Source organism: Chiloscyllium plagiosum, unplaced genomic scaffold (genome assembly GCF_037043375.1).
Source record: "Chiloscyllium plagiosum isolate Xiang-an unplaced genomic scaffold, Cpla_swu_hap1 HiC_scaffold_16, whole genome shotgun sequence".
In the NCBI taxonomy this organism is placed as follows: Eukaryota; Metazoa; Chordata; class Chondrichthyes; order Orectolobiformes; family Hemiscylliidae; genus Chiloscyllium; species Chiloscyllium plagiosum.
Window position 1 is genome coordinate 33,938,631 of NW_028270154.1, and position 144,179 is coordinate 34,082,809.

Sequence of the window (144,179 nt, forward strand, 5' to 3'; positions counted from 1 at the left end):
TGAGGGAGTGCAGCATAGGTTCACGAGGTCAATTCCTGGAATGGCGGGACTATCTTATGTTGAAAGATTGGAGCGACTGGGCTTGTATACCCTTGAGTTTAGAAGTCTGAGAGGGGATCTGATTGAGACATATAAGATTATTAAAGGATTGGACACTCTGGAGGCAGGAAACATATTTCCGCTGATGGGTGAGTCCCGAACCAGAGGACACAGCTTAAAAATAAGAGGTAGGCCATTTAGGACAGAGATGAGGAGAAACTTCTTCACCCAGAGAGTGCTGGGTATGTGGAATGCTCTGCCCCAGAAGGCAGTGGAGGCCCAGTCTCTGGATTCGTTTAAGAAAGAGTTGGATAGAGATCTCAAGGATAGTGGAATCAAGGGTTATGGAGATAAGGCAGGAACAGGATACTGATTGAGGATGATCAGCCATGATCATAATGAATGGTGGTGCAGGTTCTAAAGGCAGAATGGCCTACTCCTGCAGCTATTGTCTATTGTCTATTAAACTCCATCTGCCACTCCTCAGAATATTGGCCCATCCATTGTACTCTGAAGTAACCTTCTTCGCTGACCACTACACCTTCAATTTTGGTGTCATCTGCAAACTTACTAACTGTACCTCCTATGATCACACACAAATCATTTATATAAATGACAAAGAATGGTGGAACCACACCGAACCTTTGTGGCACACCACTCATAACAGGCCTCCAGTCTGAAAAACAACCCTCCACCACCACCCTCTGTCTTCTACCTCCGTGCCAGTTTTGTATCCAAATGGCTAGTTCTCCTATATTCCATGAGATCTAACTTTGCAAACCAATCTCCCATGAGGAACCCTGTTAAACATCTTACTGAAGTCCACATAGATCACATCTTCCACTCTGCCCACCCTTGGAAAATCTGGCCCAATAGTTTGATGTTTCTTAAATCTCCTATTCATGGAAATTTTAAAGCTCAACATTTCATTTTAAAATTTTCAATATTTTGTTTGACTAAATAATATCACCTTGGGATTTTTCTAATATCTGTACTTAAGATCTCAAACCTGGCATTTGGCCTTGTTTGTTTACTCAGCCAATATTGTCAATTAGTCTTCCCATTAGGACATCCCCTTTGGATGGTTAATCGTATTTACAGCTCAGATGATTTTTTGAGCGGTAAGGGAATCAAAGATTATGAGGAACAAGCAAGAGAGTGTAATCGAGGGTTATCAGATCAGCAGTGATCTCATTGAGTGGCTGAGCAAACATGATGAGCTGAATAGCCTACTTCTGCTTCTATGTCTCATGGTCTAATGGATATGATCTGACATGCACAGCCTGAAAGAGTGGTGGAAATGTTCACAAGTGATTGGCTAGATGCTTGAACGGAAAAAAAAATTGGCAGGGCTGAATAGAAAGTGCAAGTGGATCTAGGTAGATGGTCTTTCCAAACCAGTGTGATCAGTCAGGTGACCTTCTTCCATGCTGTATCATTCCCTAACTCGAAAACATAGTTCAAATTTCATGTGACAATATAAAAAGAACCTCTAAGATGTAGGTTTGCTCGCTGAGCTTGAAAGTTCATTTCCAGACGTTTTGTCACTCTTCGCTTGAGGCCCACTGAAGACGTTACCAAGTAGGGTGATGAAACGTCTGGAAATGAACCTTAAAGCTCAGCGAGCAAACCTACATCCAAAACCTCAACCTGAGCTACAAATCTTCTCAAAACTCACTAACCCTCTAAGTAAAGCAAGCTTTTTTTTGGAATTATATGTTGGCTTTGGAATGTATACCCCTTTGAGCTCTTGACCAGGATTAACGTGGGAATTTCCAACTCTACTCAAGATGGGTTGGGAGGTGGGAAAGCTCTAGTGTAGGAAGGCATTGAGATGACTTACCTATTCATTTTGACAGTGGCAGCTTGCATTCCTATCAGGAGGCCATGTGAACCAACAAAGTGGTAAATTAAAGCCCACTTGCTGCCTCTGTTGGCTGTTTTCCAGGACTAGATGGTCTTGCCATTGCATTTGGTGGGTCATGGGGTGAACTGTTTCTTCAGCCTCCTTGAGGAGGCAGATCCTCTACTATGGGAATGCCATGCCCCACAGAAGACCCTCCTGGTGGTAAGGATCATCTTCACAGCAATTCAATGGCTGCTACCCTCCAGTGTTACCAGTAAATCCAGTGCCTGGCCTACCTCCCTGGATCAGGAATCCAGATGCCATGCACATTTTTTTCGAGGACTCTCAACCATTGAAATGCTCTTTCTCTGCTGTTGCAGCCTCGGCAATGGCCACCATCTATCTGATTGTACAGCCAGTTCCAGGGGACGGGCTGCCATCTCGACCTGAATGCCATCTCTAACGGGCAGTCATGTGACTGGTGACTGTCAGTAATCTACTATCCCTGCTGGTTGAAGTGTGGTTTGCCTCCTCTTCTTAGCATCAGCAATGAGACCTCTACCATCAAACAACATTGAGCCCTAGTGGAAGGATTATCAGAACGGTGTTTCTATTTCCTTAAGTTTCAGATTATAGGCTGAGCAGAGGATGGGTTTCCATCAGGCACAAACTTCCTCCCACCTTGGCCAGATAGCCTGCAGACGTTTAATATCCATCTAACTGTTTCTTTCCATGGCCCATTAACATTCTCACTCCCTCTATTGCATTACATCTAGAAGTTTGAACAGAATGTCCTTCTTAAAATTTAGTGCACTTTTTTTGTGCCTCCTTGCAATACCTTCCTTCTTTCTTCTTTTGAAACTCATTAGATCCTCACATAGATGCTGACATTACACATTCTTGACATTCAACTCACCGAGACAAACAACTTCCCATTTAACTGCTGCCCACTCGCTGCTGAAATATTTTGCCATTCTTGGCTTTCTCAAGGGTGTAATCATTGTTCCAAGCCCTCCACAGCATTTCTCCTGTTTTGCAGAAGGTACATGTGATTGAACCGCTGATACATATTTAAATATACAAATCACAGCATGGTCAGTGGTGCAGAGGAATGATGGCCACAAGGCTGAATACAGGGGCAGAATAGCGGCATAAATTTTCTAGCCCATTGTTTTCAAGAATATTTTTAGTAAACAGATTTAGATTAGCTACTTACTTATCCTTAGAAATCACTCCCAAATTTTGCAGATAGCTGTTTTGTTTTCAGTTTGCTTGCATTGCTTTTGAGAGTATGCCAGGCAGTTCAAAACTGAAAGCAATTGATACACTGCCACCTACTGTAGACTTTTTATTCGCTCTACTCAAGTATTCTAGTTTTACAACAAATGATAAGGAGGCATGGATACAGTCATTTTGTCATTGGAGTGGCAATTTAGCTCAACACAGACAGCAAAATTTGAAATAAATCTGTAATGAAATAATCTAATCAAACAGCAACCGTGAAACTAATGTCATTAAAACTCATCCGGTTCCTTTAGGGAAGGAATATCTATCAGTCTCACCTGTTCTGGTTTAATGTGACTCCAGATCCACAACAATGCAGTTCTGTCTTAACTGCTCTCTGAAATGGCCATTCAGTTATACCTAACTGCTACAAATCTGATAAAAGGAGCGGCTAGACAGACGATTCAACATCAGCCTGGACAGCGTCCTCCAAACCCCTGACCACTACCTCTAGAATGACAAGAACAGCAGCTACATGGAAACACCACCCGCCACAACTTCTCCTCCAAGTGAATGCACCAGCACCAATCATTGAAAGGCTGCTGCAAGGACACTGTGCACATCTCATAAAATGGACGAGACTGCATCTTAGAGATTCACACTCACTCTTCCAGCATTCACTCGCCTTGTACCCACTTCGATGCTTTGGTTTGTTTTACTACTTTGTTTTGCTTTACAATTTGACGCTATCCTACTTAAGCCAGAGGTAGGTTCACAGTACTTCTACACTGCCTTGCTGGTTAGTACAGACAATAAGCCAGGCAGCTTAACAAGGTTATTATCTGTGATCAGTCAAGGGGTGAGCATGTTGCTGTGTAGCAGTGTTGCTATCTCAGTCTCACACCTACCAGCATGTGCCTGCAGCGTATGCAGTAAACCCATGGCATGGCATCACCAAATGGCCGTATCTCAAATTCGAAGGAAAGTAGTGCTCAGCCAAGTCAAGAAATGGAGGGGAGGGGAGCTGCTACCAGTCAGAGCATCTCAACACAGAAGTCACAGGTATCATTGGATTTTAGTCTAGGGTCTTGGATAAGGTGAGTTGTCTGCGAAAAAGTGATTCATGGTAAATCAGTCAGGCAGCTGTACACCTGTTAGTCAGGAGTCTGGTCAAGCTATCTTTCCAAGTTGATCAGGATGGTGGGCAAACGACAGTCCAGTGAGTCAACTGAATGCAAGTTAGTGGAGTTTATCAGGGGATACTATCGTGTGAGGGAATTTGGGGAAATCAACACTAGATTGGAGACAGCAAATTAGGATGCAGAGGAGACAAGAATATTGAAGGGAATGAAAATCAACATATGAGGGAAGGAAATGATGGAGAATGGGAAGATACGGAGTACTATGGGGTTGGGGGCTGTTATCAGCGGTCACCAGCTTCAATATTCCTGGAGTAAATTAGCTGGTCCGACTGCCAAGTTTTAAACAAACAGAATTTATTTACAAAATTACAGAATGAAACACAACAAACTGAAAATAGAATACCCAAATAACTTATCCTATCCAAAAATTCAACTGAATATCCTGCCTTAATGATGCTGTTCCAAAATATTTGCAACAGTCCCAATAAACAGACCCCTTAGCACAAAGAGTAAAAATGACACAAAAAGCTTATAGGTTACAAAGTCAAAAGGGAGAAGGAGATAGAGAGAGCTTCCAGTTTCAACTGTGACCCCGACTCAACTAACCCCTGATCTGAACTGACCTGCGCAGCTAGAGAGCTGGCCATGTCCCCTTGATTGTAACAGTTTTTATAAAAAAAAGACTGGAAAGCTTTCTGCCTGAAGCATTGTCTGTTGGGTCTAAACAAAAATGGCCCCAATAATCTATTCAAACGCAGCCTAGTTGCAGCCTGGCCAATTACCCTCTCTGAAAAAAACCCAAGGGCACAGTAACTTTGAGAAAGGACCAGCTTTGTGATACCTCCCCTCGAAACAAAAAATGAACCATTAATATCCAAAGATGGCTTCATTTTTCAAACCCCCCCCCCCCAAAAAAAGTGGTTAGTACCCTAAAACACACATATACATTCACTAACTAGTGAACATGTAAACATGCACAACTACATTTGGATTCAGTCTCTGGCACTGCCACCACCGAACACCTCTGCTTCTCATTCAAGTCTCGACAATGCATCGGTAATCACGTTCTCTCGACGAATCACATGCACAATTAGGTTAGTACATCCTAGTCTATTTCCGCATAAATCTCCATGTGGTAGTAATAACTCTTTCAAGTTGTTTCAATTTTTCATAGGAAGGTAACTCATAATTTATCCCAATTTTTGACAACTTCCTCATTGTCCAATTTAATTTAAGGAATGTTCAATTCAGAATCTTCTGAATTTGGTTCTTTCCTCGATGCTGTAATCAGTAACACCTTCTCTTCTTGCTTTCCTTCCCTGTCAAAATACCTTTTGAGCATATTCACATGACACACTGTGAGATTTCTTCCTGTCTGGAGTCCCTGTCAAATAGTTCATCTCACTCAATTTCCTTTCAATTTAATAAGGTCCACTCAACCTTGCTTTTAAACATTCACCTATTACTGGAAGTAACACTAATACATTACCGTCGATAGCAAAATTGTGAATTTTTGATTTCTTGTCCACTTCCTATTTCACAGGCGACTGTCTGTGTGGAGTTTGCATGTTCTCCCCGTGTCTGCGTGGGTTTCCTCTGGGTGCTCCGGTTTCCTCCCACAGTCCAAGGATGTGCAGGTCAGGTGAATTGGCCATGCTAAATTGCCCGTAGTGTTAGGTAAGGGGTAAATGTAAGGGTCTGGGTGGGTTACGCTTCGGCGGGTCGGTGTGGACTTGTTGGGCCGAAGGGCCTGTTTCCACACTGTAATGTAATGTAAAAAAAAATGTAATTGTATGCTGCCATATTTTTAAATGTTGTCTAGTCAACTCCCCAGCTGTATTTAATCAGTCTCTAAAATTTGACATATAGTTCAAATGCGTGGTCTCTGAATTCTGACTTACTAATTTCTCTTCAATCAATTTTAATGGTCCTCTCACTTCATACCCATAAACTAATTCAAATGGACTGAATTTGGTCGATTCATTTGGTGCATCTATGATCACAAAAAGCACAAACGGAATTCATTTATCCCAATCATCTGGATAGTCTTGCCTATAAGCCCTCAACATGGTCTTTAATATTTAATGGGAGAAAGTGAGGACTGCAGGTGCTGAAGATCAGAGTCGAGAGTGTGTTACTGGAAAAGCACAGCAGGTCAGGCAGCATCCGAGGAGCAGGAGAATCGACGTTTCGGGCATGTGCCCATATGCCCTGATGAATCACATATGCCTGAAATGTCGATTCTCCTGTTCCTCGGGTGCTGCCTAACCTGTTGTGCTTTTCCAGCAACACATTCTCGATTTTAATGTCTGATGCCACCTTTCTAGCACTCCCTGCGATTCTGGATGGTATGCAGTAGATTTGAATTGTTTTAGGCCTAAGCTGTCCATAACTCCCTTGAATAGTTTGGATGTGAAGTTTGACCCTTGATCTGACTGTATCTCTATCGGTAGTCCGTATCTAGTAATTCTTCAACAATCCTTTTAACTGTGATGTTGCTTAATGGGATTGCCTCTGGAAGTCTAGTTGATACATCCATTATTATTAACAAGTACTGATTCCCACTTTTTGTTTGAGATAGGGAACCTACACAATCAATCAAACTCTTGTAAAAGGTTCCTGAAATGCTGGAATAGGTATTAAAGGTGAAGGTTTTATTACTGCCTGTGGTTTTCCAATTATCTGACATGTAAGACAAGTTTGGGAAAATTCAACTATATCCTTCTGTAGTTCAGGCCAGTAAAAATGTCTTTGTATTTTATCCTGTGTTTTCTTCACTCCTAAATAACCTCCAAGTGGTAGCTCATGAGCTAACTCACAATATCTCCCTTCTATACCCCTCTGGCAAAACAATTTGATGAATTTCTGCCCATTTCCCATCTGCCTGAATATGTAATGGTCTCCATTTCCTCATTAAGACATAATTTATAACAACTCAGAGATACATTTAGATGTCTTCTCTGTATATGCCTTTTGATATAACTGCTTTAAGTTTTCGTATTTCTGCTGTAACTCAATTAATTTAGCTGAGCTAAAGATGTCTGTACTGGCATCTATTTGCTTCTGTTTTGTCTCAACAATCTGATCAAACACAGTCTCTACAGCTTCCTTATCTGTACTCTTTGATCTCTCCTGTTTAAACTGGTGACTTTGTGACCTCATTACCACACAATCAGGAAAGATTCCAGGATAAGAGTCCTGCATTGCTTCAGTTGCCTGCATCTCCACAGGCTTTTCAACCACAGTAGACAGTGCTCCTACCAGTGAATTAGTTATATTATTCGCAAGAACAAATTGTATTCCTGGAGCTGAGAGTTTGTCCAGTGCTCCTATCACAAATGTTCCACTCTTTTCTGGACACTCTAACCTCACTTTACATAATTGAGCACTTCTTGTCTCATTGTAAGTTCCAGTTACCAGCACGTTTTCTGGCAATAGTCCTTCAGGAGTACATATCTCCTCATCCTTCAGCATCACAGGCTGACGAACCTGTGTCCCTTAATATTGTAACCTCTCTACCTGCTACTACTGACCTATGTGAATAAACTTTACCTTTGCAGGCATGTTTTCTAAGCAGATCCAGCACTTCCTCCTTAACCAACCTCTGATCAGCTTGTACGCTCTAAAGCAGCTTTCTAGCTTCCACTGTGTTTTCTGTTACCATTCCAACAAAACTCCCAGGCTTGTCCTGTTTTTCTACATCTGGCTTTCCAGTGCTTTACACAGCCCACTGACATTGCGATTTTATGTGGCCTACTTTATTGCAATGAAAACACCAGAGCTTTTAAACTTCTTTATTCCCTTCAACAGTTTCTTTTTCATCCTGTGGTAAATTATCCTTATGATCTTCACTGAGATCGACTTTTCCCTTTCCATGTGAGGATTTCTCTTTGACCCAGTTTCTATCCCTCATGGACAGAAATTGAATCTGGAAGCCAAACCGTGTTTTATGGACCAGCTTATAACCATCAGCCACTTCTGTTGCTAACTTTGCCATTTTAACTCTTTGCTCTTCCACATGAGTTCACACTACTTCAGGCAGTGAATTTTTGAATACCTCTAAAATAATTATCTCTCTAAGAGCATTATAGGTTTGCTCTATTTTTAAAGCTCTTATCCACCTATCAAAATTACTTTGGTTGATCCTTTCAAACTCAATATAGGTTTCACCAGGGTCCCTCATTAGATTCCTGAAATGTTTTCTATAGGTTTCAGGTAGAAGCTCCTCTGCATTTAAAATGGCTTTATTCACCTCATACTCCCCAGATACCTCCTCTGATAATGATGCGAATACCTCACTATCCTTACCTACAAGTTTGGTTTGGATCAACAAAACCCACATGGTCACTGGCCACTGCATTTGTTTAGCCACCTTTTCAAATGAGAGGAAAAAGGCTTCTACATCTTTCTCATCAAATTTAGGCAATGCTTCAATATATTTAAACAGTTTCTCACCAGGCTTTTGACTACCATGGGTTTGCTTATCTGCACTCTTCTCCTCACTAAGATTACCTTCAGCCTTCATCTCCACCCTTTAAAGCTGACTTTCTTTTCTAAGGTCAGTTCTTCCACCTCCAGAAAACTCTTGGTGACTGAAAGAAGCATTGTTATCTCAAGCTATGTTTACCCAACCAAATAAACACCTGGAATGAAAGGCACCAACATCTAACACCCGCTGCCTCCGAGTCCAAACAATTCGAATCCCAAATCCCAATTTAGAACTCCAACCAAATCCTGCAAAGAGTCCCCAATCTGTTATGGACCAGGCCTGACTCCTCAAAACATTTTAAAGCAGGTAGCCCAGACCATAACTTTGCCATTTGTTTCAGGTAAGTGTACAGTGGATATTCCCGGAGTGAATTAGCTGTTCCGACTGCCAAGGTTTAAACAAACAGAATTTATTTACAAAATTATGGAATGAAACACAACAAACTGAAAATAGAATACCTGAATAACTTATCCTATCCAAATACCCAACAGACCATCCTGCCTTAATGGTGCTGTTCTAAAATACTTGCAACAATCCCCATAAACAGACCCCTTAGCACAACGAGGAAAAATGACACAAAAAGCTTACATCTTATGAAGTCAGAAGGGCAGAAGGAAGGAGAGAGAGCTTCCAATTTCAACTATGACCACGACTCAACTAACTCCTGAACTGAACTGACCTGCGCAGCTGGCCACGCCCCCTTGATTATACCAGTGTTTTTTTTAAAAGACTTGAAAGCTTTCTGCCTGAAGCATTATCTGTTAGATCTAAACAAAAAATGGCCTCAATAATCTACTCAAACCCAGCCTAGCTGGAGCCTGGCCAATTACCCTCTCTCTGAAAAAAAACTCAAGGGCACAGTAACTTTGAGAAAGGACCAGCTTTGTGACAGCTGGCATGTGTGTTTCATGTTATATTTCTTTAGTTTTCTAACAGTATATAAGAAAGAAATTCCTTTGTCTTTTATTCAAAGGAACCTTGTAATTCTGACTAGTAATGCATTTCAATTGAAATGCATGTTCAAAAGAATCAACAATATTTGTTGTGAACTACAAAGGGAATTAAAAACAGGTAATAACATCTGCAATAACAACGTGGAGTACAGCAGTACAAGGAGGATACCAGCACTTTCTCAAGGCTAACTGGAGAGGGACAATAAATGTTGTTTTTGCCAGCAATGCCCATATCCCATGAATTAATAAAAATAAATCACTTAAGGCAATTTCAACAGAATGAAACAAACCTTGTCCCTAAAGGCAGGCAGGGGCTGTTCAATTAATTGCGGTCCAATGCAATCTATTGTTTTCCATGACATTGCCACCTATGTAACCATCATAATATTTTATGAACAGACTTTTACAAGCTTTATGCCAGAAACATTCCATCTGTTCCTGACCTTTGAATAAAGCACTAAAAAGCATTTTGGCATTGCTGGCCCATTTGAAAATTAATTCAAAATGATTGTGATTGCATTTGCATACTTAAAGTTTTACCTTCAGCTTCTAAATTTTCCTTTCCCTTCCATTAAATGTGCTCGCAATTTTAAGTGAAAGCTATTTTTAGTAATTTCCAGTTACATTCAGCAGAGATGAATGTTTTATGACGTTATTAATAATTTTGTATTGTTCTTTTTCATTTTAAATACATTGAGCAGAGTGTAAAATTAACCTTCATTGTAGGCTAGGTAGAGTGCAGCCACCAAAAAGGACAGGAGGATGATGTTACAATGGGCGAAGAGAGGTAAATGGCTCTCCTCTTTTTGATTTGGCTCCACGCTTCATTTGATCACAACTGAATTTTTGTATTTCATTCAAGAATGTATTTGCCGACACAGAATACACTTTCCTGTATACTTGTGGATGAGAAGAACTATCTAGATAGGTATTCTTGAGTTAAACAAGTAAGGTGATAGTTTTAGTGCACTGAAACCCACCTGGGGTAAAGGCTTTTGCAACTTATTTACACACATGTAATAAACACCTAAAAACATAAATTACAGGGCAGAGTATTAACTTTAATTAAAGTATAGCTCAATAAAGATAAAAAAATGTAATTAAAAATTAATTGGTTGTAGCCATCTCTCCAAACATTTTTGTCTTCAGTTGGCAGTTTAAGATTGTAGCTTTTGTCTTCTCCTTCTTCTAGAAATGCAGTTGCAGGAACTGAATTCTTCCTTTAAAAGTTCTCTGTTGGCTTCCAGGGTACACTCCAACTCAGCAAAGAGGGTGCTCTGTCTTAAATAGGGTTTTAGAGAGCGAGAGAGAGAGAGAGAAAACAGTAGCTGCCTCTCAAAGGTGCTAGTCAGCCACCTCTAATACAGTTCCTCATTAAATACACTCACAGCTACATTGCTCACATGATTTCTTTCTAACTACCATCAGACATTCAAAAATCTATTGTATATTCCAAGAGGTATATCTGATTCCTCCACATCTACACAAACAAATCTTTTGAAAACCAAGGATTTTTTAACTAAGTTATTGATTTCTGAATGGCTCATTCCTCCATGGTCGAATACTATTGCAATTTTCATCTTGATAAGGCAGGAAGAAAGTAGTTTACCCATTTTCAAAGATTTATTGACTCTGTTAGGTCTACAGAGATCCTGCATTTCTATCCTAACGGAGTGGAATGTGCATTACAAATTCCAGAAGTTACATCTTGCCCTTGTTTCAAGTTAAAACTGTCATTTTTAAAGAAAATCCCAAATTTAAGAACGTCTAGTGAATATTTTTAAATGATATTTGATATAAGCATGTCTTTATAACAGTAACAATTCTGTACCAATTATTTACCACAGCAGAGGCTTTTGTTTGAAGCCAAAAAATAAATGTGAAAAATCATAATGTATACACATTTTATAAATTATTAGCATTTGATTATAAGCATTTTATTCACGTTAAAAGCTTTCGTTATCAGATGTAATAACTGTACCAATTACATTGAAAAATATTCAAATGTCTGTGATGAACAATTGCAAGGCAGACAGACAGCTGTAACATCTGATCAACTTGTAACTACAATTTTGAAGGATTTACAATGTTGCAATATTCAACCACAGTGTTCCTTTTTCATCAGGTGATGGGACATGTAACCTAAAGTTCTAAAAGAAATTCCGTAATTAGCAGCAATTAACAGCTGTAGTTACTCAGGAAACAGGATATGTGTGGTAAAGAAACAAGAGATTAATGGATAGTACTGTATCAGATTATACACTGCTTTCAGGTTTTAATATCCATTTTTAGTCAGGTGAATAGTTGCTGTCTACCACACATAACAATTTTTATCCATAACAGCATAACCAGTGATAACATTATACATATTTTATGAGATCACATTTGTGAATAATATGTACAAATCTCACAGCAGCTACCTCTATGCTCTGATACATATTTGTCTTTTTATTGGTCAAGTTGCTAATTAGTAGTGTGTAGATATTGGGCTAGATTTTTACACAGGGGTGGGCAGAGATGGCCTTGGAGCTGAATTTAGTCAGGAAACTTGAATTAATGAGTTCCCTCAGGCCCTGACTGCTGAACATAACCAACATTTTCTGCTTTTATTTTCTGACAGGTTTACAAGAAGGCCACTCACTCAATTTTCTTGTACTCTTCATATGGCTTTTGGGAGGAGGATAAGAAAACTAGTAGTTTGTTCTCTTTGAACCAAAGCACAACAAAATTGAGGAATGAAATCCTTTCAATTAATGACTTCTGAATAGTCAGTATCAAGCACTAGCACATTTTAGTGAGTTTTGAGAAGATTTGTAGCTCAGGTTGAGGTTCAGGAAGTAGGTTTGCTCACTGAGCTGGAAGATCATTTCTAGATGTTTCGTCACCATACTAGGTTCCATCTTCAGTAGGCCTCCGGGCGAAGCACTGCTGATAATTCTTGCTTGCTATTTACATGTTTGGGTTACATTGGGTTGGTGATGTCATTTCCTGTGGTGATGCCATTTCCTGTTCTTTTTCTCAGGGGTTGGTAGATGGGGTCTAACTCGATGTGTTTGTTGATAGAGTTCCAGTTGGAATGCCATGCTTCTAGGAATTCTTGTGCATGTCTCTGTTTGGCTTGTCTTAGGATGGATGTGTTGTCCCAGTTGAAGTGCTGTCCTTCCTTATCAGTATGTAAGGATACTTGTGAGAGAGGGTCATGTTTAAGATAGTCATCTTGCAAGTTTAAGTTAGAGTAATAATTCCCTGTACATTGTTCAATTTAACATTCCCTTAAAGATGAAATAATTGGAAGTAAACAGACTAGCTGATTGAATGCAGTCACAATGCAGGAACTACAAATTTCACTGGTGCAGTGGGGAAAGGTCTTCTGAGATTTCAATCAAGATTGACTATTGGTTTGAATAGAAGAACCTTGACTAAGCTGGGAAATGTTGATGCTGCCACATGCTTTAACTCATGATTTAAGCCATTACTGCTACATTGACATTGAGATACTAACCTCAGGATGTGGGTATCTGTACATACATTGCGCATGAGGCTGCTTGTACTTTATCACTGAGTACACTTAGCTACGTAGACTCTTCCACTCTTCAAGTACCTGTACTGTAATGTTCCTTTATATCAGGCCATAGTACATTATCAAATACATTATCAAAAAGATCTTGCGTTGTATTTGAAATAGCCTTTTTGCTTGGGGAGTACATTTTAATTTTTGGCTCCTCGGAAGGATGGTGAGCAAATTTCAGGAAGATAAAGTTTGGCACAACAGTGAACTCAAATTTCAGAGAAAACAATTTCTAAGCAATCAATAGATAATCTAAATAAGTGTACAACTAATAAAAAATAGTCATTTAGCACCAAGCAGCAGAGCTAACTAATAAAACATTTGTTGAGAAGGAGCATTCTGATCAATGAAAGGACCAACTCAGCAAATCTTTCAGACAGTGATTACTGAGCTATCTTTCCAGTTCTTCCCTCTGTCTCAACTTAATGACAGCCCTCTGTCATAAATAATTCCACTGATTCACTATCCTCCGAGAGAAGAGATTCCTATCCATCTCAATCTTCAATGTGTGACTCCTTATTCTGACATTATACCCTCTGGTCAAAGACTCTCCCACAAGGGAAACAATGTCTATGAACTCTGCTATGGGGTGTGCCTCTCATTCTTCTAAATTCCGATGAGGACAGGCCCAATCTGCTCAACCTGTCTTGATCAGACAGTCCCTCAATATCCAGTATCAGCCGAGTAAACCTTCTCTGGACTGCCAACATATCTTTCCTTAGATCAGGGAACCAAAACTGTATTCCAACTATGTTTCCTTTAGCAAACAAAACTCTCTACATTGATACTCCATTCCCTTTGAAATAAAAACCAACATTTCATTTACTTTCTCTGTTACTGGTGGAACTTAGATATGAGCCTTTTGTGATTCATTGACAAATTCCTCTTTCTGTAGCTTTCTACAGTCTTTTTCCATCCAAATAATATTCAACTCCTTTATTCTTCCTTCCGAAGTGCATAACCTCACATTTCTGTACATTATATTTGATGGTACTGAGTTTTTGCCCACTCATTTATCCTGTCTGTGTCCCCTTGCAAAATATTTGTGCCACCACTTGCTTTTTCACCCATTTTTGTGGCATCTGCATATTTGGCTTTAGCACATACACTTTCCTCATCCAAGCCAATAACTCACCTGGGTGAGGATGTGAATTTTTCTTTTTGTCAAAGCGTTCGATTCTGTGGTTTTGCCCTCCAGAGTACTGCAGGTCTATGGCTAGGCTTCACAATCTTCCATGGTTATTTTTCCCACCCCTCAGAGTCTTCCCACTCTTTAGCTCCATGATCAATGTCTTCTGAGGCATTTTCCCTGCCTTCAGAATCTAATTTCTTTTTCTAAAAATGTTCTGAGGTCCTGGCTGCCTTTGGAGTCTTCCCTTTTCAGTTGTGTCCCACTGCTTGAACTTCAGTTCCTGGTATTGGCGGTTCACACCCGAGCTTCCATCATGTTTTATCTTTAACCCAATACTGCTTCTTATACATTCAAATACCAGCTTTGGAATATTGTAGATTGTGAGTATCTATATATACACAACCACTGAGGCTGTTTGCATATTATCAGTAAATAAGTCTCTTCAACTCCTTATCTATTGTAATGCTACTTTTTAACATCTATATATTGTAGCTTATCAAATACAGCTCTCTCATGGAATGTTGGCAATTGACTTGTTCATTCTAGACTGGTGTCTTTACTCTTACTGATATCAGAGTCAGACATCAGTTACATCACCATGACTTACCTCAATCACATTAAATGACAGCAGCAGCTCATCAAGATGAGGAAGTTCAATTCTAGTAAATGTGGACTTCCTGAAGGCTCAAGTCAAATGTTTGAATTTGTTAAGCCTGATTGAATTAATAGTAGGTTGGTTAGCCAGACTGAAAACTGTATTGGCAATAGAAAGCAGATGGTAATAATAAATAAGGAAGTCAGAAGAGAAAATTTCTCTCAAAGTAGTACATATATGGAATGACTTTGAGCATTGACATTTGATTCTGACATTTGTACTGATGATCATTTTCTTTAGAAAGGGCTGACTAAATTAGTTGAAAACAAGAGTGTCAATTTTGTGAATAAGTATGGATGAAAATGATCAAATACTTCAAGACTCCTGAGAATTGCTGGATTCAGGAGGAGATGGTAAATAGCTGTCAACTATTCTGTGTACATGATCTGCCCAATTCATATCTCATTGTGAGGCTTGACATGTCAGCTTGGGCGAGCACCTTGGTATCTGATATTTCATCATGCCAACTGATCTTCAGAAGCTCAGAAAGTAGCTCACGTTAAAGTAGCTGAGCTTCTTGGTATGATGTCATAGACAATCCAAGGCTTACATGTGTAGCAAACCTATTGCTACTTTGCCTTTTAGTTTGGTAAGTCAATCTTGTCTCCTCCATTCCCAGACTGATGTTTCTAAGTCTGCCAAAGTCACAATTATTTAGAATTTTTGCATGTTTGTCAAATATACAGACAGTTCAAGTGAGTCTGATGCTTAGATAAGAGAATTTAACTTCATTCAGTCAATAATCTTACAGTACACAAAGAAAACCTTCACTATCATGTACATGCTGGTCTTTAAGTACCTACCTACTTTAATCCCATTTTCTAGAAATTGTCCTGTAACCTTGTATGCTATGATGCTTTAAGTGATTGTCTATATACTTTGTAAATGTTGTGATGGTATCATCCCTCTACCACCCTTTCAAGCAGTGAGTTCCACATACCCACCATCGTTTGATGAAAAGAATTCAATGTTAACACCCTCTAAACCTATTGTGTTTTTCCTTAAATCTATGCCTCCCAATTATTGATCATCTACTGAGAAGAAATAATTTTCCTATTTGTCCTATCTAAGTCCCTCATAATTTATACTCTGCATCACTTCCAACCATTTTTCTAATCACCTCCTTAAAAACTCAATCAAATCTGTCAGATATGATCCCCTCCTGAAAAGGCTACGCCTGACTATCCTTAATTCACCTTTGCCTCTCTAATGGAGATTAATTCTATCCCTCAGAATGTTTTCCAATAATTTACCTATCACTGGTGTTAGATTCACTGCCCTGTGGTTTCCTAGTTTATCCCTACCACCTTTCTTGAATATTGCTACCACATTAGCTGTCCTCCAGTCCTCAGGTTCCCCTCCTGAAGCCAGAGAGGATTTGAAAGTGAATGTCAGAGACCTTGGAAATTTCCCCTTATCTCTCACTGCAATCTGGGGTACATCTCGTCTGGGCTTATAGACTTATCTAACTTAAGCCCTCTCAAACATCTAATACCTCCACCTACTCAAGTACAATTTGTTCAAGTGCTTCACATTCCGCTTCCGTGATTTTTATGCCTACATCATTCTTCCCTCGTGTGAATACGAATGTACTGTACTTGTTAAAACCTCATCCTGCATCTGTACGCTCCACCCACAATTTGTCACTACAGGCTTTAATGGATCCCACTCTTTCCCTGGTTATCTTTTTGCCCTTAATGTACTTTTAAAATGCCTTTAGATTTTCCTTTATTTTAGCCATCAGTACTTTTTTTCTTGCTCCTTTGATTGCTTTCCTTTTATTTTATTTAGGTAATCCCTTGCTTCGAGTCTTTCAGCCCTCAGTATCAATGATAAACTTTCTTATCTTACTTTATCCGATTTTATACATTGTTCTACATGTATGGTCGTTTGGAATTTTTGGTCCCACTCTTTACCTTAATGAGAATATGTTTACCCTTCATTATCACTATTACCTTTGTGAAAGATTCCCACTGCTCTGATGTAGATATTCTGACAAATAGCTGCTCCAAGTACACAACAGCTAGATCCTGACTTATCATATTAAAATGAGTCTTCATCCCAACTCCTCCCATTTATTTTTGGTCTATCTTTGTCCTTTTCTATGATTATCTTAAATCTTAGAGTTGCTATTATTGAAATGCTCCCCCCACTAGCACCTCTACTACTTGCTTGACTTTTTTCCCTAAAGTTAGGTCCAGTTTTACCCAGTCCCTTATAACAATGCATAGAATGCTGAAGAAACTCAGCTGGTCTGGCAGCATCTGTAGAGAGAGATACAGGGTTAACATACAGTATGACTCTTTCTGTAGAATGGTCTACTAGTTGGTTCGTAAAGTTCCCCTCAATACATTGTAAGAATTCAATCCCTTCTGAGCCTTTCTCACTTCATTAATATTAGGGATAATGAAAGTTCCAATATTATTATTGAAATATTTTTATGTTTCTCTGAAATTATGTCTACATATCTGGCCTTCTGTCTCTCCTTGACTGTTCAGGGGTCTTTGGTACACACCCAATAATATAATCGCCCCATTTTTTGTAAGTTCTACCTATATTGCCTCAGTTGAGAGGCGTTCTATGATGTCAGCTCTCCTTATTGCAGTAGTTGATCGCTTGATCTATATTGCATGACACCACCTCTTCTTTTACACTCCTTCATACATGAAGATTTTACACTACAGAATTCTGAGTTCTCAGTCCTGCCTCTCCTTCAACTATTCTTCCTGAAAGCAATTTAAGTGTCCCCTTGTTTCCAGTCTCTCAGCCCTCAGCATCAATCATTTTCTGAAATGTTGATTAAAATCATGAATTCATCTGTCTTACTTACAAAACTCCTTGCATCAAAATAAATGTTATATAATCTTGGCAAGTAGCTTTGTGTCATAACTTGACTATATATATTCTGCCTGCCAGAATGACTTGATTTTTCTCATACATTTGTCTGTGCATCACTACTATTTACCTACACTACATATTGCATTCCCTTGCCAAATAAATTAAACCTCTGCCAATAGCACTCACTACTCTTTAGCCACACATTTACCTGCTATATCCATCTATTTTTATACCCATTAAAATGTGAAATAAGGAATAATCCAAAGATTACAACTTTTGAGGTCTTGTTTTTCAATCTACTACATGTCCCTAAATTATTGCTGCAGGACTTCATCCTTCTTTCTGTCTGTGTCATTGATAGCAATGTGAACTGTGACTTCTTAGTGTTCGCCCTCCCCCTTCTGAATGCCCTGCAGCGAATCAGTGACTTCTTTGACCCTGGCCCCACAAGGCTAACATACAATCTGAGAATCATGTCTGTACCCCATACTATTGAATCTCCTACCACTATAGTTCTTTCTCTCTATCTACTCCTCTCTTGTCCAGGTGGGCTTTGACTGTTCTTCACAGAGGATCTGGTCAATTTTGAATATAGTTAAAGTGCCCTGTCCCACCTTTCAAGAACTGAGCCTTCTTTTGGGCACAATCTCAATCAGTCAAAGATCAGTGATGTGGTCCACGTTGAACTAAACCTTGTCTGCATAACCTTTTCCCTCACATGGTTGTCCGCAGCAACTCTTGTGTTAAAGTCACAAAGAATGATAGACTTCTCTCTCTGGCACTGTAGAAACAAAGAATTGGAGGTCGTCAAAGAAACTTGTGCTAAAATTCATTTTGTCACTTTCGCACTCACTCCAAAAGATGTGTTGCCTAAACCCATTTCCTTGAGCTGACCATCTTTATGAAGATGAGTGCATCTGTAGCTGGTGATATGGACATTGTACCTAGTTCGTTCAGTACCTACAAGAGCATCCCTTCTCTTATGGGTGTCAGTTGTGACTTTATCTGGAAAGCTCTGCATGTTCCACATGCTATTGCAACCATGGTTACCTTTTTTTGGATTGCTTACCATGTTGATGGGATCTCTGCCAACAGTTGCCATCTGGTTAGGAAGATGAAGGAGATCATGTTTATCCATCTCTTCCAGCCCTTTCCTAATATTAAAGCAGTGAACAGGTTAGTCCTACAAGTATTGTTTTGTCTCCCTAGAGAGCTACCTACTCCTATTTCTGCATTGTGAAGCTGTTACCCTGCTCACCGCTGCCACAAGATTTGTGACAAATAGTGAATGTCAGTTGATAGAAAGATGATGAACATGATTGTCTCAAAGTGAGGGAGTATTATACATTGTCAGCCTCCTTCTCTCATTTTGACCTATCTTGGTTGAGTGCATGATAAATCTGTTTTTTTGGAGAGGATGCAGCTGGTGAGCAGGACATCTTCTGTGTCTTGCCAAGCTCATAGCATTCCACAACACCATATGCATCTACCTATTAAATGATTGGACCTTAGATTAGTCTCATTCACTCATGTTCTGCTACAAAACACATTGACACTGACTCAGCCAGTGAACAGCGCTACAATTAAACACTGAATTGAAAAATATAGACACATTCTGCTCCCTGGCATCATCAATCTCATGTGAAATGAAGCTCAATGTGGAGATAACAGGTAATATTGATAGTGCTGCTGTGGCATTTAAAAAGATTCAGGCAATAGCTTGAAAAATCTCCAAATTCACAATTGCTCACATCGAAGAACTTATAACGCCTGCACACTAAATAGATTGCTGCATGGTGCTAAAACTTGGATTATATTGAGAAACAGAAGCTCAGACTAAATTAATTTCATATGCATTACTTGAAAAAAAATCATTTGAATCCATTGGCAAAATAAGTCCAATACCAAAGTGCTGCAGCTTTCTAATACAGAAAATATCATAGCAATTAAGTGACAGACTATGATTCTAGGCCAGTTTGTCACTATAAGTAATGATCACCTTCCAAAGGATACCCAGTTTGGCATAAGTCGTGCAAGTGAGACATTCTTTTGTGCTAGACTGACTTCAACAACTGGGAGCTGCCTGCACATGGCTGAAACATTCGGCACTGGAGCACAGAGATTTCAAAAATGCTGTCTTCAGATTGCCACAGAAAAGCATCATTGCAGATACAAACATCAAGCCAAAGTCTCTGCACCAGCAGATGGTGTCCTATGATACCCCATTGCATTCAACAAAGCATTGCTTAAATTGAACTGTCTGCCTACTTGAAGATTCAAAACAGATGAACAGTAAATTATCAGCAATGATCCAAAGCCAAAAAGGCCTACAGTAAACTGCACTGATCCATTCAATCCCTCAGTAAATTTATTTCAGGCTGATAATTACCATCTCCTTGACTTCATGTCTTGATATTAGGAGAGTTGTTTCTCTTCCTATGTGTGAATATTTTCACTCCTGGGTCAGGGAACTTTCTCATAGATCACTTCCAGATCCTAGACTTTACCACATCTGTGCATCTGAGCAATTCAATCCAGATCCCTTATATGGACCAGAAATGAGCTTGTTGCCTTACTATTGGTGTTGGTGTAGGAGGATGGAACTGATCCTGGAGAGCAAATCTCAAAGCAGACATGATTGGTCTTCCAATTGCTTGCAGGAGAGAAGTTCAGAAGGCCAGCAGTTTCATGGTGCAGACAAGTGGCCCATCCCGACATCTACAGTTCACATTCTCACTTTTAAAACTGCAGCATGTTTCAGAAACTTCAATGTTCAAGGTGCTGGTATGGCAACCAATAGCTTAATTTGCAAAGCCCACCTAGATCTGATCCTGCCTCCCACAAACTGTTGAAGACCCAGCTTCTGAGGTCATAGATTTAAAGTATTTGGCAAAAACAACAGAAGAAAATGTAGAATATTTCCTTCATACAGAGGGCTGTAGAGATGAAAACTGCATGGTCTGAAAGAATGGTATAATCAGTTTCATGGTATCTGTTAAAAGATAATAGATTATATATTTGAAAAGGACTAGTATACAAGGTTAATAGAAGAATATCTGTGGACTGGGACTAAATTAATCAGCACTTTCAAAAACCAGGGAAAGGCTTGCTTTGTTGTTCAACACTTAATAATCATTGATTTGTATCATGCATTCTGCTTAATCATATGAGCATGATAGCGGGGTGATGACATAATGTGGGTTACTCCCCACTTAGAAGATACATCTTGAAATGCTTTTCCAGTGTATTGCTGTCCTTTGTCAGTTGCTATCCAGTCCAGGATACTGAATAAACTGAAAATACTGAACAAATTGTGTCAGTGACAGTCAACCTCATTGTCATCTCAGAATAGGAATTATAAAGAAGTAATCTATCACAAATGTGTCATTTTCCTTGCACCGTGTGAATTAGTCTGTTGCTAATTTTGTCAAAGGGAGGGACAGAATATCATGTCGGCGTAGGTACTTCCACCACACGTAAGATTGGTAGTTTTGGAATTCCTCACATGCATTCACAATTCGTTGAACGCCCTGCTTCATCCCTGACCACGACACAGCTTCACATGCTGCCCTTGGGAATTGATGGTGAGAGGAAATTTTAAAACTCTGAGGCAATGTCTCCGATCTCATTTATCCAGTAGGTGGACAAAGAATATTTCAGGAAGCCTAGATGAACTTGACTATTGACACTGCAATGTGAGTCTGTCAATGCATGGAACTGATTAGCTTTCGACACTTTAAACTTTGAAACTTATAGACATTTCCTTACCCCGAAAATACCTCGCTTACTTCAATTTGTGGTTAACTCTGGCTGTCGTTGCTGTCTGTTTCACAGGTTGGAATCAAATAATCTGGAAATTACCTCTTACCCTGAGCCAATCTTCAAAATTGCTCCAGATCTTTTCTTGGCCTTTGAATCACCCATGGAAAGGCTGATGTTTTAACTCTGAGTCTGAGCTGCTCCCCCATCACCAAAATGATTTCCTAAAATATAAATAGAACTATATGTGTTGTTTGAACTGCTGTAATTCTGTAAATGTATCACTGGATGCTGCCAAACATTAATGATGTTCTGCTATCCATGAGTTTTCCACAAAAGGTTTTTTCTGTCCACCTTAAGCTATGTATCCTGGGCTTTGCATCAGCATGAGTTAAATTCTAATCCTTTTATGATTGTTGCTATATTGTCCTTCATCATTTATAACTGCTCTTTTAAGAATGGCAGACTTTACTTTAAGAAATGCAGGCTCATAGTATCACAACCTGCCTGTAAATGGGGTTCACACTCCCCATTGTCTCGTTAGAGAGAGAGAGAGAGAGAGAAAGAGAGACAACTGGTTGTGGTTTAACCTGACAGTCACCATGTGAGGGGCAAGCTTGAGAAGGTGGAACCTTCAATGTAAACCCAGCTGGTGTGATAGTTAAGCCTGTGCTGTTGATATCACTCTGCATTGCAAACCAATTGTCCAGCTAACTGAGCTAACAGACTCCAAAGAAATGATGATGTCATGGTAGGCATCGTTTTATATTGAGGCCAATTTAAGAAAGAAAATATAACTGACCATAGTCTGGATGCAAATAAGGTACTTTAATGTAGAAAACTACTTGTTACCTATTTCTAAGCTATATTTTCTTCTTGGGAGGTTTGGAATTGAACTTTCAGCAGCATTTAGGCACTTTCTTTTAAAAAATCAGATCTGCAACCCTTTGTGCTTATATTTTTTCAAACAGAGAGGTAAATCTTCAGTATAGACCTGTAGCCAAAGGTTTGTATTGTAACTCAGACTTTGGTTTTATTACTTCAATTAAAGGGCACCTTAGAAATTTTGAGTACTTTGGCAGAGCTTCAATTTTAATCAAAGAAATTAGTTCTGTCTGTTTGCTCATCAATGTACTTTGTATAGTTCTATAGAGCTCTCTGTACTCATAGAAGCTGATGCTGCTGGTTTTCCAAATTCACTAACTTCTAACGCTGTTGTCCATTTGAACTTCAATTAGTTTCCAATTATCTACCATCAAGATATTGAAGTTAATTTTACAGACTCCATTGCTGGTAATCGTTATGCAATTTTACCTCCAGAAAAATATTTTATCAAGTGAGTTAATGCTTATGTTATCGCCCACAACATAAGAAAAGGGGCATGGACATTGAGATATTGAAGAATCAAACAGACATTTATTATAAATAGCTACTATGCTCAAAACTTACATTCACATGAACATAAGTGTCTGGGCTAAGATTAAGCTATACATTACAACAGCGCAGTATGCTTTCAATAGCATATCATGTTTCAAGTGATCCCAGAATAAGATGGTATGAGACCTTTAAATACTCAGACCACATGCTATCTCACACTATATGTATGCAGTTAAAAATCACACAACACCAAGTTATAGTCCAACAGGTTTAATTGGAAGCACACTAGCTTTCAGAGTGCCGCTCCTTCATCAGGCGGTTGTGGATGAAGGAGTGGCATTCCGAAAGCTTGTGTGCTTCCAATTAAACCTGTTGGACTATAACCTGATGTTGTGTGATTTTTAACTTTGCACACACCAGTCCAACACCAGCATCTCCAAATCATTACTACTATATGTATATAGTGTGTCTGCCTCTAATTGTGAGACATAACACAACAGTCATGATGTGCCAAATGGCATCCTTTTTTGCAATAAGGTTTTATGACTTTATGGTTCTGTTTGGAATAGCCTTAGGCATATCAAAATCTTTGTTTCACAATGTCTAATTGAATATTGTGAATTAGTAACATGCATAAAGAAAATATAACCGAAATGGGTCAGTGAGCCTGACCAGTACTGGAATTGGATTGACACACTTATTTGAAGTTACAACATTATTGAACAGAACTGAATGAGTGACTGTCTCTACTGGTATTATTTAAGTTTGCTTATATGTTCAATACTTCTTTCAAACATTACATTCTGTCAACTATTGAATTTACCAAAGCAGCTTTGTCACGTAGTTCAGTAACTCATTAATTGCCTCATGTTATCAAACCATGTTGAAACAAACTCAGATATGGGCAAAAATTTGAAAAATGCTAATCAGAATTCCTTTCATATAGCAGAACCTGACTGCATCTCACAAATCTATTGCCTACTAAAGGACAATGCTGTGGGGAAAGTCAAAAAGTCCCATCATTTTGTAAGTAGGATCAGGTGGAGGTGATTCAGCCCATCGAGACCATTGTTCCACATTCAAGATTCCAACAGGCAATGAAATCATGTTCCCTTTGTTTTACCCATTTGTGGAAGTATGCCTTTTAATTAGTAACTGTTTTTCTCCAGTAAAAAGAAATTAGGTACACAATTACTACGTCAATTTGCTTCCCTATGGATGGAAATCTCCTTGCTGTGGAATAGTTGATAAGTATGAACATTTAAACAATCTGTTTAGAGATTAAATCACTGGGCAGGATTAGGTTTAAAGACTTATTTGTTATATTGCCATCCCAATCTGATTTCTCAACATGGCAAATCCAGGCAAGACAGACTGCTATACATTGGAACCAAAACTCTCGAGGGCAAAGTAAGTGTTGATATTATAGACTCTATGAGCATACACCTAACTGAATGATAATCAGAGAAATTAGCTTGAGTCTCAGAAATACTTAATAGCCAGTGTTCAAATAAGTAGGATGTTCAAATTAGACAGAAATCAAAAATGCACCATATTTACCTCATTAATGATCTTCACAAGGATTCAGCTGTGGCTGCATTTACAACACTTTTGTATCTGAGTTAAATGTTGTGAATTGAGTCCCACTCCAGGATTTGAGTACAAAATTCCAGGCAGGCTCGCTTGAGATACAGAGGCTGAGAGAACGCTGTGTGATCAGAGAATAAGAGGTTCAATAGAAGTCTCATCTCCTTTCATAGATGGACGTGCACTATGTTAAAGAACAACAGGGGATTTATCCATGATGAAGGACTTTTGCCCGAAATGTCGATTCTCCTGCTTCTCAGATGCTGCCTGACCTGCTGTGCTTTTCCAGCACCACTCTAACCTTGAATTATCCATGATGTCCAGGCAAATAAAAAAAAGCTGATCTGGATATGATCACATTACACTGTATAGGAGTGAGCTATTGAAAACTTGACTACTGTATTTTCTACACTTCAGCAGTGAATACACTTCAGAACTACTGAGTTGGTTGTAAAGTGCTTTGAGACACTGACGAAAGACACCACATAGATGCAAGCCTTTATTACAAAGTTAGCCTAACTTGTTTTGTGCCTAGCCAAATGCCCTTGAGATGCAATTCAGTACTTAACTGGTCTGGTAGATAAGTGCTTTGTATTGAATTATTTCTCTCAGTGCTTGGTCAATGCTCACACACAAGTGCTGTCTTTTTTTCAAGTTCTCTATTGAATGCTTTAATATAATTTGCATGAGTTTCCTGTATCATCCTCTATATCATTCATGAACACTGCAGCATCAAGGCTAAATAAATGAAATACATATTAACAGCTATTTTGGGGAATATTATAGAATTGATCATCACATTTAATTATTTTTGTATCTTCAATGTAAAGCAATTTGCGGTGAAGAATTCAACCTCTCATAACTCCATTTCTATACTCTGCAAAACCTGTATATCTTTGGACATATATCATTAAAAAAAAACAGATGTAACCAACTTTTGCTATTTCAAACATATCATGCTCCAGTCTCATTATTTTAATAAATGAATTTAATTTCTCTCTGCCATAATGAGCATCTGTGTATCCATCTGTAATGCATATAAATGTACTTAATTAATATTCATTATTATTACACTGCCTGAAATACAAAAACATCACTTCGGTACTGTCATCATTTTATAGAATGTATTTCTGTCATATGCAAACATGCTTCCTGTACTGCAAAACTATTAAAATCATAATTAATGCCAGAAAATGTGAATGGATGCAAATCGTGCAAAGGAACCAGCAATTGTTTGTTTTTCCCTTCTTTATTATTTCATGGGATGTGGGCATCACTAAAGCCTCTCATATTCCAAATTCTTCATACAGTCTTTAGTCAAAGTCAGACAGAAATTGAAGATTTACTGATATTGCAGAATCTGCCAGTACAGGCAAATTTAGCTAGAATCTTTGATTAAGATAGATGAATCAATGCCTCATTCCCAACCATTAAGTGGAATTGGAAGGCAACATCAAAGTTCAGATTTTTAATGATTAGAGACATTGACTGGGATACACTTAGTGTCAGAGGTCTGAATTGGGCATAATTTGTAAGGAGCGTCCAGGAGAGTTTTCGAGAGCAGTATGTCAATAGTATGACAAGGGAAGGGGCCATATTGGACCCGGTGTTGGGAAATGAGCCAGGCCAGGTGGTAGAAGTTGCAGTGGGGGATTTCTTTCACTTCAAACATTTAAGGATGGACCAGAAAAACTACAGCATCACACTCTGCCAAAAGTGCCTGACATCTTCATACATGCAGTTTATTTTTTCCAATTCAGAGATTCCTTTGCTAAAATTTTGGAAACCAATTTTGTCTGTGAAGTACAGCTCAACAAATTGCAAAGTAATACTTCTGGAGTTTAACACAAACATATTGCTTCTGAATAATCTCAGAACAACATTCTGCTACTGCAGTGTGACAATATTATTCTAATACCCACAAAACCCATACTCAGATCTCAGTGATTGTGTTACGATCCCAGCTAATAGCAATACTGAACAAAACAGATTTCAGGATGAAACCTGAATTGATTTACCATAATTTGGTTACTGAACATATTCACAAAAGGCTGTCAATGTATTTTATTTAAAGAACGTATGTTCTTTTACACAAATCAAAAGAAAAACAAGACAAAGGAAAAGATCTTATCACAAACAATACAAAGATTTAACCCCTTTTCCAAGCAATATCCTTTACAGACATTCAACTCTAGTGAAGCATCCACTCCTATTTTCACTGTTTAGTTTTATATTCAACAGAACAGATTGCAAATGCTCCCCTGCATTTACTGCATATTTACTAGATGTGATTCTCTCCATCTCTTCTCAATTCACAGACTCAGGCTAATTCACTGACTTTTCGCACTGAACTCTGATTAAAAATAAAACTCCAAGACATTTCCAGTTATTTTGACTACATTTAGGCTGCTGAACAGCAGGTCAGCACATGGATTATTTCTTCTGAATTGAACCTGCTTCTAGCCTTTGGTTTCTCTTTCAAAAGCTCAACTTAATAAACAATTCAGCAATTGTCACAACATAGCTTATCCAGGCTTATTTCAGACCCATTGTTAAAATAAAAGTCATTTCCACAGAACTAAAGACCTTAACTCCTTTTATTTACACTTTACATCCCAAGTTCTCAAACAGTACTATACTATGAATTTTAATCACATCTCCACCCCCAGAAAAATCTGAAATATCTTTAAGTGGCAATTTCTGTTTTTATTTAAATTTCCAAATCACTACGTATTTTAGTTTAACAGTATTTGTTTCCTCTGTTTCTGCTTTTAAGAAAGCCTCGGCTACAACATTTCATTACATGAATGATTTTCAAATTGTGCACTATACTCCAATGGTACAGTATCAGAATTTTGTTGTGAAACTGTACCAGAAAGGTTACAGGATGAGGGTCTGTTTAATAACAGTCTCAGCAGGGTTGTTGGATATTTAGACTTCAAAATGTTGTAGATCAAATACCAGGCTCAGGGTCTTTTTCTCCGGCGTTGAATATTTATGTTAGCATGAATTCAGTTTTCGGAAAATAAAGCTACTGGCTTTAAGATCCCTATGTTGCTCTCCTGTAACAGCTTGCCTGAACACCAATATTGCTGGCATCAAAAGCCAGTTGAAATCGTTTAGTCAAATTTGATGCAGCTAGAACTTGTACAAGAGACACTATGGCTTTCAAGTTGCTAAAGGCACACTGACATCCTTTTGTCTATTCAAATGTCTTGCTATTCTTCAATAAGCTTGTCAAAGGAGCCTCAACAGTACTGGAATTCAGAATGAATTTTCAATAAAATCAGTCATCCAATGCATCACAGAATTTCTCATTTCGTGTGGGGTAGTCTAAGTTAGCCCTCGTTTATGCTTCTCTACATTTAATTGGCCTTGTCCATCAGCCTGGCTTTGGAAAGTCGCTTTGACAAATTCACATTTTGCCAATTCTTTTGAATAAATTCATACTTTGTAATCAATCAAATAATTTGTTTAAGTGTTGAAAATGTCCCTGCTAAAGTACAATCAAGGCATCTATGCATGCAACGTGTTTACATTTTCTTTCAATTAACTTGTTGATTAAACAGTGAAACATTGCTGGTGCATATTTCATTCAAAATGACATGATTTTACATTGCTAAAGGCATTCCAAAAGCTGAGGTATCTCTGGCTCTACCAGTCAATGGATCCTGTTTATATTCTTTTAACAAATCGTATTTTGGAACAAATTGTGCTTATCCAATGTTCTCAATATGATACTCCAATTGCAGAATCGTAAATGAATATTTCATGTGGAATCCATTTGGTTCTGACACCATCACAATTGTTGAGCTCCAGCTACTTTGAATCATCACAATAAAGTCATTGTCCATCATGAAACTAATCTCTTCCCACATTTGAGCTAATTACTCAGGGTTGAATCTGGATCAATGTTATTTTATGGGTCATATATTCCCTAAATTAACATCATATATATTAAAAGATGTTTTTCCTGGCTTATGAATGTAAATTAATTTCTGAGTCAGTAATAACTTTTATAAGTCACTTTGATAGTTTACTAGCAGATAGCATAATACCTCATCTAATTTTTCAGTCACCTCCATGCTATTCAATCTGACTGTTGAAGAGTCTATTTTAGAAATTTCAATTCCTGAATCTTTCTCCATTCACATTGATATCTTTGTTTCACTCCATATTTCTTTCACCGCTGCACATATACTCCTGTTCTGCATCTGTTCCCTGTCATGATACCAGTTTAACATATTAACATGACACATTCTCTGATGTTTCATCCGTCTGAAGTACTCGCTACATAATTTACACTATTGAGTATCTTTCTTATTTGTCAAGGTCCAATAAACTTTGCTTTTAATGGTTGCCCAAAGACAGGTAACATTATTAACACCTTATCATTTTTAATCTGCTCAAATTTTCCATGTTTGTTAAACACTTTTCGAATGATATTTGGCCAACTCATACACTTTAGTTGGTTCTTCTTGGAAACTTGAGAAATAAGTTGGAAGCGTAATCTCTCGGTTTGGTGAATATATTTTTCTCTAATTAACTGAAGGTGTCCTCTCACTTGATGTCCATGCATCAGCTGAAAATTTGATCAAGACTGGAGAATAAAGTATGCGAATAAAATTGCAGGGAACGTAGAAACTGACTATAGAAGCTTCTATAAATAAGTGAAAAGAAAAAGATTAGTAAAGAAAATTGTAGATCCCCTACAGCCAGAAGCTGGGGAAATTATAATGGGAAACAAGAAATGGCAGAAGAATCAAATTATACTTCACAAGAGAGGGCATAAATAACCTTCCAAAAATATTAGGGAAAGAAGAGTACTCTGAGAGGGCAAAATCAATTATAATCAGTATTAGGAAGAAAATGGTTGTGAGAAAATTAATGAAGTTCAAGGGTGATAAATCACCACAGATTGACAAACCACATACCAAAGCAGGTGACCGTGGAAATGGTTGATACATCAGTGCCATCATTCAAAGTTCTATAGACTCTGGAGCTGTTCCTACAGATTGGAAGGTGGCAACGTAACCCCCCTCATTTAAAAAGGAGGGAGAAAGAACAAAGTAGAACTACAGTCAAAAAGGGTGGCGCGGGGGAAATGCATAACAGGTCAGGCAGCATCTAAACAGAAGTTGACATTTTTGGCATAAGCCCTTCATCAGAAATATTGGAGGGGGCTGAGAGATAAATAGGGGGGTGGCAGTGAGACTATGGGGAAAGTAGCGGGAAAGGCAATAGTTGGATGCAGGTGGGGAGTAATTGTGATTGGTTAGTGGGGACAATGAATCAGATAGGTAGGAAGGAAGATGGACAAGTTGGACAGGTTAAGACAGTGGTGCTGAGTTGGAGGGTTAGATCTGGGATGAGGTGGAGGGACAGGAGATTTGGAAACTAGTGAAGTCAATGTTGATGTGGTATGGTTGAAGGGTCGCAAGGCAGAAGATGAGGTGTTCTTGTCCTAGTTGGTGGGCTGGTTTGATTTGGTGGTGGGGGAGGCTCAGGATTTGCATGTCCTTGGGGATGTGGGAGGGGGAGTTGAAGTGGTCAGCCACAGGGCAGTGGGGTTGTTTGATGCGCGTGTCCCAGAGATGTTCCCTGAAACGCTCCACAAGTTGGCATCTTGTTTCCCCTATGAAGAGGAGACCACATTGAGAGCAACGGATGCAGTAGATGAGGTTGGTGGAAGTGCAGGAAAATCTCTGCTGGATGTGAAAAAAAATCCTTTGGGCCTTAGACGGAGGTGAGCAGAAGTGTGGGCCATGTTTTACAACTCATGTGATGGCAAGAGTAGGTGCCAAGTGTGGAGGGAGTGTTGGTGAGCGGTGTGGATATAACAAGGGAGTCACAGAGGGAATGGTCTCTGTGGAACACAGATAGGGATGGAGTGGGAAATATATCTTTGGTAGTGGAGTCTGATTGTAGGTGGCAGAAATGGTAGAGGATAATGCACTGTATTTGGAGATTAGGGAGTGAAAGGTGAGGACTGAAGGGGTTCTATCCTTCTTGCTTCGGAGAGGTGTGAGAAGTGGAGGAGATGTGCTGGAGGGCATTGTTGATCACGTGGGAGGGGAAACTGTAGTCCTTAAAATAGGAGGCCATCTGAGATGTCCTGGAGTGGAATTGATCCCCCTGGGAGCAGATACAGCGGAGACACAGGAATTGGGAGCAAGGGATCGCATTTTAACAGAAGGGAAGGTGGGAGGAAGTGTGGTCCATGTAGCTCTGGGAGTCAGTGGGTTTGAAGTAGATATCTGTATTGAGTCAGTCACTGGAGATAGAGACGGAGAGGTCTAGGAAGGAGAGAGAGGTGTCCGAGATTTCCAGGTGAACTTGAGGTCAGGGTGGAATATGTTTGTGAAGTTGATGAACTGTTCAACCTCCTCGTGGGAGTATGAGGTGGCGCCGATACAGTCATCAATAGAGTGGAGGAAAAGGTGAAGCATGGTGCCGGTGTAACTGAGGAAGATGGACTGCTCCACGTACCCGAAAAAGAGACAGGCAAAGCTGTGGCCCATGCAGGTGCCCATGGCTGCCCCTTTGATGTGAAGGATGTGGCAGGATTCAAAGCAGACATTGTTGAAGGTGAGCACCATTTCTGCCATTCAAATGGAGGAGTACTGCCTGGTTCAGGGGAGATGACGAAACAGAGGCCTCCACACCCAGCACCTTCCCTTGCTGCAGCACAAGGTGTCAAACCTGCACCCACACCTCCCCCATCACCTCCGTCCAAGTTCCCAAAGGATCTTTTCACATCTGACAGAGATTTTCTTCCTCATCTACTCCTCCGTTGCTCTCAATGTGGTCTCCTCAATATTAAGGAGACGGTACACCAACTCACAGAGCATTTCAGGGAACATCTCTGGGATACAACCCCACTGCCCCGTGGCTGACCACTTCAACTCCCTCTCCCACTCCCCCAAAGACATGCAACTCCTGGATCTCCTCCACTGTCAAATCAAACCCTTCCACCAACTGGATGAAGAATGCCACATCTTCTGCCTTGGACCCTCCAACCACACAGCACCAATGTCAACTTCACTAGTTTCCAAATCTCCCCTCCCCCCACATCATCCCAGATCCAACCTTTCAACTTGGCACTGCCTTCTTGACCTGTCCTGCCTGTCTAAAAATTGATCATTTTCCAAGTGGCATCGAGTGGCTAGTGGGGTACTGCAAGGATCAATGCTTGGGCCCCAGTTATTCATGATACATTCAGGCCAAAACGGCCTGGATGAGGGAACCAAAAGAACATTTTCAAGTTTGCTGTGATGACACAAAACCTGGGCGGGATAGTGAGTTGTGAGGAGAAGGCAAGGTAGTTTCAAGGTAATTTAGACAAGTTGAGTGAGTATCAAACACTTGGCAGATATCGTACAATGTGGCTAAATGTGAAGGTTTACACTTTGGTGTGAAAAACAGAAGGGAAGAGTATTACTTAAATGATGATATATTTGGAAGTCTAGGTGTACACCGAGACCTGAGTGTTCTTGTACACTAGTCAATAAAAGTAAACAGGCAGGTGCAGCTAGCAATTAGGAAGGCAAATAACACATTTACTTTCATTGCAAGGGGATTTGAGTTCAGAAGTTAGAATGTCTTCCTATAGTTTTACAGGGCCTTAGTGAGATCATATCTCAAGTATTGCAAGCAGTTTTGGTCTTCCTACTTAAGAAAAGATATACTTGTCATTGAGAGAGTTCAGTGTATGTTCACTAGGCTGATACTGGGGATGGCAGAAATGTCCTCAGAGGAGAGATTGGTTAGACTTGGGCCTGTATTCACAGAGTGTAGGAAGCTGAGTGGAGATCTGATTGAAACATATAAAATGCTAACAGGGCTGAACAGACTAGATGTAGGGCAGATGTTTTCCCTGCTGAAAAATGTGTTGCTGGAAAAGCGCAGCAGGTCAGGCAGCATCAAAGGAGCAAGAGAATCAATGTTTCGGGCATAAGCCCTTCTTCAGGAAGAAGATTCCTGAAGAAGGGCTTATGCCCAAAACGTCGATTCTCCTGCTCCTTTGATGCTGCCTGACCTGCTGCGCTTTTCCAGCAACACATTTCTCAGCTCTGACCTCCAGCATCTGCAGTCCTCACTTTCTCCTAGATGTTTTCCCTGGCTGGGGAGAATAGAACCAGGGGACACAGTCTCAGTATACAGGGTCAACCATTTAGGATTGAGATAAGGAAAGATTTCTTCACTCAAAGAGTCATAGATATGTGGAATTCTGTACAATAAAAGACTCCGGAGGCCAAGTTACTAATAAATTCAGGAATGAAATCATCTTATTCAGATGTTAAAGATATAAAGGTCTATGTAGAGAATATGGGATAATGGCATTAAGGTAGGGGATCAGCTATGATCATATTGAATGATGGAGCATGTTGAAAGGGCTTCATGGCCTATTCCTCCTGCTAGCTTCTATGTTTTATGGTTCAATAGGACTGAATCCTTTGGACTATTTACGGCTATTCCTCATGGCAAACAATAACAAGGTTTACCCCAATAATTTTGAATAAACTTGACAAGTTTTCTTCATAATTGATTTTTTTTTCAATGCTGCTTAAGATTGTGGATGATGAACTAAAGATCTAAATTATTTTATTCCCAACTATTCATTATTCCTTTAAATATCCATGAATCTTGATCTGATTGTATTTCTTTGGGCAAACCATGTCTTGTAAAAAAATTGTACTAACTTTCCCACGATCATTTTTGCAACCTATTAATACTCTACTCAATGGTTGTTTAAAATATGGTATTGAGGTGAAAGATGCAGGTAAATTGATGTATGGAATTTTGTAATTACCAAACATGTGTGGTGTGTGTCATAATATAACCAAATCTTTGATGTTTTTTTATATTTTAGCTTGATTTTTCTTAATACTTAAGGGACTGCCATTGGAATTTTGTGAGCCACTCAAAAGATTTTGTTACAACAGTCAGATGGAACATCAGTCTGAGAGATGACAGGACATTTTTAATAAGCTAGTATCTGATGCAGTCTCCATTTCCATGTGAGGAAAGAGTCTGCTTCTGTAACAGATCACTAGGCATCCACATGCAAAGACCATTAGTGGTGAACACAGAATATGTTGACCACATTGGCATGAAGGATGTCATTCCCTGGCTATCCTACACCTATATATGTTGGATAGCTAACTGAGATCTATACTTCCACAGATACAGCTAGCCAACTAGTAAGCAACGTTGAAGTAGAGGGGAGCGAATGTGCAAGGTATTGGAGTGATCCATTTGAAATGCATACATGCATTGCTACCCATTCTCCTACACAATGTGTTTAATGTTCAGTGTACACTCTCAACCATTGCATCTCAATAATGCCCATTGAGTGAAGGTGTAGGGCACTATTAGACATCTACACAAGGACAGGGACAACCACAGGATTAGTGAAAAACAAGGGTTTATGAAATGAAGAATATATTCAGATAACGTTTTGTGGAAAACAATATATCTACATTAAATTCGATTGACTCCACATGTTATCAAGAAATGATTGGAGGCATTGAAAACTGCAAAGGCTATGGGCTCTGACAACATTCAGGGAATAGTATTGAAGACTTGTGCTTGAGAACTTGTTGCTCTCCTAGCCAAGTTCTAGCTAGCAAAATTGACATCAATGGGTATCAGGAGCAAACTCTCCTCTGGCTGGAGTCATACATGGGACACAGGAAGATAGTTACAGTTGTTGGAAGTCAGTCATCTCAAGTCTAGGACATCGATGCAGGCATTCCTCAGGATAGTGCACAAGATGGCATTGCTGCCACTGGTCAGTAGAGGTGTTCAATGCATTCCTCTGATCATATGGCGTACTGGCTTTTAGAAGAAGGCATATGGCGTACTGGCTTTTATTGGTAGAGGAATTGAGTTCCGGAGCCCTGAGGTCATGTTGCAGTTGTATAAGACTCTGGTGCGGCCGCATCTGGAGTATTGTGTGCAGTTTTGGTCGCCATACTATAGGAAGGATGTGGAGGCACTGGAACGGGTGCAGAGGACATTTACCAGGATGTTGCCTGGTATGGTAGGAAGATCGTATGAGGAAAGGCTGAGGCACTTGGGGTTGTTTTCATTGGAGAAAAGAAGGTTTAGGGGTGACTTGATAGAAGTATACAAGATGATTAGGGGTTTAGATAGGGTTGACCATGAGAACCTTTTTCCATGTATGGAGTCAGCTATTACAAGGGGGCATAGCTTTAAATTAAGGGGTGGTAGGTATAGGACAGATGTTAGGGGTAGATTCTTTACTCAGCGAGTCATGAGTTTGTGGAATGCCCTGCCAGTAGCAGTGGTGGACTCTCCCTCTTTATGGGCATTTAAACGGGCATTGGATAGGCATATGGAGGATAGTGGACTAGTGTAGGTTAGGTGGGCTTGGATTGGCGCAACATCGAGGGCCAAAGGGCCTGTACTGCGCTGTATTTTTCTATGTTCTATGTTCTATCTGGTTAACAGTGGAATGACAAGTGTTACTTACTTGAGTCCTGGGTCATGGATGTCTCTGCATCCCCACATGAGTGGTCCAATGAGGGTGTGTTCTTTCCTCAGAGGACCGAAGGATATAGCTGTCTGGCAGCACACCCAACCTCACTATTCTAACCTCACGTGCCTTGTTGTGGGATGTCTTCTCCTGTAGTGGCAAAAAGGTGGACGGCAGAGTGGCACAGTAGTTAGCACTGCTGTCTCACAGCGCCAGAGACCCGGGTTCAATTCCCACCTCAGGTGACCCTCTGTGTGGAGTTTGCGCATTCTCCCCATGTCTGCGTGGGTTTCCTCCGGGTGCTCTGATTTCCTCCCACAGTCCAGACATGTGCAGGTCAGGTGAATTGGCCATGCTAAATTGCCCGTAGTGTTAGGTGAAGGGGTAAATGTAGGGAAATGGGTCTGGGTGGGTTGCGCTTTGGCGGGTCAGTGTGGACTTGTTGGGCCGAAGGGCCTGTTTCCACACGGCAAGTAATCTAAGGTGGTGAATGAGTAAGATGCAAGTGGATGGCACAGCTAAAGAGCCAGTGCACAGTTGTTGAAGCATTCCAAGTGAGTGAGAAAGCAGTGCAGGGATCATCCAGGGTTAATGGTATGGAAGGATAAACGTGTGGTAATGAGAACAGATGGGGAAAGGTAATGCATGTAACAGAGGGTGTGTCAGAGCATGAGACTTAATAGGTGGTAGGTTTGGTGGCAGAGATAGAGTGAGTGTGAGGTAGCAAAGAAGATCATTCACCTTTCTCCCGCACAGCAGCCCAGTTGACATCAGCTGGAGATGACACTCTCCCAAGTAGAATAAGACTCATAAGACTCAAGCCATGGTAGAGTTATTTAGTGGGAAACAAAGAAAAACAAAGAACAAAGAACATTCCAGCACAGGAAAAGACCCTTCAGCCCTCCAAGCCTGTGCTGATCCAGATCCTCTATCTAAACCTGTCACCTATTTTCAAAGGATCTGTATCCCTCTGCTCCCTGCGCATTCATGCATCTGTCTAGTTACATCTTAGATGACGCTAAGGTGTCCACCTCTATCACTTCCGCTGGCAACGCATTTCAGGCACCCACCATCCTCTGCATAAAGAACTTTCCACACATGTCTCCTCTAAACTTTTCCCCTCTCACTTTGAACTCGTGACCTCTAGTATTTGGTCCCCCACTCTGGGAAAAAGCTTCTTGCTATCCACCCTATCTATACCTCTCATGGTTTTGTAGACCTCAATCAGATCCCGCCTCAACCTCCATCTTTCTAATGAAAATAATCCTAAACTCGTGAAAAAAACAAAAGCAAATATATAAACCAGCTCTGTTTTGCAGAATTTCCCTAAAGAAATACATTTGGATGCAAACAGTCTCTCAGCTTTGTAAAAGGTCAACAGGAACTTTATTATTACTGACATTATCCTGTTTGTAGCTGACGCCATCCTTTCTTCACCCCACCCCCCATTCTGAGAGACAAATTATATCCAGATAAGAAATATGGAGATATTGACAGTGAACAGACAAATGGCATGTTACACAGCATCAAGAACACAAAGTCAATAATCCCGTTGAGAATATATTAACCACCCAATTGTCTTCTACAAAGTTCAATATGTTTTTGGCTGATTATCATTGCTAATCTGTGCTTTAACAAGTGGTGAAGATGCTGAAAATGCTGTGAACAGCATTCAAATCAAAAAAGACAACTCCACTTTACTGATCTTTACTCCACCAAAAGCCACCTTTCTGAGTTTTCAGTTGGGATGTCAAGGTAAGTTTCAGCATTTTATGAGGTTTATATTTGCATCTTTACAGTATATTCTAGCCCAATTTGTCAACTTCAGTGACAACCCATTCGTTACTCCTTTAATTTGCACAGTTGTGGAATAGATAAGGATTTTTAACATCAGAGAACACTTTTTACTACATCAGGCAGCTGTACCAGGCAATAACAAATAATAACAAAGAGCAACATTGTAATATTTAGTGAGGCTTAAGACAGCTCTTGGTGATTATGCTGCAAACATGAACTAAATGTCTAATATTCTGTATCCAAAATGGCTGTGCCAAATGGCAAGGTTAAATTTCCCACAATGCACTTTGTCCATGATACTGTACCCAAGGCTATCCCCTTGGATGGCTTGTCTTAAGGGCTATTCTGGTGTATATTGCAGATCTCTTCTAAAATCTCTTCCAGACATTTGTATTGTGTTTTGAGGACCAGAGTCATGTGTTGAATGATATTTTAATGTAACAGAATGGTTATTATTATATGCATGCATGTGGTTAAGGAGGTTCACCTTATCACAAGTAGCCATTTTCTGATTTGACAAGGTGGCTCAAACACTGATGATCTTACCACCTGGTGCAAAATAGAGGCATCATGAACCATCAGCAGGTTTTCACCAACTGAACACTCGGGAAGTGGAACATTTTGTGGCTCTGGTAAACTTCTGCATTTAGATGTGACGTGCATGAAGCCATATATGTATGTTAATGAGATTCTGCATTTTCAGATTAAATACCTTTCCAGCCTCAGGACTCACATTGAGCTCAACCAATTTAGAACATAAACTCTGGGTTTCCCCACGAAGTGTCTATCCGGCATACTTCCAGTGTATGGTAACATCCACATTAATATCCGCACCAAAATGAAAGGCCAAGCTGTGAAAGTCAGGTCCACGCCCCCTGACCACTCACCCTCCCCTCCTGACACCTTCCCCAGCCACCGCAAGAATTCCAAAACCTGGACCAACACCTCCCCCTCACCTCCATCCAAGGTCCCAAAAGAGCATTCCACATCCATCAATGTTTCACCTGCACTTTCACACATGTCATTTACTGTATCCATTGCCCTCGATGAGGTTCCCTCTACATTGGGGAGACAGGACGTCTAATCGCAGAGCCCTTCAAAGAACATTTCCGGGATACCCGCACCAATCAATCTCACTGCCCCATGGCCGAACACTTCAACTCTCCCTCTCAATTTGCCGAGGACATGTAGGTCTTGAGCCTCCTCCACCGCCACTCCCTTACCACACGATGCCTGGAGAAACACCTCACCTTCCACCTTGGGACCTTCCAACCCCATGTCATCAATGTAGACTTCACATGTTTCCTCATTTCCCCTCCCTCCCCCCTTTACCCCAGTTCCAAACTTCCAGCTCAGCACTGTCCTCATGACTGGTCTCATTTGTCCATCTTCCTTCCCAACTATCTGCTCCACCCTCCTCTCTGACCTATCACCTTTATCCCATCTCCATTATTCTATTGCACTCTCAGCTGCCTTTCCTCCAAACCCCACCCCCCTTCCATTTATCTCACCACCCCCGAGGCTCCTAGGCTCATTCATGATGAAGGGTTTTTGTCCGAAATGTTGTTATTCCTGCTCCTCAGATGCTGCCTGACCTGCTGTATTTTTCCAGCACCACACTCTTGACTGTGGAAATCTGCACAACATTGAAGCATTTATGTACCAATGACATCTATAGCACCAAACGTGTGAGCACAATAAACCAAATATTATAGACTCATAATGCTGCATAGCACAGAAACAGAGCCTTCAGTCCAACGTGTCCATGCTGAGCAGATATCCTAAATTAATCTAGTGCCATTTGTCAGCATTTGGCCCATTTCCCTCTAAATGTTGTGATCAAGATGTTTTGCAACAGACGTCTGTCTGCTAATAGCAGATGCTAGTGAGCAGTTTGCGTGGTCTCATAAAGAGAATTGTCTATTGTCATGATAAATGTTATTAAAACTGTTCATTAGATTGCTGTTATTATTAGAAAATGAAACAGATGCCATTAATAAACATGTGCAAGAGAACATCTCTTTAATTATGTTTGATCTACTTGATCAGTGTTCCTCAAAGTAAGGAATCATGCTTCAGCTTTAGAAAGCTCATTATAAAGAGGTTTGACTAAACCCCCCGCCCCCACCACCAAAAACTTACAGAGAACTTGATTAATTGAATTGATAGAAATGCAGGCTATACACCTGTGTTCTGTTCATTCTGCCATCTTCTAATCCAAGAGAAAGGTTCCCCTGTGTCTGGGAGCTCCAGGTTTGCGTAGAAGTCTTGAAATCAGAAGAAAATGTTTCAGCCCCTGTAATATCATTTCTTTATATTCAAGTAACTTAAACCAACATGAAGCACCAGAAATATGTTGAACCATATCAACAATTCAAATAAACCAATGAGGAACTAACCAGAAAGAACTGAATAAGTAGCCTAATGTATCCCGAAAAACTAGAAACAAAACATCGAATGCAGCAGGGAACTCTGCAATAGTAACACTAACATCAACTGATTAACCAATGATCTGGGTCCTCTACATACTTCCAGTTGACATTCACTGTACACATTAATGTCCGCATTAAGATAACCTCAGGTGTGATTCATGTTTACCAACGTGCTTGCATGCCATTTTTGCCATTTTGGAATTTCAATGCTACTTGTAGCACACAAAACATAAATACTACGAGCCCCAATTTCTCACTTATATATATGCAGAAGAACTTATACTCCAGTTATGAAGTGCATGAAGAACATTGTAGTAGTAAATGACAACATAAGTCATTATTTCCTTTGTTTTCAGTAAGGAAGAGTGAAATTGAGAGGAAAATTACATCAAATAAAAGTAAAAATTACAACTAGTGATGTGAATATTTAATGTATTTGTATTACATTTTTCTCCTCACTATTTCTGTGGAGAGCTCATTTAAAATAAACAGGTTAATATCCTTGTTAAATAGTGGAGAAAGCAATTTAATGTGAGCACATTACTGTAAATGTCTGTCTAACAGACCAATAGTAACTTCCATTGTATACAGTTTCAGGAATGTAATATATATTTAATATGAAAATGTAACATTATTCAGGATGATGTGTTTCCATGTTGTAAGTTTTTCAATAAGCAAAATATGTGAAAATGTAGGGATAGCAAATGAAAGTAGAAATTTATGTGCAACATCCAAAGAGAGTTAATGGGAGAAACAAGTATTGACTTACTCGAAAGGCAGCAATCGTTGCTGGCAGATTGAGTTTTATCAGTACCTGATGCATGGAAACCCACCATCACACTTAACATTTGAGACCATAACATGGTGTTTATCTGTTGATATAGGCCTTATTCCTTCTCCATAGAATCACATCCCAGCCACTTAGGCCCAGACAACACAGGAGTTTGTTATGGGGTTTAACTGCATTATATGATGCAATTAGCAACGCAGAACACTGGGAAGTCTCCTGTCTTTGATAATGTTGTTCACCACCTTTTTGACCATCTTCAGCAAGAGAATACCTAGTTACAACACCTTGACATTCAGTGCCATCTCCATCTCTGAATGCACTCAGTATCAACAACCAGAGGGTTTCCATTGACTAAAAACTGAACTGGACTATTATATATGTAGTGGCTACATGAGTAGGTCTGAGGCGAAATCCTGCAGCAAGTAACTCACCTCATGACTCCCCAGATTGTGACCACCATCTACAAGGCACAAGTCAGGAATATGATAGAATACTCCCTACTTGCTTGGATGGGTGCAGCTCCAACAACACTCAAGATGCTTATAGTTTAGATTACTTTAGATTACTTTACAGTGTGGAAACAGGCCCTTCGGCCCAACAAGTCCACACCGCCCCGCCGAACCGCAAACCACCCATACCCCTACATTTACCCCTTACCTAACACTATGGGCAATTTAGCATGGCCAATTCACCTGACCTGCACATCTTTGGCCTGTGGGAGGAAACCGGAGCACCCGGAGGAAACCCACGCAGACACGGGGAGAATGTGCAAACTCCACACAGTCAGTCGCCTGAGGCGGGAATTGAACCTGGATCTCTGGCGCTGCGAGGCAGCAGTGCTAACCACTGTGCCACCGTGCCGCCCACTTGATACCATCCAGAACAAAGCACCCCACTGGATTGGCATCACATCCACATGCATACACTCCCTCCATCACCGACAATCAGTAGCAGCATTGTGTACCATCTGTAGATGCACTGCAGAAATACATCAAAGCTCTTTACATAGCATCTTCCAAACCCATGATCACTTCCATCTGAAAAAACATGGGCAGCAGATACATGGGAACACCACCATCTGCAAATTTCCCTCCAGATCACTCACCATCCTGAGTTGGAAATATATTGCTGTTCCTTCAGTGTCGCTAAGTCAAAATCCTGGAATTCCCTCCCTAAGGGCACTGTGGGTCTTCCCACAGCACGAGGTCTGGCGGTTCAACAGGCAGCTCATCATCAGCTTTTTAAGGGCAACTAGGGATGAGTAATAAATGTTGGCCCAGCCAGAGTCACTCACATTCCACGAATGAATAAAAAGTAAATTAGCAGCTCTGGCAGCATCTATGGACAGAGAAACAGAATTAATGTTTCAAGTCAAATCAGATTTGAAATGTTAACTTTGCTTCTCTCTCCACTGATACTATCAGATGCACTGAGTTCTCCAGCACTTGTTGTGTCTATATTAGATAATTAAATCTCCACTGAAGATCAGCAAAGAAAGATTTGTGCACAGCTAGCTGGTCCCAGTGGGGTAGCAGTTATTGTTCTGGAACTGGTCTCTCAATGCCCTTTGCACAATGTACCATATTATTTTGGCTTCAACTTCATCCTAAAGAGATCCCACTATGTCTTACTCCAGTAGGTTACTTGTTTGTTGTGTCTTAAGTATCAACAGTGACACCTCATTAGGTGGGCAGCAGGTTCCAGGAATTCCTCACGAGAATGTGATAAGCATTATTACTCACCATGAAATATGTGACTGTAAGATCACTATACTCTTGGCCACAGGCTGGATGCATACTGCGGTCCAGCAAATGGTAGTTCCACCTGTTCAGAGTATAACATTTTAACAAGAACCATAGCAGTCAAATTGAACTGAGCAATATGATTTTTAATGAACAAATTCTGCTCTGCTTTCTGTTACTTTTTTTAACATTTTTTTCTCAGCAACAATTTGCACTCATACACGTTCAACATTATAAAACACCCCAGACCATTTTCCAGGAGCATTATCAAATACCAATTCACAGTTGAGGACAAATGACCAACAGTTATTAGTCGTGTACTGAAAGAAGGGAAAGAGGTAGAGAAATAGAGATGTTTACAAATGGTATTTCAGAGTTTATGGCCAAGGAAACTTAAAATACATCTTCCATTTAAAACCATGGTAGCATAAGAACACAACAGAGTAGAATAGAATAGAATTCCTACAGTGTAGAAGCAGGCCAATCAACCCATCGAGTCCAAACTGACCCTCCAAAGACCAGCCCTCACAAACCCCACCCTCTCCTATCCCTGTAACCCTGAATATCCCAGGGACTAAATAGCTTGGGACTGTGGCAAGAAACCGAAACACCCAAAGGAAGCCCATGCAGATTCAGGGAGAATATGCAAATTCCACAGTGTCAGTCAACCAAGGGTGAAATTGAACTCTGGTCCCTGGTACTGTGAGGCAGTAGTGTTAACCATTGAGCCAACGTACCACTCAAAGCCAAAATTGAGGAGAGCAGGGATCTTGGAGAATGTACAATTGGAGGACATTACAAAGGTAGAGAGAGTTGAAGCTGTATAGAGACTGGAAAATGAGGAAGAGAATGTTAAAAAAAGAGGGTTTGTTGGATTGGAAGCCAATTGTAGATAAGTGAGCATATTAGTAATGGGTGAATGGGACTTAGTGCAAGTTAAGTGTCTGGGGGTAGTGGAGAAATATAAGTTTCCAGGTTTATCCTACCTAGAATCTGCAGATTTATTATAGGATACTTTTTTCCAGAACCTACATCTTCATATCCTTTCCATCTTCAAGGTAGAGTTTTCTCTTATTTTAATTGGTCACAAAAGAGTTCCCACATGAAGGATAATTTGGGTTTTGAGCCACCTGATCAAACCATCATGCTCTCAAAGGCAATCTGAGTTGGCCAATAAATACTGACCATTCCAACAATGTCAATATCCTACAAAACAGACTCATCAGAGTCTGCCCAATTTTCTGTCTATTTGTTTAAAGGAAAAGAAAACAGAACAATCTCAATGTCCAAACTTTCTCAATGTTCTATGCCCAAAGATGAGAATCTGTCATTAAAATGTCAGGCACTAGATACTGCCAGTCTCATCTGAAGTAGCCACCCAAGTCAGTGTGATGTCCACAGTTTACCTAACCTCCCTCTGCACATTTTAATCATTCACTCAGTGCACCTAACACCTTGTCCTGCCTGATATTGTGCAGACAGATTCATAATCACTAAGGGGATCAAGGGTCATGGGGAACATGCAGGAAATTGGAACTGAGCAACGATCTGGTGGAGCAGACTGCATGGGCTGAATGGCCTTCTATTCTTATATCTTATAGCTCTCTGATTGGTTTACTTGTAACCCCTGAACAGATTGAACCTGGACTGCAGGAATGACCCTTGCCCAATCTCTGGAATGTGATAACATGGCTCCCCAGACCCTGATCACACCAAGCATGCAACTGACCGTGCCCATTACCCTCGTCTGAGTTTGACTGATGCCCTTAACAGTGGTGGCTAGCATTCCCCAACACTTCAGTGTACACTTCCTGGCCATTGACCACTTTCTCCCATTGTCCATGGGAGTCAGCATCTACAATACATCAATCTCACCACATCATCATGGTACATCTCAGACAAAATTCTAATATCGTTCAGAACTTTAATACCTCAATTTGGAATTTACCTACTAGTGAAAGTAGCAATGCTGCTGTCAAACTGCTTTGCATGCGGGACAAGCACCCATCTCCTGTATCTGAACAGAATGCAGCTCAGGGCTCTTAGCTCTTAGGGATTACCAGGCTCAATCACTCCCCTGATATAATCACTCTTGATCCACTACTAAAAACTTATTCCCCTTAAGGTTTGAGAGATGGCCATTTGGTTCAAGCAAATGCCATCTTACCACATAAGCTGCTGCCACGTGTTGTAGGTCTGATAGGGTTATGTCACGATGACATACAACAACATGTTGACCCTTTGACTCCTGGCAAACATGATAAGCTAGCTGGCTTATTTTTTTGTCTGGCTTTCTGTCTACATTTAAAAAAAAGGCAAGATAGAATTGTTGTGTATGTCCAAGTAATCTAAACAAAAACATTGAAGTTGTTCCATTCTTTCCTGAAAAAAGAAAATAAATTCTCTGCACCCAACCTGACTTTATTTCTTCAGCCAAGACCCATTGCTTTCTGGCATTTGGTCTTTCTCCTTTGCTATCATGGTTCTTCTCTGAATTAATCACTTTACATTTAATTTTGAACAAACTGTATGAGAGCTTATTAAATGTACAAAGGTGGATAGATTGCACTCTGCTACTTTGAATCTATGATTACTGCTGCCATAAGTTCACGAGCACCGTATCTCAGTGAATTTATGCCAGAAATTATTCAGCAAGCTCACTGGAAATTAATCAGACAGAGAAGCCCTTAATTAATGACTCTTAGTGAATCAATGTTAAAACTATATCAAAGACTCACAAAATAACAGTTATCTTAAAATGGCAAACAGCTTTGAACATATTCAAGGTTCCTTCAAGTTATTTTTCTTTCTAACCTAACTAATGAACTAATAAAGCACTGAACACATGAACTTGTGGACGAAAATCTCAGCCCCCTCTCTGAGGAGATAGCTGTCTTCTTATTACAGTCCTGACTACATGAGGAACTGCGACCAATGTTTCTGTCTTGTATAATGTCCCATTAGTGCATTCTCTGTGTCATGATTCAAGACTCTGCAGCATCAATCTAATATTGCTTTATATATACCCACATTCAGCTGGGACAGCAGGCTTTAGTGTGGCCATGATTTAGGTTGCTCTGAAATTGATTTAACCTCAAAGCAAAGCTATGCTGTTTTCTCCCCAGTATGCACATTAACAAGCAGTGGGAATCATATTTTTACTCAACCCTGATCTTGAAGCGGGATTAAAGGTTCAAAGTTTAGTTATTTCTGAAGTTGCACTCAATAACACTTACCATTTTGTGATCTACAAATAACATTGTAATATTGACTTAAGACAACCTACGTTACTTAATAAACTTACAGTTGCTCTGCAGATCAGATTTTCAGGGATCAGATATGTTTTGAACAGTTGTTAAGCACACCCATTCCACATTCTGTGTCAGATCTATTCCATGTTTGCTGAAAATACAGTAAACTAGGTCATTGACACAGGGAGTTCAGCACAGAACTATGTCCATAGAATTAAACTTAAAAAGAAATGTTATCCATAGTCTCATCCCCACCAGTGAGCCCTTTCATAGGAACCCACTTTACTGTGGCTACCTTACAAGTAGTACGATATTCCAAGGATAATGTAATTATATCCCTTTGTAATTAATTCCATAATTTTCAAACCTATTCCTGACTAGATTTTTTTTTGTTCTTCTAATTTTGACCTTACCCTTCTTGAAATTGATGGAAACAGCTTCTATTGGTATCAGCCATCATCTAACACTCTGCTGGAATGCCGAACCTTAATGTGTACCCGTGAATTCCATCAGTGTATTCAACAAGGAAGCATTAAATTGAAGTAGGAGCCTGATTTTCCTAGCATATGGAACTGAGATCAACTTTCACACCATTGGATGAGATCAAGTGACTGGTTCTGGGCCTATCTGGTCCTGTCCCAACTGGGTTCATTGCCAACAGAGCTCTTTATCTGAGGCAGTTAACACAGCATGAATTGCTTTTGTTGTGCGTATTTGCCCAATATCTGTAACCCGTGGGCTAAATGTTTGCTTTTTCACAAATTCATTTGGGACTGTTAACTTCAAATTTGCATACTCTAGTTCTGCAACCACAGGTTCAGCCACGTTAATATTTATTCATGTTATCTCAATGACTTGAGTCTATTATACTTTTATTTGGGCTGTTAACGAGCTGTTTGTGTGAAATCCATTTTTCAAGCAAATAGGACTGTTTCCTAGTATTTGCCAGTACATTTATACACTCTTGGCAATGACTTCAAATCCAGTCTTGACTAATGGTTTAAAAATCCTTAAAATCTTCTGAAATTATAAGGTATTTTAGTATCTTTGTGGAGTTTTGTCATCCTGTAAGGTATTTTTAATAGCTCTTATATTTTCACTTCTGAGTAATGTGGACCAGTGTCTGGAGCTCAAAACCAGTTGGTAGGAAGGTTGAGTTGCAACAGCGGACAAATTATGACTGAAAACATCATTGCACTTTTTAGAAGCAGGGGTATTTTACACACACACACACCATCGCCCCGAATACCTCAACATGGCAACATATAGGGGGACTCTACAACTCTATGATAAAACACAATTGAATTTTCTGATTTAAGACATTACCTGATACACCAACTGACCAGGATCAGAAAGGGTTATAAAGCAACAATACACAAGGGTGTCACTGCTGCAGCCAGGAAGTCCTGTCATAGTTAGTGACAGGGAGATGTGAGGAAACATTTGTGGCACAGTGAACAGCTGGTAATGATCTTTTGTACATGAAATCTCATTGTTAAGCAACAAGTATTGTGACTATTGCTACAGCAGTTAATAATGAGTTTCCCCATAAAGTGAAGACTGTATTCATAATTTATTGCATAACATTGATATTAAAGTATGGCGTAAGGACCTTTATGGGTAGTGAGCCCCCACTGTTTAAGAGACTTACCCAATCTACTGACAATGCACAGTTTTGGCTGTACTACTCAAAACTGTACTGCTGCTGAATACTATATAAGCCATAATAGTTCATCATTATGCACATACACATAGTCGAGCTGATTTCATTATTAAGAAGTAAATTTATTTCTTTCATTTACATTCAGAAGACCTTCAGAGAAAGGAATCTTGAGCATTGTTAACAGGTTTCAACATATCATTCCTTAATACTATTTGGCTCTAACATTGTTGCCTCCAGAAGGGCCTAGATAGATAATGATGATTTTGGAAGAATATTACTAATATGTAGCTGGGACAAAATAAATAACGATAAAGTAACTGAATATACCTTAAAAATAATGCTTGTGTTGTTTAAAATAAATCATTTAATTCCACAATATTTCCAAGTCTTCTTTGCAATTACAAAATTGAGTTTATGAGAAACTAGTAATATCAGTAGAAAAAAATGAGATACAGCATAAAGACTGAATTTTGAAATTAAAAGCAGATTTAAAATGTAAATATGCTGTGATAATAGAGTTGGGGATCATGATGGGAGATTATCCCACGCCTGCTCCTTCTGCGGCTGACAGGATGCAAAATTCACACTGCCAGCAGATTGAAATGATAGCAGCATGAAGCCCACGGAGAAATGTGAGGCTAGCACCAACTATAGCGCGTCATTCCTTTAAATCCTTGCAGTCTGTGCCTTTGAAAGGGGAGATACATTTCAACTGGAACAAATACTGGAATTGGTTGACCAATTCATTCTGAGCAGAAAGTGATGAACTAATAGTGCAACAGAGCATGGAGCAGGACCAAGGTTCTCAGCTGCAGCATCAAACATCTTCTGGTCCAGGAAATGAGCAGGAAGATGGATGTGCTCTCCCCAATGAAATTTGAGTAAACTGAAAAGAAAGAGGAGAGATGGCTATTGAATTCATTGTAACCAGTTTCACACCAAGAACTGGACTTAGTGTGAAATAAATTTTGTTATTTTCCATTAGTAGTCAATATATTCAACTTTAAATGCCACATCGTTAAAACTGACCTACAAGCAAAGGGCACTGCTCAATTCATCAACACTTCTCTTTCACTCAGTTACCGGCAATCTTTCAAACAATCATAACTCATGCCTCTCATTCATAACTTGAGCTCCCTCACACACATTTGTGAGAACTATTGCAAGCTTCAAAGCTCGCTGATGGCATACTCTCCTTCCAGGATAAAATGGCAAAGATAACTAGCTGGGTGGGAGAGAGGTTGCTCATAGTAGTAGCCAACGCTAAGATTGTGTCCAATCTTTGAGGGTGAAATCTTTGAGAGTGATTGCATCTTAATGTTTCATTATCCTTTTCACATTTTATTTCCTCCTCATTGTGCAGTCTCTTCTGAATTACAAGCTGCAGATGGTTTCAGCTTGTACCTTGCTCTAGCTTCCTCCCACTGTATCCTACAATTTGTACCTTTGTACTTCGGATTTCCAAGACCAGCCAGCTGGTCCGACACTGCATGGAAGGATGAGAGGTGAAAGAATAAGAAGGTAGAGATTAAGAAAACTCTCTCGATTGCTTTCATACCTATAGCCACCAGCTCGGGCACTGTGCATAATTTAGAGCATATCCAGAATTAGGATCTGCGCATGATCACACATGACTGACCTACAGCCGGCACATGACACAAGCTCATCGGAAGAACAAATTGTGCTGCATTTTCTCTGGCAAGTTCAAGAAGAGAATTTAAATGGGGCAGTCTACCAAAGAACACTGATGGATATGTATAATAAAGTATTTGCTGCATTGCAGGAGATCTGCAGGCAATGTGAAAGAGCATGAAAGATTTCAGCACGAACTTGGCACAGCATTTTGGATAGATGTTAGAGCCCATATTTTTTGCTGTAAAAGCAGTGGCCATCTCCACAAGAAAACGTGTAAACATGTCTGATAGTCAATGTCTCAACTTCCATTGTGACACAAGCAAAGGTCACCTGATGTCAAGGCATTGCAGTGGAGATTCAGACTGAAGTCACATAAGCCCCAGCTTGCTTCCCCGTAGTCCCGGTCTGCTGTCAGCATGGTTGAGGATACTGGCATGCAAATGATCATTCAAAGTGTTACTGAGATCCAGTCATATATCCTCCAACATGGAATTGTTGCGTTACCACTCCTGGTAAAGTGTCTACATGGAGCACACACTCTTTCCTTCCTTGCTGTTCTCTATCAGCAAGCCAGACAGCTGAAGCTCTAGCTAAAACACTGCAGACAATGCTAGTCATTGTAGGTCCAAAGATGCTCAAGATTGTAAGACTATCTGTGTTCCATTTATTTATCAGCAGCTTTCCACCAGCTACATCAGAGTCTCTAAATTAGTAGCATGTACAAGCTCTCAAACTAACAAAAGTATATAGATGACAAGCACCAAGTTAATGGACAAGAAATGTATTTGAATTTTGTATGAAATATTGGGTAGATTGAATTATATCTTTGGTTTTGAGTGATTTCCTGTGGCCTATATTTTAGCTGATAGTTATGAACAAGGAAGTGCAAATTGGATTTAGAATTTGCTCGCTGGTACCACAGTTGGTGAGTCTTTCTTCCTGGCTAGAAAGAAGATGCATTGCATGTCTCCTTCCTCCTCAGCTCTCTGCCAAATCCCCAGTGGCACAATGTAGTTCTTAGAATTGGACACAATACTCCAGTCAATGCAAAATCAATATTTTATCAAGGTTTATCATGACTTCTTTCTTTTATACTCTAAACTTCTATTCATATTGAGCCTTCATAGTCTTGACACAAACTCTGCCAATCATTGAAGTCTCTACCAGAATGTTCCAGGCAGGAGATGAGATGATCCAGCATCCATAGATCTGCTCTTGGACATTTTGTGTATCAGTATGGTTTTCCTTATATTGGCCACTTGTGTTTGTATTATACACTGGAGTAATAAGCCAAGCAATCAGTAGACTGCCCTTGTCACTCAGTAACCTTTCTCTGATTTGTCATGCTGGCAGAAATGCAGGAGGAGCAGCCAATGCTGGACATTGACCTGACGCTACATTCCATATGACTGTACACCTGTTGTACATTGAGAATCTGCCATCCTTTCTGCAACGGACATGTAACATGTGCATGGTAGTGTGTGTACAGGTATGTGGCATCCTGCATCACAGTGAAGTTTTAATTCTCTTTTTTTCATATAAAACTTAATGTAAAATACATCAACCATTATATAGGGAGGTCACGGTGAGAGAAGCTGCCATAATATGCTACTTTTGCATTTGTAAATATTTTCAATGATCGATGAGAAATAGTGGGTTTAGAAAAAGTAAAGAAATGATTGCATTCCAATATTAGTAATATCAATGTTCACAATTTTAAATTTTGACAATTACAATTCATTTTCTTTCCCAACTATTATTGAAATCTGATAAGTATACAATGCATGTACTAAGTATGCACAGAAGTATCATTTCCATTATAATGGTAATTTAGACTTTGTGTTAAGGTTGCTACAATAGCTAAACAATTTGGTTTTTTTTGACGTTCAAATAACATTATGAGTCATATCATTTTTGTAATCAGATCCAAACGCCAAGTTTCCCTCACTTTGATAATATCATCTGCTAACACTAACAAAAGTAATTCCTCCTCTTTATGTTATATTTCCTCTCATCCATCTTCAAATGTACTATTCTTCTTCATAAGATAAGTACCATTGAAACAGATCATTTAATTCTGTTTAGCTCATTCATTCAGAAAGTCTCTTCACTCTCCCTCTTGTGTCAAATAATCATTTCATAAATGATTTCAAGTTATTACCTTTACTAGCCTATCAGGAAGCCATCACCTTATGTTAATCAAGCTTTAGTGCGTTAACATAAAAATTCCTGATATCAGTTTTCAATTCAATTTTCAATCTATATTTCTTAGTCCTACTCTCACAATTTAATTTTATGTAAAAGCAATATTCTGAATTTACTTTTTCCATTCCCTAAGTTATCTTGTCCACATTTACAAGCTCACCTCCTAAATGCTGCCTATGAGACTCATGTTTCTTCAGTATGTTGTCATAACTCAGAACTGTAGATGATCTGTCTTATGGCTTTTCTCTGCACTGCCAACTACACTAAATATCTCATTTGTTTCTCATTGACCAATATTGGGTACAGTTCTGTGTGAGCTTTCAACAATAAAACTGTGGAACTAAGATAATTGTCAATAAGTTCATTCCACCTTAAGTATTAAACTCTTACAATGAAGAATATGTAGAAAAATAGCTTTTTTAAAAAAAGTTTGCAGAGTTGAGGAAATGAAACATCACAATTTGGAGTGTGCCCATGCTGCAAATGCACATTTTGGCATGGGCTGCAATTCAGTGTGAGTGTAAGTGTGAGTGTTAGCAGTGTGTGCTGCATTAGATAAAGTAGATAGATTATGACCTCGTCAGCATGTAGGCCAAATTGGACTGCAATAATGCCATCCTCAAGTTCACTGCCCTAGGTAACTACTTTCCTTACCTTTCACAGCTGAACTTGTGGTCAGCAGCAGGATCTTCACACCAATTCTAATGATGGGGACCATCAACTACTTTCCAATTAGCTGTTGATTGATTATGACTTTCCATTGTTGAGTGTGTGGAAACTTTCGTTTATTTCCATTGTTAATCCAAGTTGGGTTCTCAGTTATCCATTAGCTATTGAATCCAGTGTGCAATCAATGCACATATATAGCAAGTACTAAGGTGCCAAGGAAAATACCATTGCACAACCATTGGAAAATCCCTGCAATATTTGCAAGAATGCATTTCCTGATTTGTTGTGGTCTCCTCCATCCTGCATAACCTCACCATCACAAAGGCACAGCCCTTATCACAAAGAACACATGATACAACTGAGGAGGAGGAGGAGGAGGAGAAGGGAGTGAAGGATGAGTGAGAAGGACGGATATAAAGAGAAGGCGACAGAGGGGCATGAAGCAAATATGTAACCTGTATGCCCTTTCTGCTCAGGCTGTCATTGCCACTCCTATGATGGTAAGCATAATCTCATCCATCAGGTTGACAACCTGCATTCAGGCTTGGTGTCACAATCAGCCAGTTTAATGTTTATATCCATAATTGAGAGATACATTTCAGTTTTCAGAACATTCAATCTGTAAGTGCAAGGCACTTGCCTCACTACCACAGTTCAAAGGCTGTCCTATTTGCTTATTAAGCTCAAAATAGAAGAGGAGACTGAGATGGCAGCTGGGTTGGTTTAGCAAGAAATCTGAAGATAGAGTTTTTGAATTGCATTGTCTTATCTTTGTTTCAATGTGGGGTTCAGGGCCAAAAGGTTTGATTTTGAATTTAAAAGTAAATTAATTTAAATCATCAGGTAAAAATCTCCACCAGCCTTTGTTACCACAGAGAAAGGCATTCTAGGGTTGAGTCTTGGTTAGAATTCTGGAAGGATGTGTGTGGGGACTTTCTCAGAAGGTCTTTGGGGTTGGAGCTGAGTGCAGTCAATGCCGTGGACCTAAGCCCTGAGTTCAAAAGACAGCTGCAGCTCACTTGTTCTCTCACTTGTTGCTCATTGACTCAAGTGAGCAAAGCAAATATATCATCATCACAGCCAGTCAGGCAGCATCCGAGGAGGAGGAGAGTTGATGTTTCAAGCATGAGCTCTTCATCAGGAATGTGACATTAGGTTTGGGGAATCAAGGGCTAAAGGGAATTCTTTAGAGGGGAAAGAATGTGACATTCCTGATGAAGAGCTCATGCTCGAATCGTTGATTCTCCTACTCCTTGGATGCTGCCTGACAGGCTGTGCTTTTCCAGCACCACACTTTTTGACTCTGATCTCCAGCATCTGCAGTCCTCACTTTCTCCAAATATATCATCAGTCAGGGCATTAAGTATAGAAGTTGGGAAGTTGTGTTGCTGTTGTACAGGATGTTGGTGAGTCCACACTTGGAGCATTGTGTTCAGTTTTGGTCACCTTGCTTTAGAAAGAATGTTATTAAACTGGAAAGTGAACAGAAGAAATTTAATAGGATGTTGCCAGGACTCAACAGTCTGAGTTATAGGGACAGGTTGGACAAACTAAGACATTTTTCTTTAGAGTGTAGGAGACTGAGAGGGGGATCTACAGAAGTATATAAGATCATGAGAGGCACGGATAGAGTGATTGCACTCAGTCATTTTCCCAGGGTTGGGGAATCGAACACTAGAGAGCATCAGTTTAACATTAGAGGGAAAAGAATAAAGGGGAACCTGAGGGGCAACATTTTTACACAGGGGGTGGTATGCATAAGGAATGAACTACTGTGGAAGTGGTTGAAGTGGGTACATTAACAACATTGAAAAGGCTTTTAGACAAATACATGGGTAGGAAAGGTTTAGGAGGATATGGGTCAAGTTCAGGGAAATGTGGTTAGCGTTGATGGACCTTTGGTCAGCATGGACCAGTTTGGGCCAAAGTGATTGTCTCCATGCTGGTGAACTCGATGACTCTTTAATCAGTCCTGCACTTTTAGCAAAAAAGAAGACCTCATCATTCAACACACATGGCAGAGTTTGTGAATGTAAAGAGGCTGGCAGGCTTACTTAGCTTGGAGCTAGAGGAAGAAATCTAACCATCATGTAAAATCAAGCAGTTCAGCCTGCAGCAGCAAGAGGGTTTTGGACTTAGCACTGAAAGCAGACGAGTTCGTGTAGAATCTGAGTTCACAAGGTAAAGGAAAAGAATTTATCAAGAGTTGCCAAACAACTGTGTGTCAGGAGAATGGAACTACTAAACATCAGGGATGTTTCAAATTTTCTGTTGAAACCACTGCTCAGGAATTATGAGCAAAGTTCAAGATTTATCTAAAAAGACAAGGACTTCACGTCAGCTGCAGAAAATTCCAAGGGAGTGGATAACTTTGTAAAACCTGATAAGTGGCCAAAGACTTCCTGAAGTCAAAGTGAAAAGAGATAGATTGAGCAGATGGTTTCAGTGTAAATTACAAAAGGTTATGTTCAGTTTGATTTTAGATTTTAAAGCTGAAATACCTACAAACTCGGAGTTTAAGTGCATAGTAATTTTTTTAAAATCTGTAAAGTTTAGTTTTCTTTTAAAAATGTGATATTATATGGCATGGTTCTTTCAGTTAATTAAAGTGATTGAATTTCTTTTCACATGTAACAGTATCTGTGGGGATTATAACACAGTTTCCTATCAGTTTGATGCTGCTACTGTCTGTTATGTGCCACCCAGACCTGAAAGAGACAGGAAGTGTGTCAGTGAGTGCTGCAAAGTGTTTTGGGGTAATCTGGCTGTAATAGCTTAATAGCCGCAGTGCGTCCAACCTGAGTAAGGGAGTGAGGCTAGCAACAGAGCTAAATGTGTGATGACACTCTGCATGACTTATGATTGACAGAATAGATTGGTAGGTGAGAAATGAGGCGTGGCTCTTTGAGTAGTGTGTGAGAGTAGGGGAGGAGTTGGTTAAATGTGAAATTTGAAAATGGGTTTACTCACCTTGACCAAGCATGTGATATCAATGAATTCATTTCAGCATTCTATCCAAGCCCTTAGGGCTACTCTGTGGGCATTGACTTGCATAGCTATCTGCACCAATTTCCATTTCAGACTTTGCCTGGAGTGCCATTCAGGCCCTGAGCATAAAGAATCTTTTTGTTCTGTTGACTTCCTGCATCAACACCTTCAGTTGTGTTATAACAAAGAACACTTTGGAGCCTGCCCTCTGTCTTATTGTTCCATTTCTGAATCTTTCCCAGGGCAATGTCTCTTGTGAGCCTGAGGCGTGTGGTCACTCATTAGTGGGGTCATTACAGATTGCACCAATGTAACCTTTAAGGTGAGGAAGCCGCATAACCTTCACAAAGGGTCAGTTAAACTCGAAAAATCAGCTCTTTTCTCTCCTTACAGATGCTGCCAGACCTGCTGAGATTTTCCAGCATTTTCTCTTTTGGTTTCAGATTGCAGCATCCGCAGTAACTCGCTTTTAACCTTCACATGTTGCCTGTCTCAGACCGAACATAGAGTCATAGAGCTGTACAGCACGGAAACAGATCCTTTGGTCCACCTCATCCATGCCAACTAGATATCCTAAAATAATCTAATCCCATTTGCCAGCACTTAGCCTATATCCCTCTAAACCCTTCCTATTCATATATCCATCCAGATGCCTTTTAAATGTTGTAATTGTACCAGCTTCCATTACTTCCTCTGGCAGCTCATTCCATACACGTACCACCCTCTGTGTGAAAACGTTGCCCCTTAGGTCCCTTTTAATCTTTCCCTTCTCACCTTAAAGCAATGTCCTCTAGTTTTGACTCCTCTACCCTGAGGATTCACCTTACCTGTGTCCCTCATGATTTCGTAAACCTCTGTAAGGTTTATAAGGAGCCTCTGATGCTCCAGAGAAAACAGCTCCAGCATATTCAGCCTCTCCCTATAGCTCAAACTCTCCAACCTTGGCAATGTCCTTGTAAAGCTTTTCTGAATCCTTTTAAGTTTAACAACATCCTTCCAAAAGCAAGGAGACCAGAATTGAAGGCAGTATTCCAAAAGTGGCCTAACCAATGTCCTATAGGGAGGTACTCCTGTACTCGATGGACTGACCAATAAAGGCAAACAGCTCAAATGCCTTCTTTGCTACCCTGTCTATCAGAGGCTCTACTTTCGAGGAATGATGAATCTGCACTCCAAGGTGCTTTTGTTTGGCAACACTCCCAGGACTTTCCCTGATTTGCCTTACCAAAATGCAATATCTCACATTTATTTAAACTAAACTCCATCTGCCACTCCTTAGCCCATCAGCCCATCTGATCACTCTGCGATAACCTTCTCTGTTATCTACTATACCACCAATTTTAGTGTTGCCTGCAAATTTACTAACCATACCTCCCATATGCACATCCAAATCGTTTGTTTAGATTGTTGGGGGTTAAATGTGTGTTGTATTTTGCACACCCAGCTTCAGGCCTTAGCTATTTATTTCCTTTTCAAACTCTCACCTGAAATTTGAAAATTAAAAAGTATTTGGAAGAAATGAAATAGAAAACCAAAAAAACACTTCTGGTTGTGATATGTGATGTGTAGAAAAGGAATTCTGACATTTCCCTTGAGGTAGTTTAAGTTCCTTTCCTGTGTCTGGTATGGGTATCGAGAGTTATTAGTCTACTCTTATGAGTTGTAAGAAGATGTGAGTTGCTAGCAGTACGAAGTGTCTGAAGCCTTTTGAGCCAAATTGCAAATGGACTGACTGACACAGTGATTTAGTGTCCTGTTCTTTCACTTGCATTAAAATCCAAGTTAGGTCAGCAAGATAAATAGTCACTTTTTAACAGCTGTAAGTGAAATGATTTGGGGCAATTTCAACTTGGTCCCTAATGGACATGGATTTCCAGAACAAAGGTTGATCCAAATTGTCAGGAATCAGCACATCAGTCAAGCCAAAAGGATCATTGACGTGGAAAATAGAAACAAGTAATAGTGTCTTTGAAGGTTGAGATTATGTGAACCATGTACATACAGAGAGTCTGATGACTAGAAGTCTTGTAATGACAGTTGGTGCAATTTTTAACTCAACAGACTGAACGGGAAGCTGGCATAGTGTTTCACCAGAATGAAGACTGGGCAGGTTCTACAATGAGAACACAGTTCATTCTGCCAGATAACAACTGGTCAGGAAAAGGCATAAAAAAAAACTGCTGCAGTAAAGAAAATGATTTTCCAGTAATAAATTGTCTCATAAGATTCACAGGGAAAGCAAATTCTGTACAGTTTGTTACCGCACCAGGAGGTGTCAGATGAGTACTAATCCCACAGTGTTTTCATTACATGTTCACATCTTTCTGAAATTGTGAACATTACACATACACATTCAGTTACACAAGTGCAGACAATGCTGCTGACTAGCTCTGACTGAATGACAAATAATGATAAATCACTAAGTTCTTTTCAGACCTTAAAAAGTGACTTTCTCTTTGGTAAGATTTTCATGCTACCTTCTTCTACCCTGAAGTGGACTGTATTAATATAAGTTACTGATGCATGTGTTTGCCTCTATTACTGCATTTTAGTGCCAGTTTAGCAGTTAAGGGGCATTACACTCGTAAGGTAAACTAATATAAAATCACCAGAATGCAACTTATTTGCCTTGCTTTTATTTGATTAGTTCAATTCTCCTAAATACTAAGATTTAGAAAATATGTATTTAAAATATTGCAAAGAAATTCTCTCATAGGGGAAAGGTAGACCAATCAAACCCAAACAGAAAAGATGTGCTTATGAGAGTTGTCAGCACAAAAATACAATTGAGAACCAAACTGAATACACAATGATCAAAATGGAGTGAAAAGCCAAATAAGAGTGGCAAAGGGGGAATATGAAAACAAAACGACAACTAATGTAACTGGAAGTCCCAAAATCTCCTATTGAGACATAAATAATAAAAAGAATAGTAAAAGCAGAAGAAGAAACAATAAGTGACAAGAAAGGAAATTTATATATTGAGCCAGGGAGAATGGTTGCATCTTGGAATAAAGCAAATGTTACCCAGGCCGTGGTGACTGGAGGAAATTCAGTCATCAGAAGTGTTCAAAAATGAGGAGGAGGAGGAATTGGACAGGTACTTAGCATGAACAAGGCACCTGGTCTAAATGAGATTCATCCAAGGATGTTGAAAGAAGTGCGATTGGAAATTACATAGGCACTGGTCAAAATCTTTCAGTCTTCCCTGATTATAGGAGTGGTGCCAGAGAACATGAGAATTATAAACATTATGCCCTTGTTCATAAAAGGTTGCAAGGAAAAGCACCACAATTACAGACTAGTAATTTTGCTAGTGGGAAAACTTATAGAACTGGGATAGAATCAAGAGTCACATGAATAATTATGAATTGATCAGAGAAAGCCAGCACAGATTTATTTTTTGGCAAAATTCACATGTAATAATTTGCTGGAGTTCTTTGAAGACATAAAACAGAGGGTTCACAAGGGTAATGATGTTGACGTCGAGAATGTGTTGCTGGAAAAGCAAGCCAGGTCAGGCAGCATCTGAAGAGCAAAAGAATCGAAGTTAAGGGCATAAGCCCTTCATCTGGAAAACCCTTCCTTATGGCTTTTGCCTGTAATGCAATGCTCCTGCTCCTCGGATGCTGCCTGGCCTGCTGTGCTTTTCCAGCATCACACTCCCGACTCTAATCGCCAGCATCTGCAGTCCTCACTTTTGGCTAATGTTGTTGAGGTGGTATACATGGACCTCCAAAGAGCATTTGATTCAATGCTACTCAATTGACTTGCAAAAAATGTTATGGACTTTAGGGGACGTAATCAATGTGCTTACAAAATTGACTGAGTGATAGGAAACAGAAGTAATGGTTAATGGATATTTTTCAGGCTAGAGTAAGTTTTGTTGTGGTATTCCTCAGGGGATGGTATTGGGACCCTTGGTCTTTCTGATTTATATTAATGACCTTGATTTTTGGAGTAAAGATGATAATTTCAAAGTGTGCATATGACACTAAATGTGGAAGCATTGTAAACTAGTAGGTAGTAGAGCAAGGATATTATCAAGTTGGTGGAATGGGCGGATAGTGGCAGATAAAGTTTAATACACAGAAATGTGAGGTGATACATTTTTATAGAAAGAACTTGGGCAGACAATATAAAATGCAGTGTATTACTCTAAAGGCTGCTTGGAAGCAGAGAATCCTGATGAAAGGCTTATGCCCGAAATGTCAATTCTTCTGCTGCCTGACCTGCTGTGCTTTTCCAGTTAGACCTGAGTTGTAATATCATGTACAGTTAGGGGGGATGGGGGGCACATGATAGAACATATGTGATGCATTGGAGAGAGTGCAGAAGAGGTTTACAAAAATGGTTCCAGGGATGAGAAACTTTAGTTTTCCTTGCAGTGGAACAGGCTAATAGGAGATTTGATTGAATCTTTCAAAATCATGACAAGTAGGTGGGAAAAACTGTGTCTGCTCATAAACGAATTAAGAATGAGAGGGCACAGATTTGTCAAAGAAGTAACTGTGGTTCAGGCGTGCACTGCACCGTCTGGAAATATGTTAGAGGCTGATGCAAGTGAGGCATTCAAGAGGGCATCAGATGGTTATTTAACCCGAAATAATGTGCTAGGTTACAAAGAAAGGAGAATGGCACTAATTCACGGTAATCTTTCAGAGAGCTTGGGCTGACATGATGGTTGAATGACCTTCTTATGCACTATAACAATTCTGTGATTCTGTGACTTACTCTCTCAAATTTCGACCACAGGTTGGGTATCCCTTATGTGCACATCTCAAAACTGAAGAAAACCTCAAGACCAAAGACCTTTTTGAAAGTAGATCCAAATGGATCTATAGATGTGCTGAGTTCAGGCTTTTGAGAAAAACACTTCTCTTTTAGGCCTATTCAGGCCAAGCAAAGCTTTTTTGCAAAGGGCCCAAACAGACAAATGTGTGCCTGAAAACCAAAAATATCCTTTATCTGAAGACAATTGGTGCTGAGATTGTCAGATAAAGAATTCCTGACCAGTGTAAGAAAAGGGTCTTGCACATAAACACAGCTATATTTGGGCTGATCTTCAAGTCAGAGTCAGAAAACCAACTTGCAGTTGAATTCTAGGTCCTGAACTAGCACCTGAATTACATCATTCGTTACTCTAATTTTGAATTGTAGTGTCTTAATTGGGCAAGAGGTACACTCGGTACCCAATGAGTGATGAGGAGCTCCCTGTCCAGCAGCTTAGGGAGAGATCAGCCATATTGGATCCTGCTGCTGTCTCAATGATGCAGGTAACTCATAAGGGGGCTAGAAGGATAAATTGTGTTTTAAAAGGGTGACTAGATCAACCTGAGCCCAAACACCCTGTTTACCTGAAAGCCGGATAACTCTTATCACCACAAGGAGAACTTTTCTTTGACTACAATGGCTTGTGCACTAATCATGCTGTTTTGGTTTACCAAAATTACATTTGAGAATTGACTTTTGAATGTCTAACCCCCAACAAGTTTCGAAAAAGCTTAAAGGAGATATTAGAGACTGTCTCGATGTGTTAAAATCTTGAGGTTACTGAAAGGCAACAGTTTTCAAACCATGTCTGCACAAGATCCCAAAATCCACTTTGAAAAGCCATTTGAAAGACTGGTTAAAGCTATCCAGGTGGCATGGTGTATAGCACTGCTGCCTCATAGCACCAAGGACCTGGTTAGATTCCAGCCTCGGGTGACTGTGTGGAGTTTGTGCATTCTCCCCATGTCTGTGCAAGTTTGCTCTGGTTTCCTCCCACAGTCCAAGGATGTGCAGGCTGGGTGGATTGGCCATGGAAAATACAGAGTTATAGGAGAGGGGTAGGGGGGCTCAGTTTGGATGAGATGCTATTCAGAAGGTCGGTATGGACTCAATGGGCCCAATGGCCTGCTTCCACACTGTAGAGATTCTATCCCACAACTCCTTCCAGGTGTTTGTACAGTTATTAGCTCACAAAAAATAATTAAATTGGGCATTTAACTAACTATTTTGATAAATTTGTGAAAAAGTATGCTGCTTGATAAAAACAAAAAAGGGCAAAGGTTAATATCTGCTTAATTCTACATTACCTGATTTCAGTGTCAATGGTCTGGGGAAGAAATAAAAACCAATCCCAATGCTAGAAAATGAGAATATGAGTATAAAGTATTAAGAAGATTTGATTCTTTTATACTACTCCACTTCAGAACAATTGGCAATACTTACACACTGGCTGGGTACAAAGAAAATGTTGTTTTGGTCAACAGAGCTAGTGTCCTTGAAGCAGCAAGATTCAGCATATCAGATAAAAAAAGGGAAGAAATTGGAGGAAAAATTAGTAAAATGAATAATTCTAGCACAATAGGTGCCTTCAGCGAATAAACTGATTGGAATTTATCATGCTACTAAGGGTTATATTGGGTTTGCCCCCATGGAATTTATTAGGAGCCTTGCAGTGCTCCCACCCTACTGTGGTAGGAATTGGAATTATTTATTTGAGAAGAATTAACTGTTATCTGGCATTTTAAAATGTGCTTTGATTAAAAGCTTGACCTAGTTAAGTCACAGTGTGTACCATTTGCCCAGAAATGAGCGAGGTGAGATAAATTTGATCCCCAATTAACTTCTTGCTTTCTCAGGTGTATCTGACTCATATTGAACTGTCTCAAAACAAAATGATCTGGCATGTGATTGAATATACCATGCATTTTATAGCCGTATCAGATGTACACATGCACTAATGAACACCAAACAGCCTGTGCCTAGCATACAGCATGGTGGAATAATTTCAGCCTTCCTTTGGGGCTTTGAGTCATGAGGTGAATTTAAAACAAAACTGAAGCCAACAATCTGTGACTCAGTTTTCAAGGCAAATAAACGTGACATACTTTGGGTGGATTAGCTCATTTCATTTTACTCTCCAGATCTTATCATATAAATGAGACACTGATTTATGTTCGTTGCAAAATAAAGTTTATTTCATTTCTCTAGCCCCATTATTTTATTATTCAGAAATTTTGTTAAATATATTTCAAATTATGTTTTACTGCAAATCATCCACCACATCCATTTTATCCTGGATGTTTATGGTTACTCTCTCTGTATTAAGGCAAAAATCACACAACACCAGGTTATAGTCCAACAGGTTTAATTGGAAGCACTAGCTTTTGGAACGCTGCTCCTTCATCAGGTCATTGTGGAGTACACAATTGTAAGACACAGAATTTACAGCAAAAGTTGACAGTGTGATGTAACTGAAATTATACATTGAAAAATACCTTGATTGTTTGTTAAGCCTCTCATCTGTTAGAATGACCATGATAGTTTCACTTCTTTAATACGTAAATTACAAAACATTTTTTAAAACAGTTACATTCTCAGGTTAACTGTAACAGTTGGTGTCAGCGCAGATAAGATATTGAGATGTTGAAGGTGTTAGCCCCCTGTGTATTGAAATTGATACTGTAGAAAGAACATCTACTCTCTCCACCACTTGCTTATTGTGACTGCAATGTGCACGATCTATAGAATATTTTGTAACTACTCAGAAAGTCCTCACGTCACAAACATACAGAAACCACCATCATTACCTAGCAACTCAAGAGATGCAGTTGTAATTGGGAAATGATCAGCTACAAGTTCCCTTCCAATTCACAAACCAAGCTGAGTTACATATATCTTGTCTTATTTTCATAGAATCATAGAGATATACAGCATGGAAAAAGACCCTTCATCCAACCCGTCCATGCTGACCAGATATCCCAACCCAATCTAGTCCCATCTGCCAGCGCCAGGCCCATATCTCTCCAAACCCTTCCTATTCATATAACCATCCAAATGCCTCTTAAATGTTGCAATTGTACTAGCCTACACCACATCCTCTGGCAGCTCATTCCATACACGTACCACCCTCTGCGTGAAAAAGTTGCCCCTTAGGTCTCTTTTATATATTTCCCCTCTCACCCTAAACCTATGCCCTCTAGTTCTGGACTCCCCAACCCCAGGAAAAAGGCTTTGTCTATTTATCCTATCCATGCCCCTCATAATTTTGTAAACCTCTATAACGTCACCCCTTAGCCTCCGGTGCTCCAGGGAAAACAGTCCCAGCCTGTTCAGCCTCTCCCTGTAGCTCAGATCCTCCAACCCTGGCAACATCTTTGTAAATCTTTTCTGAACCCTTTCAAGTTTCACAACATCTTTCCGATAGGAACATGCAATATTCCAACAGTGGCCTAACCAATGTCCTGTAGAGCCGCAACATGACCTCCCAACTCCTGTACTCAATACTCTGACCCATTGGTACTTGGTTAAAATCTTTAGCTTTGTGACCAATGTTGCAAAAGCAGCTTTACCACAGCTGTGGTAAAGGTCTAACATTACCTTCCTAAAGAACAACTCAGAACCAGCCTTTGGCCAATTGTTTTTGAGGAAACAGAGCATTCATTATAGGCACCCACCAAAGATGGTTAGAATGTTTAAAAAATACTTAAATGTGGAGTTGGAAAGTGTAGGCATGATCCTTTTACAACTTTCATAACATCAACCCAAACTGAAATTAAACACAAGTCCCAAAACTGAAGGAATAGCTTCATAGGAACTTGAGGTATTTGATGCTGCCTTCCCTATTAACTACTTTTTGCTTGTGATTAACTTTGCAAGTGTATGCATCCACTGAAGAAAATGAATGAAGTGATAAATCATTCCCACTGCTCGGGTAAGATTTAGGTAATTTTCTTCAAATAAAATCAAACATGAATTCCCCCAACATGAACAACCTCACACTCATGTAGACTTTTAAGAATTGCTCTCAAAGTTGCTGGGTCTCAATGTACAATGTCATTGTCTTTTATTTGACAGATGTGTCCAAAACCAGAGGAGAGGCTTTGCTTTATTGCAAAGTAAATTATAGTGTGCATTTAAGCCTGTCTGTGATGTGCAGGTTTCATATTCTTCCTCTCAAAAAATGATATAGTGTAACAAGCCTGTTATTATTCAATCTCTAGGAAGCTGCATTTGGATGAAGTGTGGGCTGTATAATTACTTCAGATAGGGAGAATCTCATTCATTAACAGATTTACCCAGATGAATTCCTTTACTAGCTAAGATGTATTATGCTAAACAACTCACAGAAGTGTGAAAGAACTGGTGTCATACATAAATCTGTCTGAATTTAGTGCTGACCTGCATGAGATTTCTTCTACTCTTAACCTTTTAATGTTCAATTTAACCCATTCAAGACAGCAGTACCATAGTTTTCTTGTCCAAAGCTCCCCCATTTCTGTTGCTTAATCAAATTTGATGTTTTTCTCCCACTTACGTCTCTTGATTCCCTAACTTTTATCGTAGCATTCACTACCATGTCTTTCTATTTTTCCTTCATGCCCCATACTCCTCTGCCACTACCTAGGCAAGAATTCTCCTTGAACAGGTTACTTTTGGTGCCTTTTGTAGCATTTTGGAAGGGCTCCAGACACTTTCGTTTGTCTTTGAAAAGGTTTATTCTATCTGGCCCATATCTCTCACCAAACCCATGATTAACACTCCCTGTGTTGGCCCATTGTGCATTATTATTCCTGTTACAAGCTCACAGGAAAACTGTCTGGCTTCCACTGTGTCTTCAGTAGTTCATCATGACTATGACATGACAGGATGCACATTAGCACGGTAGTGCATGCCCCTTTTCATAGAAAGAAAATAGAAGAATACTGTTTGCAATATCATTTGCATTGTCAGTTACCCAAGTTACCCATTATGCACACAACTGCTCTTCTTGCATTAGCAGTTTATATCCATGTCAGTCTCTACAAATTCATTGTATTCATAGTCTTTAACTCATGCCAGTCTGTTACTGGTCTGTGTGCCTGTTGTCACTGGCTATTTATCTGAGGAACATTGTTCTTGTGTTACCAGTTTTGTTTTTTGGTACCTGCTCTTGTTCCATGTCCATTGATGATGCTGTGGATTTCTGGAACTGATGGTTGATCGGTGGTCTGTGCAGTTAGTGAATTCATACCTTCCTGAGTGGCCAACTGCAGTGGAAGAACGGCTTCTCCAGTTGTGTGCATGTGCCTGTGGTCACAATGGTAATCTAATTGTTCGCTCCTACCATATATGACTGAGGTCACAGTTGCTATACACAGATCCCAAACCACTTGGTCTGACTCTTATTCAGAGTACTGAACGTTTGAACCCTGATTGGCTTTCTCAGCGATCATGATTCCTGAAGAAGGGCTTATGCCCAAAACGTCAATTCTCCTGCTCCTTGGATGCTGCCTGACCTGCTGCGCTTTTCCAGCACCACATTTTTCAGCTTTTTTTCTCAGCGATCAACCCTGACATTGGTTTGTCAGTCTTGGCCAAAGAAACTTTGGCTTTCTGCCATTTCCCTGAGATTTTGTCACTCATGTCAATTGTTATTTCTAGTTTCAGTAGCTTTGTTTTGCTGTTGGAAGAGTAGGTTGGGTGCAAGATGCTGTCCTGAACTACTTTTTATATCTTCAGTAGGTCTCCACTTGAGGATTGCTTTGGATACATCTGTGCTAGATTTGCTTGGTTTCTCTATGGCTCTTGTGGCAATTTTCACTGCTGCCTAGGCCTTTCCATTTGGCTGGGTATATTAGGGCGATGATATATAGTTTTGAATTCCTTAATGGGTTCATTAAGTGGCTGAATTCTTCCTTTGTGAACTCAGGGCTGTAGTCATTCATTGTAATGGCGGGAATGACATAATGACTGAAGTGTGCTTTTAGGCATTCTACAATCTTATCAGTAGTCATGAAAGTCAGCCAGTCTACATCCATGTAGTCAGAAAAATAATCTACGTTATTAGATTAGATTAGATTAGATTAGATTACTTACAGTGTGGAAACAGGCCCTTCGGCCCAACAAATCCACACCACCCCGCCGAAGCGCAACCCACCCATACCCCCTACATTTACCCCTTACCTAACACTAGGGGCAATTTAGCATGGCCAATTCACCTGACCTGCACATCTTTGGACTGTGGGAGGAAACCAGAGCACCCGGAGGAAACCCACGCAGACACGGGGAGAACGTGCAAACTCCACACAGTCAGTCGCCTGAGGCGGGAATTGAACCCAGGTCTCTGGAGCTGTGAGGCAGCAGTGCTAACCACTGTGCCACCGTGCCACCCACAAACCTAAATTATCTAGATAATCAGTTCCTTTGAGATTGAAGAGACCTACTCTCAACTCCATCCATGGTCTGTCTGGGTTGTCATGTGTCAACAGTGGCTCTCCAGCATGTTTAGGTTTGTACTCATTCCATATACTGCACTGGCTGGTGTGGTCATTGCTCATGTTTGGCCAGTAGAGCCCTCCTGGGATTTCTCCTCACTGAACAGCACCAAAATAAGTTAAATTACTATTCCTCCTTTGTTGTCTGTAGAAACTTATTATGCACAAGTCAACTGCTGTTGTTGTCTTCATAACAATTAATTTTCAAAATTATTTAATCAGTTCTGAAGCACATGACAAGGTGCTACCTAAATCAAGTCTTTTATTTCTTCAAAAAACGTCTCATTTAATCTCCGACCAGAATTGGGTACTCAGCTCTGCCATAGAGTCATATCACTCAAATATACAGAATTGTGTATGTAACATTCTCATCCTGTGCATACCTACAAGAACTGAGCCATGACTTGAGAAAGTTTGCAAGCTTCCTATGTTGTAACTTTTTTTCACAAAAAACTCTGAATTATATCAAATTGATTAAGTTACAATGAATAATGTAAATTGATGAATGAAGACTCAATGGTTTACTGTTAAAAATCACAATCACCTGATGAAGGAGCGTCGCTCCGAAAGCTAGTGTGCTTCCAATTAAACCTGTTGGACTATAACCTGATGTTGTGTGATTTTTAAGTTTGTACACCCCAGTCCAACACCGGCATCTCCAAATCATGGTTTATTGCTGTCAGACTGCCATCTAGTGAAAAGTTATAGAATTGATGTGCTTACAGATTGTTCCTTTTTGCTTTAAAAAGTACATTAGGCACTCACATTTTAAGTTTCTTTTCATCTTATTGAGCTATAAATCTCCTTAAATAAAGGAAACTAATTTCTAAGCCTTGTCTTGGCTACTAGAAGATGCATGAGATCAGCTTAGTAATGGAATTCTTTCTGATTATCTTCTGGCTGTATTTAACACATTTCTGAGGATTTTGAACCAGGATTTAAGGAAATTTGGGACAGCACTAATGAGGAATTTCTGCACTCATAGCATAGTGAATCTTTGGAATTTGATGGTTAGTCATCGATATATTCAAAACAAAATCAGCAGATTTCTAGATATCAAGGTAAAAAAAGGTGGATTTGCCATAGTCATACCAGACAATAAAGCTGCTCTCCCATTAGAATGGTGGTCTAACTGAGGGTGGGGTCACTGCCTCTCAGGTGAGGGGAAAGTTTGAGAAGGAGAGACCACCACAGCATCCTGAGCTGGTGAGGGAAACAATCCCCTTCAAGATACCAAGGGACATGGAAAAGTGTGGAAAATGGTGATGCAGTGGGATACTGGCCAAGAAATTGTTGAACAGCAGAGTAGATTCAATGGGCTGAAGAGCCCACTCCTGTTCCTGTTCCTGTTCCTGCATGAAGAACTCTATCCACAACAGTACAACCAGAAAGAAGGAAATCAGCAGACAGAGGATCAATAATACATTCCTCCAAGCTGTGCAATAATAAATTGATATTTCTGTAGCACTGTTCTCCACTGCTCAATTTCAGCACTCGCTGAGATACAGTCCCAGTGATCTCAGTAGTTTGCCCAGGGCACTATTAATCAGAAAGAGAAACCTACGCAATCCTCAATTTACTTAAATACATACAGTATAAATGCTGATTGGCAGTAGCCAGGGATTAGAGACCTCTACATGATAACATTGACTACTAGAGTTCAATGAACTAATGTCATATCTTGGCATCCAGCCAAATGGAAGCAAGTGGAAGGATCCCAGTCTCTTGTAATAGCTTTATCCTTGTCATGCATTATGATTCTTGATCAATTTTTTTTTCAGAGTGAAGATTTAGGAGTACCTTTTGTGAAAGCATTATGGTTTTAAAATACACATTTAAAATGTCCAGTACAGGAGCAACAGAGACAATGAGAATTTAAAGTTGTAAGAAACTAAGTAACCCAACTATTCTCAGTGCAGATGGGAGTTTAATAGTGGATTCATTATCTGGTGGTAGTTTTTCAAATTCCTGCATGGACATAAGATTAGGATTAGCTGCCTTTTATAAAACTAATCAATTTTCCTTTTACAGGAGAATGTCTATAACAAGCAGGCAATCTACAGCACTATTAATTGCCTGGGTGGTAATATCTACCTCCCTGATTCCATACTTGACAAAACTAGCCACAAGAAAATGATGAGATAAGTCAGCTGTGTTATGACTAAACCCTGAAATGCTTCTAGGCAGGATACCCCAATCTGTTAATCTTCCTAGGGGAAGTGGGATGAACTGGTTCCCCTTCTTTATTTGTTCAACACCTCAGTTTGTTGCAAAAAGATTAATTTAGATAGGATTCGTTCCCCCACCAGACTCAAATGATCTTACATCTTAAATAGAGTCATTTTAACCAGGCTTTCTAGAATTAACAAAAAATAATTAGCTTAATTACTACATGCACGGAGAAGTATGAATGATTTATGCAAATTAGAAATGAGTTAAAAGACGATAAAAGATTATACAGAACAAATTCTGAATTATTCATGAACAGTGGATAGTTGAATGTTGCAGCTATTGCAGGAGAGGTGACTGGTGGAGGTGACGTTGTCAGTTTCACAAACCTTGGTTTTGCAGACTGGTTAAAATTCTATTGTTTGGATCCTTTTCAAACATGATTAACTTCCAGCATTCAGAATGAGAGAGAGAGAGTCATTTTTTTGTCCTTTCTTTCACTTGTCTAGATTGGAGGACTTGGAGTAAGAGATCATCTTTACCTGTGACACAAGGGTGACTAGAACATGATTCTTTGATTTGACCTTCACAACATGATAATGCTCAAACACAGCATTATGTACCTATCGCAAGTTGGTACATTCGAGAACCACTTTCATTCAAGTGGTGTTCCCTAAGCTCAATCAGACCAGCAAAAGTGTCCAATTCCATCAGAATACCCTATAACTCATATGCTCCACTTGCTGCATTTTCCAATGGTGAAGCCAGTTTGAAGTCTATTTGGGCTTCAGCCTGTAGCTGTTTTGCATATCCTACATATCAAATGATCTCTCAGCATTTCATTATCTTACTAAGGGTTAAACCAAAGTCACATGCCTCTGTCACTTGACAACTTAGTCAAAAAGCCCCATACAGATTTAGAGAATTAGAGGACACTTGAATTGTAATATTGTTTAACTAAATCAACTCTTGAAAAGGTTTGGTATCTGATTCCTCAGGGAAAGTAAAGTTCTGAATAACCAAAAAACATATGGGTCTTCAAGCTGTCAGGACAACTGCTCATTTCTTTACATTAGCAGGATTGAAAGAGTCAAGCTTCCCAAATAACGGCATTATGCCAGAAATGCTCACCCCAACTCAAAGACAACTGTTGCAAGTGAATTTCTTCAGGAGCATGCTTTTCTCTCATTTGGGCGGCACGATGGCACAGTGGTTAGCACTGCTGCCTCACAGCGCCAGAGACCTGGGTTCAATTCCCACCTCAGGCAACTGGCTGTGTGGAGTTTGCACATTCTCCCTGTGGCTCCGGTTTCCTTCCACAGTCAAAGAATGTGCAGGTCAGGTGAATTGGCCATGCTAAAATTGCCCGTAGTGTTAGGTGAAGGGGTAAATGTAGGGAAATGGGTCTGGGTGGGTTGCTCTTTGGAGGGTCGGTGTGGGCTTGTTGGGCTGAAGGGCCTGTTTCCACACGGTAAGTAATCTAATCTAATCTAATCATTGCCACAGAATGAGTCCACAGAGGCCACTATCTCATCACCAAGTCACCTTTTACTTACGATTCGGAGATGCCGGTGTTGGACTGCGGTGTACAAAGTTAAAAATCACACAACACCAGGTTATAGTCCAACAGGTTTAATTGGAAGCACACTAGCTTTCGGAGCGACGCTCCTTCATCAGGTAATTGTGGAGGGCTCGATCGAGCCCTCCATAATCACCTGATGAAGGAGCGTCACTCCGAAAGCTAGTGTGCTTCCAATTAAACCTGTTGGACTATAACCTAGTGCTGTGTGATTTTTAACCTTTTACTTATGTGTGGAGAGTCCTTGACACTGATCCGACTCCCTCAGAACCAGCTGTCAGAATCAATAGGATATCTGACACTCCTGTTCTTTTTTTTCTCTTTTTCTTCTTTTTTCAAGTTTTCCCCTACACTGCTACCTAACAGAGGTAGTGCTTATTTTTCCCCAGCACCCATGTTGTGTGTGTGCAGGTGTAGGACACGGTGAAAAACAACAAGTGCGCAAATCTTTATTTATATTCCACCACCAGGAAGAAAGGAAACAGACACTCTTGTTCTTTTTCTTTTTTTACTTATTTTTAGCACAAGAAGCAAGCCCAGGCTGCAGCAGGAGCAGCAGCAGCAGTAAAAGAAAAAGAGAAACTCAAAAACAAACACAAAATCAAACAATCAAAAAGAACACCAGAAATCAAAATGTCTCTTAGCTCAGAGAACTCTCCTCCTCTTCTTCTTCTTCTCCCTCCTTACAGTACACTGACTGTGGGCCAGCCAGCTCAGAGTCAGTCCCCTCCTCTGACACAAAATGGAGAGTCCTTCACACACTGGTCCAGCTTCTCCAGAGCCAACTCTGAGTGAAAAGAACCTCTGATACTCCTGTTTATTTTTTTCCTCTGGAGCTTATTTTTCCCCAGCACCCAAATCGTGTGTGTGCAGGTGTAGGACACAGTGAAGGGCAACAGGTGCGCAAATCTTTATTTATAGTCCACCAACAGGAAGAAAGGAAACAGACACTCCTGTTCTTACCTGTCAGCTGGGGCTCCTTAATTGGACCAGATTAATAGCTCCAATCAGCGAAGTCATATTCTATGAGGCTAACCTCATTACAATCACTACAGTGATACAATGGATACAGGATTGGCTAACTAATAGGAGAGATTTGGGATAATGGACTATTTTTCAGATGGAAACCATAACTAATGGAGTGCCACCAGGATCAATGCTGGGATGACAATTATTTATAGCATTTATTAGACTTCGATGATGAATGTACTATGGCGACGTTTGCTAATGTTACAAAAATGGATGGAAGACAAGTGATGGGTGTTTGATGAGCAGCATGGACACGATGTCTTTGAAGGCCCTCTTTCCACCCTGTCGAATATCTATAATTTTATAAGTGTTGTGAAACTTGGTAAGGTTCAAATAAGACTTATAAGGATACCAGGGTTAGAGAGTCTGAGCTAGAGGGAGAGGCTGAATAGGCTAGGACTATTTTCCCTGGAGCGTCGGAGGCTGAGGGATGACCTTACAGAAATTTATAAAATCATGAGCGACATGGATAGCATAAAGGGATAAGGTCTTTTCCCTAGGGTAGTGGAGTCCAAAACTAGAGGGCATAGGTTTAAGCTGGAAGGGAAAAGATTTAAAAGAGGCGTAAGGGGTAACCTTTTTATGCAAAAGGTGATGCATGTTTGGAATGAGCTGCCAGAAGAAATAGTGGAGAATGGTATGATTACAATATTTTAAAAGCATCTGGATGGGTATATGAATAGGAAGGACTCAGAGGGATATGGTCCAAATGCTGACAAATGGGATTAGATTAATTTAAGATATCTTGTCAGCATGGATGAGTTGGACCGAAGGGTCTATTTCCGTGTTGTACATCTCTATGACTGTGGTGATGATGTTACAAAGAGTCTACAGAGGGATATAGACAGGTGAAGCAATGCAATATAATGGGGGAAATGTGAGGTCATGCACTTTGGCAGCAAGAATACAGGAGTTAATTTGAGTAGAGGAAAAACCACAGAAAGCTACAGATCACAATCAATTTGGAATCCTTGCACATACATCACAAAATGCTGGCATACATATTCTTCAGACAATAGGAAAGGCAAATTGAATGTTGGCCTTTATTTCAACAGAATGGAGTATAAAAATGGGGAGGTCTTGCTAAAATGATATAAGTCAGGAGTTATATCTCAGCTATAAACAGTTCTGATGCACTTATCTAAGAATAGATATATTTGCACTGGAGGTAGTCCATAGATTACTGTCTAGATTCATTCTGGGAATGGAGAGGTGTTTTTTGAGGACACCTTGAGTAGGTTGGGCCTGTATTAATTAGACTTTAGAAGAGGTGACTTTATTGAAGCATAAGGGTTCTTAAGGAAAGTGACAGAGTAGATATGGAAATGTTGTTTTCCCTTGTGGGAGAGTCTAGGACGAGAGGGTATAACCTCAGAGAAAGGGAATCACCCAGATAAGACAGCTGAGGAGGTAAATAAATAAATAAATAGATACGCATTCAAAATAAAATTATATCAAAACTCAAAAATCTTTTTCTTTTCAATAAAAATATTTACAAAAAATAAGATAGCTGAGGAGGATTTTTTTCTCTTGGAGAGTAGTGAATCTGTTGGATTCTTTATCACAGACAGCTGTAGAGTCTGGGTCATTAAGTAGATTCAAAACTGATGCAGACAAGTTTTTAATCAGTAAAGGAATCAGCATTATGAGAATAAGGCAGGAAAGTGGAATAAAGGATTAGCAAATAAACCTTGAGCTCATTAAATGGTGGAACAGATGTAATGGGCTGAATGACCTGTATCTACTCGTGTGTCTTATGATCGTATGGAACATTCACTCCCATTATCATTCTCCAGTAAAATTGAAACTGACTTTTTAAAACTTTATCCTCGTGTATGCTTCAAAGGGTAAAACACAAAATGCAATTTTATTCACATTATTCTATCTTCACATGACTTCTCTCTCCTTTTTAAAGAAGCTGTTGCTGTCTGTCTGTCTGTCTCGGCATTATTTGCAGGTTTACCTTCAAAGTTTATTTCTCTTTTTTTCTGGAAATGTTTTGGTTGGTTTTTAAAACTTTCCTAATCCTTTATCCTTCTACTATTGTTTGCTACATTTTAAGTATTTTTATCCTTTCAATTTGATGTTATCCTTAGTTTTTCTGCAATTTTGGTATAATACGTAAGGGTTGCTTGCTGTTCATTAGCTCAACATTATTTGTGTTGACACAAGAGATGTCAGTCCAGAATGTTTAGACTTGCTTTTTACCTCCCCAGCTCCACATAATCACTTAATTTGTGTAATCGGTCTTTTTTTTAATTATACCTCTCATCTTTAAAAATAAATATATTATGGATGCACAAATTAAAAATATCCATAGTATTTCGGGATTCTAACCTGATAGTTGTTCTGAACTGTAGAAACTGAAAGCTATTGCTTTAGCTGTCTGTCCTACTGAATAATTCTGAAGTTCAGAAACAATTGAAAGAATCAGCCCTCCCACAATGAGAAAAAGTAGACTGGAAGAGAAGAATTTGTAGCCAATGAGTTTTTAAACAGGAAATTACAAGGGATGGGCCTGATCCTTGAGGTGAAAGCTAAGTTGTAGAAGGTCTATGTATAAAACTAAAGCTAATTAGAAAGAAAGGTAATGCCAAAGACAAGAAAATTATCTCATAAATGAGACAGAGTTGTGGTTTATTATCTTTGCAAAAATAGAAATGTGATTCAATGAAATAAGTTCAGACTTGCCTGAATTATTACTTTGCATCTTAATTTGCAGTCTGAAAAACAAAGCAAACTTAACAATTCTCATGAATAAGATAAAGCAATCTCACAAGCCACACATCAGTCCTTGGTAGTTCTGTTATATCCAATAGTGAATGATGGTGAATAATTAAACAATTAATGAAAGGAAGGTAGGTCTTGGGGCTCTTGTAATGTGGTGATAGTGACCTTACTTCTGAGCCAGGAAGCCTAGGTTCAAATCCCACCTGCTCCAAAAGTGTGTGAAACCATCTGTGTGACTTGACACAAATACCAAGAAGGAAGCTTTATGAAGGTTCTCACCCTCAATCATGGTGAAGTCCAACACATCAATGCAAAAGACCGGGTAGAAGCATCTACATCCATCTTCAACCAGAAGCGCTGACTGGAACATTCATTTCAGCCTTTTCTGGAGGTCTTCAGCATTACAGAGGTGAGTCTTCAGTCAACTTGCTTTACTCTGCCTGGTAATAAGTAACAGCTTAGCACAAGTGATATAGTGAAAGCTGAGGTCAGATATGGACTTGTGCTTCAGAAATAGCTACACTACTAACCAGGCTGTTACAGTGCAGCTATAACACTAGCATTCATCTGACCACATGAAACGTTGTTCAGATATGTCAGTAAGATTGAACCCAGGAAGACTCCAACCCAACCAATTAACATGCAGTATATGCTCAATCATCAACAAAGTGATGGAAAGTGCTGTCAATAATGCCATCCAGTGGTATTTGCTGACTAATGCTGCTCCTCGATGCTTTTTGCATTTCACCAGGACTAGTTGGTTCCAAGCTTGGTTAAGACAGCGGAAAGTAGTGGTGTGGCAATATCACTGGACCAGCGATCCAAAAATCAGGTTAATATTCTGGTGAACGATGGCTTTGAAACCCACCATAGCAGATAGTGAAAACATGGGATAAAACACAAGACAAATAGTGACCTTGTAACACTTTAGATTGTTGTACAAACCCATTCAAATCACTAATGTCCTTTAGGAAGGGGAATCTGCCATCACTACCTGCTATGGCCTACATGTGACACCAGACCCATTAGCAATTTGATAGATTCTTAACTTCCCTTTGAGTAATCAGGGATGGGAAATAAAGGCTGGCCTAGTCATAGCTTTTCACTACCTGCAGGACATGTCAGGACTGTGTTGGAGGTGCACCATCCAATCAAAGCTCAGCCAGGACTAGCAAGCCTGCTTGATTAGCACCCCATCAACCATCTTAAACCCTCACTACTTCTGCCACCAATGCAGTGTCAAGAAGATGCAGGTGGCCAAAACATTTTTTTTTTAACCAAGACATTCTAAACCCATGACCACTACCACCGAGAATGACAAGGGTAGCAGATGCATGGGAACTCCACCATCTGTAAGTTCCCCTCCAAACTACACACAATAGTTGAAACCATATCACTATTTCTTCACCATCATTGGATCCAAATTCAGGAGCTTCCTTAACAGCATTGTGGATCTACATGCACCCCATGGTCTGACATTCACCACCACCTTCAAAAGGGCAATTAGGAATGGGTAATATATGCTGGCTGGGTCATATTAGCCCACAAACCATGAATGTAAATAATTGTAGTATGCGATAATTAAAGAATCATTTGCAAACACCCCAGTGTGAGTTCTGTTGTCATGGAGATGGGAAGAGCTTAAGAAATCTCCCCACTTTAAGTTATCTGGATGCTTTCTGGAATAATTAATTGCAACTCAAATCTAATGTGTGCAACTTGAAACTCATTGACAAAAGCCAAATAACAAATAGGTAGACTTGCCTGGAAGCACAGTAAAAAAAAAACTTCATCACTGACCATGTGGTGATGATGCTTTTCTCTGAGTTAATGCAGGATCAGAAGCTGGAACATTGCCAACATAAAACTAGTGGAAGAATCAACAGCAATACTTCACAGATTTTTACTGAAAAGTATCCGCAGGCAAGAGATGGTAGGTGAAAGTTTTACCTTTGGGAATAGCTGCAGCTGAGCAGAATTAATAATGTTTCCAGAGGATTGTGAAATGCGTATGGGTCATCCCCTTTGAAAACAGTATTTTAAAGAATACTTGGGGGAGTAAAAGGTACATTCAAGTCCATAACATGGGTAACTATAAGGTATATTAAATTACTAGTCCCAATTTTATTTCCTTTATATACACTAAAGCTTGTTTGTGAAGAAGTGAAATCTTATGGCTTGCTTCTAATAGTCAAAACAAAGTATTTGGATTTCTTTCTGAAAGATCAACTTCCCAGATTATAAGAAAATATTTGTAGATCAAAGGTCATGTTTGGTAAGTAAAGGCTTTCTTCTCTTCATTTACAGGATGTTGGCTAGCATGCTAGAGGTAGTGAACATTTAAGATGGTTCATGAGGTCACTGTGTCCTGGATGAACTTTGTTAGAACTGCATCATCAAGGCTAAAGAAGAGTATTCCGTCACACTCCTGACGTGTGCCTTGCAGATAGTAGAAGGTGATAGCTGGGCCAGTATTTATTGCCCATCCCTAATTGCTGCGAGGTCACTTTCGAGACAGCCACATCGCTGTCCAGATATTGACCAGATCAGGTAAGAATGGCAGATTTCCCTCCCTAAAGAGCACAAAGAATCAGACAGGCATTTCTCAGCAATGGTTTCATGGTCACATTTAATTACTTATGATTCCATATTTTTATTGAATTAAAATTGAATTTAAACCCAGGTCCCCAGAACATTATCCAGACCTCCTGGGTTAGCGGTCTAGTGATAATACTATTAGGCCATCACCTCCCCATTGTAATTATTTAAAATTTTCTACTTTGAGCATTCCAAAAGTGCAACACTGCTGAGGTAGATTGCAGGATTTTTTTTTTGGTTTTCTAATGTAATTTTTCACAGAAATAATGCACTTTACATCTAAAGTTGAAACAGCTTGGAAACACAGAGTCACCACCAGTTGGAGCTAGGGAGCAGCTTTGAGAAGCTGCAAATTTGCCAGAGCAATCGGCTATCAGAAGCAAAGAACTTTTCTGATTTTAGAGTCACTTAACAAAGCAATATCCATTCTTGAGCAGGCAATCATTAAATGCTTAAAAGTGGAAAGTCACCTTACTGGGTGCTGTGGCAAGGACCCCTAAAAAACTCATTCTTTAGAATAGCAGAAATATTGGGGAGATTCAAAGTCCTGAGAACTGTGGTATACCTTTGTGTGGTCCCAGATGTTGTGAAAGAATCCTCAAGATCCTGTGAAGTATATATTTTGGAACGTTAGTAGTACTGTTTTGTTTTATTCCTATACTGTAAACATTTATTTGAAATAGAGTCATAGATGTACAGCACAGAAACAGACCCTTCGGTCCAACTCGTCCAACACGACCAGATTTCCCAACCCAAACTCGTCCCACCTGCCAGCACCCAGCCTACTTCCTCCAAAACCTTCCTATTCGTACACCCATCCAGATGCCTTTTAAATGTTGCAATTGTACTAGCCTCCATCACTTCATGTGGCAGCTCATTCCATACACGTACCACCCTCTGCGTGAACAAGTTGCCCCTTAGGTCTCTTTCACATATTTCCCCCCTCTCACCCTAATCCTATGTCCTCTAGTTCTGGACTCCACCACCCCAGGGAAAAGACTTTGTCTATTTATCCTATCCATGCCCCTCATGATTTTATAAACCTCTATAAGGTCACCCCTCAGCCTCCAACGCTCCAGGGAAAACAGCCCTAGCCTATTCAACCTCTCCCTATGCAAAATCTTCTGGTGTAATTCTTACAGTTAATAACTGGAAGCTTGATGTTAACCATAATAACAAAGAAAGCATCTCAGAAATTGGGGACACACATGTTGAATATCTTTACAATGCATGGATATATTTTTGCATGCAGATCCAAATGTAGTTTTTGGGAACAAAACTAAACAGGTGGAAGAGGTTATGAAAGTCGACGTCCAGTGGTATAAGTTCTCAACTGGAGAAAGGCTAATTTTATTAAACTGAGATGTGGTTTAGCAAATGTGAGCAGGAAGCATTACTCAAGGATAAATCAATGTCAAAGCAAAGATTTCTAGGATTTTTTCCACCCAGCACAAGTAGAAGTGGCAGTTGTTTTATTGAACATACAAATACAAGTACATATAAATTAGCAGGACTAGGCCATTTTATGCCACCATAACTGATCTGATTGCGACCTCAATTTCACATTCCCACCTACCCTGAAAAGCATTGACTTCTTGTCAATTAAGATTCCTCCAACTACTTTCACCTTAAAAACATTCTTTGACCTTATTTCAATCACTCTCCACTGAAGCCAGAGAAAACATTCCTCATCTTGCTCTTAAATGGGAGATCTCGTTTTTAAACCATGGCCCTTGCGCTTCTTTCCCAGGGTGGGTCACATCATTTCATGATCCACCATCAAATCTCCTCAGGATCTTACATGTCTCAGTAACAATTTTTCATTTATAAACTCCATTGTGAAGACGCTCAGTCTATCAAACCTTTCTCCTTAAGATAATCTCCCCCAATCCCAGGTAATGTTTCTCTAAATTGCACAGCCAAGCAGGCACTCAGTGGTGCTGGATATGTTGATCAATGTATGGACACCTGCAATCTTCTTCCTGACCTCTCCGCCCCCACCCCACTCCGGTCTATCACCCTCACCTTGACCTCCTTCCACCTATCACATTTCCAACACCCCTCTCCCAAGTCCCTCCTCCCTATCTTTTATCTTAGCCTGCTGGACACACTTTCCTCATTCCTGAAGAAGGGCTCATGCCCGAAACGTCGATTGTCCTATTCCTTGGATGCTGTCTGACCTGCTGTGCTTTTCCAGCAACACACTTTCAGCTCTGATCTCCAGCATCTGCAGTCCTCACTTTCGCCTCAATGTATGGACACATCAACTTCCAATTCCATTACCATGTACAGACCTCAGAGGTACATGTAGCAGCAAGATACATTATATTGCATGTAGATCCAACTTATCATTTGAGTGAACCTTCACTTAACAGCTAAAACGTTTACATGCTTTTTTAAATAAGCAGACCAAAACTTAGATTATTCCAGATGTGGCCTCACCAATGCTCTATAAACCTGTTAGGTTCTTTTCCTGAGGTTCTGCACACGAGATGTAATTTGCACACACCAATTTCTGCACAGTTAAAACATGTTAAAGTTTGTACAAGCTAGGTGACCCCCTCCCCCCACAAGCATGCAAGGTTGAGTCAAAGTGAGGCCCTGAACAAGCAATATACATCCCCTTTATACAGGTCAGTTGGTCATGCTTATAGATGCTCTGGCCACTCCCCCACAGTCACCTGCCACTCAAGACAACCCCCCAGTCACTCAGTCACATGTTACCCCAGGTACAATGGTAGGATAAGATCATCCTTGGAGATAATGCAAATGCTAATGCCCTAATCCTGGAGAATACTTATGCAGACAATTTCCTTATTCAGTGATTTTCCCCAAGACAATGCAGCTGTGAGGTATCCTAGTTTCGGGAATGGCTCGAAAGCATTTCTGAATGGAAGAGATTGAATGATAGTTTAATTTAATAATAGGACAGTAATAGTGAATGACTGTCTAATTGGAGTAACATTCTTGCCTATCTTTCCTCCCCACCCACTTCCAGAATGCTCACTCAGTACAATTTAACTCTTTAATGTCCAGAGAGAGATTCCCATTTAATCTTTTAACATTACAAACTGTAATATGAATCTATTGTTTTCTCATGATGTCCGCATTTCTACTCCTAGCATTACCATTACTTGCCACATAACCAACCCAATTGCTGTCTCCCACGTCAAGATAGTACATTCCCAGCACCAAACCTTCCAGGGCTGGAGGCACTTGAAGACATGCCATTAGGACATATATAAAAAGCTTAGAGATGATTGACAAAAGATGCACACATGGCAGATCTAATGGTATTCAGAAAATAAATTGAAAGGTGAAACTAGCCCATGCATTAAATAAGTGAAACTTTGTGGTAAACTCATGAAATTTTAGAGGATGGAAACAGCCATTTGCCCCATGTCTGTAACTGTTCCCAAAAGATTTACTCAGCTAATCCCATTCTCCACCCCTACCTTATTAGCCCTCTAAGTCCATCATAATAAAACATAAGAACTGCAGATGCTGGAGATCTAAAACAAAAGCAAAGTGTTGGAGAAACTCAACAAGTCTGGTAACATTTGAGAGAAAAATAGTTAATGTTGAGTGCAGTTACCTTTTGTCAGAACAAACTAAATATTAACTGTTTTTCTCTCCACAGATGCTGTCCAGCATGCAGAATTTCTTCAGCGCTTTTAAAACTTCAGCAATTCAATTAAATTATTTTTGTTATTTTGTGGGTTTTATACCAATTAGACTTACCAAAGCATATTTTAAAAAGTAGTGTAGTTAGATAATCTAACTGCTGTTGAGGAAAGACATGCAGTTGGATCTTAGACCATGCATTTACAAACATCCTCCTACTGCAACATTCATAACTGATTCAATTGTCTTGAGTTCTACTTTAGTGATCTACCCAGGAATTTATTCTACTTAAATAAATTTATTCTAAATCTTTTGTGTGAAGAATTTCATCACTTTTATTCAGGGAATGTTTTCATTTGAAGTAATTTTCCATATTTACCTTTTCCACAACTTATGAATGATTTTTTAAAAATGACATAAGATGTGTATCACTGGCAGTGCCAGCAGTTATTATCCAGCCGTTATTATCCAGCCCTTGAAAACATGGTGGTGAGCAGCCTCCTTGTCGCCAAAATGATTGCTCCTCATTAGCATCCCACTAAAATTAAACATCCAAACTTTTATTTTTTAACAATGAATCAGCCTTGTGGACTGTCTCCCAACCAATCTTTATTGCAGTGGAAAGGAAAGGGACAATAAAAAAAAATCAAAACCATTGACTTACAAAGCTTCTATGTCAATTAATCATTGGGTAAGAAAAGGAGGAGGAGGAGGTTAATCTGGATCAGTGGTGATGCAATCCAAAACAAATCTCTCAGGCACGCATCAAACAAATCAAGTGAGCAGCACTGTACTTTCCCATCTATGTATCCATTCAATCCATAATTCTCGACTTGTCCCAAATCTAAATCCTAATTTTTTGAGGAGACTCCATTTTGTCAATAATTACTAAATATTAAAGTAATAGAAGTCACAACATTAATTCTGAAACTTTATTAAAACATACAGAAGTTAGGTAAAAAAATTCTACCATATTTTATGATTCATTGTGCTTCTTTTTGCAATTTTTGTCAGAAACACCAAAATCAAGTGTGCACGTAAACACTGATCAAAACCAACTAAACATTTCAGCAACCTTCATATCACATGCTGATCTAACCATTACAATCATTGTAAGCCAATTACATTAGTTATTTTGCTTTAGGAATTTGACAATTTCTGAAACACACATTTAGTAACTGAAGCATCTCTTCTTAAAAGGCAAACTTATCCATCACTCAGGTAATAGTAACCCATTCCAGAAACCAATTTTCAGTAAAATGAAAATTCTGACTCAAACCAATAATGTAACATTCAACAGTTTCAAATTTCTAGTACTGAAACATCAAGAAATATAAACTAAAAATAAAGTATACGATTTAAGACATCGCACTGAATATTTTGAAATAAAGTACCGTGCTTCTAATAATATATTCTAGAAAGCTAATAAAATATTCTTCACATTTCAGTAGACATGTACTTTGGAATAAGGAGGGGGCAATATGCAGTTTAATACCAAGGCATTCTCCTAAGGCTACAGGTATATGTTACCCTGGTTTTGGCTGATGTACCATTTAACCTTACAAGTAATATCTTAATAGCAAAGGGTCTTAAGACAAATAATAATGACATCCAAAGAAATCATTTGCCACTTTTCATGACTATGTACAATTTTAACTGGCCCCGAATAAAGAAATTACAATCAATAGCCCCATGACTAAAGATAACTACATAACGTCTGTCATTGAATCATTTCTTCAGAATCTGAATTGAATGTGAACATTAATCTTGTATAAAATTTAAGTTAGCTAGTTACAGGTGTCCAAGTTTCAAATCCTAATTTGTGAAAAATTAAATTCTGAAAGGCATTAAACCCAAATAACTTGATTTAAAATCTTGTTCAGATGATCCTTGTTAGTCAGCTAGGTAGATTGTTCTTCCCGACTACCGATTTCAGCAGCCACCAAAGCAATGTTTGATTCAATGACAATAGGTATAATAATTCAGAGAACCATTTCAGAAACTATGCTTTTATCAGATGCATTCTCAAAAGGTAGTGTTGTTATATATATATTTTAACATTTTTGTTTATTTTATTTGAAAGTGCAAAGATTTTTTTAATGCTGACAGAAAGGACTGGATAGCTATGTTTAGTATTAATTGGCCACCAGCAAGATTTTGGAAAAAATTGAAAAAATGCAAATTTACTTTTTTATTAAAGTTAGAAGTAATGCTTTTAGAAAATGTAGTCTTTTGTAATCTTAAGTGATGGCATAGCATCATGTACATTCTGGTCCAAACGCTGATATTCAATTGTTCTTGAGCAAAGACTATCCTTCCATCGTCTGCTTTGAACGAAGAGAATGTAAATCTGAAAAAGGAAAAAGAATAAACAATTACCAAAATTTGGCAAACAAGTCCTCATTTTCATTAAAGTGAGGGAGGAAGTAACATCGAGTCAGTATTAATTTACAGTAACCTTTACATTTGCACACAAAGTATTGCACTTAACAAAAGCAATTACCAAAATAGAATAATAGAATGCCTAGTGTGGAAGCAGGCCATTTAGCCCATTGGATCCACACCAATCCTCCAAAGAGCATTCGACCCAGTCCCACCCCCCACCTTATCCCTTTCACCCTACATTTCCATTGGCTAATCCACCTAGCCTGGACCATCCCTGGACACTATGAGCAATTTTGCACGGTCAATCCATCTAACCTACACATCTTTGGACTGTGAGATGAAATCAGAGCACCCAAACGTATCTCACGCAGACATGGGGAGACTGTGCAAACTCCACACAGACAGTCACCCAAGGGTGGAATCAAACCCGGATCCTTGGTGCTCTGAGTCTTTACCATCCTGCTAAAACAATAAAAGTTCTTACATACACAATTTTGGTATATTATGAAGAACAAAACAGAAAACAGCTGTAACTCGAGTCATTAAGTAGTTTTATTCATTGCTTGGCTCCCTTAGCCATTATGGACATCCACAGTACTTTCAGTGCAATTGCCATCTTTAGAATAATGCTAGGTGTGGGGGGTAATACAGATTCATCAGCAGAGGTGAGAGAAGTGGTAGTTGGTAATCAACAAGTCAAATCTATGTTTGACCTGATGGCATGAAACTTCATGGACACCAGTCAGTGTTGAACACTTCTAGGGAAATCCTCTCCAAACTGAATATCCGTATCCCCACCTCTGATGTATCAGTCCTATTGATAATGACAAAGCATACTCAGCAATGGTGATAGCGATGTCTAGGATATATGACATGATTCTGAAAGTATAATATATCAGGCTGCTATTGTGTACTATGTTGGCATAAGATCCAGATATTAATAAGACCTTTGCAGGGTTAGGAGTGCCATTTTTGTCTCGTGCTTCAGTAAATGTCAGCAGGTCCATCCAGTTTGATTCCTTTTAAACTTAGTGGCTTGCTAGGTCATTCAAGAATTATCCACAGTTATGCATCTGGTTTCACATATAGGTTAGACAACAACAGCAAACTTCCCAAAGAGGAATTTGTGAACTTGATGGGTTTTTATGGGAAACAATGGTAGCTTCAATGCTATCATTACTGAGACTAGTTTTCAAATACAGACTTTTATTAATTGAATTTAAATTCAACCAACTGCCAAGGTGACATTTAAACTAGTGTTCCCATAGCACTGGCCTGGGTCGCTGGCAAAACCAGTGGCATCACAATTACACCACTGCCTCCCCACTGTACATAGAACAATAAAGCACAGTACAAGCCCTTCAGCCCTCGATGTTGTGCCAACCTGTGAAACCAATCTGAAGCCCATTTAACCTGCACTATTCCATTCTCATCCATATGTTTATCCAATGACCATTTAAATCCTCGGAAACTTTGGAGGTCTACTACTATTGCTCGCAGGGTGTTTGACGCCTTTACCACTCTGAGTAAAGAAATGACCTCTGACATCTGTCCTCTTTCTATCACCCCTCAATTTGAAGCTATGCCAGCTCATGCTAGCCATCACCATCCGAGGAAAAAGGCTCTCACTTGTCCACCCTATCTAATCCTCTGATCATCTTATGTCTCAATTATGTCACCTCTCAATCTTCTTCTCGCTAACAAAAATAGCCTCAAGTCCCTCAGCTTTTCCTCACAAGACCTTCCCTCCATACCAGGCAACATCCTGGTAAATCTCCTCTGAACCCATTCCAAAGCTTCCATGTCCTGTACGCAATACTCCAAGTGCGGCCGCACCAGAGTTTTTTTTCTTAGATTCCCTACAGTGTGGAAACAGGCCCTTCAGCCCCACTTGTCCACACCGACCCTCCGCAGAGTAACATACCCAGACCCATTCCCCCTAGCTAATTCACCTAACTCTATGGGCAATTTAGCATGGCCAATTCACCTAACCTGCACATCTCTGGACTGTGGGAGGAAACCAGAGCACCCGGAGGAAACCCACGCAGACACGGGAAGAATGTGCAAACTCCACAGACAGTTGCCCGAGGTTGGAATCGAACCCGGGTCCCTGGCACTGTGAGGCAGCAATGCTAACCACTGAGCCACCGTGTACAGTTGCAACATGACCTCATGACCCCAAAACTCAATCCTTCTACCAATAAAAGCTAACATACTGTATGCCTTCTTAACAACCCTATCAACCTGTGTGGCAATTTTCATGGATCTATGCACATGGACACAGATCTCTCTGCTCACCCATACAACGAAGAATCTTTCCATTGGCCAGTACTCTGTATTGCAATTACACCTTCCAAAGTGAATCACCTCACACTTTTTCCCATTAAATTCCATTTGCCACCTCTCAGCCCAGCTCTGCAGCTTATCTATGTCCCTCTGTAATCTACAACATCCTTCTGCACTATCCACAACTTCACTAACCTTAAATGTTATCCACACATTTACTAACCCATCCTTCTACACACTCAAGATAGTTTATAAAAATGACAAACAGCAGTGGCCCCAAAACAGATCCTTGCGGTGCACCACTAGTAACTGAACTCCAGGTTGACTCCCATCAACCAATACCCTCTGTGTTGGTTCTTTCAGCGAGCCAATTACTGATCCAAACCACTAAATCACCCTCAATCGCATGCCTCCATATTTTCTGCAAAAGCCTACCATGGGGAACCTTATCAAGCACTTTACTGAAATCCATATGCACCGCATCAACCACTTGACCCTCATCCACCTCTTTGGTCACCATCTTAAAGAACTCAATAAGATTTGTGAGGCACGACCCACCCTTCTCAAAACTATGTTGACTGTCCCTAATAAAATTATTCTTTCCTAGATTATTATAAGTCCTCTCTCTTATAATCCTTTCCAACACTTTACCCACAACCGACGTAAGACTCACAGGTCTATAATTTACAGGGTTGTTCTCTATTCCCCTTCTTGAACAAAGGGGACAACCTTTGCTATCTTCCAGTCTTCTGGCACTATTCCTGTAGGCAATGACAACAAAGATCCAAGCCAAAGGTTCTGCAATCTCCTCCACAGCTTCCCAGAGAATCCTCTGTTAAATCCCATCTGGCCCAGCGACTTATCTATTTTCACACTTTCCAGAATTGCTAACACCTCCTTATGAACCTCAATCCCGCTGGTCTAATAGCCTGTATCTCAGTATTCTCCTCAACAAAGTTGTCATTTTCCAGTGTGAATACTGACGAAAAATATTCATTTAACGCCCCTCCTATCTCTTCAGACTCCATGCACAACTTCCCTTGGCAAAAAAGCTCAAAACTGTCTTCATGTGCAGAAATGTATATTGGTTGATCAGGGAGCTCACCAACTCTCTTTGATTGGCTGTAATCTTATTCATTTAACCCTGACATACCTATAGGAAGTTTCAGGGTTTTCCTTGATCCTACCTACCAAAGACTTCTCATGTCCCCTCTTTTCTTAGCTCTCTCTTTTAGGTCCTTCCTGACTAACTTGTAACTGTTTCTTCAACTGTTGGAAGACAAGAGGCCCAGAGCACCAAGGCACTCCTAATCCGGTACATATTTCTCATAAGAAAGCCATAAGGTGGCTTGAGCAAGAAATTGAGTGGGTTTTTTTCAACACTTGGAGTGAAGTACAATGTTGATGCTTTAGTTTACATTCAACTGTCAGTCTTTTGCTTTAGTTACAGATATAGCAAAAGCCCAGAGGCTTCTAGAAAGAACAGAAGACACCTTCTGATTTAAAAGTTGATGAGAAGTTTGATCCATATAGTTTTAGCAGAAACTCACCTTTCTTTTATTGTGATATGTAATATAAACAACAGCAATTAGAAAAGCAGCAGCAACAAGGTAGAAAAAGAAGTGACTGTCTTCTTCTTCATGTGCAGAAATGTATATTGGTTGATCAGGGAGCTCAGGAGGTTCATCCATATCATCATTTTCCAGATCATCCTCATCCAATTGATTTATATCAAAATACTCCTCTGCCCCTTTTTCTTCATCTGCTTCATAATAGGATGGAGAATTGCCTTGTCCAACAAGCAACAACTGGTTATCCGTTATTTCATCCATTTTCTCTGGATCTGTATTCGAAATTATACTTTCATCCTCTCCAATATCAGTGCCAATTACCATAACTTCTGTATCTTGCTTGTCATTAATGTTGTTACCTTCTACGATTGAAATATCTTTTCTAGTTGGTATAATTTGGTCAGAATTTTGGACAGCAGTTGCTTTCTGTGTTATTGCTAGAAGAGATTCTGTACTCCTGACAGCTTCCATTGATGTTGTTGAAGATTTCAAAGTGGTTGTAGATGTAGTGGTGGTGGTGGTTGTTTTCAGGGTTGTAGCATTAATGGTCAATTTTGTCTCTGTACTTTTGGATTCAATTGCTTTAACTGACTCACTTCTCTGAGATGTCAGATCGTTGGTAATATTGGCAGCCTGTTGAGTTACAGTCGTTCGTGTTACATTTCCTGTAGGGACGCTGTTGCTGGTTGCTGTGAAAAAGGCCACAAAATGGAAAAGTAAAATTAGATGAGTATCCACAGCAATTGTGCATACCTTCTCAACATTGCAAAGTTGTATTTAATCCATCCTAATCCTAGCAATGATAAACATGTACAAATAAATAGCAAGCACAGTAATCCTTTCAGCATCTCAGTGTCATTTTCCAAGTTGGCTATGCATTAACTTCCACCTGAAAAACACAGGCTACAAAATATGCAGAAGTCACACCTTTTTCTCATATATTCATTAATACATATTTATTTTGAAACAAGGAGGAAGAATCGAATTAGGTAAAGATGGTTAGCAAAGTACTCAAATTGAACCACTGCACTTCAGGATACTGCTGCAAATTTTGGCAACCATTTTACTTTCCAAAATTGAAATCAACACACAAAAACTAATTTAATTTTAAAAATGAGTCATGGGGAAAATGTGTGGACTGTAATTAAGTCAGCCAGGTGTTTGGGGCTGTTAACCTGGTCCAGTCAGGGAATCCCGGCTGAAAGATAAAAACAGGAATGTCACAGGTTCTGCCCATGCAGAGTTGGCTGAGGAAGCAGGACCAGTGTCAAGTACTGTGCACGTACAAATAAAGGGTAGCTTAGTGAAGGGATATCAGCCTCTGTAGAATTACTTCAAAAAATTCATGAAAGAGCACAACTTCAACAGAGTGTTAAATTGATGCAAATGGAAACTCTCTGGTACGTATTTTCAACCTGTAACGATTAGGATTAAGAACAGGAGAATGACAACCTACAGACATTTTCCAATCAATCTGTTAGAGATGTCATTACACACCTCTTACATGAATGGACTTGAACTTGGAGTTCCTGGTCCAAACATAGGGACACTACCACTGCAATACAATGAAGGGAGCAAATCTATGGTAACTAAACTTACACATTACAGAAAGATAGGTAGAAACAAATGCTTTGGAGAGGACATAATCACTCTGTATACTCATCACGTGAGCGGGCAAAAATCTGGCCAATGAAGAATAGTGTGGCAAAATGTGAAATATTTCATTCTGGCAAGAAGAATGACAAAAAGCTTATTACTTAAAACAGAGAACTCCAGAATCCCAAGATAGAGTCATACAACATGGAAACAGATCAATCCGTCCAACCAGTCTACGCTTGTCTGTTTCTATTCTGTATATTTCTACAACTCTACAACCATGTTCCCAAACTAAACCAGTCCTGCATGCCTGCGCTTGGCCCATATCCCTCCAAACCTTCCCTATTCATGTATTTATCCAAATATTTTTTAAACATTGTAACTGTACTACTAACACCTACCATGTTATCTGGTAGTTCATTCTAGCACACGCTAAAAACGCTGCCCCTCACTGTCCTTTCTAAATCTTTCTCCTCTCACCTTAAAAATGCGCTGAGTTGCAAACCTTCCACTACAGGAAAAAGATCCTTGTCATTCACCTTATCCTCATGAATTTATAAAACTCCATAATGTCACCCCTCAACCTCCTATGTCTCCAGTGGAAAATGTTGCAGCCCAGTCTATTTTTATATCTAAAACCCTCCATTCCTGGCAACATCTTGGTAAGGCTTTTCTGAATCCTCTCCAGTTTAATAATTTCCTTCCAAAAAAGGTAACTGGAATTGTACACTGTACTCCAGAAGAAACCTCACCAATGTCCTGTGCAACCTCCACTTGACACACCAAATCCTATGGGGAGAAAGTGAGGTCTGCAGATGCTGGAGATCAGAGCTGAAAATGTGTTGCTGGAAAAGCGCAGCAGGTCAGGCAGCATCCAAGGAACAGGAGAATCAACGTTTCGGGCATAAGCCCTTCTTCAGGAATGAGGAATGTTTGTCCAGCAGGCTAAGATAAAAGGTAGGGAGGAGGGACTTGGGGGAGGGGTGTCGGAAATGTGATAGGTGGAAAGAGGTCAAGGTGAGGGTGATAGGTCAGACTGGGGTGGGGGCGGAGAGGTCAGGAGGCAGATTGCAGGTTAGGAAGGCGGTGCTGAATTCAATGGATTTGACTGAGACAAGGTGGGGGGAGGGGAAATGAGGAAACTGGTGAAATCCAAGTTCATCCGTTGTGGTTGGAGGGTTCCTAGGCGGAAGATGAGGCGCTCTTCCTCCAACCGTCGTGTTGTTGTGGTCTGGCGATGGAGGAGTCCAAAGACCTGCATATCCTTGGTGGAGTGGGAGGGGGAGTTGAAGTGTTGAGCCACAGGGTGGTTGGGTTGGTTGGTCCAGGTGTCCCAGAGGTGTTCTCTGAAACGCTCCACAAGTAGGCGGCCTGTCTCCCCAATATAGAGGAGGCCACATCGGGTGCAGAGGATGCAATAGATGATGTTGTAGAGGTGCAGATGAATCTGTGGCGGATATGGAAGTTTCCTTTGGGGCCTTGGAGGGAGGTGAGGGGAGAGGTGTGGGTGCAAGTCTTGCACCTCCTGCGGTTGCAGGGGAAGGTGCCGGGAGTGGAGGTTGGGTTGGTGGGGGGTGTGGATCTGACGAGGGAGTCACGGAGGGAGTGGTCTTTACGGAATGCTGATAGGGGAGGGGAGGGAAATATATCCTTGGTGGTGGGGTCCGTTTGGAGGTGGCGGGAATGACGGTGGATGATGCGCTGTACATGGAGATTGGTGGGGTGGTAGGTGAGGACCAGTGGGGTTCTGTCCTGGTGGCGGTTAGAGGGGCGGGGCTCAAGGGCCGAGGAGCGGGAAGTGGAAGAGATGCGGTGGAGGGCATCGTCGACCACGTCTGGGGGGGAAATTGCGGTCCTTGAAGAAGGAGGCCAACTGGGTTGTACGTTTTTGGAACTGGTCCTCCTGGGAGTAGATGCGGCGGAGACGAAGGAATTGGGAGAATAGGATGGCGTTTTTACAGGGGGCAGGGTGGGAGGAGGTGTAGTCCAGGTAGCTGTGGGAGTCGGTCGGTTTGTAGTAGATGTCCGTGTTGATTCAGTCGCCTGGGATTGAAATAGAAAGGTCGAGGAAGGGGAGGGAGGAATCTGAGACTGTCCAGATGAATTTGAGGTCGGGGTGGAAGGTGTTGGTGAAGTGGATGAACTGTTCAACCTCCTCGTGGGAGCACGAGGCGGCGCCGATACAGTCATCGATGTAGCGGAGGAAAAGGTGGGGGGTGGGGCCAGTGTAGTTGCGGAAGATGGACTGTTCCACATATCCTACGAAGAGGCAGGCATAGCTGGGGCCCATGCGGGTGCCTATAGCTACTCCTTTCGTTTGGAGGAAGTGGGAGGATTGGAAAGAGAAGTTGTTCAGGGTGAGGACCAGTTCTGTCAGTCGAAGGAGGGTGTCAGTGGAAGGGTACTGGTCGGTACGGCGGGAAAGGAAGAAGCGGAGGGCTTTGAGTCCTTCGTGATGGGGGATGGAGGTGTACAGGGTCTGGATGTCCATGGTGAAAATAAGGCGGTGGGGACCGGGGAAGCGAAAATCATGGAGCAGGTGGAGCGCATGGGTGGTGAGTTCTTGGACTAAGGGGGACAGGACCATGTCAAGTCCTGTGTCAGGACCGTGTCAGGACCTTGACACGGTCCTGACCCCCTTAGTCGTAGGATATGTGGAACAGTCCATCTTCCGCAACTACACTGGCCCCACCCCCCACCTTTTCCTCCGCTACATCGATGACTGTATCGGCGCCACCTCGTGCTCCCACGAGGAGGTTGAACAGTTCATCCACTTCACCAACATCTTCCACCCTGACCTCAAATTCATCTGGACAGTCTCAGATTCCTCCCTCCCCTTCCTCGACCTTTCTATTTCAATCCCAGGCGACCGAATCAACACGGACATCTACTTCAAACCGACCGACTCACACAGCTACCTGGACTACACCTCCTCCCACCCTGCCCCCTGTAAAAACGCCATCCCATTCTCCCAATTCCTTCGTCTCCGCCGCATCTACTCCCAGGAGGACCAGTTCCAAAAACGTACAACCCAGTTGGCCTCCTTCTTCAAGGACCGCAATTTCCCCCCCAGACGTGGTCGACGATGCCCTCCAACGCATCTCTTCCACTTCCCGCTCCCCCGCCCTTGAGCCCCGCCCCTCCAACTGCCACCAGGACAGAACCCCACTGGTCCTCACCTACCACTCCACCAATCTCTATGTACAGCGCATCATCCGCCGTCATTCCCGCCACCTCCAAACGGACCCCACCACCAAGGATATATTTCCCTCCCCTCCCCTATCAGCATTCCGTAAAGACCACTCCCTCCGTGACTCCCTCGTCAGATCCACACCCCCCCACCAACCCGGCACTCCCGGCACCTTCCCCTGCAACCGCAGGAGGTGCAAGACTTGCACCCACACCTCTCCCCTCACCTCCCTCCAAGGCCCCAAAGGAAACTTCCATATCCGCCACAGATTCACCTGCACCTCTACAACATCATCTATTGCATCCTCTGCACCCGATGTGGCCTCCTCTATATTGGGGAGACAGGCCGCCTACTTGTGGAGCGTTTCAGAGAACACCTCTGGGACACCTGGACCAACCAACCCAACCACCCTGTGGCTCAACACTTCAACTCCCCCTCCCACTCCACCAAGGATATGCAGGTCTTTGGACTCCTCCATCGCCAGACCACAACAACACGACGGTTGGAGGAAGAGCGCCTCATCTTCCGCCTAGGAACCCTCCAACCACAAGGGATGAAACTGGATTTCACCAGTTTCCTCATTTCCCCTCCCCCCACCTTGTCTCAGTCAAATCCATTGAATTCAGCACCGCCTTCCTAACCTGCAATCTGCTTCCTGACCTCTCCGCCCCCACCCCAGTCTGACCTATCACCCTCACCTTGACCTCTTTCCACCTATCACATTTCCGACACCCCTCCCCCAAGTCCCTCCTCCCTACCTTTTATCTTAGCCTGCTGGACAAACATTCCTCATTCCTGAAGAAGGGCTTATGCCCGAAACGTCGATTCTCCTGTTCCCTGGATGCTGCCTGGCCTGCTGCGCTTTTCCAGCAACACATTTTCACCCCAAATCCTATACCCAAAAGTCTGAGCAATGAAAGCAAGCTAAACACAGTCTTAACCACCCTGTCTACCTGTTGCACAAATTTCAAAGAATTATGTACCTGAACCCTTCTCTGCTCTACAACACTACCTAGGGCCCAACCATTAGTTGTATACGTCCAGTCCTTGTTTGTATTACCAAAAATGCAATACCATACAATTATCCAAATTAACTCCCATCTGCCATTCCTCGAACCAACTGATCATAATTTCTCTGTAATCTTAGATAACTTTCTTCACTGTCCCACTGCACCCCAATTTTGGTGTTATCTGCAAATGTGCTAACCCTGCTTCCTATATTCTAATCCAAATTATTTATATAGACGAGAAATAAAAGAGATGCAGAAGAATCTAGATATTCTACTGCACAATCACAAAAGGATAAAATGCAGGTGCAGCAAGCAATTAAGGCTAATTAAACATGATCCTTTATTACTAGAGGAATTGAAAATTAATGATGTTCTGCTTCAGTTATCCAGGCATTTGAGAGACCATGTAAATATTGTGTACAGATGTGGCCTCCTCACTAAAAGAATGACATAACTGTTTTGGAAGTGATCAATAAGAGGTTTATTAGATTGATATTTGGAGTGAGTCCATGAGGTAAGGTTGGGTTTGTTTTAACTGGACGTGAGAAGAATGAGGCTTGGAAGTGTTACTGGAGTGTACAAGATCCTAAATTGGTTTGACAAGATCCTCTTTTGAACAGGCCCAGGACTAGAAGCTGTCGTTTTAACATGAAAGGATAACATTGTCACGACTGAGATAACAATATTATTTTTCTCTCAGAGGATTGTATGATTTTAGAACTCTGTCTTAGAAGGTGGTAGAGGTGGATTTGCTGACTATTTTTGGAGTGTAGGTAAAATATTCTGTTGCCCAAAAAGAATCTAAGGTTTACAAGGGTAGATGAGAATACGGAATTCAAAACATTAACAGATGATCCATAGTCTTATTGAATAGGGCAGGGCTATGCTAAAGAGGACAAATAATTCTACTCCTAATTTGTAAGTATGTCATATGTTAGGGCAGATGACTAAAAGGATTAATCAAGTCTTTGATCAATGCCTGCTTAAGTAACTTACAGGTTACAAAAGCAGATCAAAAAATTAGTACCTGGAACATTTCTAATTCAATGATCTCATTCAGCGTACAAAAAGAGAAGTTGAATGGCCTTTTGCAAAAAGGACAGACTTGCAATGAAACACATCTAGTCTATTGTGCGATCAGTGTCCTCAATTTTCATAGAAAATCTTTTAGTGAGGAGCTTGATTTAAGTAAAGATACAGTACTTGAGTCATCAAATTTCCACAATGCTCCACTGAGAACTGTGTGCATAAGGGTCAATGTTTTGCCTTGCATTACCTCAGCACTTACAATACACTAAATGTTCAGACACTGACAAGGCAGGCTTCTGGCGCCTTTTAGTGCAATACAGGCTTATTCCCTCGTGGCACAGAAAAATGGAATTACACAGCTATTCACACACAGCACAGTATATTACTGCTGGAGCTGAATAAACTCATTCATGCATTGCCAAAAGGTTTTAGACCTCATTACAGACCACAACTATTTACTTCATGTCTTTTACGAAAATGTCTGTATTTATGTAACTAGTGGCTTGAGACTACATAATATTCAAGTCTATTTCAATAGCACTATTAGTTGAACATATCCAATGTCAGCTCAACCTTTCAATATAGAAAAGTAGACTGCAAATTTCTGAATCTCTTCCCAAACAAAATTAGTAAAGATTTGCACATTGTTTTACTGTAGTGGCTATAAAATTACCAATCACATAACTCTATTATATCCTTTTATTATAAACTATTAAAATAGATGGCAAATATGCAACCCTATATTTTCAATGTCATCTGCTGTTTGTGTTAGTTTAACATCAGGTTTCTAGCTTTCACAACATTATCCTTGTATTACAGGAGCACACACTGGGTCACAGTCACATTAAATACATTTACAAAAATAGAAAAATCTTTGAGAACTGATTTAAAGGAATTGTTTTTAAAAATCTGTACTACATTCAAATAAATGCGCAAAGTACAAACAAGCTTAAAAAGAACAATTCAGCTTACTTGACAGAATTACATATACAAAGAAGTGTATTTAGCAGCCCAACTGATTTAAAACAAAGTGGTTAATGTACAAAAGATAGCAGTATCAAATGTTGCAAAACTGACCTTGTGGCCTTTAATGGACACTGTACAGCTGACTGACAGGTTAATTAAATACTCAGTCCCTCCTTCTGTGTATGCTGGTCAGGAGGTTCATAGGTATATTTTATTACAGCAGTGAATGTTGGTCAGCTACTAAAGTAGGAATGAGCTCCGAACAACACCGCACAATAATCTCATGACCTTTTACAGTTTGAAACACAAACTACCAGAAATACTGGCAGGTGAATCAGCAACTGAATAAAGACACAAAAATGAAAAATGTTGGGGTGAGGCTGGCTGAAAAAGGAAACAATAACAATTTACGCATTTATGGCAGTTCTTAGCAAGATAAAGATGTTACAAATTAACAATTGTATTATAAAGCAAAATTTTACAGCGTCACAAAAGGTGACCAAAAGCTTAGTTAAAGAGCTAGATTTTAAGAATGATTCAGAGGAGAAAAATGTAGAAAGGCAGTGAGGGAATTTGAGGGCATAGGTCTTTATCAACTGGAGGCACAGCTGCCATTGGTGAAGCAACTAAAATTGAGGGTGCTCCTGATACCAGAATAAGAGCAGCATAGGTGTCCCTGAGATTAGCATTTTAAAATTGAGACAGATCTTGACTGAGAGTCAACCTGAGTCAGCAAGCATAAGGGTAGCAGTGAACAGGATTTAGTACAATTAAGGATACAGGCAGCAGTGTTTCAAATAATCTGAAGTTTACAGAGTAAATCATAGGAGACTGGTCAGGAATGTTCTTACCTAGTCCAATCTAATAAAGGCATAGAGGAGGTTTCAACAGAAAAGCTGAGGCAGTCACAGGTTCACAAGAGGATAGACGTAGAAATGGTTTTCATAATAGCTTAAGTGGTTGGAAACTCATCTCAGGGTCAAATATAACTCAGCCTTAGCATGTTGCCAGGTAAAGGAGAGTGAAGACACTGCTTCAGTCTTCCTTATATTGAAAAGGATGAAATTTTGAGCATGCAATGCTGGAAGTTAGACAAACAATACATTAATTCAAAGATAGTGGAAGAATCAAAGGTGATGATGACATTGGGTTGACAGTCCTCATATCACGAAGGGCAGCACGTGATTGCAAAATGGAATTCGGCCAAAGGTAAATCCCTTTATCAGAGCACAATGCTGGCACAGGGAATCGATGCCTGTGAATAATGTCAAGAAATTCTTATTTACCCTCCTCAAAACCTCAATTTTGAGCACCATTATTAAATCTTCTCTTCTTTGGGTTGTTAATGACCAAATGTTTCTTCAACTCAAGGCAAAGTGTACAATATCAATTTACGTTTTTATTAATGTTTTTTAAATTACAAAAATGACTGCACTTCAAAGGACTGAGGTGCTCTGAGATGTTAAGGCCATGAAAGTGCTATGTAATTGCACTTTTTTTCTCTAACCATAACAGTACATAAAAGTCTTGTCGCATGAATACATTTAAAAGTGTAGAAATAACATTAACTCCAACAGTTACCTCAGTTTAACAATTCAGTAGCTGCACATTTTATTTTTTAGCAAACCAATAACAAACATCAAAGAGCTTGGCTATGAACCAGTAGAACAATAAAAACCTTTTAACAGATTTCAAATTGATATTCAACTAGCACAATTGTGAATCAAGAAATGTGCTGGACTGAAGTTGTTTTTTAAAATCAGCCTTTCAAAATTAAATTTGTTGCTCTAATTAAGTTGATCATATTTGTTTTGAGTCTATTAAGGGAAATATCAGACATATTACAACCCAGCCAGAGATACTAATGCTTAGTTTATAAAAGAAAATAGTCTGGAATCAAGATACGCTGAAGCACGGCGTTCCAGCAAATACAATAGTTTTTCCTGGAAAACTGATTATAAAGGAGTTCATGTAATGGAACATTACTCACAAATGTAAAAAAGATGAACTTTCAGATTCAAACTATAGATCACTCAACATTTGGAGAGCATATTCAGGCATGGCATTTTTTAAGAAGTCATTTCATTGGATAGGATGGACTGTCAAAATAATAACTCAATTTTATTCCATGCAAAAGGATATAAAAGGTTGAACACATCGGAGATCTTTATTGCAGTTAAAGAAAGGTGTTCCCATGAATTATTAGAAGGAAGTCTCAAAAGACAGCCCAAACGATCATTCAAAGAGTCTGTAAAGGTGGATAAATCCCTAGGACCCGATCAGGTGTACCCAAGAACTCTGTGGGAAGCAAGAGAAGTGATTGCTGGGCCTCTTACTGAGATATTTGTATCATCGATAGTCACAGGTGAGGTACCAGAAGACTGGAGGTTGGCAAACGTGGTGCTACTGTTTAAGAAGGGCAGTAAAGACAAGCCAGGGAACTATAGACCGGTGAGCCTGACCTCGGTGGTGGGCAAGTTGTTGGAGGGAATCCTGAGGGACAGGATGTACATGTATTTGGAAAGGCAAGGACTGATTAGGGATAGTCAACATGTGTGGGAAATCATGTCTCACAAACTTGATTGAGTTTTTTGAAGAAGTCACAAAGAAGATTGATGGGAGCAAAGCAGTAGATGTGATCTATATGGACTTCAGTAAGGCGTTCGACAAGGTTCCCCATGGGACACTGGTTAGCAAGGTTAGATCTCATGGAATAAAGGGAGAACTAGCCATTTGGATACAGAACTGGCTCAAAGGTAGAAGACAGAGGGTGGTGGTGGAGGGTTATTTTTCAGACTGGAGGCCTGTGACCAGTGGAGTGCCACAAGGATAGGTGCTGGGACCTCTACCTTTTGTCATTTACATAAATGACTTGGATGCGAGCATAGAGATACAGTTAGTAAGTTTGCAGATGACACCAAAATTGGAGGTGTAGTGGACAGCGAAGAGGGTTACCTCAGATTACAACAGGATCTTGATCAGATGGGCCAATGGGATGAGAAGTGACAGATGGAGTTTAATTCAGATAAATGTGAGGTGCTGCATTTTGGGAAAGCAAATCTTCACAGGACTTATACACTTAATGGTAAGGTCCTAGGGATTGTTGCTGAACAAAGAGACCTTGGAGTGCAGGTTCATAGCTCCTTGAAAGTGGAGTCGCAGGTAGATAGGATAGTGAAGGCGGCATTTGGTATGCTTTCCTTTATTGGTCAGGGTATTGAGTACAGGAGTTGGGAGGTCATGTTGCAGCTGTACAGGACATTGGTTAGGCCACTGTTGGAATATTGTGTGCAATTCTGGTCTCCTTCCTAACGGAAAGATGTTGTGAAACTTGAAAGGGTTCAGGAAAGATTTACAAGGATGTTGCCAGGGTTGGAGGATTTGAGCTATAGGGAGAGGCTGAACAGGCTGGGGCTGTTTTCCCTGCTGCGGAGTCTGAGGGGTGACGTTATAGAGGTTTACAAAATTATGAGGGGCATGGATAGGATAAATAGACAAAGTATTTTCCCTGGGAGTCCAGAACTAGAGGGCATAGGTTTAGGGTGAGAGGGGAAAGATATAAAAGAGGAGAAAGTGAGGTCTGCAGATGCTGGAGATGAGAGCTGAAAATGTGTTGCTGGAACTTCCTGAAGAAGGGCTTATGCCCGAAACGTCGATTCTCCTGTTCCCTGGATGCTGCCTGACCTGCAAAGATATAAAAGAGACCTAAGGGGCAACTGTTTCATGCAGAGGGTGGTGCGTGTGTGGAATGAGCTGCCAGAGGAAGTAGTGGAGGCTGGTACAATTGCAACATTTAAGAGGCATTTGGATGTGCATATGAATAGGAAGGGTTTGGAGGGATATGGGCCGGGTGCTGGCAGGGGTGAGACTAGATTGGGTTGGGATATCTGGTGCGGACAGGTTGGACCAAAGGGTCTGTTTCCATGCTGTGCATCTCTATGACTCTAACCAGCGAAATCAACCATTTCGTCAGAAGCTTTGAACACAGTTAGTGGCATATTTCAGATGGATATTGCTGAGATATTTAGCTGCTGGAAGTAACATATTTGCAAATTCTAAATATTAAATATCAGAATGCTGGAACTAAGAGAACAAAGCAGTTGTTGTATTTGCTTCTGTTACATTGCGGTCTCTTTTCTCAACCTGTTAAATCCACAATGATTTTTGCAACCAATTTAATTTTCCTGCAAGCATTTTGGAAGGCAACCCTGTTTTAAATCTAAAGCCAGACATACAAATTAACCAATGCAATTCAGCATAATCAACCCCAACAGCACATCATCAATTCCCTTAAAATTCAAAAGGTCAAAAGATTGAAAAGTGGTATATTTTCAAAAAGGTGAGAACCCTTATAAACTTCATCCCCAGCATATACATATTCTGTCATTTGGTATTTCTGTATTGCACATGATGGCCCAGATTTTGCTGAAGTTAGTATCTTGCACTGCGCCACATGAACAGTTCCCTTGCTGTTCAGCTCAAATGCTGTAAATTACTGGAAATCAGAGCTGAGAACAAGAAAGCTGGAACCATGGTGAAACATGGGACCTATGGGTTAGCCATATAGAAGGAGATTTAAGGATTGAAAGGAAAAATAAAGAATGACAGAAGTCAAAAGAGTGAAGTTAGATGAAATTAAATACAAAATTCAAGTTTCTACTTGATCTTTCACGCCAGTAAAAGATTGTGGCAGTTTTTAAAAAACTGGAGAATTCTCCTCCATTCCCTAATTCATTCTTCAACATACATCATAAAAATAACTTATATGATTGTCTTCACATTGCTGCTATGGAATCTTATGCACAGATTGACTAACACACATTTAAAATTACACTTCACTGATTGTAAGTAAATTTGGGATGTCCCAGGGGCATGAACCGTGCAACACAAATGAAAATCTATTTTTTTTATTCATCCCAAATTGACACACAATTTACACTTCAAGAACAAAACAGCCATTAAATACCGTTTTCCTAGCAAATTCTGGACCTAAACAAGTACATCAAGTAGTTGAGACAAAAGCAGTTGCGTCAACAATCAACAGAAGTCAAAATACATTCCAGGGGTTCTATGAAACAGATATTCAAAGTATTAATATTTCAGTCTTATGCCAATATTGTACATACTCATATTTAACAGTTAAATGCCATCTTCATGGTGCACATCACATTGTCGATCTTAGAAACATGCAAACATATACCTAGTACAAGTTGCAAATGTTTACTTCGGCCACAGGTACACAGACAGCCCCTTAATCTACTTCACACCATTATTTGACCTCCGCCACTGCCTGTATTCTTGGACTGTTCACTTGACATTCAGTCTTGAATGAAATAAAATTTCTACCAACTGTACAATAGGATGAATGTGGCTGCTGGTTTCAGCCTGCACAATAACTCTGTCCCTCGTATCTGCCTCAGGTGAAACCATACAGAGTCCTATCTGACTTAGAGATGATTCCTAACGCATATCCCTTCCAGCACCAAGACCATTCACTTTCCTGTCCGCATAATTTCCCATCTCCACTTCCTGAGCATATCTGCTGCAAAATACCTGGATGGTCAATGTACAGACTTGTACATACGAATGATTAATTCCAATCTCTGTATGTAAAGAAATGGAACTATACATATGTATGGCCTCACCAATTACATAGATATCTAAATAATTTTATGAATAAAGTATATTTTTGAAATAAAAAAATTTGCTGAAACTTCCAACCAGACTTTTGTGACCTCCAATCTCAAATATTTTAATGTTCTTCTGACTGACCTATCATCTTGCATTCTCCATTAGCTTAAGTTCATCCAAAATTCTGCATTTTTCCAAATTCTCAGTGTTCAGTGTACCTATCTCCCATACTTGCTTTCCTACACTGGCTCTTGGTCCAAAGTCTTGGTTTTAGAATTCTTAAACTGTCATGAAATTGCAAAATATGGACTTAGAACCCTATCAATATATTTATTACCTCAGATTTTTGTATGAAATTAAACATCTTTAAATCAGCCCTTCACTGTTTGAAACAAAGGCTGCAGAAGTCATCTGATCCAGAAGAACAGTAAAGTTTCAGAAAACCTCAAACATGGATTAGCATGTCTGGGAAGTTCTCCTGCAGAATTTCACACTTGCCATCGATTGAACTATCTGGGAAAAGCCTAAGAAAATAATCAGATGCCATCTTGACTGCAGAAACTGTTGGAGACAAAGAAAAACCATTTTACCAAAAAGGTGCTGGAGACCTGTTTTCTGATTCAGTGGCACCCTGATGCCCATGACATGAGAGATCAAAACCCCTTTCTAAATAGTGCACCAATAGCCAGCTGTCACATGATTGAAATTTGACAAAGAACTAACATTATACTCTTTTTTGTAAAGAACATCAAGCTGGTCTCCAAGTAACAACATCTTTCCCTGAAGAGTTTTATCAAGCTCGGACCCGATTGCTGTTACAAGTTGGAATATGTCACAGAGATACAGAATTCAAATATAAAAAGGAATTTCAAATGCAAAAGCACCCAGGCTGAGATGCAGTTTAAAACAGACTATTTCCTGGAGAACAACCAACCTACACTGGCCACAGCAATAGTGGATAACATTAAGATCAACATTTTCTATTATGGAACGTTTTTCAAAATCCCATTTCTTACCCCACCCACCCAACCACCACCCAGCTGGTAATGTTTCACCTAATAGTAACATTTGTCTCACAAGATTCAATACTTTAATACAGTCTTTATTTTTAACTGAGTGAGTTTACAATAAAATTAGCACCTTACTTCTAATTAACTCAATATCTAGCTGGCTTGTTTCTTCATAGCTTTACACATACATTAATCAACAACGAAAATCTTTTTAATTCTAACTCTGTCATACCAACCTCAGGAGTGAAGACAGAATTTTATCACCCTTCAGACTTAGCCATAACATTGCACGTTAAGGTTCACCCTCAGCTTATCCATTACCTATCACTGTAACGTCTGTTAAGTCTGCAACCTTGCAGAAGCCGCACATCAACTCTAATCCATTTCGCACCCCTTCAAGCCACCACTGGTGGTATGCAGGCAAGCTTTTAGCCAACCTCTCGAATTGCCCTTCCATAGCCAGCACCCCCTTTTTTCACAGCATATTTAACGAAGTAAACATCAAAGAGTGTTCACTGAAACATTATCAAACAAAATGTGACAAAGCCATGTAAGATACAAACCCGAGCAACCACACCTGATCAAACAAATAGGTTTTGTGGAGCAAAAGAGAACAGAAAAGTTTGCATCTGGATTTACGGAACTTGGGGCCTGCACTGCTAAAGGCACAGTTGCCAATGATGAAACTGAGGAAGCACTGGGGACTATTATTGGATAAGCAAAGAGATCTTAGAGATATATTGGGCTGCAGGTGTTTAAGAATATCAGGAATGTTTATAAAATGATTTCAAAACAATTATGGGAATTTTAAATTGAGGCTTTGCAGAAAACATTGGTCAGCCAAAACAAAAACAGAAACTGCTGGAGAAACTTAGCAAGGGGAAAGATTAATCAGAATTGCACAACTCTCAAACATTAACTCTGCTTTCATCCCATAGAAAATGCCAGACCTGCTGAGTTTCTCCAGGAATTTCTGTTTCACTTCCAAATCTCCAGCTTCTGCAGTTCTTAGTTTTATTTTGGTCAATCATCATGGCCAATGCATGGCCAAAGGATGGACAGGACTTAATGCAATTTAGATACAGGCAACTATGTTTCAAATGATTATATCCCATCCTAATATTTCCTCTTTTGAATTTGTGTCAAGTACAATATTTAAAAGCATCTGAAACAGGAAGGGTTAGAGGGATAGGGGCCAAATGCTGTCACAAATGGGACTAGGTCAAATTGGGTTGCATGGTCGGGGCAGACAATTTGGACTAAAGGTTCTGTTTCCTTGCTGTATGACTCTATGACATCACCTTCCTTCATTATTCTTGGGTCAAAACACCAAAAATCAACACCTTTTTTGAGAAACCAACACAAGGCTTGCAATGATTCATACTAACCAACGGTTGGAAAACAATCTTGACTTTTCAACTTATCCTACTCAGTTAGCTGATTTCAGAAAAACAAATTAGGATAAGAAATTCATTGGTTTAAGTCATACTAAAAAAGCCAAACTGTTAACAGCCAAACTCAATTTGGGAACTTAATAGGTACCAATCAAATAAAATACAACAGTCAGTCAGAGACATATAGCACAGAAACTCATCCATGCTGACCAGTTATCCTAACCTAAACTAATTTAGACCCATTTCTAGCACCTAGCCCATATCCCTCCAAACCCTTCCTATTCATATACCCATCCGGATGCCTTTTAAATGCTGCAATTGTACCATTCTCCACCACTTCCTCTAGCAACTCATTCCATACATGCACCACTCTGTGTGAAAAAGCTGCTCCGTAGGTCTCTTTAATATTTTTCTCCTCTCATCCTAAACCTATGCCCTCTAGTTCTGGACTCCCCCACATCAGGCAAGAGACTTTGTCTATTTATCCTATCTATGCCCCTCATGATTTTATAAACCTCTATAAGGTCACCCCTCAGCCTCCAACGGTCTAGGGAAAACAGCCCCAGCCTATTCAGCCTCTCCCTATAGCTCAAATCCTCCAATCCTGGCAACATCCTTGTAAATCTTTTCTGAACCCTTCCAAGTTTCACAACAAGTCAATTTGAGAAAATTATTATAAATCTTTAATTAAATGCCAAATGTTTACTTTACATCAGACTTGATCTGATAACATTTGCTTGACCTCAAACATGAGCTAATGTTTCAGTATGTTTTGTTTTTATTTCAGATTGCTAGAATATGCAGTATTTTGCTTCTGTATTAATGGATCTTTCAGCTCAGTTCTTCTGAAAACAAGATAGCTTCTGAAATTAGTATGCCAATTCTGACTAAGAGCATTACAAATAAAAGATAAACCCACTTTTGTTTATGTACAAGCATAAATCAAACTACTGGAAACAATAATGCAAGCTTAATGAAGGGCCAACATTGTAGCTTAGAACATTTTAAAACAAACAATTTCATTTCTAAGCTTGCTTGCATTTCAGCAGATACATTTAGCAAATTTCCTGTAGCACAAGTTTACAAAATGGTCTTAAATTGATATAACAAAAATTGTTTTTGCAATATTGTAGAGTTTGCAGGGTTTATTCATTTTGTTGGCATGAGTCTTATTTCTATCACAGCAGTTGGTGCATAATCCCTCTGATAAGGTTTACTCGATAGTGTCACAATCAATGTGTGCATAAACAAAAAAAAAACAATAAGGTGCAGTCAACAATTTACAAAGCAAATTTTCATTTTGGAATGAAGACAAAAAAAGCCAGAAATGCTCAGCAGGTCAGAGTTAAGATTCCACATTGATGATCCTTTATCAGACCATCCAGATAAAATGTTGACTCTTTTTCACGCCATTAGTATTGCCTGACTGTTGAATATTTCAAGCACTTTTTTTTATTTTAGATTCAAAGCATCTGTACTACCGTATTTTACTTTTTGCTTTCATCTCAGATACTACTAAAAAAGAACTTGTCTGAAACACCATATCGAGTTAATACATACGTTCAGTAGCAACTAACTTAATGCTTACACAACCCCTACCAATAGTAATCGGTTTGGAGAATGTGAACAGGATTTTTTTTTACTCTTATTAAATCAGGAATTTCAGACTACAAACATAATATTCCACATCTACCCAGAGAATCACTCTATAGAGTGAAATCGATTCGATTCGACCCGACTCTCCCAGGCCCCCACTATGTAAGTACCGATACTACCAGATTTATAATGAGAGCGCCCCACCCCCACTAACCGTTGCCTTCCTGACCATCCGCGACGACCACACCAGCACTAACAACGATCAAGACCAATGTGAAAGCGCGCGCCTTCGCCCAGATCTCGGAACCAACGCGCGCCTCCATCTTCTACAATGCCTTCAACTTGACCAGTGACATCAGCATCGCCGCACGATCTCGGCCCCACCCATTTCCCATCCCACACGCACACACATCGCCCCGCCCATTTCCCCCAAACCTCACCCATGTCGCCCCGCCCATTTTCCCCACACCTCACCCAACCACATCGCCCCACCCATTTCCCCACACCTCACCCAAACACGTCGCCCCGTCCTTTTCCCCGCCGCATACGCACACACATCGTCCCGCCCCGCCCCACACATGTCGTCCCGCCCCTTTACCCGCGCGCATATCGCTCTGCATCTTCATCCCTCCTCACGCACGCATATTGCCCCGCCTCTTCGTCCCACGTACGCCTATAGCTCCTCCCCTTCATCCTTCGTCACGCGCACTCATGCCCCGCGCATTTCGGGCGCTCGCCCAGCCTTGACAAAGGGACAGTTAGACTCGAAACGTCAGCTCTTTTCTCTCCTTACAGATGCTGCCAGACCTGCTGAGATTTTCCAGCATTTTCTCTTTTGATCTACAACCCACATATGTCCACGTGGCACTTTTCACGCCCACTGATCACCCCACCCCGTCCCACCTCCTCATCCCCAACACCCCGGCCATTCCTGTCCCCCCCCCCCCCAGCCCAACCACCCTACAAGATTCGTGCTATTCCCACCTGCTCTCTGCCTCCAGGAATTCTCACATGGAGTTCCATTGTGTAAGGCAGTTCCAGCTTCCAATACGTTTCTTCTTTTACTGTTGAACAGCTCTTCATAGAGTCATAGAGATGTACAGCATGGAAACACCCTTCGGTTCAACTCCTCCATGCCGGCCAGATATCCCAACTGTGGGAGATTAGAAATGTAGTTTCTGCAGGTGGGGGAGGGGAACATTATACAAACGGTCAAGGAATTCTTGTAGCATGAAGCATACTTAAGGCTAAGACTTTAATGAATATAGAGGGTCTTTTAAAGAAAATAGTTTTAAGCTAGGAAATAACTATGAAGGGTTGTAGCTGACCACAAAAAGCAGCAGCAGAGGCATTTCACAATAAAGCTTATAGTATGATAAGAGAAACTGGATAAAAGAACAAGCTGTAACAAACAAGGAACAAAGAATGCAGACATACAAGGACAGCAGGATGGCCAGATAAGAAAATAACTAGAGAAAAAAAACAAGTGAGGTTTATCATAGGATGGGAAAAGGGAGGCGTGATTCCGCAACTTGCAAACTGAATAAGAATGCTTACATGCTTTGTTTTCGCGTGCATTTTTGCTTGATTGCAGAGGCGTTCGGTACTTGCAAGGCCGTAATAAAATGTTCTTGTTTCCAAGGCTTTGTCTCAGGCTGATTTGTAAGTGAGTTCTGTTTCTCACAATTGGGGGCCTCGTTCCAGGATCCAAAACTCCAACCGCTCGACACTCTTGGGACGACGGGGGTGGTGCACCTCGCCGATTTCGGTGATCTCCGACTCCCTTGCTTGTTGTTCGCGGTTTGGGCGAGTACATTCGCGGGTTCGGTTGGGCAACTCTTATGCACAAGATCCGGGGGTAGGGAAAGGTCTTAAAGGATATATCCGGGCGACCGGGGGGAGCGGTATTTGCTGCAGGAATTGCCACAGGAAGGGGCGCACCGAAATGACCAGGTAACTCTGTGCACGGACCAAAGTAAGAAAAGAGACCTTTAGGTAGTACCTTGGTGGTCGGGACGTACGGAAGTATAGGGAATTGGCGATATATAAAATAAAGCATATGTCAATGGAAAACAGCCCGTGTCAGAAGGGCTAGTAACTGAAGGGCAACTGAGGTTGCACTTCGTAACTAACGTCTGGCCAAACGTCCAGAAGAATATTCAAAAGCTAGAGGAGTCGTTGCGGGAAGCTCAAAGTGTCTGTGAGTGTGTGTGTGTGTGAGAGAGAGAGAGAAGAGCTGTACAGCTAGTAGAAAGTTTAACCCTTTGTGATTCAGTTTGAATGCACATTTGTTTGTTGGTGATGGAATGTTTGTGCTTTGTTCCCTGGAGCTCGAGATCCGGAACTGTTTTGAATCTGATTTCTACTATGGAAATTTTAACATGATTTCTTTTAAGGTTAAGGATTTTACAGATTATGAAATAAAATGTTAACTCCTGTTCTTTTTACAGGTCATGGCTGCCTTACTATCAGTTTCTAACTAATCTCTTTTATCCTTACATAAAAGTGATTTATGGAGAACAGTTGAAGTCTCAAAAAAAAAAGCATATAATTGGTCAGATTAATAAGATGAATAAAGTGTCTAGTCAGGACCCTAAAAGGGGTGTGGAAGAAGGTGACACTGGACCTAGTTAAGATTAATTAAATTAGCAACAATGGGAGACACAGGGAGTTGCTTGTGTAACGATCGATCTGTAAATAACGTTAAAGGGGGATATATCCCACCCGACAGTTCTTTGGGGAGAATGTTGGGTAATTGGGAACACAACTCCCACACGCGGGAGAAAGATAAGGCTAAATGATAAACTATTGTTGTTTCGTTTGGACTCGAGAAAGTATTAAGGCACCTGGTATTTTTTGGCCCAAATATGGGTCCGATGAGGATTGGCTGTGTCAAGATCTTAATATATACGTCAATCGAAAAGAACCGTACAGTCAAAAAGAGTCCGATTATGCAGTTCGCTGGATAGGGAGCGTGGGAGTAAAATTATGTCCCATCAATACGGAGGAATCAGGAAAAGAACAGAAAAAGAATGAACAAGGGAAGCCACAATGGAATCCCTTAACGTGTTTGCCGCCCCCATATATTACTCCCCGGAACGAGCCTACAGCTCCTGAAGTAGAACCGAGCCCAGATACAGAAAGGGGAACGGACTCTGAAATAAAAGACGCAGAACCTGGGGGGCTCAGAATCACTCGAGCCACCACACGTAAAGGAGGGGCAGAGATAATGGAAAATGTAAAATTATGTCTCTTAAGAGAGGTTCGGATTGGGGAAGGTACAATCGGATATGTAAATGCTCCCTTAACTAGCAGTGAAGTTAGGGTCTTTAAAAAGGAAATGAAAAGTTTAATAGAGGATCCGGTTGGACTAGCCGAACAATTAGATCAATTCCTAGGGCCTAATTTATATACCAGGAGAGAACTGATGGCAATTTTAGGAACGTTATTTTCAGGGGAAGAACGAGTATGATTAGGAGAGCGGCTTTATAGGAATGGGAAAAGAAGCACCCAGTTGGGGAAAAAGGGGCCCCAGCAGAACAGAAATTCCCAAATGTTGACCCTCATTGGGAAAATAATGACAGAGAAGATAGAGAGTCAATGCGGGATCTACAAGAAATGGTAATATTAGGAATTAAAGAGGCGGCACCTAGATCATAAAACTTTGTTAAGGCCTTTGAAGTATGACAAGAGAAGGATGAAACCTCTTCTGCATTTTTTAAAAAGCTCAAGGAGGCCACAAGGAAGTATTCGGGAATGGATCCCGATAATCCAATAGCACAGGGACTCTTAAAGGTCCAGTTTGTAACTAAATCATGGCCGGACATACAAAGAAATTACAGAAATTAGATGGATGGAGTGAAAGACAGATAGAAGAACTGTTACGTGAGGCACAGAAAGTGTATGTGAAAAGGGAAGACGAGAAGCAGAAACAGAAAGCCAAAATGATGGTGGCGGCAGTAGAAGAAATAACAAAAAGGAGAATGGGATCAAGGGATAACAGGAAGGGTAGGGGGGACACGAAAGACAAGGGTCAGATACCCGGGAAAGGAGGCAACAGGCAGGGTGTTACCATTGGGGGAAAGTGGGGCATTTTAAACGGGAATGCCCGGAATTAGCACGAGAAAGGGAAGCCGTTTCCCTAATGACCTTAGATGAAGATTAGGGGAGTCAGGGGTTCCTTCCTCCTGAGACCCACCGGGAACCCTTGATAAATTTAAAGGTGGGACCTAAAGGGAAGGAGGCAGTATTTTTGGTTGACACGGGAGTGTCACGGTCATCCCTAAGTTTTAGACCTACCGGTGTTAAATTGACTAAGGAGTATCTTAAGGTTTCCGGAGTAAAAGGTGAAGAATTCTTGGTGCCTATTTTTGAACCAACCCTAATTAGAAGAAATGATAAGGAAGTGATAGGACAATTATTATATATTCCTGACATTGGAAGTAATCTATTAGGTAGGGATTTGATTATATTGCTGGGCTTAAAAATTGGGGTGGAGGATAGTGCAGTAACTGTAACGATGGCTATGTTAACACCTAGTGAAGAAAAACAAATCAGCCTTGACGTGTGGGCGAAAGCGGATAACACAGGGCATCTAAATATTACTCCGTTGGTGATTACGTTGACTCGAGAAGATGAGACTGGTTCGGGTTAGACAATACCCTATATCGTTGGAAGACCGTAGAGGTCTGCAACTAATTATAGGTTCTTTGGTAAAAAACTGGACTGTTAGAACCACATATGTCGCCCTTTAATACCCCAATACTGCCCGTCCGCAAACCAGATGGAACCTATTGATTGGTGCAGGATCTTAGGGCATTGAACCGATTGGTTCGAACATGACACCCGGTGGTACCTAATCCATATACTTTGCTAGGCAAAATACCGTGTAACCACTGCTGGTTTAGTGTAATAGATTTAAAAGATGCATTCTGGGCTTGTCCTCTGGCCCCAGAAAGCCGCGACATGTTTGCCTTTGAATGGGAAAACCCATACACTGGTAGCAAACAACAGTTCCAATGGACGGTACTTCCCCAGGGATTCACAGAATCACCTAATCTATTCGGGCAAGTACTGGAACAGGTCCTGGAACAACACAACATAAAATGTCTCAAGAATCGTCATTGTTACAATATGTGGACGATTTACTTGTATCAGGACAAAAGAGAGATGACGTGAGTTTAGCCACCAATAGACTGTTAAATTTCCTAGGACAACAGGGTTTAAGAGTATCTAGGAATAAATTGCAATATGTAGAGAAAGAGATGGAATACTTAGGACACATTATTAGTGAGGGCACTAGGCGCTTTAACCCTGAGAGAATTAAAGAGATAATAGAACTGCCCCTTCCGACAACAAACGAGAATTACAGAAGTTCTTGGGGCTGGTGGGCTATTGTAGATTATGGATAGAAACATACGCCCAGGAAACGAAGGGGTTATATTACAAATTGATAGAATCTAAACATGAAAGACTGCACTGGACAGAAGCGGAAAAGGAAGGGTTACATGAGTTGAAGCGTAGTCTAATACGAGCTCTGGTGTTGGCCCCTCCCTCCCTAGATAAACCATTCCACCTTTTTGTGACAGTAAATGATGGAGCAGCCTTAGGAGTGTTAACCCAGAAAGGAGAGGGAAAGAGACAGCCCATAGCCTTCCTGTCCAAGATCTTGGACCCTGTTTCGAGAGGATGGCCTGAATGTATACAGGCAGTAGAGGCCACTGCCATACTGGTAGAGGAAAGCCGTAAACTTACTTTTGGAGGGGCGCTAGTCGTTAGTACCCCCCCATCAAGTTAGAACTGTGTTAAACCAAAAGGCAGGGAGATGGTTGACAGACTATCACCTAACTGGGTGGGTGGAGGCATTTCCAATGTCCTCAGCTACCTCAAAGGAAGTAGTGAAAACTCTTTTAGAACATATAATTTCTCAATATGGAATGGTGGAAAGTATAGATTCAGACCAAGGTAACCATTTTACCTCTAAGATCCTACAAGAAGTAATGGCGGGATTAGAAATCTCTTGGGAATTCCACACTCCTTGGCACCCGCCTTCCTCTAGACGGGTGGAACGAATGAATCAAACCTTAAAGAAGCAATTGTCTAAGCCAGCCACGGACAAAATGTTTACCTATCGCGTTGCTACGCATTAGGACTGCGCCTAGACGTGATATAGGCCTCTCTCCTTATGAGATGATGTTTGGATTACCTTTCTTGGGTGGAAGAGGGAAATTACCAACTGTAGAGTTCAATGATAAGTTTTTAAAGAACTATAATGTGGTACTCGGCTCTTCTTTGTCTGTCCTTAGGAAGAAGGGTCTGTTGACCCAGACATCTCCACTTGAGTTCACAGTACATCGGATACAACCAGGTGATTGGGTGCTGATAAAGACCTGGAAAGATACCAAACTGCACCCAAGCTGGGAGGGACTGTTCCTAACCCTCCTGACTACTGAAACAGCTGTCCAAACTGCTGAAAAAGGGTGGAGTCATCACACTCGTGTTAAGGGCCCAGTGCATGCTCCTTCCTCTTCGGCAGAGTGGCAAGCTCATCCTACAGACAACCTCTGAAAGTCCTGAGCAAAAAGAATGGACTGAGATAAGAGACTATAAAGTATTGGTTAAAAAAACTATATCCCAAAACAATTGTAGGTGTTGCATGGACTCACTCCTCCCTGGTAGTTAAAGGGTTAGGGAATAGACAGATAGGGTTGTGAGCTGAAATGAGTGGTCAGCTTTATATTGTCATGATAATATTGGTGCTAGCTGCCAAGGGGGGGTGAGAAAAAAAATCATTTTACAGCTTTATGTCAGAATTATGCTAAACTAAAGGGGCATACCGACTGTTGGGTATGTGCTGAGATTCCACACCATGGGGAATCGGGAATTCCTCTCACGGTAATACCACTTACCAAAAGAGAAGCGTACAATGTACAACAATTTGACTCGGGCTCAAACAATACAAAATGGAGATCTGACAGGGGTAATTATAACTTTACGGGATGGTTCCCTCGACCAGCCCCGAAAACTCTGGGTGCTATCGATGGCCTTAGAGTTTCCCCACCGAAAGGAGCAGTAAATACCACTTGTTTCTGTAATCACAATGATACCGCACCCTTCCGATTAGGAAAATCATCTTGTGTCTACACCAGCCAAGCCACTGCCACGACCATTCCCCGAATATTAAACGGAACATATTGGGTATGCGGCCTGAAGGCCTATCCATTTATTCCTGGGGAAAAATACATTCGCGTGACCGAATGTATAGGAATGCATGCATGTTATGATGTTGATCAAACACTGCCTCAAAGCCAGAAAGGCTGGAGTGGCTGCTGCTACCTCGCTTATATAATTCCCCACTTGAGGCTGTTAAAGAGAGCCCCAAAAATACCTCAGAATAAACAGGGAGCAAGGCGAGTAACCTGGAAAGTAACCGAAGGAGATTGCCTCCTCTGGACTTTGATACCTATGTATGGGACCGCTCGAGCAGGAGTAGAAATACAAAAGTTGGCGGCTTCCCTGGAAGAGTTGACCAACAATACTGCTGATGCGTTGGCCGAAACCCAATCCCAAGTAGCAGCCATAACGACCGAAATGATTGCCACTAGGTTAACGACCCTTCAGAACAGGCTGGCTCTAGATTATATTCTGGAGAAAAAGATGGTACCTGTGCACTAATTGGGGAAGGTGGTTAGTCAATCTGGCTACCTATGGATTATTGATATTAGTGGGTCTGGTGGTAGGGTTCAATGCCCTAAAATGGGTAATGAGCCGACTGATGACATCCCTTGGGGAAGGAACCCAAATACATCATCAGATGCTTTTATACTGTGTATAAGATTGTGAACCTTATCGCCAAAAGGAGTAAGAGGGCAGAACATAAGAAAATGAATTAAAGGAGACTTAATAAGTGCAGAAACAGCATTTAGAGAAAAAGAAAAAGGGGGAATTGTGGGAGATTAGAAATGTAGTTTCTGCAGGTGGGGGAAGGGGGTGTTGTGGGGGGAGGGGAAAGGGGAACATTATACAAACAGTCGTGGAATTCTTGTAGCATGTAGCATACTTAAGGCTAAGACTTTAATGAATATAGAGGGTCTTTTAAAGAAAATAGTTTTAAGCTAGGAAATAACTATGAAGGGTTGTAGCTGACCACAAAAAGAAGCAGCAGGGGCATTTCACAATAAAGCTTATAGTATGACAAGAGAAACTGGATAAAAGAATAAGCTGTAACAAACAAGGAACAAAGAATGCAGACAAGGACAGCAGGATGGCCAGATAAGAAAATAACTAGAGAAAAAAAACAAGTGAGGTAATCGGCTTATCATAGGATGGGAAAAGGGAGGCGTGCTTCCGCAACTTGCAAACTGAATAAGAATGCTTACATGCTTTGTTTTCGCGTGTATTTTGGCTTGATTGCAGAGGCGTCTGGTACTTGCAAGGCTGTAATAAATTGTTCTTGTTTCCAAGGCTTTGTCTCAGGCTGATTTGTGAATGAGTTCTGTTTCTCACACCAACCCAATCTCGTCCCACCTGCCAGCACCCGGCCCATATTCCTCAAAACCCTTCCTATTCATATACCCATCCAAATGCCTCTTAAATGTTGCAATTGTACCAGCCTCCATACTTCCTCTAGCAGCTCAATCCATACACGTACCACCCTCTGCGTGAAAAGGTTGCCCCTTAGGTCTCTCTTATATCTTTCCCCTCTCACCCTAAACCTATGCCCTCTAGTTCTAGACTCCCTGACCCCAGGGAAAAGACTTTCTCTATTTATCCTATCCATGCCCCTCATAATTTTGTAAACCTCTATAACGTCGCCCCTCAGCCTCTGACGCTTCAGGGAAAACAGCCCCAGCCTGTTCAGCCTCTCCCTATAGCTCATATCCTCCAACCCTGGCAACATCCTTGTAAATCTTTTCTGAACCCTTTCAAGTTTCACAACATCTTTCCGATAGGAAGAAGACCAGAATTGTACGCAATATTCCAACAGTGGCCTAACCAATGTCCTGTACAGCCGCAACATGACCTCCCAACTCCTGTACTCAATACTCTGACCAATAAAGGAAAGCATAAAGGAAAGAAATGCCTTCTTCACTATCCTATCTACCTACAACTCCACTTTCAAGGAGCTATGAACCTGCACTCCAAGGTCTCTTTGTTCGGCAACACTCCCTAGGACCTTACCATTAAGTGTATAAGTCCTGCGAAGATTTGCTTTCCCAAAATGCAGCACCTCACATTTATCTGAATTAAACTCCATTTGTCACTTCTCAGCCCATTGGCCCATCTGATCAAGATCCTGTTGTAATCTGAGGTAACCCTCTTCGCTGTCCACTACACCTCCAATTTTGGTGTCATCTGCAAACTTACTAACTGTATCTCTATGCTCGCATCCAAGTCATTTATGTAAATGACAAAAGGTAGAGGCCCCAGCACCTATCCTTGTGGCACTCCACTGGTCACAGGCCTCCAGTCTGAAAAACAACCCTCCACCATCACCCTCTGTCTTCTACCTTTGAGCCAGTTCTGTATCCAAATGGCTAGTTCTCCCGGTATTCCATGAGATCTAACCTTGCTAATGAGTCTCCCATGGGGAATCTTGTTGAATGCCTTACTGAAGTCCATATAGATCACGTCTACTGCTCTGCACTCATTAATCTTCTTTGTTACTTCAAGAAACTCAATCAAGTTTGTGAGACATGATTTCCCAAGCACAAATCCATGTTGACTATCCCTAATCAGTCCTTGCCTTTCCAAATACATGTACATCCTGTTCCTCAGCATTCCCTCCAACAACTGGCCCACCACTGAGGTCAGGCTCACCGGTCTATAGTTCCCTGACTTGTCTTTACCGCCAGTCTTAAACAGTGGCACCACGTTTGCCAACCTCATCTTCCGGCACCTCACCTGTTACTATCGATGATACAAATATCTCAGCAAGAAGCGCAGCAATCACTTCTCTAGCTTCCCACGGGTACGCCTGATCAGTTCCCTGGAATTTATCCACCTTTAACCGTTTCAAGACATCCAGCACTTCCTCCTCTGTAATCTGGACATTTTGCAAGATGTCACCATCTATTTCCCTACAATCTATATCTTCCATATCCTTTTCCACAGTAAATACTGATGCAAAATATTAATTTGTTATCTCCCACATTTTCTGTGGCTCCACACAAAGGCCACGTTGCTGATCTTTGTGGGGCCCTATTCTCTCCCTCGTTACCCTTTTGTCCTTAATATATTTGTAAAGACCCTTTGGATTCTCCTTAATTCTATTTGCCAAAGCTATCTCATGTCCCCTTTTTGCCCTCCTGATTTCCCTCTTAAGTATACTCCTACTTCCTTTGTACTCTAAGGATTCACTCGACCTATCCTGTCTGTACCTGACATATGTTTACTTCTTTTTCTTAACCAAGTTGACAAGTATTTAGTCTTGAATATAGGAGCAGTTAATTGCTTGTGAAAATATTTACTGCAGGTTAGCAGGCTTTTTGTACGTTTTGTGAAATACAAAAAAAACTATTCCAGGAACCATGCCTGCGGAAAGAAATTTATAATAAGTACAGGTTTTCATGAACTATTTAAGATTATGCCTTCCATGATATCCAAACGAGAAAAAAAAATTCTGCACTGTATTCTAGATAATGATCTCACCCATACCCGGTACAATTTTCGCAAGACTCATTTATTCTTGTGCTCCAATTGCCTTGAAATAAAGTCCAAAATACCAAATCGTTTTGCTTGTTGTAGCTGTGTGTTGGCTTTGTGTTCACCCCAAAGGTCAAATACTTGGATATATGTGTAACAAAGTTCAATTTTGAAGTATAAAATGCAAGTTGGAGACAATGATTTCTCCAACATCTGCAATCCTGAATCTGGTGTGGTGCCAGAAAAGGCACAGCTCGCATGCTGCCTGACCTACTGTGCCTTAAGGTAAGAGGTTAACATAATAAGGGCAAGCATTATTTTAAGGAACATTTTGCTTTTCGATTCTGGAAAATACTTTTTTTGATGTCAATAACAGATTGTAAATGACTAAGATCCCAGCACTGATTCTTAATGCAATCCACCCATCACAGCCTACTAACTTGGAAGTAGCCCATCTACCTGTATACCAACTTCTATTTGCTGTCCATTAATCAATCCTCTATCCACGCTAATTGAACCCAACTCCATAAATCCTTATCTTACCTACAAGCACTTTTGGTCGCACCTTATGAAACACCTTTTGGAAATTTAAGTAAACTACATCCTCTGATACCGTTGATTTATGCTCCTAGTTGCATCCTCAAAAACTATTTGTTAAACATTTTGCGCCTTTATGTACTTACAGACCCACTGTATGATCAAACAATTTGCTATTAAGATTAGATTACTTACAGTGTAGAAACAGGCACTTCAGCCCAACAAGTCCACACCAAAGAGCAACCCACCCAGATCCATTCCCCTACATTTACCCCTTCACCTAACATGGCCAATTAACCTAACCTGCACATTTTCGGACCGTGGGAGGAAACCAGAGCACCCGAAGGAAACCCACGCAGACACACGCAAACAGTTGCCTGAGGCAGGAATTGAACCCAGGTCTCTGGTGCTGTGAGGTAGCAGTGCTAACCACTGTGCCACTGTGCTGCCCCCTATTAAGCAAGTCTTAGATACATTCCCACTGACTGCTAAGTAGATAGGTAGTCATAGAATTGTGAAAAAAAAGTTCTGCTAAATCAGAATAGGAGCTAATTCAATACATATAGAATAGAAGGTCTGAAAATGCATTAAATGAATAACAAAACAAAAACAACGGTGTATAATTGCTAAAATGTCCTTGACAGTCATCATTAAACAATATGAAAGATTCATGTAAAAAAAATTCATAGAGATAATTAAAAATCACACAACACCAGGTTATAACCCAACAGGTTTATTTGAAAGCACTAGCTTTCAGAGTGCTGCTCCTTCATCATCAGACAACCTCCTGATGAAGGAGCATCGCTTTGAAAGCTAGTGCTTACAAATAAACCTGATGGAGTATAGCCTGGCGTTGTGAGATTTTTAACTTTGTACACCCCAGTCCAACACTGGCATCTCCAAATCATCCACAGAGATAGAGTACTTGGGTGCCAGAAATAATCTTTTATTACATATTAGGAACACCAAAGCCACTGTTCAGTCACTGCCAGAAATTCCCTTCCTTATCTATTGACATCCCCTTCCCTGGCAACAGCCTAAAGTTGAGCAAGCTTGTTTGCAATCCTGATCTCAAATTTGGCCCAAAGCTGTGCTTTACATCTCATCTGAACTCCACATGATCCCCAAGGTGGCCTACTGTCCCTCTGTAACAGTAACTAACTACACTCTGCTTCAGTTCAACTGCTGCTGAAAATATTAAGACTTTAAGATGTGGGAGCAGAAGTAGGCCAATCTGCCCATCATGTCTGATCTGCCATTCATTCAGAGCATCGCTGATCTAATAATCCTCAATTTCAGTCTCCTGCCTTTTCCCCATAACCCTCACTTCATTTACTGATTCAAAATCTCATGCTTGAATCTACTTAATGGCTGAGCCTCAACACCCTCTATAGTAAAGAATTCCACAGATTCATGACTCTGAGAAGTCCCTCTTAATCTCAGAATAAGGGATCACACATTTAAGATTGAGATGATGCCCTCTGGTCCTAGTCTCTGACCCAAGGATGGGGGACACCCTTTCCATAACTACTTTCTCAAATTCCTTGAGAATCTTGTATATTTCAGTAAGATTGCCTCTCATACTTTTATATTCCAATAAAAACAGATCCAATCAATCCAACTTCTCCTTCTAAGAGTGTCTGACCATACCTGATGTCAGCTTCCTGAACCTTCTCTGGAATGCCTCCAATACCAGTATATTTTTTTTAGATAAGGGGCTCCAAACTGTTCAGTATCATTCGTGGAGGTGTGACTAGTCCCTTACATAGTTTTAGGAAAACATCTCTGCTTTTATACTCTTCCAACCAGAATATCAAATGTATAAGTTTGCACGCTGAGCTGGTAGGTTTGTTCTCAAACGTTTCGTCACCATGCTACGTAACACCATCAATGAGCCTCCGTTGAAGTGGAGGGGGTGATATCATTCCCCGCTTCTTTTTCTGAGAGGTTGGTAAACAGGGTTCAAATCGATGTGTTTATTGATGGAGTTCTGGTTTGAATGCCAGGCCTCCAGAAATTCCTATGCATGTCTTTATTTAGCCTGTCCTAGGATGGATGTGTTGTCCCAGTTGAAATGGTGTCCTTCTTCATCTGTGTGTAAGGATACTAATGATAGTTTCACTTCTTTTGGTGGCTAGTTTTCCTGCCTGTCTGTCCGATGTAGTGTTTGTTGCAGTCCTTGCAGGATGTTTTGTATATGTCATTTGTTTTGCTGGCTATTGGTACAGGGTTCTTTAAGTTCATCAATGGCTGTTTCAGTGGGTTGGTAGTTTTTTGGGCTACCATGATGCCAAGGGGTCAGAATAGTCTGGTTGTCATCTGAGGTATCTTTGATGTATGGTAACGTGGCTAGAGTCTCTGGGCGTGTTGTGTCTTCTTGTTCAGGGTTGTTGTTCCTGGTTGCTGCAGTGTGTTGTGGCCCATTAAGTAATGTCCTGCTGCAGCTCTGTTTGTGGGCGTTGGAATGATTGCTCCTGTAGTTGAGTATCTGGCTATGTGTTGGTTAACTGCAGACCAGCATCTACAGGAAAGCGAGAGATCACGCTTACAAGGTGAGAGGTGGAAAGTTTAAGGGGGATACACGCAGTAAGTACTTCACACAGAGGGTGGTGGGCATTTGGAACACGTTGCCAGCAGAGGTGTTAGAGGCAGGCACAATAGATTCATTTAAGATGCGTCTAGACAAATGCAAGAGTACGTGGGCAACAGAGGAATACAAATGCTTAGGAATTGACTGACAGGTTTAGACAGTATATTTGGATCATCTCAGGCTTGGAGGGCCAAAGGACCTGTTCCTGGGCTGTAAATTGTCTTTGTTCAGTTCTCCATTAACTGTTCGTTCCATTGTAACATCTAGGAAGGGGAGTCTGTTGTTGTTCTCTTCCTCTGGTGGAATTTATGCCAATGTTTTATATTCTCTTTGCAATAAAGGTCAAAGTTCTGTTTGCCTTCCCTCTCTGCCAAACTTGGATGCTAGATTTTGTGATTGACAATGTTGAGAGTGTGCTGCTGGGAAAGCACAGCAGGTCAGGCAGCATCTGAGGTACAGGAAAATCGACATTTTCACCAGAGCCCTTTATCAGGAATGAGACTGGGAGGCTTGGGGTGGAGAGATACATGAGAGGGGGTGGGGCTGGGGAGAAAGTAGCTGAGAGTGCAGTAGGTGGATGGAGGAGGGAATAAAGGTCAAAGAGGAAGGTGGAGTAGATAGGTGGGAAGGATGATTGACAGGTGGGACAGGGCATGAGGGCAATGCTGAGCTGGAAGGTTGGAACTGGGGTAAAGTGGGGGAGGGGAAATGAGGAAACTGGTGAAGTCTACATTGATGCTGTGAGGTTGAAGGGTCCAGAGGAGACAGATAAGGCGTTCTTCCTCCAGGCGTCAGGTGGTGAGGGAATGGCAATGGAGGGGGGATGGAGAAGGCCCAGGACAGACAAGGACACCCAAATCATTGTTCCATAGCTTTCTGGAGTCTTTCATGGAGCACAGAGATATAGAGCATGGAAACAGACCCTTTGGTCCTACCTGTCCACGTGGACGAGAAATGTAGTCCCATTTGGCAGTATTTGGCCAATTTCCCTCTAAACCCTTCCTATTCATTTACCCATCCAGATGGTCTTTAAATGCTGTAATTGTACCAGCCTCCACCATTTCCTCTGGCAGCGCATTCCATACACATATCATCCTCTGCGTGAAAAAGTTCTGGATTCCCCAAACTTAGTGAAAAGACTTTGTCTATTTACCCATTCCATGCCCCTCCTGATTTTATAAACCAGTATACAGTCACCATCAGCCTCCGACAGTCCAGGGAAAATAGTCCCAGTCTATTCAGCTGCTCCCTATAACTCAAACCCTCCAACTCTAGCAGCATCCTTATAAATCTTTTTCTACAGAACATAGAACAATACAGCACAGTACTGGCTCTTCAGTCCTCAATGTTGTGCTGACCTTTTATCCCACTCTAAGTTCAAACTAACCTACATTTCACTATTACCCATATGCCTATCCAAGAGCCACTTCAAATGTCCCTAATGTATCTGACTCTACCACCACTGCTGGCAGTGAACTCCACGCACCCACCACACTGTAAAAAACCAACCTCTGACATCTCCCTGAAACCTTCCAATCATCCTAAAAAGTTATGCGTCCTCATGATAGCCATTCCCACCCTGGTAAAAAGAAGTCTCCTGCTATCTTGCTATCTATGCTTCTCATCATCTTGTACACCTCTATCAAGTCATCTCTCATCACACCAATGAGAAAAGCCATAAATCCCTTCATAAGACATGTCTTCCAATCCAGGCAGCATCCTGGTAAATCTCCTCTGCACCCTCTCTAACGCTTAAAGTTAAAATCCCCTACCATAACCACCCAATTATTCTTACAGATAGCTGAGATTTCCTTACAAGTTTGTTTCTCAATTTCCCTCTGACTATTGGGGGGTCTATAATACAATCCCAATAAGGTGATCATCCCTTTCTTATTTCTCAGTTCTACCCAAATAACTTCCCTGGATGTATTTCCAGGAATATCCTCCCTCAGCACAGCTGTAATGCTATCCCTGATCAAAAACGCCACTCCCCCTCCTCTCTTGCTTCCCTTTCTATCCTTCCTGTAGCATTTTTATCCTGGAACATTAAGCTGCCAGTCCTGCCCATCCCTGAGTCATGTTTCTGTAATTGCTATGATATCCCAGTCCCATGTTCCTAACCATGTCCTGAGTTCATCTGCCTTCCCGGTTAGCCCCCTTGCATTGAAATAAATGCAGTTTAATTTATCAGTCCTACCTTGTTCTCTGCTTTGTCACTGCCTGCCCTGACTGTTTGACTCGCTTCTGTTCTCAACTGTACCAGTCTCAGATTGATCTCTTTCCTCACTATCTCCCTGGGTCCCACCCCCCCCCCCCCCAACTTACTAGTTTAAATCCTCTCGAGCAAATCTCCCTGCCAGTATATTAGTCCCCTTCCAATTTAGGTGCAAACCGTTCTTCTTGTACAGGTCACTTCTACCCCAAGAGATTCCAATGGTCAAAAAATGTGAATCCTTCTCCCATACACCAGCTCCTCAGCCATGCATTCATCTGCTCTATTATCCTATTCCTGCCCTCACTAGCTCGTAGCACCAGGAGTAATCCAGATATTACTACTCTCGAGGACCTCCTTTTTAAATTCCTGCCTAACTCTCTCCCTTCAAAATCTCAACCTTTTCTCTTCCCATGTCATTGGTTCCAATGTGGACAATGACCTCTTGCTGGTCCCTCTCCCCCTTGAGAACATTCTGTACCTTCTCTGAGACATCTTTAATCCTGGCACCAGGAAAGCAACACACAATTCTGATTTTTCACTACTGGCCATAGAAATGTCTGTCTGTATCTCAGACTAGAGAATCCCCTAATACAATTGATCTCTTGGAACCCAATGTACCCCTTGTTGCATTAGAGCCAGTCTCAATATCAGAAACCTGGCTGTTCATGCTACATTCCCCTGACATAGCCACAGAAGGCAGCACTAGCTGCCTATCTCTTACCTTTCCCGGAGTTAACCCATCTATGGGACTGTATCTGAGACTTCCCCCTTCCTATAACTGCCATCCATCAGAGTGTTGCTGCTGCTGTTGAAAATTCCTCATTCCTTCTAATTGCCTCTCCAACTGATCCATTAAATCTGATGAGATTTACAACCAACAGCATTTATTGCAAATATAATCCGCAGTAGCCCTTAAACTCTCTCTAAACTCCCACATCTGACAAGAAGCACATATCACTCTACTAAAGGCCATATTTGCTCCTTCACAATCTGCAGATCCAGAAAATAACACTGTCTTATTCCTCTACAAACACTGCCTCAGGTTAAATTAATAGTTATGGCTTATATTTTAAGTTTAATCAACAGACATATCTCCAAAAACATATAATCAAGAATGAACCCACTCTACTCACCCTCTAATCATCTGGTAATATTCCAGCAGGCAGTGAGGAAGTAAAGATCATCAAAAGGTGCAGCAATCTCTTTCCTCGCTTCCTGTATTGACCTTGAGTATATTCTTGAGTGGGTGCAAGACTTGCGCCCACACCTCCCCCCTCACCTCCCTCCAAGGACATCCGCCGCCATTTCCGCCACCTCCAAACGGACCCCACCACCAAGGATATATTTCCCTCCCCTCCCCTATCAGCATTCCGTAAAGACCACTCCCTCCGTGACTCCCTCGTCAGATCCACACCCCCCACCAACCCAACCTCCACTCCCGGCACCTTCCCCTGCAACCGCAGGAGGTGCAAGACTTGCGCCCACACCTCCCCCCTCACCTCCCTCCAAGGCCCCAAAGGAAACTTCCATATCCGCCACAGATTCACCTGTACCTCCACACATATCATCTATTGCATCCTTTGCACCCGATGTGGCCTCCTCTATATTGGGGAGACAGGCCGCCTACTTGCGGAGCGTTTCAGAGAACACCTCTGGGACACCCGGACCAACCAACCCAACCACCCTGTAGCTCAACATTTCAATTCCCCCTCCCACTCCACCAAGGATATGCGGTCTTTGGACTCCTCCATCGTCAGACCACAGCGAAACGACGGTTGGAGGAAGAACGCCTCATCTTCCGGCTAGGAACCCTCCAACCACAAGGGAAGAACTCGGATTTCACCAGTTTCCTCATTTCCCCTCCCCCCAGCCTGTCTCAGTCAAATCCATCAAATTCAGCACCGCCTTCCTAACCTGCAATCTTCTTCCCGACCTCTCCGCCCCCACCCCAGTCTGACCTATCACCCTCACCTTGACCTCTTTCCACCTATCACATTTCTGACGCCCCTCCCCCAAGTCCCTCCTCCCTATCTTTTATCTTAGCCTGCTGGACCAACTTTCCTCATTCCTGAAGAAGGGCTAATGTCCGAAACGTCGATTCTCCTGTTCCCTAGATGCTGCCTGACCTGCTGCGCTTTTCCAGCAACACATTTCCATCTCTGATCTCCAGCATCTGCAGACCTCACTTTCTCCTTGAGTATATCCTGTCTGGCCCAGAGGAATTATCTATCCTCATGTTTTTCAAAATTTCCAACATATCCTCCTCCTTAACATCAGCCTGTTTCACGCTGTCCTCACAAACAAGACCCTTCTCACTAGTGAATACTGGAGCAAAGTACTCATTAAGGACCTCCCCTACTTCCTCCAACTTGGCACATGTTCCCTCCACTACCCCTGATCAGCCCTACCCTCACTCTGGCCATCCTCGTGTTCTTCACAAGTGTAGAGCGCCTTGGAGTTTTCCTTAATCTTACCCAAGGCTTTTTCATGCTCCCTTCTAGCTCTCCTAAGTCCATTCTTCAGTTTCCTCCTGGCTACCTTGTAACCCTCGAGAGCCCTGTCTGATCCTTACATCCTCAACCTTAGGTAAGCTTAGGGTTCAGAAAAGATTTACAAGGATGTTGCCAAGGTTGGAGGATCTGAGCTAAAGGGAGAGGCTGAACAGGCTGGGACTGGTTACCTCGGAGCGTCAGAGGCTGAGGGGTGACCTTATAGAGGTTTACAAAATTATGAGGGGCATAGTTAGGATAAATAGGCAAAGTCTTTTCCCCTGGGGTCGGGGTGTCCAGAACTAGAGGGCATAGGTTTAGGGTGAGAGGGGAAAGATATAAAAGAGACCTAAGGGGCAACATTTTCATGCAGAGGGTGGTACGTGTATGGAATGAGCTGCCAGGGGATGTGGTGGAGGCTGGTACAATTGCAACATTTAAGAGGCATTTGGATGGGTATATGAATAGGAAGGGTTTGGAGGGATATGGGCCGGGTGCTGGCAGGTGGGTCTAGATTGGGTTGGGATATCTGGTCGGCATGGACGGGTTGGACCGAAGGGTCTGTTTCCATGCTGTACATCTCTATGACTAGATGTTCCACATCTCCTGTCATCCAAGGTTTCTTTAACCTACCATCCCTTCCTTGTCTCAGTGAGATAAACCAATCCAGCACTTGCAGCAAGTGCACCCTAAACAGCCTCCACATTTTTGTTGTGCATTTCCCAGAAAACATCTGTCTCCAATTTATGCTCCACAGTTCCTACCTAATAGCACTGTAATTCCTCCTTCCCCCTCCACCCCCCCCAATTAAATACCATGCCGTCTGCTCCTATCCGTCTCCATGACTATAGTGAAGGTCAGGGAAATGTTATCACCAAAATCCTCTCCCACTGAGAGATCTGACACCCGACCTGGTTCATTGCCAAACACCAAATTCAATATGGCCTCCCCTCTAGTCAGCCTATCTACACATTGAATAGACAGCCAAGTCCTGAAGAAGGCTTACACCCGAAACATGGGCTTTGCCACCTCCTGCTGTATTCTTCCATCCTCCTGCATGTCTATTTTGGATTCCAGTATCTGCAGTTTTGATTTTGTATCTATATATTGAGTTAGGAATCCTTCCTGGACACACTGACTAAATCTACTTCATCCGAACTATTTTCACTACGGAGGTTCCAATCAATATTAGGGATGTTGAAGTCACCCATGACAATAACCCTATCACATCTGGACCTCTGTGTTTCTGTTGCTATTGGGGGGGGGTCTATAGAAAAGTCTCAAAGTGGCTGCCCCATTCCTGTTTGACTTCCATCCATACTGACGCAGTAGACAAACCCTCCTCTATGACCTTGCTTTCTACAGCTGAGATACTTTTCATGATTAGCAATACCACTCCCCCACCTCTTTTACCTCCCTCCCTATACCTTTTGAAACATCCAACCACATCGTAGCTCCAAGTACTGTTCCATGCTTTAAGTTTACCACCCTTAGTCCTGATACTTCAACCCATCACACTGACTGCAACTCTGCCCTATCAACCTCCTATCCTTCCTCTCAGACTCTCTGCACACAGTATCTGCCTGCTTACCAGCTACCCCATCCTCTGATCCATAGCTCTGGTTCCCATCCCTCTGCCAAACTAGTTTAAAGCCTCCCGAAGAGCTCTAGCAAACCTCCCGCCAGGATATTGGTACTACTCCCATTCAGATGCAACCCGTCCTCCTTGTACAGGTCCCACCTTCCCCAGAAAGTATCCCAATGATCCACATATCCGAAACCCTCCCTCCTACACCAGCTCTGAAGCCACATGCTCAGCTGCACTTGCTCTCTGTTCCTAGTTTCATCAGCCCATGGCACTGGTAGCAATCCTGAGATTGCTGCTCTGCTTTTCCTGCCTTTTAGCTTCCAACCTAACTCCATATATTAACTTTTCAGGTCCTCATCCCTCTTCCATCTATTCATTTAAATAATATTCATCATTACTTCAGAACTATTCCAAAGTTGCATTGGCTGGTTTCCACATTCCACTCTTCTTTCATTTCAGACCATCCAAAGTTCTATTGGCAATATCACTTCTGTCAAGTCCCATTCACTCATTATATCTGTGTTACTGACTGACATTGGTTTCTAGTAAAGCAACACAAGTTAAATATTCTCCTGGTTTCAAATGTCTCCATGACTAAGCATCTATGTTCCAATTATTATTGGGCAAACTTTCAGCTACCAAGGTCCCAAGATCTTGAAACTTTCTCCCTATACCACTCTGCCGGCTTCTATCTTTTTATTACTGACACAGTCTTTAAAACCTACCTCCACAGTGAAGATTTTGATAAACTTCATTATCTCCTTCAGTTGTTCTGCATCAAGTTTTATTGTACAACGTTCATGTGAAGCACCTTGGTATGCTGTGTTTAAAACATCACAAATACAAATCTGTTGTTGAAGCTCCTGTCCAAACACTGAAGCATATAATCTGATACTCTAATGCAAAGTTAAGCGTGCTTAATTTTAGGGGTGCTATCTTTTCAATTCTCTGGATTCTCCAGTGAACATTTAAGATCGCGTTGACTTTTGATAAATGGAAGAGTTTTCTTTTGATTGCATGACCAAACTTTATCCCTCGATATCACAAACAGATTGTTTGATTATTATTGCCTTCATGCTATGTGTCTTCACTGACAGAAACTTAACCATTGTATTTCCTGCATTCTGAAGTTATCATACTTCCAAATTATTTGATTGGCTGTGAAGGACTTTGGGATAGCTTAAATACATATAAGCTCTTTTTAGAATATCATGTAACAGAAGAAAACGCCTGTTCTGTGAATTGTATCATTCGATTGAATATATCACCATGCCAGAAATACATAAGGACTATTTAAACATTATATGGATCAAGATTGGTTTTACCATGTGATTTCTTTTCAAACAAACGGTTTAATATATGGAGTTAGCTAACTACCCTTTAAACTGGAAAATGGGATTTTGGAGAAACAACTAAGGAAAGCTTTCAAGAGGAAAGATGGGGTTTATTACCTTAATTACTGAAAATAACATGGCTTTGAGAACTGGGGGCTCCCAATGGCCATGGTTACTTAACAACTCTCTCTAAATTTGAGCGTTCTGTTCTAGAGATCTAGACTTAGTAGTGGGAAGGCACCTCTGAAATTGCAAGATTCAAATTCTGGTCTCAGTAGAGGTTCCTTGGGAACCTGATAGATTGAAATACTGGTACTTAGAAATTAATTGGTAAAGCCTAAAAAGTTGGATTATGCCCACATTTCAAGAGACTCTAAGTTAAATTGATTGGAACAAAATCTCCTTTAAAATTTAAAGATCTATCAATCTATGGTTGTAATCAACTCGGCTTCATTGTGACGGAAAAGTGGATGTGAGATGTCATCACATTTTATCTTTTGTCTCCAAATTCTTTGAGAAGAAACAAACCAAGAGTAAATTTGTTTTAAAAAAATCCATGTGGAGATTTTTTTGTTGTAATTGTTGAATTAAAGATCTATAGTACTAACTGCAAAAATGTTAGTTTAGATTCTAATTAGTGATATCCACTTCGAGTCATAGAGATGTACAGCATGGAAACAGATCCTTCTGTCCAACTCGTACATGCCGTCCAGATATCCCACCCCAATCTAGTTCCACCTGTCAGTTGCTTTAAGTTTTGGTTATAATGAACTGATTATATAGAGTTAAATATTTCTTAATTCTGTATTATAGTATAAGTGTGTGGAACTGGCCATTTTTGGCAAGTGAATCATCACACTGAAATGAACAGTGGAACTGGTGAAATCCTAGAGCTGGATTGTCAGTGTTCTCCTTATCACAACCATAATATGGCATATTTAATTTTCTTCAAGACTTTGTAGTTGTGAGAAATCTTTTGTTCTTGTTTTCATCATACCAATTAAAATCAGGCATTTGTTTTCCATTTTTCAGCATTGAGCACTCCTATGTATGCTGTACCAATCAATACTTAGTATGAAGGCACATTGCATGAGTGGAACCAGATGGACCTCATTGACTACAAGGTCCTTGATTGTGGTTGTTAACCTGGACCAATCAGGAGGCACTGGCTGACCAAAATAAACAGGGGATTTAGAATCTTCTCAGTCCAGGGGACTGACTCAGAGGTGACTGACCACTGCTAGTGAACCGTACACAAGTAAACAAAGCGTGACTTGGTGACAGGATACTGGCCTCTATGCAGTTATTTCACACACTGACATTTTAATTTACTGTCCACAAAAGAGGTGATCAGGCTATAACAAACATTTGTTTTGAGAACGGTTTTCCACTTTAGAATATTAGCATATAATTTAAGGACAATAACACTTTCTCTGATATATATCTTTTACATAGAACACTAACGAAAAATTATCTTAAATGCTGAACATATATAGAATACAACATAATTATATAATCCAATGGCATTCCCAGTGTTTTGAAATAGCAAGACATCAAATATATTCAAGTGGTGTATTAGTATGATTTACAACCACCTTTAATCTGTATACACGTCTGGTACATGATTTGTAAATAAAGTTAAAAGTACCTTCCCTGAGCATAACAATGTCTTGTAAAAGCTTCTGGGACTGCCTGGACATGCACAAGATGGCTAAGATGACAGGTAACTTTGCTTATTCACCAGACTCTCTCAAGCTTCCACAAAGCTCTAAATGGACCACCATGGAGAGGCCCCATTCATGGAACACAGACTATCTTTCCTGAATTTGTGGCGTGTGAGTGACTTGCATTTAAATTTGAGGTTAGGCTGATGAATAATTAATCTTTACTTTCAAACCTACAAAAATCTGCTGTTGGGTCTTTTAAATTCAAACAAACTTGGGGCTAGAAACATACACACCCAGCTATCCAAAATAAAAAGTGCTTACAGGCACTATGGAATGTAAGTAGGGGTTTCAACTTCTCTCCCCACCCACTTTCGATAACATTATCTTAAAAAAACTTGTATCTCACCAACTGTGAAGGTAGAAACTAGCATTTTTTTCTTAAACTATAATCTGGTTAAATTTAAAACCTCAGGTATGGTTCAGGGAGACACCATTTCAGGGGGAGGGGAGGACGTGGGGATTTGAAACTACATTTAGATCACAGCATTTTGTGCATAGAAGAAAATATGCCCTACTACTAATAGGAATCTTCAATGTACTTCGCAAAGAAATACAATAATGCAGTAGATTGAGAAAACATCCATACACATCTCAAAAGAAAAGCTATAAACAAGAGTCAGGAAACATTCAAGACAATGGTATAAACTGCACATTCAGATCACAAGTGAAATCCAACAGAATTGCTTTCCACCCCTCCAACCCCTTCAAAATGAGCTTTGCCAAGCTTTGAAAAATTCCCAATATTTATAGTGTCAAGATATGTTTCCAATCACTGAAAAAAAATTGTACAGGCTCTTTTAGATGTCATCAATGCCAAATGTTATTTGCAAATGCATGCCTAATGGGGTCAGGTGACATAAATACAAAACCAAAATACTGCAGATGTCAGGATTCTGAAATACAACCAAAATGCTGGAACTACTGTGCCTGGGAGCATCTGTAGAGATAAAGAGAGTTAATATTCCAGGTCAATTGCCTTTCATCAGAGCTGGAAACAAATGACAGATGTGATAGGTTTTAAATCAAGTGTACTGAGACAGATAAGGGAGAGAGGGGAGAACAAAGGGGAATGTTTGTGAAAGAACAGTAAGGAAAGAGGATAATAAATAAATTACAAAAGGACGATGGTGCAAGCTGCCATTCAAAATACAAGTACAAAAAAATGAGGGCAGGGATCACAATAAATTGTTTCACCCAGTTCTGAATCCAGAAGGCCATAAAATGCCTAGTGAAAAGACAAAGCATTGTTCTTGAGCTTGCATGGAGGCTGAGAATAAGACAGTTTAATTTTAATAGAAATTTATTTTTATTTAATATTTGCTGCAGTCAGTGAGGTAATATGCTTCTGCAAAATGTGGGAAATCAGAGTCAGTTCGAATGTCTCTGATGACTACATCTGCAGGAAATGTGTCCAATTGCAACTTCTGTCAGACCACATGGATCTGTTGGAGCAGTGGCATTTAGGTGCATGCCAGAGGCAGAGAGCGAAGGATTGAGAGAGTCATGTCACACTCAGGGTTCAGGCAGATAGATAGGTGATTGCAAAAAGGCACAGGCAGTCAGGAGTCCACTATGACTGACCCCCTCTAACAAGTATACTGATTTGGAAAGGCGATGACCTTTCAAGGGATGGCAACAGCAGCGGTCAGAGTGATAGCACCACAGATGGCTCTGTTGTAGAATCAAACTAACCTTTTCTTATTTTAAAGGTAAGGTGTTGCATTCCAGATGCAACTCAATTGGTCAAACTACGAGATTTAAAGAAAACATACTTTATTCATCCACTATAGTTAAAATACAGAAAGGAAGAAAGAAATTTGGATAACAATGCTATTTAAAAACTTAGAACAATAGATATAGTAATTATGATTAATTAACTGTTCAATATAGTAACATCCCATTAACACAACTTTGGAAAAAGGGCAAATTCAGAAAACACTGTCTCACACATGACTCCTATAGCAGGCAAAAAAATCCCCAGCTTTCAGCGATAACAGAGATGGACTAAAAAAAACTTCCATCAACAACATCTTGATGTTGTTCAAGATCCCAACAGCAACTGCTGAAAGCTAAATCAAAAATGCCTCTTTCTGGGGGTGGGAGTCTGACCACACTCATTCAGGCCGCATCTATTACTCCAGCTTTTAAAATAATACCCAACTTGTTTATCTTCTCAAACTGTTTGACACTTGTCATCCAATTTTTAAAATAAACTAGGACAATACAAACCTCTTAAAACCACAGTATTGTCAAAATAACGAAACAGAATTGAACAGTCCTTACAGAAAAAAGGGTTAAGAGATACAGTCCAAGTATCTGTGTGTGCTGGTGGTCTTGTAAAACTAATTTACATGGCCTTTTTTAATAACTCTGTGGGAAGCTAGAGAAGTGATTGTTGGGTCTCTTGCTGAGATATTTGTATCATCGATAGTCACAGGTGAGGTGCCAGAAGACTCGAGGTGGGCTAATGTGGTGCCACTGTTTAAGAAGGGTGGTAAGGACAAGCCAGGGAACTATAGACCAGTGAGCCTGACGTCGGTGATGGGCAAGTTGTTGGAGGGAATCCTGAGGGACAGGATGTACATGTATTTAGAAAGGCAAAGACTGATTAGGGATAGTCAACATGGCTTTGTGCTTGGGAAATCATGTCTCACAAACTTGATTGAGTTTTTGAGGAAGTAACAAAGAAGATTAATGAGGGCAGAGTGGTAGATGTGATCTATATGGACTTCAGTAAGGCATTCAACAAGGTTCACCATGGGGGACTCATTAGCATGGTTAGATCTCACGGAATACAGGGAGAACTAACCATTTGGATACAGAACTGGCTCAAAGGTAGAATACAGAGGGTGATGGTGGAGGGTTGTTTTTCAGACTGGAGGCCTGTGACCAGTGGAGTGCTACAAGGATAGGTGCTGGGGCCTCTACCTTTTGTCATTTACATAAATGATTTGGATGTGAGCATAAGAGGTACAGTTAGTAAGTTTGCAGATGACACCAAAATTGGAAGTGGACAGCGAAAAGGGTTACCTCAGATTACAACAGGATCTTGATCAGATGGGCCAATGGGCTGAGAAGTGGCAGATGGAGTTTAATTCAGGTAAACGCGAGGTGCTGCATTTCAGGAAAGCAGACCTTAGCTGGACTTATACACTTAATAGTTAGGTCCAAGGGAGTGTTGTTGAACAAAGAGACCTTGGAGTGCAGGTTCATAGTTCTTTCAAAGTGGAGTCGCAGGTAGATAGGACAGTGAAGGCCGTGTTTGGTATGCTTTCTTTTATTGGTCAGAGTATTGAGTACAGGGAGTTTGGAGGTCATGTTGAGGCTGTACAGGACATTTGTTTGGCCACTGTTGGAATATTGTATGCAATTCTGGTCTCCTTCCTATCGGAAAGATATTGTGAAACTTGGAAGGGTTCAGAAAAGATTTACAAGGATGTTGCCAGGGTTGGAGGATTTCAGCTATAAGGATAGGCTGAACAGGCTGGGGCTCATTTCCCTGGAGTGGAGGCTGAGGGGTGACCTTATAGAGTTTTAAAAATTATGAGGGGCATGGATAGGGTAAATAGGCAAAGTCATTGCCCTGGGGTCAGGGAGTGCAGAACTACAGGGCATAGGTTTAGGGTGAGAGGGGAAAGATATAAAAGAGATCTACGAGGCAACTTTTTCACACAGAGGGTGGTATGTGTATGGAAAGAGCTGCCGGTGGAAGTGGTGGAACCTGGTACAATTGCAAAATTTGAGAGGCATTTGGATGGGCATTTGGAAGGGTTTGGAGGGATATGGGCCGGGTGCTGGCAGGTGGGACTAGATTGGGTTGGGATATCTGGTCGGCCTGGACGGGTTGGACCAAAGGGTCTGTTTCTATGCTGTACATCTCTATGACTCTATAAGATGTCCATGGCACTTCTCATGAACATTATAAAACAAAATCACACTGAGCAGCATAAATTCAAGTTACCAAAATCTTGGACAGATGGATGAGCTTTTTAATGAATGCCTTATGAATGTCTTAGTATTCAAGATGCGGAAGAGTAGGACGTATCAGCTTGAGCTTATGCTCTCAGTTTGTTTCTTTCTCAGTTTTCCTTTTCATTTCTTTCGCTTGGTGTTTCTTCCAGCCTCAGCACAGACCTGGTGAGGCGCCCATGGTGGTGTCTTGACCCAGCCTTTTGAGAGCACATGGTGTCTCAGCATGAGTGGATTCTGTCCAGGCACGTTCCAGTGGCAGATGAGGGCAGCCAAAGGCTTTGCATATGCAGGAAGATGTGGATGATAAATGGTCCAAGGTAGGGATCAGAGATTGCCTTTTATATAATTGGGACAATCAGATTCAAGATCATGTCAAACAGCAAGGAAGAGGTGGTGGCTGTGAATATGGGTTGGGACACTTAGAGAAAGAGAGATTTGCAAGGATAAGAGGGTATTGAATTCAGAGACAGAACACTGAAATGACTGATTACAAAGTCAGCAGGTCAAGTCGCAGCTGTGGAGAGAAAGAACTTTGATCTGGAGTTTTTCCGGCATTTTCCATTATTTTAACTTCTCAGCAAATGCAATATTTAGTTTTTCTCAAGAGTCAGATGTTTTCACTGCAACAACTGAAAAGTAGTGAAGAGACCTGGGTGAGAAAACTTTAATTTTACTTGGTAGGCTGGTAGGGAATAATTTTAAAAGGACAGGAAGATGAGTTGCTATCACTAACTCTTGAGATAATCAAAATAGGGCAAATTGCCAAATAATTAGTATATCAGGTTAAGGAGTATCCTGGTGATAAGTGGATATTGAGTAACAGGCTATATTTAGAAATGGGTGAAATGATAAGAGTTGAAGATGGCTCATCTTTAAAGGGGGAAAGGATAGAAAATTGGAAGCTATGTTAAATGATTTCTTTCAATCCATGCTGAGAGCAAGAAACGGCATTGATACAGTTATCAAAGTACTGAAAGAGAGGGGACCAGTATGATTGGAACAAAAAAAAAAGACCCACATACTCTCTCAAGAAACAGCAGGGTTAAATAGGATCCATCTAACATCGGTAGCAGGGAACATTCACAAATTCATTATCCAGGAACTTATAGCGGAGCATTTAGAAAGCAGTGGCAGAATCAGAGAGTCAACACATAAATAAGAAAGGGAAATCATGCTTGAAAAATCTGTTGGAATTCTATGAAAATGCAGCTAGTACAGTTGACAAGGGGGAGCTAGTTGATGTGGTATATTTGTCAAACACTTTCTGAAAGCCCAAAGTCCCGCAGAACAGATTATTGTGCAAGATTCAAGCACATGAGATTGGGGCCAGCATATTGAGATGGATAGATAACTGGCTGACAGAGATGAAATAAAAAGATTAGGAATTAATGGGTCCTTGGCAGACAGTAACTAGTGGGGCACCCCAGGTATTCACAATATATATTAATGATTTGTATGAGGGTACAAAACATAACATCTCAAAGTTTGCAGGTGATGCCAAGTTGGGTGGGAGGGTGATCTATGACGAGGATGCAGAGGTCCTTCAATATGATCTGGACAGGTTGGATGAGTGGGGAAATCAATGACAGATGCAGTATAGTTTGGATAAACATGAAGGTATTCACTTTGAAACCTAAATCGAGAAGGCAAATACTACCTGTTTGGCTATAAAATAGGAGAGGTGGGTGTGCAGTGGTCCCTGGGTTCCTTGTGCACCAGTCACTGAAGGTAAGCATGCAGTACAACAGGCTATAAAGGTTAATGGTATGTTGGCCTTCATTGTCAGAGATTTCAAATGCAGGAGCAGGGATGTGTTGTTGCAGTTTTGGTTGCCTTTTCTGAGGAAGGATGCTCTTGCTCTCGAAAGAGTGCAGTGAAGGTCTACCAGGCTGATTGCGGGACGGTGGGACTGACATGAGGAAAGATTGACTAGGTTAGGATTGTTTTTGTTGGAGTTTCGATGAGTTGGGGGTGTCTCAGAGACTTATAAAATTCTAACAGGACTAGACAGTGTAGATGCAGGGAGGATGTTCCCAATGCTGGGTGCGTCCAGAAACAGAGGGTCAGGGTCTGAGGATTCAGGGTGGACAATTTAGGGCGCAGATGAGGAGACATTTATCTACTAAGAGTGGCGAGTTTGTGAAATTCATTATCACAAAGTAGGTGATGCTGAAACATTGAATGGATTCAAGAAGCAGCTAGATATAGCACTTGGGACTAATGGAATCAAAGGTTATCGGGAGTACGCAGGATTAGGCTATTGAGTTGGACAAGCAGCCATGATTGTAATGAATGGTGGAGCAGGCTCAAATAGCCTCCTCCTCCTCCTCTCTTCTATGTTTCTATAACACCTTTTACTTGGAGGAAGTGAGTAGAGTTAAAGGAATTATTACATGTAAGAAAAAGGTCAACCTGAAAGTGGATAGTGATGGTAGATGGGAACTGTTTGGCTCCCCATTCATGAAAGAAGCCAAGAGCACTCAAGAATCTTCTAGCGACAGGTGCTGATGTTTTTTAGGATCTTGACCATAAATGTTTTATAAAATGAATGTTAAGACATTTCCATACTTACAATTCAGATGTAATGTCGGAGAACAATTCCAAATGTAATTGAAAACATTCCAAGAACAGACAAATGTTTCTAAAGACACCAGCTCAGCAATTAATTTATACGTTTTAAATGCCAAATGGAGACTCAAATATCACTCTGGTCAGGCTGGACTAGAACAGAAATAAATTTACTTTGCCAAACAATTGACCTTTTACAACTTTCAGGCAAATTATTTGGTTCCCAAAACTGTGATTTGGGAACTAATTTTAATTGTCATAAATATTTAACTATCATAATGGAAGACAGTTACTATATTGCAAAAGATAGAAATACAGAAATTAGGAGTAGGCCATTCAGCTCTTCGAGCCTCCTCCACTACTCAGCATGACCATGGCCGATCATCCAACTTCGTACACTGTTCCTGCTTTGTCCCCCATTCCTTTTCATCCCTTTAGCCCCCAAAACAATATCCAACTCCTTCTGGAAAACATTCAATGTTTTGACCTCAACTACATATTGTTGCAAAGTATCCCACAGGCCCTCTTGGTGAAGAAAATACTCATCCCAGGCCTAAAGCCTACTGCTTATCCTCACTCCGACCCCTGGTTTTGCACACTCTGGTCATCAGGAAAATCTCTCATGTTTATCCTGCCTGGTTCTGTTAGAATTCTACAGATTTCTATGAGATTTCTCCCTTCATTCTTTAAAGCTCCAATGAATATACTTCTAACGGATCCATCTCTATTAATTGCATATTTCAATTATGTTACTATTGGAAGTGACATGAAACAAAATACAGTTAGAGCACAGCACACATGCACAGAAATTCCTGCTCATTGGTGGCAGAAGATCCACTGCAGGACATAAGTATTCCTTGAATCATTATTCAGTGACTCTTGCATTATAAAGGCCTGCTGACACTGAACACAATCAGCTTGCAAATACATAGCAGCAATTTGGGAAGATGCTGGAGAGCAACTTCCATCATGGAACTGCATCTCAACAAGGAATTAACATTAAGGGGAGAGAAAATTAAATTGCAAAACACATTTTGTTCGGCACAGTACCTCTATCAAAATAAAAAACAAATTCTCGAAAATCATTCGAGAATTCATTTACTAGTTTCAGACCCATAGACCTTGGTGACGTGAGGCCTCTACTTGAGTTTCTTTCATGATTGATAGTATATTTACTTTGCTTTCCATTATTTTATCAATACTTAGCATTAATCATAAATGCCCATTTCTAAAATTTTTAACTGATGTCATGTGAAATTAGCCAATTACTTTTTAATGCATTGATATTAGGAGCTGTATCACAATTGACATCAATTTGCAAATGAGGTATAAATATAGTTCAATACCATTTACAATATAACTCGGCTCATCGTTCTTCTATTAGAAGTTGTGACCAAACAACTTCCAAATGTCCAAAAAGGCACTTCACTGGAGAGTTAGGATTTGACATTGCGGTACATCATGGTTCAGTTGAGCAAAATCTTCAAAAATGTAGCTTTGAATAAGCATTTAAAAAAGGTGAGAGAAGTTAGCTAGGGAATTTCACAGCTTCAGAATTGGGCACTAGAAAGCAAGGAAGTTATTAGTACAGCAATGAAAATCAAGGCTGTGCAACATACCACAACTGGATAAGCTAAAAGATTTTGGCAAGTTATAGGTGGTTTTAAAGATAGTTTGTCACAAGATTTGAAAACTAGCGATCAATGAAGATAACAAATAGGACTTGTCATTAAAAAAAATTGCTCCAGAGAATAAATACAACTTTGGATTTACTTAATATTAGGATCAATTCTTCTCACCTGGACAGCTGTAGGGGCAGGACTATCCGGGCTAGTGAAGAGAAAATAAGTCTTAATTTCATGCCCCCAATCACCTAGATCCCTTGAGAGTAAATGCAAGAGATTAACTGCCAAGTAGCTTGTTGAAGCTTATTCTCTAGGTTGACACAAATGCATAAGCAAAGCAATGGATTTGTGAGAGGTAGAAGAAGAAAAATGTTTTTGGGGAAAGGAAGCAGTTTACAGCACACAAAAGAAAATTTATTGTATTTTCCATGTTAGTAGTAGTGCATCAGAAATTTTTAACAAAGATAACATTCCCGTTACACCTTTTAGTTGTACCTTTGCATTAGAATTGAAACCTTTCCACAAATACAATTGCCAGAACATCAGGATGATGTAGATATTATGTAGAAGCCGATGATTCAGCCATATCTTGTTGTCTATTCCCCATGTTTTTACAAAAGAAATTGTACAAGATGAGATATTTCAGTAGCCTACAATCAGTATTAACAGAGGAGCCAATATTTGCGTAGCATCCTCCCAGAGGTACTGTAGACAAACACTGCAGAACTCCCACAATAAGTACACACATTGTGTTGGCTAATAACACTAATATATAATTCATAGCACAAATTCTTCTTTGCAAAACTAATATGAAATAAAGCAAAGCAAATCTGTAACCGGTAAACTAGAGAACTGCACCCATTTGTGGATCAAGACAAACTTAAGCTTATCACACTTCAGTGTGACTATATACTGACTCATTAGATAGGCTTTGTACAAGAATTAACAATGCACAGAATAATACAGAAGTAACAAAGGGTTTATCAAAGTACAATGTCACAGGGATTTGTGAAAGCAGAAACAGGAAACAAAGGTAGTGTAGGAGGTGCTCAATACAGATTTTGCATCTAATTTTCAGTTTTTCTTTTAAACTAAACTTCTAGTTAAAAAAAAGTATGAAATGACCTATCAGCAAGTTGCACCATTAGAAACAAAAATAAGAATGTATTTTGTGAGAAAACTTTGGGTTTAATTGGGAAATAAGAGTTTAAAAAAAACTACTCAAAGCTGTGGGCAACAAACTGAAAATGCAATTTCAGAAAGGGGTGGCATATGTACCAGGTACGATCAATCACGGAGTAAAGCAACAGGAAAATACCAATTCTTGAATCTGAATAGCGTCCAAGGATTTGTGAGGAAGCTGAGCAAGTCATCTTTTGGGAAAATTAATTTGCTCAGACCTTAGTCTAATTTGGCCTAATTGTAAAAGTGTTCATTTCATAATCTTCTGTAAGATATCAAAAATGTTCAAAAATCAAAGTGTTTCTGATTTATAAAGTTATAGTGTATATACCCATGTTGCTTTAACTAGGCTTATGCGAACTTCATTTTGAATAAAAGCAGAAAATGTTGAAAATACTTAATAGCTCAGGCAGCACATGAATTGGTTCTGATGAATACTCATGTAGCTCCAACGTACGACGGTTTTTTCTGCAGTGCAATTTAAGATTTTGCAGCATTTTCTAATTTATTTCAGATTTCTTGTAGATGCTTTTCTTACAATATTTGGAACTAACAACACTCGAGTGGGAAAAGTCGCTAATAGATCAATCATGAATATAAAACTAAAATATAGTTATTGGCCAATAATTTACATATTGAAAAATAATAATTCAATAAGCTAAATCTGCAGATGAATTGAAATCTATCACCTGTACCTTGGGAAGAATAACTACCTGCTGGGAAGAAAGAAATTTCAGTATCACATTATTTGTACTTCCAAGTACTTGCGAAACAATTTTAAACTTTACTTCAACTCTACTATCCCTTTGGTTTTATACTACTGCAGAAATTCAAAGCCTGAAAAATTATCACAATTCTACCAAAAGAACATGAACAAGTTTAAGACTTCCGGGCAAGAATAATTGATTCTTTGCCTCGATATTGTGCACTGCAATGGGAATGGTGCGGTAACTTAAAATGGTTTGGATACAAAGACTGCATGCCTTTTTAAATGGTTTTACTACGAAAATTGACTTTGTTTTTACAAACAGTGCTGCAAAAGAAAGTAAGTTAACATATCAAAGCAAGTTTTGAATTGTAGTTGCCTATTTTAAAGAAAACCCTTCAAGAACTATACATACAATCTTAACCTGCAAATCGAGTCAAGTGTTACTAAATTGTTTAGGTCAGTCACTGAAAACACTTTTGCATAACTAATACTTTCTTTCAGAAAAAGTGTAATGAATTCAAAGATAATCAATACTCAAGTACAGAGAGATGTTACAATAAAATTCAGTAAGTTATACAATTGTACACCTAATAGGGCACAAATGAGCAATCAACACGTTGCATCAGTGACATGAGCAACAAAAGTAAGATTTTGTTTTAAAAGTACCAATTAAAAGAATTGCTTCTGCTAAAATGCAATGTGGATGCACTTGAATGTGAATTCATTACTACTCTTCACATTGTCATGTCTATAAAAATATTTGCATACAGATTATACTTTTGTAAATATTTCAACTCCAAATGAAGGAACAGATAAATTAATTTAATGATAACGCCAGAATGCCCTGAACTGTGTTTTTTCTCGAAGTAAAATGAACCAATAGTAGTGCATGGACCAAAATTTTTTGAATAACAATCTTATGATGCAAGTTATATACAGTACAATTTGCATCAAATTTATAAAAGCTGTTAGCAGGTAGAACTTCCACCATGACCTCTGTGTTTAGGAGTGCAAACAGGAATTCCCTCTGTCTTGGTGTCTAAATAGCTTGACATAGATCCACTGATTAGTTGGAAATATCACTCTCAAGGTAGAGGTATAATCAATATAGACTCTTGTAAAAGCTGATTAGCACAGTAATAAATTTATGTGCCAGTATCTGACTTCTCAGTGTTGCTTTTGCTATTTCACCTTGGGAAGTTCCAATGCAGTACCTACATTGGCATACTGACTTCGCTCTGATACTGTATACAAAGGGCAGACTGTGATGGAAGTCACTGCTACCCAGTCCATTTCTGCAGGACTGAGGAATTTTGGAGCCAGTGTTTAAGAAATCCAGAAAATTAAGAAGATATATTCAAGCTAAATTAAAATAACTGATGTGTGTAAATGAGTCCTCCACCATTTCTTTTGCACACTGAAGATTAACTGTTGTAGTGTTTTTTTTTGTAGACTTCAGTATGATGACCAGAAGTAATGTTTATGTGTCTCTATTCAGGATTGATAAAACTGGTCAAATTAGATTACATAATTTCCTTTAAGCTCAGGCCCAGAACATGGAAGACAGTATTTATTATTTCAAGCAAAGAGCTGTACAACAGGCAATTTTTCAAAAAGACTGTACACTAAATTTCTTTTGTGTGTTTGCGTTTTTTTTTAAACTTTCCATTAAGCCCAACCATCACAAATGCCAGCTGGAAACATACAAATCTCTCCACATGGCTTTGCTGCATCAACTTTTACAGCTGGTGCATGGATTAGGGAACCACAATTTCAACCAACAGCAATGAAGTGTGTAATTTGTTTTTACGCCACATACAACCAGTCTTCACCAGGGGGAAAAAAAGACATGTACAGGTGAATTTCAAGTAGCTAAGGGATACAATAAATAGTCATAATGACATGTTTTGGTAACGCATTCTGTTCTTCAAAGGATAATGTCTGGAGAACACAATTCGGTTTTACAACATTGTTTGGACACCTGGCTCAACAAAAAAAAAGTGTGAACAGCAGATTCTTCGGGTCACTACAGTGGAAAATATTTGGGATTTGCTGATTGTAGGTTTCTCCCATTTCCAGGATTATGCTTCAAACTCAAATCCAAGACCAAGTTTATGTCCACCAGCATTAATATTCTTGCCATCCAGCAGGGCTGAAAGGTTTAACTTAATGCCTGCGGAGGAAAATGATAAGCTAAGTAATAATGGTGCATACTTCAATGAAACAAGCAATGTGAATAGTGAACTTTTGATCAAATGGGCAAATGCACAAAACCATCAATACAATTACCATAAATTAGAACAAGTTAATAGTAGGTCTTACTTGTACAAATTACTTTTTATTTAATGCCAAGATTAGTCTATTACTATTGTTATACCTTTACAACTTCTTGTAATTAAAACAGTGGATTTTCCAAGGAGAGGCAATTACAGTCAGATTGCCTCCCTGTTCTTACATTTTCCTTTAAGGCAGAACTCCACATTTCTACATTCTAATGACAGCTGTCAGACATGTGGAGAGTACTTGAAATCCAACACATCCCTTGTTATGGAGGCGGATTAGATGAAGTCAAACAATACCCCCTTTTTAATAGCAGTAATTGTTATTATCTTGTGATTGAAATGTCTAGTAGCACAGATAACCGCATTGAAAGCTCCTGTGTAGGGTTAGGAATGCAAGATATCTAAGGGGTGAATTGAAGATGTAATTGAAGAGCTTCAATGACAAATTGGGGGACAGTTTAATACTTAAACAAGGAATTAAACTAAGTTTTAAAATCTAACTTTTCCTGAGTAACTTTTAGTTGAACTGCAGTTAAACATTCTCTGATTTATAAAGATACTTCTATAGGGTTCTAGGCGCAGGGCAATCACCCATGGAAACTTCAATTCCCAGGCAATTTCTTCTGACTTTGCTCACATAAGGAATTCCTGAGTGACCTGACATACAATTTCCCTTTACCCTGCAGAAGCAACCAACTGGCTATCAAAAACTCCAGGTTAATATTTCAAGTTCTACATTCATATATACATTATATGAAGCAAGCAATCTCCACCTATCCCAAAGTGAAACTTATTTTTAACTGTTTGCTCAGAACAAACATGGAGGTGACAAAAGAAACATTACACATTAGGTCGAAGTATCCACGTGTAATGTTATAGTTATATGCCAGAACTATGCATTCTTCAAAATAAGAAGTTAAACATTTTGTCCTTGTCCCCCACTTCTCATGGGAGCGATTGCATTTTTAAGGCAACTCAAGTCTGGGCATCGTTCAATTGCTCCCAATTCTTCATTCCTGAAATGTGTACCTTACAAATGCAATAGCTCCCATGAGGAGCAGGGAATTAGGGGAAAATCCTTTTTAAAAAAACCCAAAATAGAAGTGCCATCTAGTAAGTGTAAAATATTTGGACTACACTTTAGTATTGGTTTAGAATACTTGAAAAGTTATTATTGAATAAGACTACATTTATTTAAAATCAAATGTGGTTCACCTGGTTTCAGCATTTGAGAGTATCCAAGTCCAATGAGACTCGAATTGTTCACTTTAATCTGTTGATGAAAAGAACAAGCTTTTAACTGTTCTTCAAAAATCAAAGCAACCGTCACCTTTATTTTATCTTCTCGATAAACTTTAGAAGGCAAATACATTAAAACTGTGCTCCTTTCCACTCACCCCGTGCACAAAAAGAATGAAGTTACTAACTACGTACTCACCGAGCATGTTGCATCATTATCAATCATGTATTTTGCTGCAATACCAAATCGAGTGTTGCTATTCCCAGCTGTCCAAGCTAGACTGATGCCAGTTTCAAGATTTTCGCTGACTTTTTGATAAATAGAGCCTCCAAATTCTGTACCATCATTCCTGCAGTGGGGAACATGCACATCATTCCAGAGTAAGTTACTAACATCATCATTTTCAGGAAAATACTAAACAAAAGGATTAGTAACCCAGGCAAACTAAAATTTCCTTTTCCAATTACTCATTCATTCCAATATGCTGTTACAACAGCCACTATTAATTACTGGCCTTTACTGACGTTACTCTGCAACAGTCCCTAAAAAATATTGAAAAGCTTGGAGACCGACATGCTCCCTTTATCTCCCAAAATATAGTCCTCACTCCAGAGAAAAATATAATCTAGGCTTATCAGACTTATTTTAAGTGGAACAACAAAAACATACCACATTGCCAGATATCCGGTTTCTTAGCAAACTAACTAGGGATGCTTTAAGAAAGTCCGATAATACTTAATAATCTACTCCAATTAGTTCACTGGTATACACGTACTGGATATCAGGGGCTGAAAATATTCTTAACACCATTTATCAAGCTCATTGACATTTTGGAGCAATTCAGCTGTGGTCATTAGCTACTGATCATGGCTACGTTTCATGGCTTATTTTACTCCTACCACTCTCCAGTTCTCCCGCCCTAATTCCGAGATCTTCTCATTAGATTATTCATTAAACTAAACCTATGTTTGATCTTTAAGTAATCAAGAGTGTGGTGTTGGAAAAGCACAGGTCAGGCAGCCAGCATTCAAGGATCAGGAGAATCGACGTTTCGGGCATAAGCCCTTCATCAGGATCTCTAGCATCTGCAGTCCTCACTTTCTCTAAGTAATCAAGCTGAGTCAAAACACGTAACCTTGTCAAAACATTTCTCACCTGAAAATTATAGCATCCCTCACAGTAATAACATCAGTTCAAGTCATGTGATACAATCCCACATTAGTTTATCATAACAGGGTATGGTAAACCAGGCATATCAAAAGAACAATGGACTCCATTTCACGGTCCACCACTGGAAGTAATTTGACATATGGTAGATAGCTATTATACTGCCTTCACACGCACCCCAACTGTGTAATATAGCAGGGGTGTACGATGGATTTTTAAATTAATTGCCAGAATGGTGGTGTCACTGTCTGGGCCAGCATTTATTGCCCATCCCTAATTTTCTGAGATGTTGGTTTGCTGCCTTTATAGATTAGATTAGATTATATTACAGCGTGGAAACAGGCCCTTCGGCCCAACAAGTCCACACCAACCCGCCGAAGCGCAACCCACCTATGCCCCTACATTTACCCCTTACCTAACACTACGGGCAATTTAGCATGGCCAATTCACCTGACCTGCAGGTCTTTGGACTGTGGGAGGAAACCCACGCAGACACGGGGAGAACATGCAAACTCCACACAGTCAGTCGCCTGAGGCGGGAATTGAACCCGGGTCTCAGGCGCTGTGAGGCAGCAGTGCTAACCACTGTGCCACCGTGCCGCCTACAAATCATTATGAATCACTAAAGTCCATTTGGCTTCAGTCGACCCATGATGCTTTTAAGGGAGGGTGTTCCAGGATTTTGATACACCATCATTGAAGGAACAGCAATATATTTGAAAGTCAGAACAGTGATTGGTTTGGAGGGGAACACAGTGTTCCTATTTACTTTGTCCTAAGTGGTAGGGGTCATAGGTTGAAAGGTGTTGTCTAAGGAGCCATGTGAATTTCTCCAGTGAATTCTGTAGATTGTAAACACTGCTGCTACTGAACATTCGTGTTTGGGGGAAATAAATGTTTGTGGATATGGTGTCAATCAAATGGGTTTCTTTATCATAGATGGTGACAAATTTGAGTGTAGCTGGAGCTGCACTAATCCAGGAAAATGGACAGTATTCTATCACTCCTCTGGCTTGCGCTTTGTTAATAATGGAGAGAATCTGAGGAGTCAGGAGGAATGTTACTCACTGCACAGTTCCTAGCCTCTAACTTGCTCTTGAAGAGATAGTATTTAGATGGCTGATTCACTCCAGTTTCTGGTCAATGGTAATCCCTAAGATGTAGATAGCGGGGGAGTCAGCAAAGTAATTCCGCTGAATGTCAAGGGGTGGTGACTGGATTTCCTCTTGCGGGCTTGGTCATTGCCTAATAATTGCATGATGCAAATGTTATTTGCCACATCAAAGCCTAAACCTTATTATCTAGGTCTTACTCTATTTCACCATGAATTACTTTAGTATTTGAGAAGTCGCAAATGTTATTGAACATTCTGTTTGTTAGATGCGACTCTAATCAAGGGAGAGATTCCTTGTCCCCACATCCCTACTAATCCCTTTGAGTATAGGTTTGTTTGGTCCCCTTAATGACACACCTGGTCAAATGCCATCTTGAGGTCAAGGGCAGTCACAGTCATCTAACCATAGCTGTTTTGTCCATGTTTAAATTGAGATGACAATAAGGAAAGGCTGAGTAGGCGCGGTAGAACCCAAATTTTAGAACTTCCACGAAAGGCTCTTGTGTGCAGTGGTAGTGTCCATACCCCTCAGCTAAAGAGCCTAGGTTAAAGTCCACCTGCTCCAGCCATGTCTCATAATATGTCTGAGCAGGCTGATTAAAAATACCTAGATCTCCCACTGGCCTGCCTGCACTTAAGCCTACTAACATCCTTATGTAGCCAATTAATAGTCACTCAAATGACTACAGTCATGGGGATCTCAGTTCAGGGGTGCACCATACACTATCAAGGATAATTCCACTAACATTACACCGTTCCTTTTGAGCATCACAATCTTCACATCCCAAGAAAAAAAGTGAAGTCTTTCCTTCCAGAGACCCAAGCCCAAGATACATGCTGACAGCAAAATGAAGGACTGAGGGAGCAGTGCACAATCAGAGCTCTACATTTCTACTAAAACAGAATCAAGGCCCTGTTTCTTTGGATCGAACCAATCCCATGGCATTATGAGAGGAGCAGGGATGACTGAAAACATGTTCTTAAAAAATATTATTTAGAATAAAATACACTATAAAATACATGATTTAAAAGTTGAGTAAAGTCTTGGTTCCCCTGAAATTTAGAACTAGAGGTGTATTATGTTTACAGGGATGGATACTAAAACAGGCTTACCATTTATAACTCAACATTGTATCATAGGTTTTAATTTAACAAAAGCTGCACAAATCACTAGATTTGTAATGGGACTTTGGAAACTTATTATGCAAAGATGGGTTTTTTTTCCTACCAATACAGTTTATAACAACAGGAGTCCAACATATAGTCTCGTTTATGGGAATGTATTGAGTTTGTACATACACATTTGTGTGGAGCTGGAATTCTTCTGTCCTGTAACCAACAGCAAAGTTACTTTGCGAGACTCTAGATTTTGCAGTTTCATAGGTCATCTGATATCCTGCTAACCAGCCATCAAAACCAAACACAAAGGCTCCACGTATAGCAGGCCCAGCAATGTCAAAGTCAACATCGAGTCCCAGGTTGATGTGCTGCCTTTTGTAACCAGTCCTGATTTTTCCACTTTTCTTTCTGTTAAGAATAAAATAGCAAAAAACAATTAAAACTGATCCTGCTCTTATTACATTCCAAACTGCTACTTTTTCAATTGTTTTTCATGTTTCAGAAGCACAAAAATAAATAAATAATGTTTCTGCATATTATTCTAGATTTTCTTCAGGATTAAAGATTTTAACATTTTTATCAAACCAATAATTTTAACTGCATAAAAATACTGAACAGAATATTCAAAATGATTGACACTACTACAAAATGACAGTATCTGGGTACTCATTCTAACCATACTGTTGCGGTATTTCCTGAGGATAAGTTACATCCTCCCAGAAGAGAAGCATTGAAGAGATAACTTGGATTGTGTTTGTACCTCTGACTTGCTACTAGCAGAATATCATGGGCACAGATTGGAAGAATATTATGTAATCAGCTTCTCATCTAGAGACAATGTTTGGTTATGAAAAAGAATAAAACTTTTGAAGATCGGAAATCATTACATTCATGAAAATTCTACCTTAAAAGTAATAAAGCTATTGCTACAAGTTTAGAAAAAATAATGTCTATTGTTTTGGATATTTTACTCACCCAGTATTTGGTGAAAATGAAGAGTCAAATCCAATCTTCAAGCCTTGCACAAGCTAAACAGAAAAGTAACGTTGTTTGCATTTTGGCTTCAAAAGGCAAAATGAAATTAATGTTTGCCATTTTTGCTAAGTTACCTGGTCTTCAATGGTAATTTCAGTTCCCAAAGTATTATCAGTGTTCC

General features: G+C 40.4%; 3 protein-coding genes and 1 long non-coding RNA gene across 7 annotated transcripts in view; 1 reads left to right on the plus strand and 3 right to left on the minus strand.

Moving 5' to 3' along the window:
- Positions 1 to 9,515: 9,515 nt before the first annotated feature.
- Positions 9,516 to 45,613, minus strand: LOC148147511 (uncharacterized). 3 transcript variants are annotated; one of them, XR_015759641.1, is made up of 5 exons: positions 45,536 to 45,613; positions 24,583 to 24,730; positions 21,748 to 21,869; positions 18,956 to 19,040; positions 9,516 to 12,856 (listed from the first exon to the last, which is right to left on the minus strand). It is a non-coding gene; the product is annotated as an uncharacterized LOC148147511 (long non-coding RNA). The 3 variants fall into 3 exon arrangements; XR_015759640.1 differs by having other exon boundaries at positions 9,517 to 12,856; positions 21,755 to 21,869; XR_015759639.1 differs by lacking the exon at positions 9,516 to 12,856 and having other exon boundaries at positions 18,826 to 19,040; positions 21,755 to 21,869.
- A 34,562-nt stretch (positions 45,614 to 80,175) lies between these two features.
- On the minus strand, positions 80,176 to 103,282 carry LOC122556580 (uncharacterized). Its single transcript, XM_043703427.2, has 3 exons — positions 103,136 to 103,282; positions 85,479 to 86,188; positions 80,176 to 81,607 (listed from the first exon to the last, which is right to left on the minus strand). The coding sequence occupies exons 1-3, from the start codon at positions 103,242 to 103,244 to the stop codon at positions 81,473 to 81,475; spliced, it is 954 nt and encodes a 317-aa protein (XP_043559362.2). The 5' UTR covers positions 103,245 to 103,282; the 3' UTR covers positions 80,176 to 81,472.
- Positions 103,283 to 107,440: 4,158 nt separating this feature from the next.
- LOC148147512 (uncharacterized) lies at positions 107,441 to 110,716 on the plus strand. The gene is made up of 3 exons (XM_087995553.1): positions 107,441 to 107,570; positions 107,876 to 107,946; positions 109,684 to 110,716. Exons 1-3 carry the CDS (start codon positions 107,441 to 107,443, stop codon positions 110,593 to 110,595), a joined length of 1,113 nt encoding a protein of 370 aa, XP_087851679.1. The 3' UTR covers positions 110,596 to 110,716.
- A 25,658-nt stretch (positions 110,717 to 136,374) lies between these two features.
- The window catches only part of LOC122556581 (non-selective voltage-gated ion channel VDAC1), a 25,751-nt gene continuing 17,946 nt past the window's right edge, over positions 136,375 to 144,179 (minus strand). For both annotated transcript variants that reach the window (XM_043703428.2, XM_043703429.2), the window contains exons 4-9: positions 144,133 to 144,179; positions 143,999 to 144,051; positions 143,204 to 143,431; positions 139,822 to 139,972; positions 139,599 to 139,656; positions 136,375 to 138,274 (exon numbers count right to left, since the gene is read on the minus strand). The exon at positions 144,133 to 144,179 is cut by the window's right edge and continues 106 nt beyond it. In XM_043703428.2, coding sequence (XP_043559363.1) covers positions 138,183 to 138,274; positions 139,599 to 139,656; positions 139,822 to 139,972; positions 143,204 to 143,431; positions 143,999 to 144,051; positions 144,133 to 144,179 — 629 coding nt within the window. In that variant the 3' untranslated portion in view covers positions 136,375 to 138,182. The remainder of the gene's footprint in view (positions 138,275 to 139,598; positions 139,657 to 139,821; positions 139,973 to 143,203; positions 143,432 to 143,998; positions 144,052 to 144,132) is intronic.

Bases quoted from the DNA above. Each gene is read 5' to 3' on its own strand.
- LOC122556580 (XM_043703427.2), bottom strand. From the start codon at position 103,244: ATGGAGGCGCGCGTTGGTTCCGAGATCTGGGCGAAGGCGCGCGCTTTC. The intron at 86,189-103,135 runs GTTAGTGGGGGT...CCTTTTTCACAG, and splicing joins GGATGGTCAGGAAGGCAACG to CAACCAGCAACAGCGTCCCT. The intron at 81,608-85,478 runs GTGAGTTTCTGC...TTCCTTTTTCAG, and splicing joins CATATCACAATAAAAGAAAG to ATTTACATTCTCTTCGTTCA.
- LOC148147512 (XM_087995553.1), top strand. From the start codon at position 107,441: ATGGCTATGTTAACACCTAGTGAAGAAAAACAAATCAGCCTTGACGTG. The intron at 107,571-107,875 runs GTTAGACAATAC...CTCTGGCCCCAG, and splicing joins AGAAGATGAGACTGGTTCGG to AAAGCCGCGACATGTTTGCC. The intron at 107,947-109,683 runs GTACTTCCCCAG...TATTGGTGCTAG, and splicing joins AACAACAGTTCCAATGGACG to CTGCCAAGGGGGGGTGAGAA.